We start from the raw sequence: 144,179 nt of genomic DNA on the forward strand, positions 1-144,179 counted from the left end.
CAAGAGGTGCTTTAGTTTCTCTTCACTCTCTGCCATTAGAGTGATATCTTCAGTGAAGTCTTATTCTTTAACCCCCTCATTCCAGTCCCACCAATTGCCTAGTCAAGCATTCCTGTTATTATGGTAGAGTGTAGTGGTTAAGAGCATGAAATTGCAAATCAAATTTGGATTTAGCTCTGCCACAACTTGTATGGCTTTCAGCAAGTTATTTTACCTCCTTGTGCCTCAGTTTCTTCATCTGGAAAACAACAGAATCTTCCATTGGGTTTAAATGGGATAATACATGCAGGAAGTTTAGAATGATGCCTGGCACATGGTAAGCACTCTACAAATGATAGCTACTTTTATTATCACGTGTTTTTCACACATGGTTACTGTCTGTCATCATATGGAGCCCTTTCATAGTGTATAGATTAGGTGGCCAAGATCTGTGGAGGTCTAGCTGCAAGCTAAGTACAGCGACAACAGCAAGCTGGGTCACAGAGTTTCAGGACTAGCTTTGTAATACACATTAGCACAGTGGTTCACCATTTAGGGTCATGAAGTCTTGGGCTCCAAATCTGGTTCCAAAAAATGTTAGCATGGTGACTGAGTAGTTATGCTATCTTTCAAAGTGTCAGATTTACATAGTTGCTGTGAGGATTAAATAAAGTAATATATGTAAGGTAAACTGTCAAGATATACTTTCCAAAAGTTAAAAACATGACTCTCATACAAATATAAAGTGAGCATGTGTAGATGATTCACTTCACATATGACTGAGAGAGAATAGACAAAATGGTTTAAAGAACATTGGAGAGAGCAAAGTATTTATGGTGGCTAAAAGAAAAAGGCTGAATAAGATGGCTAATTTAGATACAAAACTGGTTAATGTACATAGCAATAAAACTACAATATGTGGGGTTGTCTTCTTTATCAGATAAATAATTTGCATCACTAGTGAACAAATTTAATTTTCATCACAATCAGCAGTTGTTCTCAATTGGGGGTAATTTCTCCTTCTAGGGGATGTTTCGGAGAAGGCAATGGCAAGCCACTCCAGTACTATTGCCTAGAAAATCCCATGGATGGAGGAGCCTGGTAGGCTGCAGTCCGTGGGGTCGCTAAGGGTCGGACACGACTGAGCGACTTCACTTTCACTTTTCACTTTCACACATTGGAGAAGGAAATGGCAACCCACTCCAGTGTTCTTGCCTGGAGAATCCCAGGGTTGGGGGAGCCTAGTGGGTTTCCGTCTATGGGGTCACACAGAGTCAGACACGACTGAAGTGACTTAGCAGCAGCAGGGGATGTTTGGCAATGTCTGAAAGAAGCTTGGTGGGCTATGGTCCATGGGGTTGCAAAGAGTTGGACACGACCAAGCAACTGAGCATGCACGCATGCAAAGACACTTTTGGTTGCTATAGCTGGGGGGAGTGTGTGTGTGTGCGCACGCGCTACTGGTATCCAGTGGGGAGCGAGCAGGGATGGTCTTAAACATCCTTCAATGCACAGGACAGCCCCCGACAAAAAAGAAATATCCAGTCCCCAGTGTCAAAGGTGCTGAGGTTGAGAAACATTGTCTATCAATTTCTACAAGTTAACATCTACTCTTCTGAAGTTTATCAATAAAATATCCTAATCAAGAGAAACTAGCAAGTCAAACAAAGATACACACTCCTGGAAACTAGCTAACCCTTGGTGGCTGGGTGGGTTGGCTAGAAAATGCTGAGATAACTCTGAAAGGATACGCAGGAGCACTTTGGCCTATTTCTCAGTTTTGGAAAATTTTCTTAACAATAATTGACATCATACCTAAAACATGGTAGGTACTTAGTGAAGGTTAGTTATTTCTATAAATTTACAGGCCACTAGATAGAAGTCCAAACACCCATACAGTAAAATAAATGCCATACTTTTACATAGCATCCTCACTGTTGATTATTTTTTTCCTGTTAAATTGTTTCATTGTGGTCCCTTTGAAGTTTTAAGAAAGTCCTCCAATACAACCTTTGGACTTACAGATGACAGATCTGTTAAAAAAGACAAGTTATATTTAACAATTTTTCCTGAAAGCCTGATTCAAAAAACTGAGCCTCTTCTCCTGCATGAAAGACTTTACTGTCACATTGAGAATATCCAAGATATCCTTAGGGAATCCATTTAAAGTCTGTTACAGAATGAATGGTAAGGTGCAGATCATAGGATTGCAGGCTGTGGCCCTTTTTACCAGTCAAAGTGTGGGGTTTTTTGACATTTAAAAATTGAAGTATAATTGACACACAATACTGTATTAGATTTAGATGTATGACATAGTGATTCAATATTTACATACATTGCAAAAATGATAACCATAATAAACCTAGTTACTGTCACCATATGAATTTATTATAATATTACCGACTATATTCCTTTACATTACAAAGGCAAAAAAAGGGAAAAAAGCAGCCGCACAGTTGTCCAAATTCGTCTTGTATAAATAGCTGTGAAAAGAAGAGAAGCAAAAAGCAAAGGAGAAAAGGAAAGATATAAGCATCTGAATACAGAGTTCCAAAGAATAGCAAGAAGGGATAAGAAAGCCTTCCAGCAATCAATTCAAAGAAATAGAGGAAAATAACATAATAGGACAGACTAGAGATCTCTTCAAGAAAATTAGAGATACCAAGGGAACATTTCATGCAAAGATGGGCTCGATGAAGAACAGAAATGGTACGGACCTAACAGAAGCAGAAGGCAATGGCAAGCCACTCCAGTACTCTTTCCTAGAAAATCCCATGGACAGCGGAACCTGGTAGGCTGCAGTCCATGGGGTCGCTATGAGTCAGACATGACTGAGCGACTTCACTTTCACTTTTCACTTTCACACATTGGAGAAGGAAATGGCAACCCACTTCAGTGTTCTTGCCTGGAGAATCCCAGGGAAGGGGGAGCCTGGTGGGCTTCCGTCTATGGGGTCACACAGAGTCGGACACGACTGAAGTGACTTAGCAGCAGTAGCAGTAACAGAAGCAGAAGATATTAAGAAGAGGTGGCAAGAATACACAGAAAAACTGTACAAAAGAGATATTCATAGCCAAGATAATCACGATGGTGTGATCTCCCACCTAGAGCCAGACATCCTGTAATGTGAAGTCAAGTGGGCCTTAGAAAGCATCACTACAAACAAAGCTAGTGGAGGTGATGGAATTCCAGTTGAGCTATTTCAAATCCTGAGAGATGATGCTGTGAAAGTGCTGCACTCAATATGCCAGCAAATTTGGAAAACTCAGCAGTGGCCACAGGACTGGAAAAGGTCAGTTTTCATTCCAATCCCAAAGAAAGGCAATGCCAAAGAATGCTCAAACTACCGAACAATTGCACTCATCTCACACACTAGTAAAGTCATGCTCAAAATTCTCCAAGCCAGGCTTCAGCAATATGTGAACCGTGAAATTCCAGATGTTCAAGCTGGTTTTAGAAAAGGCAGAGGAACCAGAGATCAAATTGCCAAATCCACTGGATCATGGAAAAAGAAGAGAGTTCCAGAAAAACATCTATTTATGCTTTATTACTATGCCAAAGCCTTTGACTGTGTGGATCACAATAAACTGTGGGAAATTCTGAAAGAGATGGGAATACCAGACCACCTGACCTGCCTCTTGAGAAACCTATATGCAGGTCAGGAAGCAACAGTTAGAACTGGACATGGAACAACAGACTGGTTCCAAATAGAAAAAGGAGTGCGTCAAGGCTGTATATTGTCACCCTGCTTATTTAACTTATGTGCAGAGTACATCATGAGGAACGCTGGGCTGGAAGAAGCACAAGCTGGAATCAAGATTGCCGGGAGAAATATCAATAACCTCAGATATGCAGATGACACCACCCTTATGGCAGAAAGTGAAGAGGAACTCAAAAGCCTCTTGATGAAAGTGAAAGAGGAGAGTGAAAAGATTGACTTGAAGCTCAACATTCAGAAAACGAAGATCATGGCATCTGGTCCCATCACTTCATGGGAAATAGATGGGGAAACAGTGGAAACAGTGTCAGACTTTATTTTTCTGAGCTCCAAAATCACTGCAGATGGTGACTGCAGCCATGAAATTAAAAGACGCTTGCTCCTTGGAAGGAAAGTTATGACCAACCTAGATAGCATATTAAAAAGCAGAGACATTACTTTGCCAACAAAGGTCCGTCTAGTCAAGGTTATGGTTTTTCCAGTGGTCATGTATGGATGTGAGAATTGGACTGTGAAGAAAGCTGAGTGCCGAAGAATTGATGCTTTTGAACTGTGGTGTTGGAGAAGACTTTTGAGAGTCCCTTGTACTGCAAGGAGATCCAACCAGTCCATTCTAGAGGAGATCAATCCTGGGTGTTCATTGGAAGGACTGATGCTAAAGCTGAAACTCCAATACTTTGGCCACCTCATGCGACGAGTTGACTCACTGGAAAAGACTCTGATGCTGGGAGGGATTGGGGGCAGGAGGAGAAGGGGACGACAGAGAATGAGATGGCTGGATGGCATCATCGACTTGATGGACATGAGGTTGAGTGAACTCGGGGAGTTGGTGATGGACAGGGAGGTCTGACATGCTGTGATTCATGGGGTCTCAAAGAGTCGGACACGACTGAGTGTCTGAACTGAACTGAACTGATCCACTGGTTTTATCTATCCACTGGGTCCAATAAGGAAAGAAAAACCAGACTAATATGAAGAAGAAAATTTTGATATAAAGAATTATAAATTCTTTACATAAAAATCATTATATTTATAGAAATTTAATAAAGAATAGAAAATATACCAAAATGGCTGTAAATTAGTATATAACATATATTTAAATATATATTTGTATAAATATATTTAAAGTATGTATTTAAAATATGTAAAATAAAAATGTATTTAAAGTATGTAAAATAAAAATATATAATATATAATACATATAAACAAATAATAATTAATTAATTAATGATAACATTTTATAAATAAAACACAAGGAAGGCTGTAACTTTAAAGAAGACAGAGTAAGGAACAGCCACAACCTCTAGGGCTGAGAAGGAACACCAAAGGAAGAGGCTTTATATTACGCAACCCCACCCCCACCCCACCTCTAATTCTAATGAGAGCCAGACCTTACTGGAGAAGGTATTTCCAAGGCCCAGAGTGTCAGGGAAGTAGCTGTGGTGCAATGTTGGCTAAATATGCTGGCAATCCAGTCAATGGAATTTTGGGGAAATCCGCCTCTAAGATGCTGTGGAAAAACTGTTCCCCAGGAGATGTCTCAGCAGAGGCACTCTGCTACAATTACCAACACACGAAAGTCACTGCTTAGTGGCTCAGTCGGGTCCGACTCCTTGCAACCCCATGGACTGTAACCCACCAGGCTCCTCTGTCCATGGGGATTCTCCAGGCAAGAATACTAGAGTGGGTTGCCATGCCCGCCTCAGGGGATCTTCCCAACCCAGGGATCGAACCAACATTGCCCGCATTGCGGGTGGATTCTTAACCGTCTGAGCCACCAGGGAAGCCCAACTCAGTGGACCCTAAAAGCAAAATCTTTCTCCTGCAACGGCTCTCTGGCGTCCCCTATTGATAAAGCTTAACATTGTTCAACTTGACAAGAGAAAATTATTTAGAGGGCCCAGATTCATTTTCACAGAAGAAGCAAAAAGGGATATTCTGGAGCTAAGAGTGAGTAAAATCAGTAACTGACACAAGAGTTATTCTGTAATACTTTTCAGTTCAGTTCAGTTCAGTCACTCAGTCGTGTCCGACTCTCTGCGACCCCATGAATCACAGCACACCAGGCCTCCCTGTCTATCACCAACTCCCAGAGTTCACTCAAACTCATGTCCATCGAGTCGGTGATGCCATCCAGCCATCTCATTCTCTGCCGTCCCCTTCTCCTCCCGCCCCTAACCTTTCCCAGCATCAGAGTCTTTTCCAGTGAGTCAACTCGTCGCATGAGGTGGCCAAAGTATTGGAGTTTCAGCTTCAGCATCAGTCCTTCCAATGAACACCCAGGATTGATCTCCCTTAGAATGGACTGGTTGGATCTCCTTGCAGTCCAAGGGACTCTCAAGTGTCTTCTCCAGCACCACAGTTCAAAAGCATCAATTCTTCGGCGATCAGCTTTATTCACAGTCCAACTGTCACATCCATACATGACCACGGGAAAAACCATAGTAATACTTTTAGGGGCTGATAGTAGTGATAATTTCAGGTTGACGGTGTCTGAATAACAGCCAGTGTGGGTCCTCCTGGTCTTGCATGCTGCTATTTGTCAGCTATAGAGCAGTAACTCCACATGATCCCTGGGTCGGCAATATCAACATCACCTGGGAACTCCTTAGAAATGCAGATTCTAGTACCTTACCCCCAACCAATGGAACCAGAGACCAACAATCTGTTTTCATAAGCCTTCCAAAGAATTCTGGTACACACTAAGGTTTAAGAACCATTGTTACAAGAGTAAGTTCTAGAAACTTGCTGTTCAGGCACGAAGGGTCAATAAGGATTTATTTGTATGAGTTTAAATTTCAATCTTTATTTACTTATCTGGCTATACTGCCCCTCATGTGAGATCTTAGTTCCCCCACCAGGGATCAAACTCAGCACCCCGTGCATGCAGTCTTAATCACTGGACCACCAAGGAAGCCCTAGTCTCATTTTTTAATTTTGAAGAAGACAACCTAACTTCTCTAGGATCTGGAAGCTACCAGGGAGCATATGATTTTAACCTCTGCTTTAACACTGATGATGTGTTTTTGGACATGTGGGCATGAATGTATCAACTATGCTCACTTTGGTAAGAAATTCTGTTTCTGATGTGCTCTTATGTATAGGTCATGCTGTACATGGGCCCCATGTACAGGGCCCCAAAGCTGCTATTACAATTTTCATCTGCTTCTATGGGTACACAGATGTGGAGTGTAATGCCTATTCTGCCTTTCCCATATCCGTGCTTTTCCCTAGGTCTCCACCATGGCTTCAGTTGTTGAAGGAACAGCTCGAGCCACAAACCTAAGGTCAGCACAGCAGACAGCACCATGGAGCTCACGTAAGCTCTCCACTGCACCTTGCCCGTCAGATAACCTCATGAGTTGGCTTGCCTCCTTGACAAGGCTCCAGCTGCTCAGAACAGAAAGTTTCCCTTTCCCCTGACACAGCCTTTGCGTTTCCAAGCTCCTTAATTTGCTCCTTTCAAAGGAAAGGTGGAGAGATGATGTACTCTAGCAAGAGATTTTTCTGCCATTTTTTGCTTTAAAATGGAAAATATGTGTGTGTGTGTGTGTATGTTTGTATGCTGTAGGAATTATGGAATGGCCCTGGTCCTGCTAGTAACTAGGTGCATGGGGTTGGGCAGGTCACCAGCTCTGGTTCTAATTTCTACACTCAAGTGCAGAGCATCAGACCAGCTGAGACTACTCCAATATTTTAAGATTCTATGTATTACCACAAGTGTAGCCTTAAAAGATAACTTGTTGGGCTTCAATGTCACCCTGTAGTATAACAGTCTATGCACGAGGCCCTCTTCTAAACTCCTTCCCCTGGGCTTAATTAACATTTAGCACAACAAAACCTCCCTACAGCAAATTCAACCTAAAGGGACTGAGGTTATTTATGCACAGAAAAGTGAAGTCTTCAGCAGATTTGCTCCTTTCAGCCTTAGAAAGGCTGAAAGGAGCAAATCTGCTACTCTTGCCTGGAAAATCCCATGGATGGAGGAGCCTGGTAGGCTGCAATCCATGGGGTCACTAAGAGTCAGACACGACTGAGCGACTTCACTTTCACTTTTCACTTTCATGCATTGGAGAAGGAAATGGCAACCCACTCCAGTGTTCTTTCCTGGAGAATCCCAGGGACGGGGGAGCCTGGTTGGCTGCCGTCTAGGGGGTCACACAGAGTCGGACACGACTGAAGTGACGCAGCAGCAGCAGCCTTTCTAAACAGATATTGGCTTGGCCAAAAAGTTTGTTCAGATTTTTTTCTCATAAGATCTGATGGAAAAACCTGGGGGAGCTTTTAGTCCAATCCAATCCAATACCTCATTAATGGCTTTGATGAGTAACTAAATTTGAAAGCACATAGTGGAAATGAAATGCTAGTATTCTTCATTTCAAATTCTCTGTTTCTCACTGAGAGAAGTAAACAAAAACATTTTGTTCTTCCCAAAATGATTTGAATGTTTCCGTTTTTAATGTCTGTTCGTGTTGCACCCCTGCACCCCGCACACACATCCCAAGATAAAGAGTCTCTCTCTGATCTATTTTCACATGCTGAAATGGGGAAAGTCAAGTGTGATGCTTCTCAATCAACAGTGACAATATTCTCTGTGGGGAAGAGTATTTCAGAAATCTGGGGAAGAAAGTTTGAAGAGTCATATCTAGACTTCGATACTAAAAAAAAAAAAAATCTTGGGACTTCCCTGGTGGCCCCGTGGCTAAGACTCTGCACTCATAACACAGGGGGCCCAGGTTTTGAGCCCTGGTCTGGGAACTAGATTCCCGCATGCTACAGCTAAAGACCCTGTGTGCTGCAATGACAATTGAAGATCCCACGTGCTGCGACTAAGACCTGGCACGGTCAAATAAATATTAAAAAAAATTTTTTTTAACTGTTTGGATAAAACAAATTATGTCCATCTAAGCTCAAGAAAATTATAGCCAGGGAGGATAAGCAGAAAAAAATGAGGTAATACTTGCAAGATACTTGCAGTTGCTTATCTGTTTCCTCCTCCTTCTTTAGTAAAAGTGTTCCACACCCCCACCTTTCCTCAGCTTGGCAACATCCCCAGGCAATGATTCATAACTGGTTCGAATCTATCCTAACAACTTCTTCCCAGCTTCTTTTGCAGTGAGAGTGGCCATGGGAGCCATGGTTGCTGGGGTCACCGTTGGGTCATTTGGGGAGCGCCATGGCTGTCTGCCTCCTGTATCTAGTTCCTTGGCACTGTGCTGGGAGCTTCTGTGGGGCCTTCCTGTGATCTTCTAGTGATAGCTCCACAGGCCAAGGACGAAAGACTGTGGCTTTTCTATGACACTTTCAAGTTGTTGAATTTCCTAAGAACAAGTCTTAAATATGTAATAGTTAGGACTTGAAAGTTGTTTAGAGTTCATCTGAAATTCAAATTTAACTGTGTTCCCTCTAATTCTGTCCCCCCCCCAATCTGACAACTCTATGTAAAAACCCTAGACTACATGTCTTGAACTTTTGTTATGTAAAAAGGATTACCTCAGTAAGTTACTATTAGTCAAGTTAACATACTGCTTGTGTGTGAACTCATTCCTGATACAGTAGTAATTTATAAAAAGTACCCAGCATTTATTATGTTCACTATGTGCTAGACACTGTGCTAGTTAACAGAGGGTATTTGTAATTGAGCCACAGAGGTAGGTCCTGCCTTCAAGGAGCTTGCAGTCTAGCTGGAGAGACAGCCTCTGAATGAGTGATTCTGTAAGTGGCAGAGTAATTATAACTGCGACCAGCGCTTTGAAGGAAAAGTAGAGGAACCTTGAGAGCACCTATCAGGGCGGGGTAAGGAGAAGGGAAATCCCTGAGAAGTGGCATCACGAGACTGAACTGAAGGAGGAGTAGGAGGTAGCCGGCTAGCTCGAGGGAGGGTTGCAGAAGTTTGCTCTAAGCCTCAGGAGCAGCACGTGAGGCCACTGTGACATGGGAAGAGTCGTGGTGAGTGTGAGGAGAGGAGGTTCCAGTGGCTGAGCAGCAGAGAGTTGAGTGATGGGAAATGCAGGCAGAGAGGCACTTAGAAGGCGGATCATGGATGCCTTGGGGGCCATATATTAAGGATTTCAAAACTTATCCTTGCTCTCCACTATACCCACACTCAGTACTGTTGGTATCCTCACCTTACAAAGAGGAAATAGACTTTAAAAGGTTTGATCAAATACATAAAAAGTTATTAAGTGAATGAACTGTAATTTTAGCCCAGATTTCTTTTTTTTTAATAGTGTATGTGAGCAAAAAAAAACCCCCTAATTATTACTGAGTGCAAGCTAGTTACAAACTTCTAAGTAATGAGAGCTGATCAGATGAGTCTGTAGAGATTGTTTAAAGTTAATTTAAGAATATATTTTATATTTATGTAAAAACTGTGAATGTGAGAAATCTATTATTAATAAATAACAAGTTGATCAGTAATTTAAATTCCAGCATTGAATGAGGTGTCAAGAAATTATACAAGTACACGGATCACTTGTTTGTGCTTTCCAATGAAAGGTCCTCTGTACTGCATACCACTTAAGTCACTGGCTTACTTATGCAATTTTAGACCATTGGTTTGACAAAAATAAGACATGCACGCAAAAATCCTTATTTGTAACAAAGTCTCAAAATAAGTGACACAAATGATTCAGCAGTTTTAGATACATATGAGAAACAATTACAGCAGTAACAAGGACAAAACACACACAAAAAGATACTGGTGCAAATTGTTGATTTATCCAATATGATTGCTGCTCCTGGTTATCCTATTATTTGCAGGAGGTGGGCATCGGTATGGGATGGTAACAAATATTTTTTAAAAATTAAAAATAGAAAAATATGAAGAGTATACTGTATGTGAGGTAAATGTTATATGATACTTGATATGATCCATGCAGCAAATATAGACACATATGCATACATACATAGACTCATCCACACAAACACACACATCAATAGATTACATATGTACTGGATTGTGATCTACATCTTATTTTTTAGTTTGGGTCCCATTCATAAAAGTTTGAAAATCATTGGTCTAGTGAAAATGACTCGGTCCTTGTGAGCTACGCTGTATCTGTGCACTTCTTGGTGTGAGACCAGCATTCGGGTAAATTTCTGTCCATTATCTTGGATAGCCACTTACTGTTCCATGTGTTAAGGAAATCATGTGCAACAGAACAAACAAACAAAACAACAGACTGTCAATGTACCAAAGTGCACAATGTATCTTGGTTATGGTACTTGAATAGATTCCTTTGAGTTTTCCAATTCACTCCAGGAAGGTTTCAGTCCATTCCAACTTTATGCTGTCACTCGCACACCTTGAGAATAATTACAAAAAGAAAAGAAATTAATGAAGAATTCCAATTGTCATCTTATTAAATCTCCACACTAACATCAAGCTGTGTTAAAATTACACAGATTCTGGGACCAGAAATGCTGGTTTTCTGTAAAGAACTAAATTGAGTCCAAATCTCATTCTTTTAATCCTTGTGCTAAATTTAAGCCTATTTTCAGATATCCAGTATTATTTACAATTGGTATAATGATCCTCGACTTCAAGAAATGAAATAGTTTGAGAACTAGAAGAATATCATAAAAGGTGGCTGATACAGTAATATTCTTGTTTTGGAATGACATCCTTGGTTTGAGGAAAGAAGTATTCTTACCTTTTTTAAAGGTAAGGACGCCGAGCTGAATATTTAGTGACTTTGGCTTAGAAAGTCAATGATCAGCCTGTCACATTCTTATCACACATCTCATGCTAGAAGAGCACATATTTTTTTGTAATCTTTGAAGCATGCAAAATATAAAAATGATTATACTCTTTGACCCAGCAAGTGCTACTTCTGAAAATTTTAAATATCATTCAAGAAGAAGAAAACCAGCAACACACACAGATATTTTACAGTACATTATTTCTAATGTAAAAATCTTTTTAACAACACTAAATATCTAACAGTAGGAAATAGTTCAATAATTTTATGGCAATCATACTACTGTTACTTTATAATTGGAAATTATATTTTAAATTCAACATAGAAAAATATCCCCCCAAATTCATTTTATTAAATTTTTATTTTGCAATTTTTATCCCTCTGATTTGACATCTTTCTTCTCCAGGAAGATGTCAATGTCAGGTCTTATAATTTACTTTTAATGAGCAAAACAGAACTCAACCTTGAATCCTTTAACTGGGAGAGCTATTTAGTTTTATTGTTTCATTATATAATGGACTCTACAAAGCTTATTCAACATTAAATACTAATTTAAAAACAAAAGTAAACATGGCAATTAACCATGTAAGCCATGTAACCATGTAAGAGAGAGATTTAAATTCAATCTTTGTTTCTGTTTCATTATTATTGCTTTATCACAATTATGATTCTATATGTTTAAAATAGAAAATTAGTTTATGAGATGGTATAAGAAGCCTGAGGTATATTCAACTGAAACATTTGAAGGCGTCCAGAATAGCCTGGTTTAACCCTCAGTGAGGTTAAACCAGGCTATGCTAAGGATCCCTCCAGGCTAGATTTGCCAGGGCACTGTGATTGGAAGAACTGGGAAAGGTGATGGGTTACTATAAATAACGCAGTAACTTATTTATAAATAAGTATACAACTGGAAAAAAAAAGAAAAAAAAACGAACATAAATCTTGGAGGTAGGAAAAGCTGATATTCCTTGGATTTTATGTCTCTTATAACATTTCTATTATTTTTTTTTTAACTTTATCCAATATCTCAAATGTAGGCAAGATAGTCTTACGAAGGAATACTTCCTTACAAACCTCTAGGATGTAGGTAAGGAAAGAAGAGGGTGTTATAGAAAAGGAAATGTACTTTCCTGTGGGTTTTCAGCCCCCATCAAAACACGCCAGCTTTTCTTGGGTCTTGGACCAGATGGCAAAAGCTGGCATTCAGTATGCAATCTGCCTGAGTTACATGATCGATGCTCGTTCATTTTTATCAGCAGATACAGCATAAGGCCAAACGTCAGCACGTGACTTGGTCATTAAAGGACAACTGGACCCAAGCCTAGCCATTATTGAGAATGGAAAGGTATAGGTGTTCAACCAGTGTAAGTATCAACACTCTGCAAGTATCCTATCAAGGTCAGCAAGGGAGCGAACAGCTCTCAGAGAAGTGGCTCTGGCTCAGGTGCTATCGTTTACAAAGGCTGAGCCCCTCCCTTCACTCTACATTCTCTGTATCCACTGATGCTGGGGCCTGAGCTTCATGATGGAGCGGGGGCGGGGGGGGGGCATGCCTTTCATCAGAGTAACAGATGGCAGGGGTGAGCAGGCATACCTGGCAAAGATTTTAAGTTCCACTTACAGGAAGAAATTTTAGTATGGTCCTGACATTTCTTTAAATAGGTTCATGCCTACATGAAGGGCTAATTCTGAAACTGGGAGTGTGTTAGGATCAATGAGCTGCCTGGCTGGGCTCAGACCTCTAGTCAGTTAGGAATTTACTGAGGACACAGGAAATCTAATTCTTTCTGAGATGATGACATTTGCACCAGGGGAGTTGCTTCTCACCAAAAGAGCATGTAATATTCTTCACTGCCAAAGTGACTCATGCTGTCTTCTCCTGAGCCAGCTGATGACTGCATTTTGTATGTTAGCCATGAAAAGTGTTAGCTCAAACAGTGCCAGTGAAAGATCTAGATCTATAGTTTTGTTTTCCCAGCACACTTTGTCATCCTTCTTCTGGTTTCTACCTCCTACTCTGCCTTCCCTTTGGGGGATTTCTCCCCTTAAATCAGGATGCCTTTCCTAAGGTACTCAATTACAAGATGAGTACATGATCCATTTCTAGCCAACCAAAGTAAGCCATCTCCCAGGCACAGTGATTGGTTCAGCAAAAGTCATGTGACCCAAGCAGGACCAATCAAAATATTTCCTGGGACTTTTCAGCTGGGATAATATGGAAAATTGATTTTAAAATGTTTATTAAAATAAAGAATTTTAAACATATGCAAAACTAGTGAGAATAACATATAGACCCTTCTGTATCCAATACTCAGCTTTGTTTATCAACTCATAGACAATATTCAGTTCAGTTCAGTAGACAATATTGAAAAAGGATAAAACTGTCTTTTTACTGGGGCTATTGGATTTAGGAGGATGGTGTTGCCAAAATAATTCATGTCTGTTAGCAGAGAGAGACTGACCTCAAAATACACCCAAACAGAAAATGTGAAAGTGAGGCAGAACCATGTGGACCCATTGGTGCTCCTTAACTCAGTTGAGACTGAAGTCATTGCCACTCCTGTACTTTCTTTCTGCTTAACCCAGATTTAGGAGCATTTCTGTCACTTGCAAAATGTATTGTCTGATATGAAAATCTTAAAGAAATACTCAGTAAGTTATTTTTAAAATCTTGTGTTTATTTGGGAAATAAGTATGAAAAATCTTTGAGGAATAAAGGAGAAAAGAGAACTCAATACCTATTAAAACAAGATCATCAGCATTTAATTTCACTCAATTCAAAGAATAATTTCAGTCCTATTGAAATAACAGCCATCTATTTAAAAATTTGAACTAAATAACAGAAACATCATTAAAAGAGATAACAAAGGGTGTTATCTTTGAGTTATCTTCTGTCAGCCTCAAAAGAACTCAGAAAGTAATCAAGTCCCTAGATCCATTAAGAGTCTCTGATTCTGAACTGTCTTTAAAGCAATTAGTGAATGGATATGATCACTCTTACATTAGCATCCTGGTATACCATTCTTGGGGCTTCCCTGGTGGCTCAGTGGTGAAGAACCCACCTGCCTATGCAGGAGACCTAGGTTCAATCCCTGGGTCAGGAAGATCCCCAGGAGAAGGAAATGGCAACCCACTCCAATATTCTTGCTTGGGAAATCCCAAGGACAGAGGGTGGGCTGCAGTCCATGGTCACAAAAGAGTCAGACATGCTTTGGTGACTAAAACCACAACAACACCATTCATGGGTATATAATGAAATATTTTTCCTGGTTGCTCCTTCACAATCCACTTTGACTGGACAATACTAACCCTTTTGTTTTGCTAGTTCTTGTGTTAGATCTTCATATACTTGTGAAAAGAGGTCTTCCTCAGATTTTGTTCCATCTAGATAAACTGAAAGGGGGAAAAAAGAGTAATTCAAATGCTAACAGGCTTATTAATATGGGATGCTTACTCTGGCATTTGGCATCTCTTGAGGACACCATAAGTTTAAAGATCCCAGGAACGTAATTTTAAAAGAAATTAATGGCCATTAAAAAGAAAAATATAAAGCTGGGTACAATAGGTAAGAGATTTGGGTTATTACAGAGAAATTCAAACTAGCTGATGGGAAAATTATAAAAACAAAAAAGACACAGAGTTAAGTGGCGTTGTGCACACATCACTTTAGGAGCACCAAATAGGTGCTTTCTCAAAGCAATCTCTTAAGGGAATAGTTCTCAAACTTCTTTATCAGGATAACCTGTGAAGCGTCTTAAACCATGCTGAGTGTGTGTTTGTGTGTGTCTGTCTGTCTGCTGTTTTGTGTGTGTGTGATTTCTGTCATGTGTGTGCTGAATCTGCATTCTCCAGGCCATGAGATATATATATATATATATATATATTTTTTAATTGCCATAGTCACTTTGGTATAAGAAGTAAGTTATAAGAAAATTCTGTAGGTTAAAGGAAGGAAAAAGCCTTCTAGTCAGAATACTGCAGAGGTAGGGCGAGGTAGGAGAGAACTTTGCCTGTTAAGAAAAAGATGCTCAGTTTGGAAAGGCTAGAATGTGGGGAGGCACAAACAGTATAGAAATGAGATTTTAGAGCAAGGCTCTGCCTTAGCCTTTGGAGACCTTGAGATCCTTCCTGGCTGTTTAGATTTTATCCCAAAGGGCTGGAGACTTTTTGGAAGCATTTAAGCAAGGTAGGAGCATGAGACGGCAGAGGCAGGGGGACAGGCAGTAGTAAGAAGAAGACATCCCTGCAAACAGTGGTCTAGGTTGGAAACAGTGTAACCAAAAATGTCATGAGAGGCCCTGGAGCTGTGGAAGAGAGGTTGGACAGGACTGAAGAAGGGATCATAAGAGCCTCCAGACCATGGGGAGGTCCCGTGTGCTTTCTGTGTTTACCAAAGAGTCCATGAAGTCTCTCAGAGTAGGGGCAACTCCTTTTATTCTGAAAAGATGTGTCCACTCTGGTTGCTCTGCCCCATCCAAAAGCCTTCTGTCTCCAGCCTCCTGCATCTTCTCCATGTTGTACTCTGTATCCCAAGGATCTGTTTTCAGTCCAGCCCCATAGATCCAGGTATTTATATCTAAATCACTGCTTTAAGTCCCTCAGGCATCTCAACTTCATTACTGGCATGCAAAACAGACTTGCATTCCTCCTTGCAAATCTGTGAGTCCTTCACTTTTTTCTGTTCTCTGAAATAACACCTGACAATTCCTGAGCTGTTGTCCTTGACACCTCAACTACCTGCACCCTCTGTATCTATTCTATCATTCAGTTCCTCTGAATACATATGTCCCATATCGCACCCTACACATCTACCCTTCACAAAGCCACAAGGATCCGACTGACACAAAAATTTTATATCTACCATATCCCTGTAATAAACCTCTCTGTAGAGGGCTTCCCACTTTCCTTAGGACAATGACCTTTGGCCTTGTAAGGTCTGTACCCTTCCTGTACCACCACCATCAACCGTTGCTTTGTCTTTCTCTACCACAACCTTCTTGCCAGTGCCCCCTGGTCTTTCCATGCACCATACCCACTGTCTGGGGTGACCTTCTATCCCACCCTCACCTTTGTCCAGTTAAATCTATCATAAAGTGGTTTAAATGTGGCTTCCTCAAGGAAGCCTTCCCTGGTTGCTGAGACTGGGACAGTCCCCCTTAAGCTCAGTGTCACAGTACTCAGCATAGTTAGAAAGGACAACTTGTGCAGCAAGTGGGTTTAACATCTGTTTCCCTGATAGAATGTTGGTTCGTAAGACTGGAGACTAAGTCTGTCTTATTTCCCTTGATAACACCAGGGCAGTGCCTGGTTCAGGGAATGCATTCAATCAGTATTTGTTGAAGTATTTGTTGAATGAATGACCATTTAGAAGTTGCTACACTTTGACAAGGGGCTTCCCTGATGGCTCAGAGGTTAAAGCGTCTGCCTCCAATGAGGGAGACCCAGGTTCGATCCCTGGGTCGGGAAGATCCCCTGGAGAAGGAAATGGTAACCCATTCCAGTATTCTTGCCTGGAGAATCCCATGGATGGAGAAGCCTGGTAGGCTACAGTCCATGGGGTCGCAAAGAGTCGGACACGACTGAGCAATGGAACGGAACACTTTGACAAGAGTTATAGAGAGAAAAACAGAAGCCAGGAGAGCCAATGTGGAAAAGGAGGGTTCTGGCTTAAAATGTCCTTTTATAATCTAATACATGAGAAAAATGCCTTCTAAAATCTTGTGTTCTCTTAGGCAATGACAGTTAAAGGTCTTACTTGAAGGGAAAAAGACACTCACCAATTTCCCATGAGACATTCTCCATTTCTTTTTTGTGCTTTAGGTACATGGGCCACACGTGGCCATCAAAGTACCCTGGGGCGTCTGGAGGCTTGTAGACCCTTGTACTGTCAAAATATGTAGGAAACTTTATGTTGACAGAAACACAAAACTGATTAAGTAAAATAATGGTCAGGGCAAGGGGGAAATCACTCAGAGATTGAGAAGGATTAAGACCATACTTTTTAGACTCAATGCCAGTTACAAAGACAACACACGATAGATTTAGTCCTCTGATCTAAAAATGAACTTTGTAACTCACTGACTACCATTCCTAATTATCTTTCCCCCCCTCAAGTGATTTATAAAAGAATTGACAATATTAATATAAATAATGATAGCAATTATTAGCAATGTTATGTTGTAGTAAGCTTTAAACTAATTAGTGTCCTCAATGGCTGTAGCAGAATACAGGCCAATTAATTTAAAATCATAATCAAAATGAAATTGCTCCATATGAAGATTTAGGAAAGATAAGACAAACAGCTTGTATTAATACAAGAGCCTTTTCTTAGAAAAATAATTTGCATTACTCCATGTGGGTGGCCATTTATGGAAAAAAGTCCTGTTCTTTGTGAAGAGTTGAGGCTTCCCTTGCTTGAAAAATAATATATACACATTGTTCAATAATGCTGTTTCTTTATTTTTCTTAAAGTTTGTCTTTTGAATAGGATTACAATCCACAAAGGCATTTTCAAAACTTACCTCCTCCTCCGCTTACATTCTTCATATGGAATTGTCAGAAAATAGCTTCTATTCCATATAGTGTCAAGAGGCCTAAAATAACAGCATATTTAGTGCATATTTAGTTTTTTCCCCATTCATTCAGAGTCATGAATAGAGTGGGGAATGCTTACTTATAATGGAAGAGAAGGAAACCTTCAATAATTAAGATGGGAATTTCCTCAATGCTTTCCTCATGTGTTGATACCAGAGAGTGTGTTGGGTTTTCCATCCAGCAGGAAATGGCAGACATCATTTCCTCCATGTTAAGTGCTTCGAGCACTTCAAACAAACAGACACAAATATGAAATAAATACATCAAAGGTTTTACGCTGTGGGTTTTTATGATCAGGATATCCAGTGACCTATAAACATATAAAATAACACTATTTTTCCTTCAAAACACCTAATTAACAAACATTTTAGACAAAAAATGTAAACTCTAACATTGATAAGGTGGTATGCTTGATATATTTTTATTCTGGAAAAATTTAAACACATACAAAAGTAGAGTGTAGAGTGCAATGAACTCCCATGTCCCCACTTACCAACTTTAACAATTATAAACTCATCACTTTATTTGTAACTTCTATTCCCCCTTGACTATATAAATGTGCAACATTTTTGGATGACAAAATATTTATAAAATAGTTAGAAAGACAGTGACTCACTGGGGAAATTACCTGCAATATACTTGGCAAAGAATGGGTATCTTTAATATATAAAGAGCTCTTACAGATAAATAAGAGGAGGTAAATCATTAAAATAACTTACAAAGTATACAAATATATAATATTCAAAACTTAAAAATGTGCATACTTTCAGAGCTTACAGTTGTTAATTCTAGAAAAGGACCCTATAACAAAGATTCTCAAAGTGTGGTACTTCCAGCAGCAGCAGCAGCAACTGAGAACTTATCAGAAATGCAAATTCTCACTCCTACTTCAGAACAACTAAACTGAGCCATCTGTGTGTAGAGATATTTTAGTGGAAGGTTTTAAAATTATGAATTAATCCCTTTAATAGATATAGAGCTATTAAGCTTTTCTCTTTGTTCTGATATTTTGTTTTGATTAAATTGCATTTGGTAAGATGGTTAATTTCATTTAAGTTTTCAATTTGCATAAAATTGTTCATAATATCCTCATCTTTTTGATATTTGTGGAATTTGTAGTGATATTGACTTTTTTTGTTTTTCTCTATTTTTTTCTTGATTAGTTTTGATTAACTTTGAGGATCACTCAGATTCATCAATCTGCAGGTTTACATCTTAGGCCAAATTTGAGATGTCTTAGACCATTACTAATATGAATACTTTTCAGCACGATACTGTTTCGCTTCTCCTTCTGAGGCTCTGATGATATAAATGTTAGATCTTTTGTTATTGCCCCACATTTCTGTTAATTTCTTTTCAATCTATTTTCTCTCTGCTGTTCAGATTGAGTATTAATAATTTCTATTGTTTTGTCTTCAAGTTCATTGATTCTTTCCTCTGTCATATTTATACTGCTATTATGCCCATCCAGTGAGTTCTAAAATTTTAGTTATTATATCAGTTTTCAGTTTTAAGATTTCTATTTGGTACTTTTTCACATGTCCTCTTTCTTTATTGAGGCTTCCTAATTTTTCACTTGATTCAAGAATGGTTGCAGTGGTTCACTGAAGCCTTTTTATGGATGCTCTATAAAATCCTTGTCAGAATCCCAGCATCTGTGTCATCGTGATATTGGTATCTGTCTTTCCTCGTTCAAATTGAAAGTTGCCTGGTTCTTAGTATGACAAGTGATTTTCAGTCTCATCCTGGAAATTCTTGGTATTATGTTATAAGGCTCTGGAGCCCATTTAATCTTGTTTTTGCAGGCGGAAAAACAGTGGAAACAGTGTCAGACTTTGTTTTTTTGGGCTCCAAAATCACTGCAGATGCTGATTGCAGCCATGAAATTAAAAGATGCTTGCTCCTTGGAAGGAAAGTTATGACCAACCTTGATAGTATATTAAAAAGCAGAGACATTACTTTGCCAACCAAGGTCTGTCTAGTCAAGGCAATGGTTTTTCCCGTGGTCATGTATGGATGTGAGAGCTGGACTGTGAAGAAAGCTGATCGCCGAAGAATCGATGCTTTTGAACTGTGGTGTTGGAGAAGACTCTTGAGAGTCCCTTGTACTGCAAGGAGATCCAACCAGTCCATTCTAAAGGAGATCAATCCTGGATGTTCATTGGAGGGACTGATGCTAAAGCTGAAACTGCAATACTTTGGCCACCTCATGCGACGAGCTGACTCACTGGAAAAGACTCTGATGCTGGGAAAGGTTGGGGGCGGGAGGAGAAGGGGACGACAGAGAATGAGATGGCTGGATGGCATCACCGACTCTGTGGACATGAGTTTGAGTGTACTCCGGGAGTTGGTGATGGACAGGGAGGCCTGGCGTGCTGTGATTCATGGGGTCGCGGAGAGTCGGACACGACTGAGCGACTGAACTGAACTGAACTGAACTGAACTCTGTTCAGGTGTAGTGTGCAGGTCCAGGTTGGGTGGATGTTCAGCTGTGTGCTGAGCATCACCATACTGAGGTGTGGGGATGGCTGTGCAAGGAGAAAGAGGCAAGCAGTAGCATCCAGGTATTGCTTCATTACAGTTCAGTGAGGACAGAAGTTTAGCTCTCCAGTGGGTCCTGCTGACAGCAGTTGACATAACTTGGTTAGGGAAAGTGCAGTGCCAACTCACACCACCTCACACTGCCTTATTTTTCTTTTCTTTTTTTTTTGCTGCCAGTTAGGTGTGGAAGTTCAGCTTTCTTTTTGACATTACTGATATGATTCCTATGCTAACATGGAAAGCCAATGGACCCTGCTGTGCTGGTGTAACGGTCCAAAAGTCTAGAAATCCACTGTGCCCTGTTAACACCATGAGGGGAGGTTGTTTTTCCTTTTGTTTGGCTACAGTAAAGTGGACATTACCAAAATAATTTTCTCTTCTGTTAGGGCACTGTTTATCTATTCCTTTGACTAAAGACAACAATTTTTGGGGCTCCAAAATCATTGCAGATGGTGACTGCAGTCATGAAATTAAAAGATGCTTGCTCCCTGAAAGAAAAGTTATGACCAAACTAGACAGCATATTAAAAAGCAGAGACATTACTTTGCCAACGAAGGTCTGTCTAGTCAAAGCTATGTTTTTTCCAGTAGTCATGTATGGATGTGAGATTTGGACCATAAAGAAAGCTGAGCACTGAAGAATTGATGTTTTTATACTGTGGAGTTGGAGAAAACTCGTGAGAGTCCCTTGGACTTCAAGGAGATTCAACCAGTCCATCCTAAAGGAGATCAGTCCTGGGTGTTCACTGGAAGGATTGATGCTGAAGCTGAAACTCCAATACCTGGCCACCTGATGCAAACAACTGACTCACTGGAAAAGACCCTGATGTTGAGAAAGATTTAAGGCGGGAGAAGGGGATGACAGAGGATGAGATGGTTGGATGGCATCACCAGCTCAATGGATATGAGTCTAAGTAAGCTCTGGGAGTTGGTGATGGACAGGGAAGTCTGGCATGCTGCAGACCATGGGGTCGCAAAGAGTCAGACATAACTGAGCGACCAAACTGAACTGAACTGAAAGGGAACAGAGTTTTTCGGGGTTTTTAGTTGTACCTATTGATGGTCTGTCTAGTCAAGAATATGGTTTATCCAGTGGTCATGTATAGATGTGAGAGTTGGACTGTGAAGAAAGCTGATCGCCGAAGAATTGATGCTTTAGAACTGTGGTGTTGGAGAAGACTCTTGAGAGTCCCTTGGACTGCAAGGAGATCCAACCAGTCCATTCTAAAGGAGATCAGTCCTGGGTGTTCATTGGAAGGACTGATGCTAAAGCTGAAACTCCAATACTTTGGCCACCTCATGCGACGAGTTGACTCACTGGAAAATACTCTGATGCTGGGAGGGATTGGGGGCAGAAGGAGAAGGGGATGACAAAGAATGAGATGGCTGGATGGCATCACCGACTCGATGGACATGAGTTTGAGTGAACTCCGGGAGTTGGTGATGGACAGGGAGGCCTGGCGTGCTGTGATTCATTGGGTCGCAAAAAGCAGACACGACTGAGCGACTGAACTGACTGACTGACTGATGGTTCCATGTAGTACATTTCTCTACCATCTTTTTCCAGATATATATGACAGGCAAAAAAAAAAAAGTGCCCAGGGAACTCACAGCAATGTCATTCCTCAAGATCCAAGGTCCCTAGTCAATATGCTCTCTTCATCTTTCAGAGTCTTTGTTGTATTCTATCCAGGATTTTTAGTTATAAGAGGGAGGAATAGCAAGTAAAGGGGCCAAGCCACCTTGGGTAGAACAAGAAGTACCAATAGTTTTAATATATTTTCTTTACATTCAGTTAAAAATATTTTCTAATTTACATTGTGATTTGTTCTTTGACCCATGGGATATAATGAAGAGTCTTGCTTCAGATAAAATATGATGATGTCTGGGATCTGCTTCGAAATAATATAGAAGGAGAAAGTGGGTAAGGGTATAGATGAAATAAGTTCATCATTTTAAAAGCAGAATGGTGAATTCATGACAGTTCATTATACTTTTTTTGCCTCCTTTTGTATCTGCTTAAAATTTTCCATAACAAAAAGTGTTTAAAAATCAGAAAAAAACCACTGATTAATTTTCAAACACTTTGGAATTTTCTACTTACTCTTTTGCTATTGATTTCTAATTCAGATCTCTGTAATTAGAATATATCTCTATATTACTTCAATACATTGAAATGAATTAAGACTTGAAAAAATCCAAAGTCTGACAACCTGTTAACATGTTTAGTTGATTTCACTTAATATAGCTACTGATATATTTGATCTAAAGCTATCATTTTACGCCATCTTCTATTTTTCCACCATCCTTTGATATTTTAGTTCTCTATGTTTTACTTCTATTATATTTATCAGCTATATTTTAATGATTCCATCTATTTATAAATGTGATAGCTATATACTTTAAAACTATTCTTTTGGTAGTCATAAAGATTTCAACATTACCTTGACTTACCTTGCTGCTGCTGCTAAGTCACTTCAGTCGTGTCCGACTCTGTGAGACCCCATAGATGGCAGCCCCCCAGGCTCCCCCATCCCTGGGATTCTCCAGGCAAGAACACTGGAGAGGGTTGCCATTTCCTTCTCCAATGCATGAAGGTGAAAAGTGAAAATGAAGTTGCTCAGTTGTGTCCGATTCCTAGCGACCCCATGGACTGCAGCCTACCAGGTTCCTCCGCCCATGGTATTTTCCAGGCAAGAATACTGGAGTGGGGTGCCATTGCCTTCTCCGTGACTTACCTTAAACTTGTACATTTACCTAAAGAGCTAAGAATTCTGCTTAAAATAGATTCCTGGAGGTGGGACATTTGAACACACGGCATGAATATTTTAAGGTCTTTGGGACATATGCTCAACCTCCTTTTCAAAAAAGATTGTGCCAATTAATATCCACCTATAAGTTATTTTAATGCACATATGCCATTATTAATTATTTGTGCTTTAAAAATCTATTCATGAGCTAAGTGGGAAAAAATAAGCTTAATTCTTTAACTACTTTTTTTTTTCTGGAGCTAATTAAACTTTATTAAACAATATTTGGGGGAAAAAAGCAAGTAATAAAAAAATGTTAAATGTCCAAATCACCCATATACAATAGAAACATGAAAATGGTAATACACTGTTCCACCCTAGCCCTCCATTACATGGAACACTGACTGTTGTCTTCAGATGAAGACTGAAGAAACCGCTTTGGACTTCACTCAGGGCAGAAGAGGTTGCTGGACATAACACTGGAATTTTCACTGGCCATGGAAGTAGTATCATCCCTGGGGACAGTTCTGGCCTGGGCTCTCTCATCTCTCAAAGCTTCCTCATACCAGAATAAGAAGGAAGTGGGGTCAGTCCCACTGATCTTGGCAAAAAATTCCAGGACTTTCATCTTGCTGGTTTCAGCATAGGCCCTTGGACCCCATAGGAGTTCATAGCGTGGAGGATCACTGTGAGGCACCTGCCGATACTGTAGATATTGTTCCTCCACCAAATCTTTGGTGATGAGTTTCCTGGGCTCCCCGTAGATGAAATCCTCCTGCCCAGCATACACCCCCATCATATGCAATGCTTTCCAGATTTTCTCCTCAGGGGCACAGTTGACCTCCATGAAGATCATACCCAGGAGTATCAGGAAGCCAGTCTTGGGCATTCCCCCATCATTACTCAGCATCCCATCGTAGGGGAGGTTGAGTGTTTTGACAAGCTCATAGGAGTGTCTCGTAGGGTCCACTTCTTTCACTTCAATGCCAAAGACAACCTCCATACACTCACAGACTTTGCTGAAGATCTCAGGGAAGTTGTCCTTGTGTTCTCTGATGACATTCCTCAGCATTTCTGCTTTTGTGGTGGGTTCCTTTGTTACATATTTGAACACAGGAACTGCACCAGTTCAGCCACCTTGTTTAGCTCATCACCAAGCAAGGACTCAGGATCTGGTGGAGTCTGTGCAGTGCTGGGCTCCTCCTCCCCTTGGCTTCTGGAACTCTCATCAGATTAACTCAGTGGAGTGGCTGAGGTGGCAGTGGGTGAGAAGCAGGCTCCCTGAGAACTCTGGACAGCACTCAGTGCCCCAGTGGCAGGCACATCCTCTGTGGTTCCAGGGATCAAGGGGGTGAGGAAAGAGGAGATGGTGGACTTGGGGCATGAAGTGGCCTCTTCCTTCTGAGCCGTGGGAGCCTGCACACATTCTAGGCCCTGTGCCTCTTTTGGTGCCTGAAGGTCTTCCTCAAGCTTGCAGCACGCACTCTTCTGATGCAGAGACATGATGGCTGGTATTGGAGGTGGCCAGCAGGACAATGGGACCAGGTCTCCTCTTTAAGGGAGCTCTCAGGTGTCATGGGGTCCTGTTCTGATTGGCCTGGGGCCTCATGAGGCACTTGGAAAAGGCAGGCATCTGCAGTTTCTTCAGGATCCTCCCTCTGATGACTGGCAGAGTCTGGGCCTCGTCCCTTTGCTGACCAGGGGTCTCCCAGGATTGACATCAGGGATGGAGCAGGGTACTTCAGGGCCCACATGGTTCTGGGGGCCAGGGGTTGGACTCCTCAGTCCTCACTCATGAGTGTGCTCTTTAACTACTTTTGAGGTTGACTTTTTATTGTACATTCATTAATCAAGTAACCTTATGCTTCTGTGAATAACTTATTCACATTATTGTCTATTTTTGAGATATTAGTGTTTTTCTTATCTGTTTGTAAGAACTCATTTAAATTAGAAATAAATCTTTGTCAATTATTGAAAATATTTTTTCCTTGCTTAACTCTTACTTTGTAATAATCTTTCTCTCTAACCAACAGAAGAGGGGAAGAGGAGAAAAAAATATACTGGCTCAAGACACAAGAGCAGATAGACAGTCAAGGATTTTGCCTCTCTTAAAGCTATCATATTTCTGTAAGAATTGACTACATAACGTTTTCCCTTCCAGGTTATCAAAGTTAAAAATAAGGCTCATAAATCTCATGGTTCTTTAAGAGAGCTAGTTTGCCAAAGTACTCAATGATCTTATTAAAAGTTGATAAGACCATTAAATATGGTTTACTAGCATGATATTCCTTTATAGGTATAAGTAGATGCTTTTCTGATGGACTTTACCCTATTGGCTTCAAAGCAGTGTTAGAGTGGGAAAGGGGGTGCCCTGCCCATCTGAAAAATAATTACTAATCTTTTTTGAGCAGTGACAAGACCCAGTACTTAGGTCACTGGGAAAGTAAGGTCAGGAGACACACAGTCCTAGAGTTTGACCTAGGCAAGATGGGACACAGATGATCGCCTAGGTAGCTGTGTGTCCTATGGAGGGATCAGAACAACACAGAGACCTACCTTGCCCCACCTTCAAAAGAAAAATCTATTGTTCCAATGTTTTCAGTTTTAACCATAAAACAGGGGAAAGGGTTTCATTTATTTAAACAGCTGAACATGTATCAGAAACCCTTACAAAAGCATGCTTAAAGTACAGCATATTTAAACATATTTAAACTTATTCTGAGACTCTCTTCAGAGACAGCAAAGTTATCTGGGTTTGAAAAAGGAATGAACATTAGCACATGATGTTCTGTAAGCTCATCTACTCACCGTCATACTGCAAAAATCCATTTTCATCTGTCTCTATCTCAGACTCTGGCTGGAAAAACAATAAAGGACCCATAAGAACTTCAGTGCAGAAATAATACAGTCATAGAAGGAAGAGGTGACAAGCTTTTGTTTTAGCAAATGCTTTGGTGATTAGGATAAATAAAATCAGATTAGTTCCCGTAAGTGTGCCATCTGGTGGATAAGTAACATTATTGCACTGAGCCTGTCTTCACTACAAAAGCTCAATCACTTAGCAAAGGCTTTTGGATGTAATTCAAGTAACATTGCTATTATAACTGTTTCGATTTAAATAAATTATTTGAGAAGTTTCATAGATACCTTAAAAAAATCATCCTGAGATAGGACACTGCAGTTTGGAAGGTGTTTCTGCAAATTCTTAGCCAGTGTTGTCTTCCCACCATTTGTCACACTGAACCAAAAAAAAAAGCAGAGAATACTGAGAAGGAAGATACATTAAAACAACATAAAACATTTTAAATTGACCTTACAAAAAGGATATTTCACACAATATGTAATAACAAAGAAGAATTATTTCCTTTATAGATACTACTTCGTTTGGCAAAACCATAGGCCCAAGTAGGTCTTATGAAACAGACAGGACGGAGCAGAAAGGTAACTAACTGCTGGGCAAGTGAACTGGGTAATATTAATACTAAGACTTAAGTTACAGCTATTGTATTGGGAGTAAAACAGTTTCCTGTCTATGCTGAAACATTTATGGGGCTCACATGGCCCTCAGAGAAGGTGAGCAGCGCATCTTAGTGCAAGCGTATGAAACTGCCCGCGCTCACTATGATTCTGTCTCAATGTACAGTGAAGAAAGTAGAGGAGTGGCTTATCACAAGCCCAGCTATCAAGACTTCTCATCTCCCGTGGGGTGCCTCCTTTCCCTCCAGTCTCTCTCCACCCGCTGGGCTGGTTGGGAGGTCCATTGTAGCTTACTGCATCCAGTCAGTTACTTGTCTCTTCTGGCTGGACTGTGACATCAAGGAGAATGGGGACCCTGACCACCTTCTCCGCATATGTATCTAGTTTTCTGGTACTCAGAAACGTGCATAGGGGGTGGAAAGCACTTCTCCACTCAGTAACTCAAACAGATATTTTTTAACCTGGGGCTGATGTAACTCTAAACAGTCTATGGACAGATGCGAGGTCTTTGTGAACTTGAAAGAAATTTATATCTTTATTTTCACTAAATTCTAACAGATTTTTGGCATTTCCTTTCATTATAAATATAAATCAGAAACAACACTATTGTTAATAGTACCTGTGACTTTTTCACCAATAGAAAGATAGTTTCATAACATGTTGCACTTGGGGCAGACATCTTGTATTAATACTACTGATACTCATTATTACTTCAAATTTATTGTAGTTTTTAGACTTACCATTGGACAGTGCTATTTAGTGAGTTAACAAAGCATGAATATCACAATGCTACAAATTTGCTTTTATAAATATTTTTATTACTCATTATCACAGTTGGTTTCCTTTGCATTCCTTTTATTTTGTGCACTTAAAACCACTACTGTAAATCAAGACTTCACCATACCATCAAATGTCTATAGTCCAAAAAACTCCTGACTGCACAGGTATTTGTAAGAACTTGTGCTTATTCCCCAGTAGGATGAACTGTAATGTGTTTATAATCTAGAAAGGGGAAAAGGATCTAATATTTTTTCATCAAAATTGTTTACTAGATATAATTCAATTATTACCCAAATACCTTATACCTACAAAGTAAAAGGATCATGATTCACAATTTGTTGTTGTTGTTGTTGTTTAACCTTAGTCCACGCAATTGGGTTGGATATAGGCAACCTCCTTAAAAATGGAAAAATGGGGACTTCCCTGTTAGTCTAGTGCTTAGGGCTCCACGTTTCCAAAGCAGGGGGCCTTGGTTTGATCCCTGGTTGGGGAACTAAAGATCCCACATGCCATGTGCCATGGCCAAAAACAAAGTAAGATGTGAAAAAAAGGAAAAGTGGGAGGGTGGGTTTACCCTATGTATTGAGTAAATGCCATTGTGAGAAATTTTTCCTCTTGTAATAAAAATGTCTGTAATCCATATTGAATGCCCATAGTTAAGTTACTGAACTTTGGTTTAAAATACATAGTAAACAGGGGTAACTTTATTACAGTATGAGCAATCTGGCTCGAAAATGTATTATTTTCTAGACCTACCTCTTTAGTTAAGATCATGTAGCTGAACTAACAGATTCCTTTTCACTGACTTAGCTGGAGCCAATGAGAAATAAGCAGCCCATTTTTTTTTAGACTCAGAAGAGATGGACCAGCTAGAAGGCAGTCCAGGTCAGAGAGATGAGAGGGGCGAAAAAAGAATTCAACCAGTCTGAGCCTAGAACCTATAATTAGTCTGCAACCATCCTGGTGAGCTGACGCCTTAAGACTCAACTCTTCTCCTTCAGCATGCTCATAACCACCATGCACCAGCAGGTCACAGCCTCCTGTGTGTGCTCTTCAACCCCAGGGCCAGACTGTCCAGATGGAGCCGATTCCATCCTGGGATATGGGGAAGGAAATGGGTGACTACTTGGGCCCACTTCCTCCCAAAATAAATAAATAAATAACCCAAATAAATGCACAACTTCTAGTCCATTTTTCTAGCGTGACAAAAACTTCTAGCCCGTTTTTCACGTGACAGGTAACAAGAGAGGTCATTGTATTTGGAACATGGTATCTGGCTAGGGAAATGGCAACCCTCTCCAGTGTTCTTGCCTCCAAAATCCCATGGAGAGAGGAGCCTGGTGGGCTACAGTCAGTGGGGTCACAAGAGTTGGAAATGACTTAGCGACCACCACCACCACCACCACCATCTGGCTAGGGAGGAGTTAAAAAAAGCTGTCTGTAATTACTCCAACAAGTGGAGAATCCCTCCTGCAACATGTAGATATTAAAATTCCCATTGTCCAGCTGAGGAACTAAAGGTTGAAAAGTTGAATGTTCATAAAAACTTGCCCAAGGTTAACAACTGGAGAAGAGATACAAAGTCCAACACTAATACCCAGGCAGTTTACAGTTTTTAACATCAAGGAACTTCAGGAGAATCTGATAAAGGTTATAAAACCTTTCCCTAGAAAAATGAATATCTTCACACAAGCATTAAGTTTCATTAAGGTTCATGGATACCCATTGAATCCTTCACAAACTTTATTATTCCTTGCAGTCTCAAGTGAATAATTAGTTCAGTTCATTTACTCAGTCATGTCCGACTCTTTGTGACCCCATGAACCGCAGCACACCAGGCCTCCCTGTCCATCACCAACTCCCAGAGTTTACCCAAACTCATGTCCATTGAGTCGGTGATGCCATCCAGCCATCTCATCCTCTATTGTCCCCTTCTCCTCCTGCCTTCCATCTTTCCCAAAATCAGGGTCTTTTCAAATGAGTCAGTTCTTCACATCAGGTGGCCAAAATATTGGAGGAAGGAAATCAGTCCTTCCAATGAACACCCAGGACTGATCTCCTTCAGGATGGACTGGTTGGATCTCCTTGCTGTCCAAGGGACTCTCAAGAGTCTTCTCCAACACCACAGTTCAAAAGCATCAATTCTTCAGCGCTCAGCTTTTTTTATAGTCCAACTCTCACATCCATACATGACTACTGGAAAAACCATAGCCTTGACTAGATAGACCTTTGTTGACAAAGTGATGTCTCTGCTTTTTAATATGCTATCTAGGTTGGTCATAACTTTCCTTCCAAGGAGTAAGCGTCTTTAAATTTCACGGCTGCAATCACCATCTACAGTGATTTTGGAGCCCCCTCCCAAATAAAAAATAAAGTCAGCCACGGTTTCCACTGTTTCCCCATCTATTTGCCATGAAGTGATGGGACCGGATGCCATGATTTGAATTTTCTGAATGTTGAGCTTTAAGCCAACTTTTTCGCTCTCTTCTTTCACTTTCATCAAGAGGTTCTTTATCACTTTCTTCATCACTTCTGCCATATGCGTGGTGTCATCTGCATATCTGAGGTTATTGATATTTCTCCCGGCAATCTTGATTCCAGCTTGTGCTTCATCCAGCCCAGCGTTCCTCATGATGTACTCTGCATACAAGTTAAATAAGCAGGGGGACAATATACAGCCTTGACGTACTCCTTTTCCTATTTGGACCCAGTCTGTTGTTTCACGTCCAGTTCTCACTGTTGCTTCCTGACCTGCATACAGGTTTCTCAAGAGGCAGGTCAGGTGGTCTGGTAATTAGTTCACAGGGCAGCAAATTTTAAGTACAAGAGAGATATAGCACAGTGCATTTTGAGGAAGGCAGGCAGGAACTGCAGCTAAGTCTGGCATGGGCTTTGCAGAAGCAGCAGTAAAACAAAATCCTGGTCCGTGCTGAGGAAGAGACAGTGAAGAGAGGCTTTCTTAGGGAGTAATGCACATGACAAGAAAGCAAGACCCAGATTTCCATATGGAGGGTTGGAATACTGAGACGAGGGGAATTTACTCCCACATATGCGGAATGAAGGTTGGATTGGATCCTGTAGTGGACCTGGTAGTGGCCTTCCCAGGTTCCCCCTCCTGCCACCCTATTTCCAAGGTCTAGTTTGGAGTGACTCACTCTCAACTTCAGAGCAGGGCCCCACTGGCCTAAACCAATCAAGGCAGTCCCCTTGCTTTTGCCTTTGACTGTGACTGTGGGTATGTGACACAGCTGTTCGAGTCTAGGAGACCCTTGACCTAGGGGAAGCAAAGAAGCAGCACAAGGTCCCAGGAACTGCTGGTGGTCTCTTGTGACCAAATAATGGAGCCAACTTCAGATGAATTCAAAAGGAGGAAGACACAGAGAGAAATGGAGTCTTTGATGACACCCCTAAGCTCCTTCATTAAATCTTTCCTGTACCCTGCCTGCCCCTGATGCTAATACATTTTATTATTGTGGATGATCCTCGTATATCCAGAAATTGAGACTGCATTTTAAATAACTGGGAAACACTGGATATTGTTCATCAGGTGAGAGAATAATTTAAAAATTTTGTATAAAGATTAAACTGGTAGAGGTATATAGGAAAGATTAAGAGGAGGAGACTGGAATCAGGGAATATAAGGGCTTGAATTGGGATGGTGGCAATGAGCATGGAAAGCAAGGGATGGACAAGAGAAGTCAATGCGGAGAAAAACTGAATTTTGTTCTAATGAGATGGGAGCAAGTCAAGGCAAAGTTCTGGCATTTAATTCACTCAATTTTACTTCTAACTGATGACTCACTATAGTAATGCTATACAATAATACAATGATCTCGCCCAAATTACAAACTTTTAATTTCAGTAGTCTTAACTATTTTATTAACTAGACTACACATAATGTGAAAGTACTCAGAAGAAGGATGAACATAATGCACTAGCAAAACAAATAACGTCCTCTTGTGTTGCTGTAGTCTTATTTGAATGCCCACTTCTGGTTACATGGGTAGGGTGACCATATACCTTAGGACACTTCTAAGAGGGAGAGGGGTAAATGATTAATAATCATGCCACGGCAATAAGGACTACTTCAAGATAAAAAAGTATGGGGAAAAAGCAGGTGAGGTGGTTCCTCATTCCACATGTCCAAAACTGAGCATAACTGGAAAGAAACAATAGATTTTCTAGGTCACACTGGAGGAGCAGCCATGTGGAGAATGATATATCACCCCAAACCAAAGTAGCATCTGATGAGGCCTTGCCGCTGGTGTCAGCTTCAGAAAATAAAGTCAAGCAGGTAAACGTTGTGTACTGACTCTCCTGTTTCTGTTTACAGGAAACTCTCCCAATTCTTGGCATCTACGTAGCCAATACTTAACTGTTTTAAATTCAACAGCGGTTTGCTCTCTTTTCTCTTTGCTTCTCACTGCTTCTCCTTCTCCCACCACATCCACATGGAAACACCCTTTGGACATCCTGAATATCTTGACCAGCTATTAGTAGCAGAATTACTCACCCACTGATTCCAATGACAAATGTTTTCATAATTAGCTTTGAAAATCACGTCTTCCTAAAATTAAAAAAAAAAAAAATCGAAGACATATCATTTAGGTGTTCAAAGAGATAAGAGAGAGAGTCCTAACTTAGGAGGGCCAGCTGAAGGAGATGCTACTGAACTCTGGGTTACCCTTCTTGGATTACCCACATTCCATGGGAGAGCTTCAAACAGTACTAGCTTCTCTCTGCCATACTCTAAGTGCCAACGGGCGGGTAGTACTCAGGGCCCGAGAGCCAAGTCAAGTGAACTACAAGAGCCCCCACGGCCAAGCACACATCCCTGAGGGTCTGTTTTCAAGGGCAGGGAAGAGCTGCAGAGCCATGGCACATATTACAGAGTTTCATGCTCCCCTCAGGCAGATGACTTGTCACCTACATGACTCAATCACCCAAGAATGACCCATTAACCCCAAGGCAAGGAGCTGGCTGAGATGGCCTCTTTCTCCTTCTGAAATGGGGAGAAAGTCACTGCTGGCCAGAGGCTGGAGGGTGCTCCAGGCACTTAAAGGGTGCTCCCTTTAAGGGTGCTATTTCCTCACTCTAGGGCCAGGTTAGAAGAACTTTCAGTAATGGGCTAGCGAGGAAATCTTTGAGGCTTTGTGGGCCAGGAGGCAAAGTCAGGGTTATTATGTAAGAATTTATAAGAGAGAAACCATTTCCACAAAGTTTTTGACAGAAGCCAAAACATAATAATTGAGTACTTTTAAAAATTTTTTTGTAATGCATGTCTACAAATGAGAAGAATGGGATTCCTTTTCTATTGGGATAACATTTCCCTTACTGGATTTCAGAATGAGTGTTTCCTATTACAAAATGTTACAAGTGTTCAGGCAGAGGGCTGGGTTTTAGCTGCAGGCCACTGCTGGCTGACCCCAGGTCTGGGGGTGAAGGGCAGCTTAATGCATGGCCCCCTAAGATTTACCAAAGTACTCCTGTCAACATTCCAAGGACCACTGTCATCTCTTTAAGTGAGAAGATGAAGCCCAGCAGCAGGGAACCTTAGCACAATGGTTCTAGAAGGTTGTCTCTGACTGACGCTGCTCTTTATTCCTGACTGTTCTAGCGGAATGATTAGGAACCTAAGCTGTGCCACCCCAGGTACATGGTGGCTAGTCTTGACTGCCCTCCCAGTTCCTACCCGACCTGTGTCCAGACTCCCTCTGTGGGGACAGCAGGGAGAGAAATATGGTAGAGAGGGCTGGTGTTCCTTGGCTTTTCTTCAGCTTTTCCAGAACACAGTTGGCCCTTGGTGTCTGAGGGCTCCACATTCGCAGATTCAACCAACACTGATTTGAAAGTATTTAGTGGAAAAAAAAATTTAGGAAGTCCCAAAGAGCAAAACTTGAATTTGCTGCACCAGCAACTATTTACGTAGCATTTGCACCTGAATTTACAATTATTTCCACAGCATGTCCATTGTATTAGGGATTACATGTCTAGAAATGATTCAAAGCACGTGAGAGGATGTGCATAAGTTAAATGCAAATACTTTGCCATTTTATATAATGGACTTGGGCATCTGCAGATTGTGGCATTCCTGGGTTGGTGGGTATTGTTTTGGAACCAATCCCTACCACCCTTGATACTGAAGAACAATAGGTATTCCAAATTGAGTGCAACTGGGTGAGGCTCAAATTTCATTTACTAGCCTATGTGAGACAAGAATGTGACTGTGACAGAAATAAAATAATACATCAGGCTGGACATCTGAGTTTTACTAGGAGTGGCATAATATTGAATATATTTATCCCCATCCAAATTGCCAAAGTGTATCAAGGGAACAATTACATATAATGAGTATTGCAAAATAAATTTTTACATTGTAATTTTTCTGCTTTTGAATTATATTTTACCCTATTCTTATTTTCAGTATGTCAGTGCAAGCCTGCCAATTATCCTTTTTTAGGATGGGAAAGGCTGCCCTTTATCCTGAGATGGTAGCTTTCTTACATCTTAACATCTTACATTTTTTAAACATGTCCTTTTTCCTACAAAATTATGTTGGCAGTAGGTAATAGTAGATTCATGTTCTTAATTAGCAAAATAAGAACTAAAAAATTCATAGACTTCATTGTTCCTTGCTTCCAGCTCACCTATTTTTGGATAATTTATCACAGCCTAAATTCTCAAGCCTGGAGAGATAAAATCTTAAGAGATCACATGGTCCACAGTCCTTCATTCTGCACAAGTTGAAACTGGCCCAGGCAATGGAGTGACTTGCTCAAGATCACACATACAGTACATGGAAAACTAGAGGGAATTCCCTGGTGCTCCATGGTTTAGAACTCAGCACTTTCACTGCTGGGGACTGGGGTTGGATCCTGGTTGGAGAACTAAGATCCTGCAAGCCACACAGTACAGCCAAAGAACAAAACAAAACTAAACCAAATGAGTTAACTTCTAATCATCTTTCAAAGCTGTTAAAAAGCACTTTACTACCAGGAGCAGAGAAAAGATGCTGTATGTGCGCTGCCTTAATTGTGAGGCTCTCCTGTATAACAGATGTTATTTTGATTGATTTATTATTGGTGGGGTATTTTCTGTGTCTCATCTGGAAAAATCATAGCTTTGACTAGACAGATCTTTGTTGGCAAAGTAATGTCTCTGCTTTTTAATATGCTGTCTATGTTTGTCATGGCTTTTCTTCCAAGGAGCAAGAGTCTTTTAATTTCATGGCTGCAGTCATTGTCTACACTGATTTTTAGAGCCCAAGAAAATAAAAAAATAAAGTCAGTCACTGTTTCTTTTCCCATGTATTTGCCATGAAGTGATAGGACAGGATGCCTTGATCTTAGTTTTTTAAATACTGAGTTTTAAGTTAGCTTTTTCAGTCTCCTCTTTCACCTCCATCAAGAAGCTCTTTGGCTCCTCTTCATTTTCTGTCATTAAAGGCTGCAGATATTTCCCCTGGTAATCTTCATTCCAGCTTGTGAGTCATCTAACCCAGCATTTCTTATGATGTACTCTGCATATAAGTTACATAAGCAGGGTGGCAATATACAGCCTTAATGGACTCCTTTCCCAATTTTGAACCAGTCTGTTGTTCCATGTCCCGTTCTAACTGTTGCTTCTTGACCTGCATACAGGTTTCTCAGAAGGCATGTAATGTGGTCTGGTATTTCCATCTCTATATTTAAATTATTTCACTACTAAACAGTGTACATTTTGGATACTAAACTGCAAAACAGTCACAGGTGGCGTGTGCAGAATCAGCAGATTATAAGAAAGCTAGTAACTCCCTAGTAGGAGTGGATGATGACAAAACTAAAAAGAGTTTTCAATCAGTTTCAACAGCAGCCTGGTTTTTCTAGAAGAGTGAAATGTTTCAGGACTTCGCACTCAATTTATTTTCTTCAACATTTTGATTATTTTCTATGTGACAGGGAAATCTTTTTCTACTATTTTTTTTTTTTAAACTTTGCTCCCTTTTGGTAAACACCAAGGCTTGCCTGTCCGAATACACAACCTTTGCCCCTTTGTCTTGGAATCACTGTTTCACTTAATTCCTAGTAGACTTCGAAGGTTCATTTTACATAGACTCTCATGCAAAGTTTTTTCTTCTCAATTTTTATTCTCCCCCCACCCCAAATACAAGTGAAATATCATACTGCCTACGCTATTCTAAATTTCCGCCCACTGCGTTTCTTGTCAGTTCCAGGCCCTGCCTCCCAGTGGACATTCAACCTGCTAGGTCTGGGGTGGGCAAACTTGCTCTGCTAAGTTCTAGACCGTAAAAGTTTTGGGTTTTGTGGGCAGCTTCTCAACTCTGCTGTTAGGAAGTGAAAGCGGCCGCAGGCAATACAGAAGCAAATGAGCGTGGCTGTGTTCTAAATAAACTTTATGGACACTGAAATTTGAACTTCATATCATTTCCACGTACCACAAACTCTATTTCTTTTGATTTCTTTTAAACCATCTTAAAAAAAAAATTGTGAAAACCATTCTTAGGCTGTACAGTAACAGGCAACAACGAGGGCCTCCGTTAGTCACTCTCAGCGCTAGAGGAGCAAGACTGCCTCCTCCGGTAGGGATCAAGCCCTCACCCCAACCCAGTGACTTCTACCCAAAACCTGTATGGTCTCCGGAAGACCCACTCCCATTTTAAGGATTATTAGGGGGCGTGGGAGTAGTTTCCCATCAGGACAACACTTTCTCCTGGGCAGGTCACTTATCAGTCCATTTAGGGTGGTAGACATCCTAACAGAGCTTGCAAGACACGGCCAGGCTCAGGCTCCAGCGCAGGAACACTCTGGACACACCTCCAGGCCCCAGCGAGTCTGCGTGGCGGGGAGCGGAGGAGTCTGGCAGGTACTCACCGGGCGCTAGTTCGACTGCTCCCAAGCAAGCGGCCAGGCGTTCGCTAAGCGCGCGCCTGTCACTAACCCCGCAACCCCCGAAGCTCGTTAACCACGAGGCGCACAGCCTCTCTCCCCGCGCCCCTTCCGGGTCAGAGGCTGCCTAGGGCAGAGACGGCCAACCTAGGCTCCGTACCACCTGGAGCGGACGCGGCAGCAGGCTGGGCCGGCGTTGGGCGGGGCGGGCCTGCGGCGTGCGTGGCCCCGCGCCTGCGCGCGCGCGCGCCCCTGAGCTGTCCGGCCCTTTCCCGTGCCGGGCGCGCGCGGCCAGGGCGGCCCCGGCGCGAGCCTGCGGCTTCCCCGTCCGGCTCCGCCTGGTTCTGCCTCCGGGCGCGCCGCCGTGCGCGCCGCCCGCGCTCCTGCCGCGGCGGAGCGGGCATCCGGGGAGCCAATTAGCGCTTGGCTAGGCGGCGGCCACTTCCTCGTCTGCGGGGCCGCGCGCTCCGGACAGCTCGGTCGGCCACGGGGCGGGGCACCTCGCTGAGCCGCCTTGCCTGCCTCGGCTTGTCCGGCTGCCGGGAGCAGACACAGGTCCCTGAAGGCGCTCCGCTGCAAAGCAGACAAAAAGAAACTGAGCCGCTCAGAGTGTCGGCTGGAGGCGCGTTTGGTTGACTTTTCGTGCGTGGTCTTCAGAATCAGCCGCTCCAGGAAGAGAGATGTCGAAGCCGCCACCCAAACCAGTCAAACCAGGTAAGGGAGGCGCTCGCGGGATCCCGGGCCGGCCGCGGTGCCCCGCGCTCCGTCTGCCCCTTGGCAGGGCAGGGTAGGCACGTACCCGGCCCCGAGCCTCGCTTTCGCGATCCACCCACCAGGGTGGGAGTTGTTGCGTTCGCTCCAGGATGCAGATCGCAAGAAGATTTTCGAGGAATTTAAAAATTTTCATTTTTAAAGAGGAGTCGCCCTCGGTTTTTCAGCGTTGTCATTCGCTGCAACTTTCCCATCGATGTGATGGCTACGTCCCATTTGACGCTTTCCTGGAAGACAGGGCCATTGATCTCCCTTAGGGGAAAAAAAAAGTCTTGAAATGGTTTTTTCTTCAGCCACTTCCTCTTTTTTTTCTTTTCCTTCACTGTGTGTCACTGTCAAGTTCTTGACCGGCCAAAGCGAACGGGAAGTGCGCTGCTTATAGGGTGGGGTGGGTGAGCGAGTCTCCTTTGGGACTTTAGAGGGGAGCCTCAAATTGACCTTAAGATCTTGGGAAAAGCGTTTAGGAAACTGTAGTTGAGCTCCTGACTAGAAGAATCTAGGCTGCGGCGGGATAATCTCAGTTATTACTATTCGGTATGTGTCACTTTATAGTGCTGTACAAGTCCTTTGCTTCACTCCCTCTGTGAGTTTGTCGAGTTAAACTGGAAAGGGTGAGATTTCCTCAAAGCAGCTTGGCGAATGTTCCTTGTTCATTTCTTCTTCGATTCCTAGAGTATTTTCTGGGACACGGAGAAAGAGGAATTTAAAAGGAACTGACGCATTTCAGTTCGATTCTGGAATAAACTCATGCCTTCATTGGGTAGGTGATTACAGAAAACGTAGGAAATGGAAGAGAAATGGCTCTGACATACTCTCAGCTTTTTTCTTCCTGATCTCAGGTAACTTCAGTATATTACAGGCTGAAATGTATCTATTTACATCCAGTTTCAAAATAACCTTGATTAGGAGAGAGTCGTTTCAGTGATTGGTTTTTTTCTTGATTTTTCTAAACTTTAGTCAAGCTATTCAACTTTCATCTCATCCAGTTTTCTTTCTTCACCATCATGCAGTGGTAGTTTCAAGTCATTTTATTTGAAAATTCTGTACACACTCGCAATATATGACATAGTCACCTGGAACTTGAATTTTGGTGGACCGGGTGTGACTTTGGCTCTGGTGTGAGCAAAGGTGGGGCATGGCTAGGATTGGGCTCAGTGTTTCTTTAGAAATAGAGTCTGATGAGGAATTTGCCTTCCAAGTGCATTTGTGGAAAATGGCAGCTTTCTAAACCCATGTATAAATCAGGACCTCAAGTAATCAACACAGCAGAGTTATTCTTTGATAACTGAACAGAGTATTTTATTTCAAAGAAGGTCCTGAGAAGCCATTCATGAGATTTTTCGTCTCTAGACATTCAGTGACGTCTGTGCTACAGCTGGAGGGGCACAGAGGTGATGGGTTTTTGTGTATTTACGTGGGTGTGGTTTAGGGATCACACTGTGACCAGTTAGAAATACACTCAGGAACCATTTTTGTTGTCTGACCCTATTGCTTTCTCCTTCTGTTTAGTAAATCAGAAAGCAAATGGTTAAAAATGACTACTATTCAGACTCCACATTGATTTGTAAATGAGATCCAAGCTAAAATAAGATGACCCTAGAAATAATCTGTCAGTGTACTAATTTGCAGTGAGAAATATTACTTTTAATCCAACTTGAAACTTTGTGTGGCCTGGCTTAGTTGAAAACAGAAGGGGCCTATTATAGTCCTGGCTCTCGTTTGCAGTGTGCCAGGCACTGATCTAAGCACTTTCCGTGTATTATCTCATTTACCTCTCACAATAACCCTATGAGGTCAGTACCTGTATTGTTCCCATTTCACAGATGCGGAAATGAAGCTACGTCAAGAAAGGTCAAGTTAACGTGCCCAAGATTAGCCGCTGAGTGGAGAGGAGTGGGCAGAATTAGAACCCAGGCAGTTTGGCCCCCGAGTCTGAGCTCTTAACCATGATGTTACTATGCTTTACATCAAAGCATACCATTAACTCCTGTCATCATGTGTACTTTAACTTTTTTTACCTTCCTAGTTGGCAGGAAGTGGAAAGGAAAGTGTCTCTGGTCCTCAGTCAGACTTTTCTCATCACAAACGCACCCCTTGGCTGTAGCAGCAAGAAGGGTGGTGCTGACATTTACTTTCTTGTCCTTTGGAATTGGAGGGCAGGGTGTATTTAATTCTTAGCTTCTTGGTTTGTTTACACCCCTGCCTCATCCTGAATGAGACTTGAAAAAAAAAAGATGCAGGAAGTGGGGTCCTATAGAGGGAGGGAAAAATAATAACAGGAAACTGGAGAGAAAGTTATCTTACAGACATGCATTTTGTAAGAGAAGGAAATGGCAACCCACTCCAGTGTTCTTGCCTGGAGAATCCCAGGGACGGGGGAGCCTGATGGGCTGCCGTCTATGGGGTCACACAGAGTCGGACACGACTGAAGTGACTTAGCAGCAGCAGCAGCAGCAAAGTTTCTAAAGAAGGCCTGTAGATTTGGCTCTCTGCTTCAGGCAGAGAGAGAGAACAGATCAATTACTAAGATTCGCAGTTTTCATAAAATTAAAATGTATTACTTGCTCTGAGAAGAGTAATTACAGTGGTAGTGAGATCTGAAATGAAGTTCTCATGGGTGGGTTCTCTTTAAGTATTGCAGTGGACTGGACATTTCTACAAGAAACACAAGTAGGACGTCATAATGCTGGTCTTTACAGCTTCCCGCAGTGCAAGATCCAGGCGAAGCAGCATGGTTCAATTTCAGAGGCAGTGTGGCAATGAGGAGAGCTAGGTGAAGGAGGACAGAGGACTTCGGGAAGGTTTTAGTAGCAGTGGACATTTAGCTATAATGTGGGCTGATGTATCTGTCAGGGTGATTGGCGTATATTCAGTAGGGGTACCATTTTCCAAAGGAATGTTCTTTCAGAGTCCTAGTCAGCTGCTGGCAGGAGAGCCCTGCCACTTCATTTCCTTTCTTACCTTCCTGAAGTTATACCAGAGTTTGGGTTAGTGGCCATATCTAAAATTCGTTTACTAATGCTTTTGAACTGTGGTGCTGGAGAAGACTCTTGCGAGTCCCTTGGACTTCAAGGAAATCCAACCAGTCCATCCTAAAGGAGACCAGTCCTGGGTGTTCATTGGAAGGACTGATGCTAAAGCTGAAACTCCAATACGTTGGCCACATCATGAGAAGAGTTGACTCATTGGAAAAGACCCTGATGCTGGGAGGGATTAGGGGCAGGAGGAGAAGGGGACGACAGAGGATGAGATGGCTGGATGGCATCACCAACTCGATGCTCATGAGGTTGAGTGAACTCCGGGAGTTGGTGATGGACAGGGAGGCCTGGCGTACTGCAATTCATGGGGTCGCAAAGAGTCAGACATGACTGAGTGACTGAACTGAACTGAGACACTTCTTAATACATGCAGCTTATATTTTAAGCCCTGTGCTAGACCCTGGGGCTCCAAGGAACAATAAAGTAAGAACTTGTCCCTGACACTCTTGAAACTAACCGGGGAGATTTAGGTATCTCCAGAAAATATCTTAGATTGTCACCTATCTACAATTGGATGGTTGACTTATCCATTTTGCTTAATAAAATCTTATAGCTAAAAAAGGAAGTAATATGTTTTTGTTATAGAAAATTTGGAAACTGTAGTACCGAGAACAATAAATAAATAAATGAAAGTATAAAAATCGTCCCTAGCTGTCATCTAGTGATAGCTTTAACTGATTCATTTATTCAGAGAGGAAAAAATTATACAAAACTTCAGATCATTTTAGATGAAAACCTTTTCCCTCTCAAAGGTGTTATATAAGCAGCATATGTGTGACATCTTTGAAGTTTTATGATGTTTTTACTGTAAATATGAAAGAACCCAAAACATTGACATTTGCTTCTTCAAAGCCCCTTGAATTTATTTTCCCAAGACACTGAAATATTTAGGCCGCTTTACTTCCATCACCAAAATCAATAAGCCATTTAAAAGAATTAGTCAAGGTCAGACAGGCATCAGGCTTCCGGCCACATGGGAAGGTTATCAGACTTGCTTAGAATGAGAGGATTCTAGTCCAAATCTCATTCAACATCCTTTGACCCATCTTTACGTCTTGGGGTGACATTTTCTGATCCCCTACATCTCATACCTCAAGTCCAGTGAAAATCATTGCCAAATTTGTCTTCACTTGCGTAATGGCCATGGGAAACAAAATACATGGGCTTGGGAAGAAGGAGAGAGAGGGGGACAGACACACCCTTTTAGTGGGCTGATTTGAACTATTAAGTCAAAGTCTGTATTCATTTGTTATTTCATTCATACTTCAGTAAAGCTGGGGAAAAAACATTAGCAAACAAATTAATGAGCTTGGGAAAATAGTTTCAGATACCAGTATAGAGAGAGATTTTTGACTCATTTGAACAGCTTTCTAGTACTCTATTGTATTTATTTAACCAAACCCATGAACCACGCTTCAGTCATTTCTTCTGTTATAGCAAATAGTGTTACAACAGCCTTGTTGCTTACACGTGTGAGTGTATACACAGGACAGAGTCCCGGCAGTGGGATTGTTGTGCCAGAGGGTATGTATTAATACATTGCCACATTCACAGACATTTCCAAAATGCTCTCCCAAAGAGGTAGTTCTAATTTACTTTCCTACCCAAAATGTTTGAGCACGCCTTACACAGAAAAATTGCCATGTGATAGAAGATATTATCAAAGTGTGGCTAGAGGGCTACAAGGAAAAGGCAAGGAGCTTGAAGACGCTGAGAGGTTGTTGCTGAAGAGGGAAAATTTAAGCAGGGTCTCCAATGCTGCGTAAGAATTTAGTAGGCAGAAAAGAGGGAAGTCGTTTGACATGTGGAGAAATGAAATAACTTGACACGATGGCCTGTCCACGTTTGCTTGACTGCACAGGGCCTGAGCTTCTCTTCCAGAAGCCAGGGGTATTTGATGCGGAACTGTGAACTGAAGAAATTTGTCCCAAATTAAAGAGAAAGCCTTTTGCCTAGTGTCGCAGTTTGTGAAAAACATTATTGCTCCACACAGAAAGTGAGCATTTGAATGTCCACATGTGAACCGTCTACTCCTGTGCTTATCAGTTTGTCAGTGTTAACAAGAGCTGTGGGTGGTTAGTTTCCAGGCGTGAGTTGAAAAGGGCCACAGCTTCAGCTCACTCACACAAGCCACTGTGGGGCTGCTGAGGCCTCCTCCTTTTTATTAATTTTTGCCAGTTGTTTCCCACTCAATGTTTGAGTATCTGTAGAATTTTTAGAAAGTTACGAGGCACATCCCTCAACTTACTCTCAGGGTAAGAGTTAGGGGAGAGTTCCGTATTTGTGCATTTTGATGAGCATTTTAAAACTTGTTAGCTTCCTTAGAATTTGATAAATTGCTTTGGTTTTATATTCTTGGACCCAAAGAATGTACTCATTCTCACCCCTGTCTCCACCTCCTGCTGCCCCCGTGTGAACTTGAATTTATTAGGGGCAACAGGTCAGAGGGGGTACAAGTTGCAGATTGGGAGGAAGGAGTAGTGGACCTGGGCAGCCCTGTCAGCCAGAGGCCAAGAAGCCAGGAGGCCTGAGGGGCCTGCATAGGACCCAGCAGAGCACTGCATCAGCAGGCAAGCAGACAGACTGTTCTTCACTGGGCAAGGGTCAGGGCCGAGGGCATGACAGTATCTTTGAGAGGAAGTGGAAGAGGTCGGTGCCTGGCTTCAGTTGCTGCTGGGTGGACAGAACAGTGAGGAAGCCCCCACTCAGGCACTTGTGTAAGACAAGCCAGGGGTGGAGGTGGTGGCAGCAGTGGCAAGCCACAGAGGGGACGGTGGAGTGGTGAGAGGTTGGGGTCCCTGGAGGGGAGGAATCTGGTGGTTCTTTCCTCGTCTGGTGCTCCTGTTTCCCAGGGAGCCTGAAAACAGTTTGAATTCAAATTAAGGGAGACTCTAGAAACTGACTCTTGGGTGTCTAGACCAGGTCTTTTCTCTTGCTGGAGGATCTGCCTCCAGCCTCTTACAGTGATCTGAAAACAGCCCTGAGAGCCTTTCTGACATCCCTGACTCAGGGTTTTTGCTGGGTTCTGGGAAATTCAGGGCGTCTCCGTCAGGATTCGCTCGTCTATGAGGACAGACTTGATTCAACCCACTGGTATGATACTTGTGTGACTTCCACCTGGAGAGTGTTCTGGGGTGGCTGTATCTTCTAGAAATGTCTTGACCCAATCCATGCTTATGGAGAGGATTCCCTCCAAATTCCAGTTCTGTGAGCACAGATGAGAAATGCTAGGCTGAGAGAAGACCCTCCAGGTTTTTTTGGCACAGTTGGCAGGTGTCTCCAGAGTCCAGATGTGGAAGATTCCACAGAGTCTCATATTTCTTTTCTTGGAAATCAGACTCTTAGGACTCTCTTTAAATTGTTGTCTGTGCAGGTTTACAGGGTTTGGGGGCTGATTTTGGGGCCTATTGTTTTGATGAGTCTGTGTAAGTTTGTTGACAGTAGCCCTGTTGTTGTTCATTCATTCAGCTGTGTCCGACTGTTTGTGACTCCATGGACTGCATCACACCAGGCTCTTCTGTCCTCCGCTATCTCCCAGAGTTTGTTCAGATTCATGTCCATGGAGTCGGTGATGCCATCCAACCATCCCATCTTCAGTGGCACCCTTCTCCTGCTGACCTCAATCTTTCCCAGCATCAGGGTCTTTTCCAAAGAGTTGGTTCTTCACATCAGGTGTCCAGAGTATTTGAGTTTCAGCTTCAGCATCAGTCCTTCTAATGAACATTCGGGGTTAATTTCCTTTAGGATTGACTGGTTGTATCTCCTTGCAGTCCCAGGGACTCTCAAGAGTCTTCTCCAGCTCCACAGTTCAAAAGCATCAGTTCTTCAGCATTCAGTCTTCTTTATGGTCCAGCTCTCACATCCATACATGACTACTGGAAAAACCATAGCTTTTACTTATATGGGCCTTTGTCAGCAAAGTGATGCCTCTGTTTTTTAATACGCTGTTTAGATTTATCATAGGTTTTCTTCCAAGGAATAAATGTCTTTTAATTTCATGTCTGCAGTAATTTTGGAGCCCAAGAAAATAAAATCTGTCCCTGTTTCCACTGTTTCCCCATCTGTTTGCCATGAGGTATTGGGACCGGATGCCATGATCTTAGTTTTTTGAATGTTGAGTTTTAAGCCAGCTTTTTCACTCCTTTCACCCTTATCAAGAGGCTGTTTAGTTTCTGTTCATTTTCTGCCATTAGAGTGGTATCATCTGCGTATCTGAGGTTGTTGATATTTCTTCTGGCAGTCTTGATTCTAGCTTGTGCTTCATCCAGCCCGACATTTTGCATGATGTGCTCTACATATAAGTTAAATAAGCAGGGTGACAATATACAGCCTTGACATCCTCCTACCCAGTTTTTAATCAATCCGTTGTTCCATATCCGGTTCTAATGGTTGCTTCCTGACCTGAATACAGGTCAAGTAGCCCTGGGAGGACCTAAACGGAAGGTATTCTTACTGGTGTTTCAGACAAGAAACCTGTCTGAGAAACAGCAACAAACACCATTCCCTCCAAAGTTAGTTTCTGAACAGTATATCACACCCGAGATTGTTTTCAGCCTAGTTTTTCTGTTGAGGAATAAATCATTCTCTTTTATTCCTCAGAACTCAGGTTCTATATCGCAGTCACCCAGGGAGCTAATCACATCCTGGGTGTACATTAAGAAGAGCTGTTGAGTGGAGTCAGTGCTTATGGTGACCGCCCACTTCCTCCTTCAGGGAGCCTGTCCCATCAATAGAGCTGCTTCTAGTTCTTGCCTAGGCTCTTCCTACTCAGGAGGGTCCAAGTTTATACCTAAATATTGAGTCTCTAAATAGTCCCTAGGACTTGACACTGACTTAGTTGGAGCTCTGTTCTCCACAATGGGTTCCTGCTCATTTCGTGATTCTTGGTTGGCACTGGATCTCTCTGATGTTTTGACATCTAACCAGGCACTCTCTTGTTGACTGGCACTGGGATGTATGCTGCTTGGTCTGCCCTGAACCCTTGTCTTTAGCTTGCTTGGACACACGTTCCCTATTATATGGCCCTTTGGCTAACACACTGAGCCTTTCCAAAATGCTGTGACCTTAAGATTGGCATGGGCCTATATCTGATCTTAGACGGATTTCCCACTGGGTGTCCATCCTTCTTTAGACCTAACCTTTGGTAGGCCTGAGTGCCATAGTCTGTTGTTGTTGGAGCTCTGATTTGGGGACCAAGGCCACATGACCAGAGAAGCTTACAACAATATCTTGCCCAGGAGCATCCCAGTTTTTGTCACTGACATCACCTGACACTTGGCTTCCTCTTTTCTCAGTTCCGTGGGCCTCTGATAATAAACTCACTGCTTCACATCCGATGAGCAGATTTACCTGCGGTGTTAAACAAATCATTGATTTATCAGAATCATCTTCCCCAAAGTGCTTGCATTAAAAAACAAGCTAAAAACAAGATTCCTGAGAGAGAAATTACTTTTTCAGATGAACTAGTTGTTACTGATAGGAATTTAGGCATAAACATGGGCTAATTAGGGTGTTCTAAGACCAAACTCTTGGAGGGGAGAGAGGCAGAATATAGTAATGGGAAATGAACGTTAGCTTTGGAGTGAAATTCTGATCTCAGGTTTTTTTTTAAATTAACTTATTAGGTCACTTTGATAAGTCAGTCCATAGACTACTCTCAGTTCAGTTCAGTTCAGTACAGTCACTAAGTCGTGTCCATCTCTCTGTGACCCCATGAACCGCAGCACGCCAGGCCTCCCTGTCCATCACCAACTCCCGGAGTCTGCTCAAACTCATGTCCATTGAGTCGGTGATGCCATGCAGCCATCTCATCCTCTGTTGTCCCCTTCTCCTCCTGTCCCTAATCATTCCCAGCATCAGGGTCTTTTCCAATGAGTCAACTCTTCAAATGAAGTGGCCAAAGTATTGGAGTTTCAGCTTTAGCATCAGTCCTTCCAATGAATACGCAGCACTGATCTCCTGTCGAATGGACTGGTTGGATCTCCTTGCAGTCCAAGGGACTCTCAAGTGTCTTCTCCAGCACCACAGTTCAAAAGCATCAATTCTTCGGCGATCAGCTTTCTTCACAGTCCAACTCTCACATCCATACATGACCACTGGAGAAACCATAGCTTTGACTAGACGGACCTTTGTTGGCAAAGTAATGTCTCTGCTTTTTAATATGCTATCTAGGTTGGTCATAACTTTCCTTCCAAGGCGTAAACGTCTTTTAATTTCATGGCTGCAATCACCATATGCAGTGATTTTGGAGCCCCCCAAAATAAAGTCTGACACTGTTTCCCCATCTATTTCACGTGAAGTAATGGGACCAGATGCCATGATCTTAGTTTTCTGAATGTTGAGCTTTAAGCCAACTTTTTCACTCTCCTCTTTCACTTTCCTCAAGAGACTCTTTAGTTGCTCTTCACTTTCTGCCATAAGGGTGGTGTCATCTGCATATCTGAGGTTACTGATATTTCTCCCGGCAATCTTGATTCCAGCTTGTGCTTCTTCCAGCCTAGCGTTACTCATGATGTACTCTGCATATAAGTTAAATAAGCAGGGTGACAATATGCAGCCTTGAAGTACTCCTTTTTCTATTTGGAACCAGTCTGTTGTTCCATGTCCAGTTCTAACTGTTGCTTCCTAACCTGCATATAGGTTTCTCAAGAGGCAGGTCAGGTGGTCTGATATTCCCATCTCTTTCAGAATTTCCCACAGTTTATTGTGGTCCATACGGTCAAAGGCTTTGGTATAGTCAATAAAGCAGAAACAGATGTTTTTTTGGAACACTTTTGGTTTTTCGATGGTCCAGTGGAGGTTGGCAATTGATCTCTGGTTCCTCTGCCTTTTCTAAAACCAGATTGAACATCTGGAAGTTCATGGTTCATATATTGCTGAAGCCTGGCTTGGAGAATTTTGAGCATGACTTTACTAGCGTGTGAGATGAGTGCAATTGTGCGGTAGTTTGAGCATTCTTTGGCATTGCTTTTCTTTGGGATTGGAATGAAAACTGACCTTTTGCAGTCCTGTGGCCACGGCTGAGTTTTCCAAATTTGCTGGCATATTGAGTGCAGCACTTTCACAGCATCATCTTTCAGGATTTGAAATAGCTCAACTGGAATTCCATCACTTCCACTAGCTTTGTTCATAGTGATGCTTTCTCAGGCCCACTTGACTTCACATTCCAGGATGTCTGGCTCTAGGTGAGTGATCAGACCATCATTATTATCTGGGTCGTGAAGCTCTGTTTTGTACAGTTCTTCTGTGTATTCTTACCACCTCTTCTTAATATCTTCTGCTTCTGTTAGATTCATACCATTTTTGTCCTTTATCGAGCCCATCTTTGCATGAAATGTTTTTGGTATCTCTAATTTTCTTGAAGAGATCTCTAGTCTTTCCCATTCTGTTGTTTCCCTCTATTTCTTTGCATTGATCGCTGAGGAAGGCTTTCTTCTCTCTCCTTGCTATACTTTGGAACTCTGTATTCAGATGCTTATATCTTTCCTTTTCTCCTTTGCTTTTCGCTTCTCTTCTTTTCACAGCTATTTGTAAAGCCTCCTCAGAGAGCCATTTTGCTTTTTTGCATTTCTTTTCTATGGGGATGGTCTTGAGCTCTGTCTCCTGTACAGTGTCACCAACCTCAGGCACTCTATCATATCTAGTCCCTTAAATCTATTTCTTACTTCCACTGTATAATCATAAGGGATTTGATTTAGGTCATACCTGAATGGTCCAGTGGTTTTCCCTACTTTTTTCAATTTCAGTCTGACTTTGGCAGTACGGAGTTCATGATCTGAGCCACAGTCAGCTCCTGGTCTTGTTCTTGCTAACTGTATAGAGCTTCTCCATCTTTGGCTGCGAAGAATATAATCAATCTGATTTCGGTGTTGACCATCTGGTGATGTCCATGTGTAGAGTCTTCTCTTGTGTTGTTGAAAGAGGGTGTTTGCTATGACCAGTGCGTTCTCTTGGCAAAACTCTATTAGCCTTTGCCCTGCTTCATTCCGTATTCTAAGCCCAAATTTGCCTGTTACTCCAGGTATTTCTTGACTTCCTACTTTTGTATTCCAGTCCCCTAAGACTGTGAAGAAAGCTGATCACCGAAGAATTGATGCTTTTGAACTGTGGTGCTGGAGAAGACTCTTGAGAGTCCCTTGGACTGCAAGGAGATCCAGCCAGTCCATTCTGGAGGAGATCAATCCTAGGTGTTCATTGGAAGGACTGATGCTGAAGCTGAAGCTGCAATACTTTGGCCACCTCATGCGACGAGTTGACTCACTGGAAAAGAGTCTGATGCTAGGAGGGATTGGGGGTGGGAGGAAACAGGGACGACAGAGAATGAGATGGCTGGATGGCATCACTGACTCGATGGACATGAGTTTGAGTGAACTCCGGGAGTTGATGATGGACAGGGAGGCCTGGCGTGCTGTGATTCATGGGGTCGCAAAGAGTCGGACACAACTGAGCGACTGAACTGAACTGAACTGATAATGAAAAGGACATCTTTTTTGGGTGTTAGTTCTAAAAGCTCTTGTAGGTCTTCATAGTACCATTCAACTTCATCTTCAGCGTTACTGGTTGGGGCACAGGCTTGGATTACTGTGATATTGAATGGTTTGCCTTGGAAATGAACAGAGATCATTCTGTCATTTTTGAGATTGCATCCAGGTACTGCATTTTGGACTCTTTTGTTGACCATGATGGCTACTCCATTTCTTCTAAGGGATTCCTGCCCACTATAGTAGATATAATGGTCATCTGAGTTAAATTCACTCATTCCAGTCCATTTAAGTTCACTGATCGTAGAATGTCGACATTCACCCTTGCCATTTCCTGTTTGAGCACTTCCAGTTTGCTTTGATTCATGGACCTAACATTCCAGGTTCCTATGCAATATTGCTCTTTACAGCATCGGACCTTGCTTCTATCACCAGTCACATCAACAACTGGGTATTGTTTTTGCTTTGGCCCCTTCCCTTCATTCTTTCTGGAGTTATTTCTCCACTGATCTCCAGTAGCATATTGGGCACCTACCGACCCAGGGAGTTCCTCTTTCAGTATCCTATCATTTTGCCTTTTCATACTGTTCATGAGGTTCTCAAGGCAAGAATACTGAAGTGGTTTGCCATTTCCTTCTCCAGTGGACCACATTCTGTCCGACCTCTCCACCATGACCCGCCCGTCTTGGGTGGCCCCACAGTGCATGGCTTAGTTTCATTGAGTTAGACAAGGCTGTGGTCCATGTGATCAGATTGGCTAGTTTTCTGTGATTAAGGTTTCAGTGTGTCTGCCCTCTGATGCCTCTCGCAACACCTACCGTCTTATTTGGGTTTCTCTTACCTTGGACGAGGGGTATCTCCTCATGGCTGCCCCTCCTGACCTTGATCGTGGAGTAGCTCCTCTTGACCCTCCTGTGCCTACGCAGCCATGGCTCCTTGGACGTGGGGTAGCTCCTCTCGGCCGCCGCCCCTGACCTTGGGCATGGGGTAGCTCCTCTGGACCTCAGGTTTTTCGTTGATTTTAAATCTGATTTTAAATCTCTATTGCCTTAGACTGACTTTTCAAATAATTCCTCAAATTTCTACATAATTTCATCCTGTGCTTTTTATAGAGCCCTGGGACATTTTTGATAGTCACTTACCCATCTCCCTGCTATTCCCAGTGATCAGTACCATGGTAATGAAAACATGGAGGAGTTAAATACTTTTTAAGAGCAGTTCATAAATTCAGATTTCTATGAGAGAGAGAGGATGGTGAGTGGGCTAGGATGGGGACATATATTCTTAATTAGGTCTGGTGTGATTTCACTTAGGTCTCTGGCTACACAGGATGGTGGAGTGTTTTTTGTTTTTTTTTTTCTTGCACCTGCCTAGAAAGCAACATTGGGGTGGCTCTGCAGGAATGTGTCTGGGGTCTGCATGCATGGATGCCAATAAGACGCTCGCAAAATGTGGCCATTATTGTTGCAGGAAGGGAGACCACTTCCAGGGCCCAAAAGTGGGCTCTTGTCTACCCTCAGAAATTAATTGTCCAAGGAAACGCATGTGCTGACAAAGCAAGAGACTTTATGGGGAAGGGATGCCCGGGCAGAGAGCAGCAGGTTAAGGGAACCCAGGAGAACTGCTCTGCCACGTGGTTTGCAGTCTCTGGTTTTATGGTAATGGGGTTAGTTTCCTGTTTGTTTCTGGCCAGTCATTCTAACTCAGGGTCCTTCCTAATGGCACGTGCATCTCTGAGCCAAGGTGGCTTCCAGCGAGAAGGATTCTAGGAGTTTGGTAGGATGTATGGACTGGTGTCTTCTCCTTTTAACCTTTCCTAAATTATTCTAGTTGGTGGTATCTTATTACTTATGTATTCCTTAACTAGGACCTCCTGTTGTAAGATAACTCATGCAAGTCGTTACTAGGTGTCTGGCTAGAGGGTGGTTTCAGTTAGTGGTTGCCCTAACAATTCCCCCCTGAGAGACTTTATACTCAATATACTTCCTGGGAGTTGAGGTAGAGATCTCTTCTACAAAGACTTCCTGTTGAGAGTGGGAGTAGTCCTGCCTAGTAGAGTAGAAGTTTCTCACCACCTGGCTTAAATTGAGGTAGTCTTCACCCAAAACCAGCATTCTCTCTCATAGTAACAGGAGTTTAGCCTGAAACTGTTGGACCCTGTCAGAGGTAAACCTTGTAAGCAGTTGACAAAAACAAGAGCCAAACAGGAGGCCCAACAGGATGGTCATTGCTGGGCCCTGAAAAGGAAGGCAAAATTTGGGGACTGCAGGATGTGTGGCTTTTTTAAGATTGGTTGGTAGTGAGGTAATAGGGCAGTGCTCCAGGAATCTAGCACTCAGCCTGAAGTTACCGTTCCCCACCTGCATGGGGGCTTAGTTCCTGCAGAAGAACTCAAAAGTATTGTTATGCATAGTCCTTGAGAAGGAACTAGAACCTTACTCCAAGGCCGCACCACTACTTAACTGCTCCTTCCCTGTTTCTGTGTCCCTTCCCTTCCCTGGCTAGCAACTGTTTAAATCTTCCCTAGAGGCTGAATGAAGCCTGTATCCTACAAACAAGAATCAGGGGACACAGAAAGGATTTGTATTCTGGAGCCCCACAGAGCCTGCTCAATTTCAATTCAAGGAACTGGATGACATTGGCTCTGGCCACTCCCTGCTAAAATTGGGCACAGTCCCTGAATTTGGAGAATAGGCACTGAATTGGTCATATTTCTGAGTTCCAGGTCTTGGATCTGAACCTTGTATGATTAAAATCTCAATCCCTTGGCACTCCATTTTGGTGTAAAAGACCCAGTTAGAAGTAGTTGGAGGAGTGACAACTAGATTTTTAATAGACAAAATAAATCTCATTCCCTGAGGAATTTGGGAGTGTAAGCCTGAAAGCCAGTCTATGTACCTTGGGGAGACTTATATGTAGCTAGGTAGCCGATTGTTTGCTTTTATCTAAGTAGATTTTAACTCCAGATGTGCTATTAACATCGATGTAACAGGAGCTATTGGTCACTACATGTCTCATTTTTCTGCTAATATCTGATCTAATGCAGTTTCATTTTCTAAAAATTTAATAGTTACAAGAGGATACCTTGAAACCATAATACTGCACGTACCAGCTATTAGCAGACATTGTTTTGAGAATGGCTGGTAGCGTCTCAAGTTTGACATGGCTCAGAAGACTCAAATTCTTAGCAATACAAGGACTTGTCTGAAGTCACATCCATAATGTCACCTAGTATTACCGTGAATATTTGAACCACTGCTATTCCATTTTGACTTTCAGTTACATTTCTCTCCTTAATGGCCAAAGCAGCTGTCACTGTTAATGATTTTAGTGCTTTTCTAGATATGAGAAGATGCAAGAATTGGGCACATAAAATCTCCTGAAAGTATCTATCTGCAGGCCTGTTCTGCTGGTTTTTCCCAGCGCACAGTGTGTCTCAATTCTGATCTCCACCCTGAACTCCTTTCAGGGTGTGTTGAAGGTCAGTGGCTGCAGTGACCATTGACCTAGTCCTTGCAGAGGCATATGACAAGTGCCAATTTGGCCCATTCAAGGTCATAAATTTGACTGTGGTTTGGGGGCATTTCATGACCATTTTGTCCCTTGGTGCTGGGAATGCTCATTTCTGGGTCTGGCAAAGATTTTACTGACAGGCCACTCTATCTGCTGTTACTAGTCTAGGCCTTACTCAACAGTAGCCAAAAGTGTCTGGACCACCTGTCTTAATAGTCTTTTATGGTTCTGGAAAATATTCCCTGTTGTTGCTTCTTCCCATATCTGCTGCTGCTGCTGCTAAGTCACTTCAGTCATGTCCGACTCTGTGTGTCCCCATAGACGGAAGCCCACCAGGCTGCCCCGTCCCTGGGATTCTCCAGGCAAGAACACTGGAGTGGGTTGCCATTTCCTTCTCCAATGTGTGAAAGTGAAAAGTGAAAGTGAAGTCGCTCAGTCGTGTCCGACCCTTAGCGACCCCACGGACTGCAGCCTACCAGGCCTCCATCCATGGGATTTTCTAGGCAAGAGTACTGGAGTGGCTTGCCATTGCCTTCTCCCTTCCCGTATCTAGAGTTACACTATTACCATTGTTGTTCTTGGTATGGTATGGAACTTAATTTTATCAGAGCCAGAGTCACACATTTGGTAATGCAGAGAACAGTTTAGCTAGCAGTATTAGTAAAGTCTCAAGTAAGAATTGAAGTCAAGAACTTCCATTAGGTGTGACCCATTATATCCCAGATCATCTTAATCTGTTCTGTATCAATCCTTATCTTTAAGGGAAATTATATATTGGTACTGTCCATAAGGCACCTAGCCCAGTTTCTTAGTGTTACTATGCTGGTTATCTCTGCTGCTGCTGCTGCTGCTGCTAAGTCACTTCAGTCGTGTCCGACTCTGTGTGACCCCATAGACGGAAGCCCACCAGGCTCCCCCTTCCTGGGATTCTCCAGGCAAGAACACTGGAGTGGGTTGCCATTTCCTTCTCCAATGTGTGAAAGTGAAAAGTGAAAGAGAAGTCAGTCGCTCAGTTGTGTCCGACCCTTGGTGACCCCACAGACTGCAGCCCACCAGGCTCCTCCATCCATGGGATTTTCTAGGCAAGAGTACTGGAGTGGCTTGCCATTGCCTTCTCCGCTGGTTATCTCTAGTATGGTTTAATTTTCCCCATCATGAGGGGAGCCTTTATGTTTAAATGACCATACCCTGGTGTTAACCTCCTGGTTGCAGGTCATGGAGCACCTGATCTTCATCCAAAGATAGGTTACTCAGTTAAGCTTCAGAAACAAACTTAGAGTGCCATTCTCATAATTCAGTTAAACTTTACAACAATATAACATAACAGCAAGGAACTAAGAAGTGAGTCTCAGGGAATACAGACCTCAGTAAACAGAGTTAGATTTAGATATCCACTGAAACATCTCTTTTTCTATAAAATTACCCTCATTTTTACAAATGTAGCCTACTGCTTAGTTGCTCAGTCATGTCTGACTCTGCAATCCCATGGACTGTAGCCCACCGAGGCTCTTCTGTCCATGGGATTTTTCAGGCAAGCATGCTGGAGTGGGCTGCCATTTTCTTCTCCAATATAGTCAAATCAAGGTTAATTTTTTCACAAATTAAGTGTGATCAGTTGATAAAAGGCATCTCTGAGCCAGGAAAGCCAAGCCAATGACTTGTCACAGATTTCTGCCTATGTAAATTCTTCCTTTTTGAGGTCTGCAAAGTACCTTCAGACCCCTGCACCTGTTGCTGCTGCTGAGTCACTTAGTCGTGTCCGACTCTGTGTGAACCAATAGACGGAAGCCCACCAGGCTCCCCCGTCCCTGGGATTCTCCAGGCAAGAACACTGGAGTGGGTTGTCATTTCCTTCTCCAATGTGTGAAAGTGAAAAGTGAAAGTGAAGTTGCTCAGTCGTGTCCGACCCTTAGCGACCCCATGGACTGCAGCCTACCAGGCTCCTCCATCCATGGGATTTTCTAGGCAAGAGTACTGGAGTGGCTTGCCGTTGCCTTCTCCGCCTGCACCTGTTGCTGCTGGTGCTGCTAAGTCACTTCAGTCATGTCCGACTCTATGCGACCCCATAGACGGCAGCCACTGGGCTCCCCCATCCCTGGGATTCTCCAGGCAAGAACACTGGAGTGGGTTGCCATTTCCTTCTCCAATGCATGCAAGTGAAAAGTGAAAGTGAAGTAGCTCAGTCGTGTCCGACTCTTCGCGACCCCATGGACTGCAGCCTACCAGGCTCCTCCATCCTGTTAGGAGGTGGCTTTTCTATTTTATCTGATAAAGCTGGCAACCTAAGAGTTTCCAGTCCATGGAGGGGTCAGGTAGAGATAAAAGAAAAATATTTCAGTCCTGCTTACAGAGGTGTAATTATTAAATTGCTGGTAAGTCATAATTAGTTTGAGGGGAAGGGTTTCTTTATATCTGGAAAACACAAATTAAAAGTTAATAATGTTTCGGATAGAAAAATAAGCATTCTAACTGTATTCACCAGTTCAGTCAGTAACTAATTCTCTTGTTAAACTTTTGATGAAGTCATCAAGTTTCCTTAATATTCTTTCTTACCCAGTTCCTCAGTATAAATTTGAGATTTAGCAGAGTACAACTGTCTATAAATGACAGAAAGACTTAAAGAGTCATGATTAAATATCTGATCATAATGTAGTTGAGAAGAAATTTGCTGTGACATGCAGCATTTTAAAATAACTAGAAGAGAACATACTAAATTTTTAGAAATTCCATGTAATTTCTAGAATAACCCCAGTTTTAGTCACTCAGTCATGTCCAACTCCTTGTGACCCCTTGGACTGTAGCCTGCCAGGCTTTTCTCTCCCTGGGATTTTCCAATCAAGAATACTGGAGTAGGTTGCCATTTCCTTCTCCAGGGGATCTTCCTGACCCAGAGGTTGAACCCTGGATTCGGTTGCAGGCATATTCTTTACCATCTGAGCCACCAGGAAAGCCTAGAATAGACTGTACTGTATTAATAATGTACTAATAATCTACATTATTAACAATTGCCTCAGATTTAATTGATCCTGTTGCTTTAGAAGCTCCGTTATCTAAAAAGCTTGTGGCACAGATTAGTGCACTTGCTCTTCAACTAGATTCAGAAGATCTCCATAATTATTCAAGAAGCCAGCTATTTGAAATGCATGAGAAACTTGGTAGCATGGCAAACTCTATAATTAAAAATCTGCAGTCACGTTGGAGGTCACCAGCCCATGAAAATTCTTTTTAGTGTTTTAAGAAAAAATTGAATTTTTTTTTAAATCACTGGATTTGTTGACTCATAAAGTAAATTCTGAAATTTAGCACAATTTCGGACTGAATGTTTGCAAAGTTGGTAACTTCAGATGCTAAAGAGCAATAGCTTATTTAGTAAGTTAAATTTTGTGAGAGCAATCTTTCCTGTATAACATATTTTCTTGGCTGCTATGCATAGTTTTTCCAGAACTTAAAGTAGTTTACTGAAATGTGAAAGCAGAAACTACAAGCAAAAGCGTAAATTTTGTTTTACGTACTGATGCATATTTTAATGAAACATTTTATGTAATATACCTGTTCTAAGTAAGAAAAACTGAAAATTTTTATTTGAAGTTTTTGCTTAACTGATAAGATGTTTATACTTTATTTCTGTTGTTGTTGTGCTTGAGGTTTAAGAAATTTGTTCTTGGTAAAACACCCCAAATGAGAGGCAAAAGAATTTTTTGGAATACTTTTCACAGACATCAGCTTCATCTGGACAGCTTTCAAGAAAAATAATCAAAAGTTTCAATTTGGGGGATTAAATATTAAAGCAGAATTTAGTGATTCTATTCATTTGCGTTAGCAAATACTTGTGCAGCAGCATTTGCCTGTGAAAATATACTCTCATGAGATATATACTATTTGATTTAAAATGCACGACTGTTTGTACATTATGTATAGATTAAGTCTTTAATTTATAAATTTCAGCCTTCGTTAGTTGCATGAGTTTTTCTGTAGCCTCTTGTGAATACCTTTGTTTAATAGAAACATAATTTTGTATATATTGAATACTGAGATATCAGTATGGATAATAGAAGTGCTTCGTGGGATTGCTGCAGATATTTGTAGGATTCTGTATCTACAAATAAAACAACAAATAGTTTTGTACTTAGTTAATAGTTAAACATGAGTTTATTTTCTGAAGTAAGCAGAACAAGTACTAGAAATGAGAAAGTGTTACATGACAACCTTGCTATTCATTCCCATAACCATTTTTTTTTTCTTTTGGTTGGAAGAGGGGATCAGCCACTAGAAATAGTGCCTCGTTATATTTCTCTTTAATGGGGAGTTAGCTTCAATATTTTCATTATAACTTGGATCGTAAGAAACCTAGAGCTTATCTGCTCTTTCCACCTCTACCTAAAGCAAACTTGGGAGAAATCTGAAAACTGTTCTTTAAAATATGTATGTTTTACTGAGTTTAAAAAAATAGGGTGTATGTAATTAAAACATTTCTGATCCCTGGTGGCTCAGAGGTTAACGCGTCTGCCTCCAATGCGGGAGACCCGGGTTCGATCCCTGGGTCGGGAAGATCCCCTGGAGAAGGAAATGGTAACCCACTCCAGTATTATTGCCTGGAGAATCCCATGGATGGAGAAGCCTGGTAGGCTACAGTCCACGGGGTCGCAAAGAGTTGGACACGACTGAGCGACTGAACAGAACAGAACAGAATCCATACTATATTGATAATGTCCATACATTATGAATATATATATTTTAAAAGGTTATCACTCATGTAATAATAATGCTTACCAAATAATTTAATGTACTAATTAAATATTTCTCTCAGAGATGCGTTATGGCCTTCTAAAACATCTCCAGGTTAGCTGGAGATCAAAAGAACTACAATTAAAAATTGATACTTTGGAAGTTTGTCAGAAAAATATCAGAAGAGTTTGAAGTTTGTCAGAAAAATATCAATCCTGTCTACTCAAATAGGATCAGCTGTGAAACAGTAGTTATTCACTTCGCCAAAGTAACAATACAGTCCACGGGATCACAAAGAGTCAGACATGACTGAGCAACTTCACACACACACCCAAACTCAAAAAGTAACAATAAAATATTTCAAAGGCAAATACAGAACAGATCACTTAAAAGGTAAAGAAACTTAAAATCTTTTATCAAAGGCAATCCAGTATTTTAAGAAAACTTGTCGTCTTATCAGAGAGAGAATCTTAAGTTTTAGACCAGCTTAGTTTAAAATAAACTTACTCAATTAAATTTATTCTAAACTTAGCCAGTCCTGACTATGTACAAAACTCTTTTCTCAGGGTCCACTTCCCACAAACCTCCCCTCACTTTCTGTAGCCATTGCTTTTTCTTTTTCATCCAGAAATCATTAGCCCTCAGGCAAACTTCTTTTTCCTAATAAAATGCAATTCTATTCCTCATATACCCTCTTTACTGAAAACATGTATCCAGCTTCCTACTGTATACTGAAATGCTTCCTTTATTATTTCTATTAACCCTAATTACATATTTGGATTAGACTTCTCAACTCTTGAAAACCTTAATTTCTAGTGAAAACTAAGAATGAAGCAATTATGAACTGTCTTACTTTAGCATTCTGTAGATTGGTGAACATAAATGCCTGTGATTATTTTAAAAACATTTGCTTTTTTATAGAGAACATCTCAGGGTAGCTCCAAGCATATTCATTAATAGTCCTAAATATCTTCAGTTTCTCTATTTAGTAATTGATGTCTCAGTATGTTATTTTATTTGGGAGTGACCAAGCTATTCAACAGATTTCCATCATTTAAAGCTTAATTTAACACAGCTGTAAAATTTCACATTACCAAATATCTGAAGAGATCATGCTCAAGTAGACATTCCTAAAACATAATTATTCTTTAAAAGTTCATCCAAATGCATTTAATACACTTATAAAAATTTCATCATACAAAATCATTTTTCTTGGTGACAGATTTGCAACAGATATAATAAGGCCTTATTTGATTTCTATTAAACTGAGGCACAATAAAGATATTATATTTAATGTTGGTGACTCTAAAGACATGTCTGTGTTAATTAGATCAACAAGCTTAAACATTAATACCAAATATTAATGTAATATTGAATATTTCCCAGTTCATATGAACTGAAGTTAATTCTGGCTAGTTACCTTTGTGTGTGTTTTTTTTTTTTTTGAGAATTTATATAAGCACTTAATTTCTTTTAATCTAATTAAGTAGTGCTCACTTACAAATTAGTTTTGATAATACCATCCAAAGGTAAAAACAAGGATAATGCACACATAAAAGTATAGACAGGCACAACAATCTCATAGCCTCATTTTCTAAACTTAGTTATGAATCAGGTATTACAATATAAAACTCATTAGCTTATAAATAACAGTTGGAATAGGTAAGGTTTAAAAGGCTTCTTACCCATTCCCCCCTCCCCCACCCCACCCCAGTCTCAGTAGTTAGGTAAGTGAGCCTGAGAGCTCTGATCAGGCACAGATTGAAAATCAAGTTCTCCTGTGCTTAGTCATGTTCAACTCTTTGTGACTCTGTGGACTGTAGCCCACCAGACTCCTCTGTCCGTGGCATTTTTCAGGCAGTAGGTTGAACCTACTGGATTAGGTTGCAGTTTCCTACTCTAGGGGATCTTCTTGCCCCAGGGGTCAAACCCTTGTCTCTTGTGTCTCCTGCATTGGCAGGCAGATTCTTTATCAGAAAGGAGGGTTTTCAATGCTTTTCTCTAAAAGTTGATTGATAGTCCTCCTCTAAGAGAGTGATTCTCAGCCCACCCTTTACTTTGTCATTTATGTAGGTCTGACACAAGAAACCAATTTTTTCAAGAAAATAACATTACATACTTACAGGGCTTCTGATGGGCTTCCCTGGTGGCTCAGAGGTTAAAGCGTCTGCCTCCAATGCGGGAGACCCGGGTTCGATCCCTGGGTCGGGAAGATCCCCTGGAGAAGGAAATGGTAACCCACTCCAGTATTCTTACCTGGAGAATCCCATGGACGGAGAAGCCTGGTAGGCTACAGTCCATGGGGTCGCAAAGAGTTGGACACGACTCAGCGACGAACGGATGAACAGAGGGCTTCTGATATAATGGCAATGTTAAGAACATAGACTTGTACTAATGGGAGTAAGTTATATTTAGACTTGTACTAATGGGAGTAAGTTTTATTGCTTTACTTTAGACTCAAATACAAAAAATTTGGTTCACAGTTGAAAATTATTATAGTGCTCTTGAGTGTTAATTTTCACTAAATGTCTTTATAGATAAGGGACTGCAATTTGTTAGGACAGATGACAAGAAGGCAGGGCACTTCTGCAACTGGATGGTGGATACTGAAGGAGGACACGTTCCTAGTAATTATTATGGAAGCCTGCAGTTTGGGTGACCGCTGAATATTGGTGGAAAGCCAAGCCTAGAGAGTGCAGAGTTTCCCCTTCTTCTGTCCTTGTGGGCAGAGCAGTTATTTTCACTGTCTACCCTTCCACATTATAAACAGCAGATAGTTCTGCAAGCTTAAGGGAGGGGGCCAGCGGTTTTCCTAGAAGTTTAAGAACAAATTCCAAATTCCGTATGACCCCATGTTTCTGAAAAAGAGAAATGATCTTCTGGGCATCCATTAATGAAAAAAAGTTAAGAAAAAAAAATCCATAAGCAACTTGCCTTGGGTCTTAGAGTGCTGAGGTTAGTCCCTGAAAGTAAGTATGTGACCCTCAGGAATTTTATCACAGCTCCACCCTGGGCCTCGAGTAGAAAGAAGATTTTCCTAAGAATGGTCTGTAATTATCCTGTTTTAATTATAACTCCAGAAAACTACAGCTCTTTGTGTTTGTCTCTGTCTAGCCTTTGGGGAAATCCTCAGGACTTAATTCTCACTCCCTTGTCCTCCCAACAGGGACTTCCCTGGTGGCTCAGATGGTAAAGCGTCTGCCTACAATGCGGGAGATCCAGGTTCGATCCCTGGGTCGGGAAGATCCCCTGGAGAAGGAAATGGCAACCCACTCCAGTATTCTTGCCTGGAGAATCCCATGAATGGAGGAGCCTGGTGGGCTACAGTCCATGGGGTCGCAAAGAGTCGGACACGACTGAGCGACTTCCCTTCACTTCACTTCCTTCACTTCTGTCCTCCCAACAGCTAATCTGGTTTGGAAAAATACCTGAACATTTGTTTGGGTTAAGATTCTCCCCTGACCTTTTCCAAGAGTCATCTGGACTCTTTGGTTCTTTCCAGACCTTCCAGTTGTAGCCCCTCCTTTCCATAAACAGTGTTGACTTTCAGAACCACGTTGAGTTGGGTGGAGGAACTCATAACTGAGCACAGCCCCTTTCTGGGGCTGAGTCTTTAGTCATGCCAGGTCTGGCCCTGGGATGGCCACTGGGTGTAGCTTCCAATGGAGGTGTTATGTCCAACTTTTCTGGGGCCACCAGGCAAGGTTCACCACTTTCACGCCAGGAATGTGACCCTTCGGAGCACTTCACAAACCTTTTGAAGGAGCACTAGTATCTGACTTGAGAAGGAATGCAATTAGGAAAACAGTTTCCAGTTTAAAGGCTGTTGTCTTAGTGAGTTGATGATCTTGGAATAGCTTAGACATCTTGTTGGTTTCCTATAGGTGACCTCTGTGAACTCACTTTCCTGTTTTTGGTTGTTATAATTTTGGATAGAAACTCATTTAGAGTCTCTCATATGTGCTGTAGAAGAAAATTTGAATTCTTTTTTTCTGAACTGAGAGGGACTCAGTTTCAAAGTTTTTGCTTACTCTTTGCTTCCACTTATTACGCTTTCTTGTTGTGTTTGATAATATTTTTCATTCATCCAGTGTGTTTTATACAAGAGTTCTAGGATTAGCCAGAAATAGTAAAATGCTCTCACTCCAGATTTGACCCCTGTATGTAGGAAGTGAGTCCTTTAACTCTGTTCTATGCCTCTAGAGATTCTGTAATCATTTTCTTAAATATAGTATATATCTTTGTCCCTGTATCAGGTTTTAAGGGGTTCTGCTTTAAGTAAAGGAAACATTTTTATCATCATGTTATCTTGCTAGCTTTTGTCTCTATAGAAGATGAAGACCGTTTGTTTTGCTATCGTTGCAGAGTTTTATTTTCTATGTACAATTGTAATTTCCTAAGGAATTAGTCATTCATGAGGTCTGTAAGCTTGTCCATATATTATTTGCTCAAATTTTTTAAAAATTTCTTGAAAAAATAGGATACTTTCCAAGGCCATTTTTAATATATTCTGAGAATATTTTATTTTGTAAAGAGTACCAGATATCGACTGAACTGAAGTGAACTGAACCAGATATCTAAATCTGAGAAATTCCCATTTGATCTCTGCTGCTGCTGCTAAGTCACTTCAGTCGTGTCCGACTCTGTGTGACCCCATAGACGGAAGCCCACCAGGCTCTCCCGACCCTGGGATTCTCCAGGCAAGAACACTGGAGTGGGTTGCCATTCCCTTCTCCAATTGATCTCTAAACACTGGTTATATACATTCATATATAAATGTAATGATAAGTATTTCTGAAAAATTTTTTTGTTTTTTGAGTGTGTGTTTCCCAGGTCCTGATATGCAGAATGTTTCTTGTATGGGTCTCAGAAAAATTTGAGAACTCTCTAGCCTGTCTGCACTCATTTCCCCAGCCTAATTTCTCACCATTTCTCCTGCCAGGCTCTGGCCTGTTGATCTTCAAGATATTCCTAGGCCACCTTTCACCCTATCTGGCCTCCAGCCCCTCTGTCTATGTTTTACTTTGTATTCTAGTCCACCCTACACTGCCACCAGCCCCTCTTTTCAACTCCTATTATTTTTCCAAAAACAAAGTAGGTGCCATCTCCCATACGACCAGCACTGACCTAAGAACCTACTCACTGTCTGTGTTACTTACATGATCCCTGTATTCTCACTTTTGTGAGCATACTTGGTGTTACAGTTGCTTGTCTTTCCACCCATAATTTTTTTTTTTTTGGAAAGTGAGATCAGAGAGTCTAAGAGGACAAAAGAGAACTCATATTAATAAATACTCTGCTGATAAATAAAGTGCACATAAATTTTTGGTTGTCCTTCAATAGGACATTAAACTAAACCGCCTTTTCCTGGTCATATATGGGATTTGTATTCTTTTAGACAAGAAAAGAGAGAAGAAAATAAACATATCTTATAGTTCCATCACCCAGAGATGAGTGTTAACATTGTAGTGTTGTTTCCTTCCAGTTTTTCTTCTATTCATATCTTTATTTTACATAGCTGATTGTATATATAATATTACCACCTGTGACTTATGTTTATGTATCTGTTAAATGTAAGCATATCTTCCAAAGCTTATTTATAAAGGTCATAATAAATCCCTTTTTAATTGATTACTGTGATAACCTGTATTCCAATGTATGTATACATTTATATGTTATGCATTTCTGTTTTTTTTTTCCTATAATTCTGTATTCATTGCCATTAGAGACTGTGTTTATGTTCCCCCAAAATTCATGTACTGAAGCCTTAAACCCAATGTGATAGGGATGGGGCCTTGGGGGAAGTAATTAGGGTTAGATTAGGTCATGAGGTTGGGACCCATCTGGTGGGATTTGTAGTTTTTTAAAAGGAGTGAGAGAGAGATCTATGTGTGTGCATATGAAGGAAGGGCCATGTGAGCACGTGGTGAGAAAGTAGCTATCTGCAAGCCAGGGAGAGCCCTCTCAGTAGGAACCAAGTTTGCCAGCACCTTGATCCTGGACTTGCCAGCCTGCATCTGGAACTGTGAGAAGTGAATGTCTGGTGCCCAGTTCATGGTATTTCTTTGAGGCAGCCTGAGCGGACTGAGGTTTCAAAATGACAGTGAGATTTAAAACTCTCACTGAATTCTTTAATAGCCACTAAAGAATATAATATTCTTCCCTGGTAGCTCAGATGGTAAAGAATCCACCTGCAATGCAGGAGACCTGGGTTCGATCCCTGGGTTGGGAAGATGGAGAAGGGCATGGCAACCCACTCTAGTATTCTTGCCTGGAGAATCCCATGGACAGAGGAGCCTGGCGGGCTACAGTCCATGGGGTTTCAAAGAGTCGGATACAACTGAGCAACTAAATATAGCACACGCAAGGTATATAATATTAGCTGTTATGCTTTGTTTGCTTAACAAAAGCATTTCAGCTTCTCTGTGGGGGCATTATAAATGATAAACTAATATGCAGGATATACAGGGTATATATATAATATAAAGGATGTATATATAATATATAGGATTTTGATAAGGCTGTCTTGCCAGTGAAGATAAAAACACAAGGGATAAAGTAAAAATTTATAGTAATAAAAGTAACATGGGTACATACAACATCTCAGGAACTGCACGTAGTACTTTACATATATAAATTTGTTTAAATCCATTTAATCCCAGTGTGCCAGCAATAAAAGCTCAGATCTTTCTGAGTCATGTCCATAGTGTTCAGGTCATGAACCCCGGGCCAGACAGCCTGGTTTAAACCTCATTTCTGGTACTTCCTAGCTGTGTGAACCTGGACTCCTTACCCACTCTAATCCTGTTTCCTCAGCTGTAAAATAGTGTGAATAAGGTATTTATGTTTCAGGATTGTTTTGATGATTAAAAGTTGCTACACGTCAGCCCTTTGCATGGTATCTGGTCTGTGTTAAGTGTCCCATAAATGTGAGCTTTGATAGGTCATTCCCTTTTGGATTGGAGACATCAGTGTTAGGAAATCTTGTGTCAGTCTTGGATGTGTGAAGTCATTTGTCCAGTCAGTCATTTCCCACAGGACAAGACTGAGCCCCAGGCTGCTTGCCGGGCAGTGAGAGGCAGACCTACACAGACCTCCTCAGGCTGTGACACGTGCTCCTCTGGTCTGACTTGTCAGTCACCAGATAAGGGGGCAGCAGATTTTTTGTGTAAAGGTACAGATTGTAAATTTTTTAGGCGTTGTGAGCTGCAGATGGTCTCTATTATAACCATTTGACCCTGCCATGGTAGTGGGAAAGCAGCCGTGGATGACATATAAATACTGACTCTGTTCCAGAAGAACTTTATTAATGAACACTATAGTTTGAATTTCAGGTAATTTTCATATTCCATGAAATGACATTCCCTCCCAGCCAATTTAAAATATAAAGCCATTCTTGGGACTTCTCCAGTGGCTCAGATTGTAAAATGTAAAGCCATTCTTAATTCTTAGCTCACAGGTTGTACAAAAACAGGCACTGCTATCACGAGTTGGTCCCCAGACTAACCTTGTCCCTTCACAGAAGGTGCTGTGGTCAGTGGAGCCTTTTTACTTTAAATTCCAAGAACTGAAATCAAGAATTTTCCTCCATTCTTCCCCAAGATCTCCTCAAGCTGACTTTGGAAGCAAGGTGTCTTGAGATGAAGAGTTTTACGGACCATTGCTTTCTTTCCTCTAATTTTTAACCCATCAAAACACATTGGCAGTGAACTTGTCATTTGAAAAGTCCTGCTCTTAGGGACTTTTATGTTATACTGAGGAGAAGAAATAATAACCGGCAGATGTGAAAATAATGAAATTTGCTGAAAGGCACTGAAAAGTATAGGCAAAGGAAAAAATGGGTAGAAAGGCACACTGTTAATAAACAGAATCCTCTTGTCAGAAAACACACTGGCTACTGTTTTTAATGAGTCTGCCATTTCTGAAGCTGAAATCAAGACACATTTCAAATTCTTTAGTTTTTTTTTTTTTGTTTGGATTACATAAGAGAGCAGCAGGAAAGAGATGGTGCTGGAGTAAAGAGAGATGAATGCATTACGTTCATAGTCTTTTCTGCTAGTTATAACCTTTAAAGGTACATGTAAATAGAGTTCGTTGGATTTGATTTAACTCATCCAAGAATATAAGTATGAAGGGAGAAGCTTATTGCTGTACTCACATAGTGATTTTCTTTGCAAGAAAAACATTTTATTTTCAAGAGCAGTGGACTTTTGTGGACTGACAAGAATAGAGATCTTCACCCAGAAGCCTGTTCTGAGCTGACCATCCTATTTATGGGCTTTGGAGCCCACAAAGCCCATGGGAGCCCCGTGTTGACCTAACAGAGCACAGCTGTTTCCTTTCACCCCAGGAATGGAAGTGATGGCCTTGACTCTTGGATACTATCACATAGGCTCCTTCTGTTTTGTTTTAGAACAGAAAACATCCTGTTTCATCATGCTTGTTGAATAGAATAATTTAAACATGCCTTCTGGAAATAATATTAATACTTTTACTTACCCTGAGATATTTTTTTTTTTCATACCCACATGATATAAAGTAAGAAGAGTAATACACCCTGCTTATGCTTAGTTACTCGATGGTGCCCGACTCTTTGCAGTCCTTTGGACTATAGCCCACCAGGCTCCTCTGTCCATAGGATTTTTCAGGGAAGAATGCTGGAGTCGGTTGCCATTTCCTTCTCCAGGAGATCTTCCTGATCCAGGGACAAACCCGGATCTCCTGTGTCTCCTCCATTGCAAGCAGATTCTTAACCTGCCAAGCCTTTGGGGACAGGTCAGGAAGCAACAGTCAGAACTGTACATAGAACAACAGACTGGTTCCAAATAGGAAAAGGAGTACGTCAAGACTGTATATTGTCACCTTGCTTATTTAACTTATATGCAGAGTACATCATGAGGAACGCTGGGCTGGAAGAAGCACAAACTGGAATCAAGATTGCCGGGAGAAATATCAATAACCTCAGATATGCAGATGACACTACCCTTATGGCAGAAAGTGAAGAGGAACTAAAAAGACTTTTGATGAAAGTGAAAGAGGAGAGTGAAAAGGTTGGCTTGAATCTCAACATTCAGAAAACAAAGATCATGGCACCTGGTCCCATCACTTCATGGGAAATAGATGGGGAAACAGTGGAAACAGTGTCAGACTTTATTTTTTTGGGCTCCAAAATCACTGCAGATGCTGATTGCAGCCATGAAATTAAAAGACGCTTACTCCTTGAAAGGAAAGTTATGACCAACCTTGATAGTATATTAAAAAGCAGAGACATTACTTTGCCAACCAAGGTCCGTCTAGTCAAGGCTATGGTTTTTCCCGTGGTCATGTATGGATGTGAGAGTTGGACTGTGAAGAAAGCTGATCGCCAAAGAATTGATACTTTTGAACTGTGGTGTTGGAGAAGACTCTTGAGAGTCCCTTGTACTGCAAGGAGATCCAACCAGTCCATTCTAAAGGAGATCAATCCTGGGTGTTCATTGGAAGGACTGATGCTAAAGCTGAAACTGTAATACTTTGGCCCCCTCATGCGACGAGTTGACTCACTGGAAAAGACTCTGATGCTGGGAAAGGTTGTGGGCGGGAGGAGAAGGGGACGACTGAGAATGAGATGGCTAGATGGCATCACCGACTCTGTGGACATGAGTTTGAGTGAACTCCAGGAGTTGGTGATGGACAGGGAGGCCTGGCGTACTGTGATTCATGGGGTCGCGGAGAGTCGGACACGACTGAGCGACTGAACTGAACTGAATATTCCCTGTATTTGCTTAGATAAATAAAGTGTGAGGCATATATGTGCAAAATAAGTTCTTATTTTTCTGTAATTTTCCCTTTTTAAAGTAATTTTCCCTTTTTAAAGTAAAGTATGGTACTGGCATAAAGACAGAAATATAGATCAATGGAACAAAATAGAAAGCCCAGAGATAAACCCATGCTCCTATGGACACCTTATCTTCGACAAAGGAGGCAAGAATATAAAATGGAGAAAAGACAGTCTCTTTAACAAGTGGTGCTGGGAAAACTGGTCAGCCACTTGTAAAAGAATGAAACTAGAACACTTCCTAACACCATACACCAAAATAAACTCAAAATGGATTAAAGATCTAAATGTAAGACCAGAAACTATTAAACTCCTAGAGGAGAACGTAGGCAAAACACTCTCCGACATAAATCACAGCAGGATCCTCCAAGACCCACCTCCCAGAATATTGGAAATAAAAGCAAAAATAAACAAATGGGACCTAATTAAAATCAAAAGCTTCTGCACAGCAAAGGAAACTCTAAGCAAGGTGAGAAGACAGCCTTCAGAATGGGAGAAAATAATAGCAAATGAAGCAACTGATAAAGGATTAATCTCCAAATTATACAAGCAGCTCCTGCAGCTTAATTCCAGAAAACTAAGTGACCCAATCAAAAAATGGGCCAAAGAACTAAACAGACATTTCTCCAAAGAAGACATAAAGATGGCTAACAAACACATGAAAAAATGCTCAACATCCCTCATCATCAGAGAAATGCAAATCAAAACCACAATGAGATACCATTTCACACCAGTCAGAATGGCTGCTATCCAAAAGTCTACATGCAATAAGTGCTGGAGAGGGTGTGGAGAGAAGGGAACCCTCTTACACTGTTGGTGGGAATGCAAACTAGTATAGCCACTATGGAGAACAGTGTGGAGATTCCTCAGAAAACTGGAAATAGAACTGCCATATGATCCAGCGATCGCACTCCTGGGCATACACACCGAGGAAACCAGAATTGAAAGAGACACATGTACTCCAATGTTCATTGCAGCACTGTTTATAATAGCCAGGACATGGAAGCAACCTAGATGTCCATCTGCAGATGAATGGATAAGAAAGCTTTGGTACATATACACAATGGAGTATTTCTCAGCCATCAAAAAGAATGCATTTGAATCAGTTTTAATGAGGTGGATGAAATTGGAGCCAATTATACAGAGTGAAGTAAGCCAGAAAGAAGAACATCAATACTGTATATTAACGCATATATATGGAATTTAGAAAAATGGTAACCTGAACCCTGTATAAGAGACTGCAAAAGAGACATAGGCATTTAGAACAGTCTTTGGGACTCTGTGGGAGAGGGTGAAGGTGGAATGATTGGGGAGAATGGAATTGTAGCATGTATATTATCATAAGTGACCAGTCCAGGTTCGACGCATAAATTTTCCTCTGTTCATTTCTTTGCATTTGTGCTTTTTTAATAAAATTCTTTTAAAAAAAATAATAAAAAAAATAAAGTAATTTTCTTCCTATTTTTTGGTTGGTTATAATTATTTAAAATGGTTGGAATATCTGCTTTGGGGGTGATGAGATAATATTATATTTTATATGTTAGCTGAATTGTGAGATTCATAAAATAAAAGAATATTACCCATTCCTTAGAGTCCTGTAGCAAATCTCTAACTTGATCAGATAGTCTGGAGTAGTGGCTTTCACACTTTTTTTTTGACCTTGACCTCCAGTAAGAGATATATCTTTTACTTAGTGACCTGGTACATTCAAAAATGCACGTGCATAGACACACACAGATACACATGAGCATAGGGGTACACAGAAATATACCTTCACCTCAAATTTCTTCCAAAACCTGCCATTCAGCTTTGGGTGACCAACCAAATGGTGAAATGCATACTTCAGTGTCATTTTTGGCACACCTTGTATTTTATCAAGGATTGCAGATTGCTTAGGTATCCCTCATGCCTTGCTAGTGATGCAAATAAGGCATGACATTTGGATTTATTGTTTTCTTAATGTTTACTTTGAAAGAGAGGTATATACTCTAACTTTAATTTAGTTCTGATATCCTCTTTGTACTTTATATTTGAAAATTCTCTCAATCAACTTAAAGTATAAGTGTACGTTTTTATTGGAGAATAAAATATGTGGTAATTAATGATGATTGTGAGGCTATGGATTTTAAATGTCCAAATGTTATTATATAAATAGTTAAGATCATGGATGTGAATTGACACTGTTGAGAGAATATGATCCCTAATAATTTTGGGGAAACCATTGTCTGTTTGTGGGATTGTTTTCAGTGAAATTGCATCACCAGCATTAAGCAAATCTTTAAGCCCAGGAGATGAAGATGAGGTAAGTCTTGACCCCAGTCAGTTTCTGTTAGGGAGGGAGGACCTTACAAACTTTGTGGCAGAATCATCACAGACAAAAGCTATGCTGGCAGAACTAGCACCATAATATCTTGATTTTACACAGACCTCACTTCATCGAGAATGTTTATTTAGTTTTGCAGAAGCTTCATTCAGGCTACTGTTAGCAATGCTGAGGAATTATAGTTGCTGCCCCTTTATATCAAGCTTTAAAAATGGGTCTACTAGAATTTTTAATAATAAAACTATAATCGTAATTAATTTTTGAATAAAATTTCAGATTTATATTTGTTTCCCAGCAGTTCATTCTGTAAAGGCAACATTTAGCTTTGGTAAATGTTGATTTTAATACTTGACCATTTGGCATTATGTCAAAATGTGTATTTGGTAAATTTCTAAAATAAACACTCATGTCTCTACTCATCTGTCCAGTCGCAGTGAAACAAAAGTTTCACAAAATCATAATTGGTTCCATTATGTGCACTATACTCTGGTCTTTTCTGTTTTATTTAGTATTTTTAAAGACCACTAAGTTAGTTTACCAACTACTAATATATCATGATCTACAGCTTAAAAATGTTGAGACTCAGTGTACTCTGGGTATAGTAATACCATCTGGGAGGGGTCATTTTTATATGCAGTATTAGGATGGTTTTCTTCCTCAGAATGCTTTTAGGATCTCAAAGACATGTTAAGACTTGTTTAAAAAAAAAAAAGAGTTAATGCTACTGCCAAGTAATTTTCTCTAGTGGTTGTACCAGTTTACACGCCCACTGGTAGTGTCTGAGAATTCCAGTTGTCCCATATCCTTCTTAACACTTGGCATTGTCAGTGTTTTTAGATTTAACTATCATAGTCAGTTGGTAGTTATCATAGCCATTTTATATGAAGTCCATGTAAAATGTCTCATGCCTCCCAATATTTTTCAGCAGAATATAAATGAAATAGTTGATCTGTTAGTTCTGACATTTTGAATAGTCATTCTCTTGCTGTTTATGGTATGTTAATGCATTGTAGTGAGCAGTCACCTTTTATTGCTGTCATAGTGGATCAGACTAGCAGCTTCTCCACTCTTTCACCAACAGAGAATAAAGTAGATTATAAATTTTTTGTTTGGGTTTATAAGCCCCAAGTCCTTCTAAGTGCTGCTTCAGAGCCTTAGTGGTGCAACAATACATATTCTTTTTGCAGACCTCAGAAACAGCATATTCTCTTATCTGTTGCCTGTTCAGTTCCCTGCCCCAGATCCCCTTCTACTCCATCAGCCTCAATGACTCTGCGTAAGGATTAGTTTAGTGAACTTGGAGAGTGTGGATGAGGGGAGCAGGGACAGTCAGCCTAACTCCAGGGGAAAACAGTGTTTGGCTGATGACTAGTAGATTCAGCTCTTCACTACGGGTCTGGGTGGGGTTTCAGAGAAAAGAGAAGGGAGTGCCTGGCAAGGTAAGGAGCCAGCCACTGTTGGTGTCATGGGAATTTGCTTATCTTGCTTATGTCAGGAGGCCAGCCCTACTGAAATCCTTAGTACCATTCACATGCTAGTTCAAGTTTATGAGAGTCACATAAAGCATCAGGCAAAGGATTGGGCCCATTCCCAGTCTTAATTCAGGGTGAATTCAGTTCATGCCATCTTCTTGGCTCCACTTTCTCCCTTTGTGGCATGTAACCAGACTTCCCTGAGAAAATGATCAAAGAGAGGGCACCTGAAGAAAGCATCTGATTTAGCCTCTTGACGATATTCAAGAACACAACTATTTCACATTGTGAATCTGCCTTCATTAAATATGTTTGGAGTTGATCAGCACTATGATTTATTGAGATTTTTTTTCTTCGACGTCTGCAAAGACCATACCGAGCTTCCCAGGTGGCACTAGTGGTAAAGAATCCACCTGCCAATCCAAGAGATGCAGGAGATGTGGTTTTGATCCCTGGGTCAGGAAGATCCCATGGAGGAGGAAATGGCAACCCACTCCAGTATTCTTGCCTGGAAAGTTCCATGGACAGAGGAGCGTGATGGACTACAGTCCGTGGGACTGCAAAGAATCGGACACGGCTAAGCAACTGAACACATACACACAAGGACAATACTATAGAAATACAGAGGACCCTGATTTTTCTCTCTTCATTGCTCTGCGTAAACCTGTACACCTATAGAACATTGCACACAGTTGAGTTAAACATGATGTAAGAATGTTAAGTCTTATTAATTGGTATTTTCTTGAAAGGCTCTACTCACGGTTGGTAAACTGTAATCATGAAAGTCATCTGCTTTTCTTCTTTGCGGTATTCTTTCATAACCTCTGCCTGTTCTTTGTATTCTATTGTTTCAACTTGACTTAGCCTTGAGGATGGAATAAATTAAGGCCTTGGACTTTTATGATATATGGGTTCAAAGGGATCCTTAAAGGGCTAATTCTCAACATTAATTGATTAAAAGATTTGTATGTGAAAATGTTTTCTGCAGCATTACATGAAGAGAACATTCCCTCATGTGATGGCATGAAGAGTTGCCTGATGCTCTCTGCTTAGTATAAATAGAGATGAATAGATCTCATTTTACAGTAAGACAGTCACAAAAGATATAGTTACACAGAATCAGCAGCTTAGTCACACTCCATTTTGTTTTTCTCCAGGTTTTAAAATTTAAGCTCGTTAAGCTGACATTGGATATTGTTCCCAAAGTCAGCCATCACTTGCCTCATCACTGCCTTGCCCTCAAAGGAGCAAGAAAGTTCTGTCATTATTGATTTTGGTCACCAGCGTATGCTTCTTTGTGTAACTTCTCTTTGGAAAGTTTGACGTAATCAAGACGGTTTATCTCCCCTTAGACAGTTAGGTCAGCAGAAAATATTTCTCCTTCCCTTTCATGTTTCCTTTCTTAGACCTAAGGATATGGGAGTGAAAAACAAACTCCAAATGAAAAAGAATTTTCACTTTTGCTTCTGGAAGTGGCACTAGAATTCAGTTTGCAAAAATAATTTTTTTTTTGCAGCCACACTAAGTAATAGAGGATTTGAGCAGCTCTTCTGTATTAAGGTGTTTAAAAGAAAGAGTGATTTCCATACCTCTGTGCCTCCAGTGAAAGCATCTTTTTTGTGTTCATTGATAATAAAAGTGGTACATGCTACTTTTATTAGTAGTAATGAATTTAAACCATGTGTGTAAAGTAGAATGTGAGGATTCCCATAATTGGTGTTTCCAATCAAGATGTGTGTGTGTTGTCAACATAAATGGATGGTACTTGGCATACTGTTCTATAACTTGTTTTTTCTCACTGAATATTTTATAGGCTTTTTGCCACATCAGTGTCTGTGAGTCTGTCTGCAGCATTCTTTTTAAATGACTCTATCGTGTGGATGAATTGGAGTTGATTTATGTAGCCCCCTCTTGATGGACATTACATCACTTCTCATTTTCTCTTGTTCTAAACTTGTGTTGTTCAAGATGCTAGCCACCAGCCACTTGCGGCAGTTTAACTTAATTCAAATTCAATGATGTGTAAAAATCAGTTCCTCAGTCACATTAGCCATATTTCATGTGCTCAGTAGCTCTGTGTGAGTAGCACAGATGGAGAGCTTTCCCATCATTATGTAGAAATGTATTAGACAGTGCTATTCTAATCTGCTGGTTTTCAGACTTCTTTCTGAGTGCATGTTCCTTTCTTTTATTCATCCATTCTTCATCCCTTCAATAAATAATTATTAAGTGCCTCCTATGTGCCAGGCATTGTGCTAGGTACTTCGACATGCCATGCATAAAACACTTGCCCTCATAATGCTTAATATTGTATCAGTGAAAGGTTTTAACTGCTTCCAATAATGTATTTTTGGTTTAGTCTCTAAGTCATGTCCAACTCTTGCGACCCCATGGACTGTAGCCTGCCAGGTTCCTCTGCCCATGGGATTCTCCAGGCAAGAATACTGGAGTGGGTTGCCATTCCTTTCTCCAGGGGATCTTTCTGACCCAGGCGTCTCCTGCATTGCAGGTAGATTCTTTACTGTCTGAGGCACCAGGGAAACCCTATATGTATTCTATATCATGCTGTTATATTTTAAAACATGTTCAAATAGGAATGAAAACAAGATAAAAATGTACAAAATTCCACTGTAAAATTTTTTTTATTGGGATATAGTTGATTTATGGGCTTCCCTGGTGGCTTAGTAGTAAAGAATCTGCCTATCAAGCAGGAGGCAAAGGTTTGATCCCTGGGTGGAGAAGATCCCCTGGAGAAGGAAATGGTAACCCACTCCAGTATTCTTGCCTGGGAAATCCCATGGACAGAGGAGCCTGGCAGGTTACAGTCCATGAGGTCACAAAGAATTGGACATGACTGAATGACTAAACAGCAGCAGCGGTTGATTTAAATGTTGTGTTGCTTTCAGGGGTACAGAAAGTGAATCTGTTATAAATATATATATATCCACTTGTTTTTGGATTCTTTTCCCATGTAGGCCTATACAGAGTACTGAGGAGAGTTCCCTCTGCCACACCGTGGTCCTTATTAGTTATCTCTTTTTAAAATGTACGTAATTTCTGAAGTCGTCTTTCTGTGCCCCACCATGGGAGCTGCTGTTCTAATGGTGCTCTTGGACTAGGCGGTTTTCTCTAAAGGCTCTTCCAGTACTGAAACTGAACTATTGCCACATTTTAAGTAGGTCTTTGATTTTGATATTTGTAGGCTTTTCCTTATACTATTTGCATTTGTTCTTATACATTTATTTAGCAAGAATTTATTAAGTTCATACTATATGCTAGGTAGGTACCAGGAGATTGAACAGGTCAGGGTTCCTGCCCTCACATGAGACAGGCTTGCACATCAGTTATATCTGATACCAGGTATTATGGAAATGCAGCCAAGGGACATATAAAAAGGGAGATGGCTTGGCAGAACAGAGGATATGTTCTGTTTTGTTACGTACTCAGTTGCTCAGTTGTGTCCTACTCTTTACAGCCCCCTGGACTGTAGCCCGCCAGGCTCCTCTGCCCGTGGAATACTGGCGTGGGTTGCCAGGCCCTACTCCAGGGGTTCTTTCCCATCCAGGTACCAAACATGTGTCTCTTGCATCTCCTGCATTGGCAGGTGGGTTCATGGCTTGGCAGAACAGAGGATAGTTCTCATGAACATGATTCATTTGTGGATTGCACTCTGTTATGGGACTTAATGGAATCATAGATCTTTCCAACAGGTAGTTTTTTTCTTCCTGGTATTTTCTTTTCTCTTGGAAAATATAAAATCATAAGCCATTGATTTAAGAATATGTCATTCATTAAATATCTTATGTTAAACCGTTACCTTTCAGTTTTTAAACTTAGATCTTTGGGTTGGAGAGGCTTTACATAGGACAGAAGCTAAGTACAAAAAATTAGGTAGCTCCTGTTGTTTGAGGGAGGGAAGCATAATCACCCCCCAGAGGTGTGTGTTTATTCATACTTTCATTTAACAAATATTTAAGAAAATACCTCCTATGTAGAAAAAACATTTAATTCCAAAATAATTTCTCAAGAGGCTTTTAGTTAGGGAATTCTGAAGAATATAAAGGATAATAAATACTATTCACCGAAAATTTAGAAATGAAAAAACTGATCATGTATTTTTTGTTTGCTTTCTTTTAGGGCAAGTTAAAGTGTTCAGAGCTCTTTATACGTTTGAACCCAGAACCGTAAGTATATCGGTCCCAATACTGACATAAAGGGACTTCCCTGGCAATCCAGTGGTTAAGACTGTTTTCACTGCAGGGGACACAAGTTTGATCCCTGGTCAGGGAATCCTGCATGCCACAGGGTATGACCAAAAAAAAAAAAGATACAAAAACCGAAGGTGATTTCATTTAGATACTTCCTTTTGTCCTAAATGGCCATGACCTGCTTCAACCCTTCAGTTGACTATGGACAGAGTCCCATGTGGTTCAGCCCCATTCCAAGTCCTCCTGTCCTCTGCTCCTTCCTCTTGATGAATCATTCCAGTCTAGATTTGGTGCGCAGTAGAACTCACCTCCATGCTAGTTAAGTCATGCTCAAAATTCTCCAAGCCAGGCTTCAGCAATATGTGAACCGTGAACTTCCAGATGTTCAAGCAGGTTTCAGAAAAGGCAGAGTTACCAGAGATCAAATTGCCAACATCCTCTGGATCATGGAGAAAGCAAGAGAGTTCCAGAAAAACATCTATTTCTGCTTCATTGACTATGCCAAAGCCTTTGACTGTGTGGATCACAATAAACTGTGGAAAATTCTGAAAGAGATGGGAATCCCAGACCACCTGACCTGCCTCTTGAGAAACCTGTATGCAGGTCAGGAAGCAACAGTTAGAACTGGACATGGAACAACAGACTGCTTCCAAATAGGAAAAGGAGTACGTCAAGGTTGTATATTGTCACCCTGCTTATTTAACTTATATGCAGAGTACATCGTGAGGAACGCTGGGCGTGAAGAAGCACAAGCTGGAATCAAGATTGCTGGGAGAAATATCAATAACCTCAGATATGCAGATGACACTACCCTTATGGCAGAAAGTGAAGAGGAACTAGGAAGCCTCTTGATGAAAGTGAAAGAGGAGAGTGAAAAGTTTGGCTTGAAGCTCAACATTCAGAAAACGAAGATCATGGCATCTGGTCCCATCACTTCATGGGAAATAGATGGGGAAACAATGGAAACAGTGTCAGACTTTATTTTTTTGGGCTCCAAAATCACTGCGGATGCTGATTGCAGCCATGAAATTAAAAGACGCTTGCTCCTTGGAAGGAAAGTTATGACCAACCTAGATAGCATATTAAAAAGCAGAGACATTACTTTGCCAACCAAGGTCCGTCTAGTCAAGGCTATGGTTTTTCCCGTGGTCATGTATGGATGTGAGAGTTGGACTGTGAAGAAAGCTGATCGCCGAAGAATCGATGCTTTTGAACTGTGGTGTTGGAGAAGACTCTTGAGAGTCCCTTGTACTGCAAGGATATCCAACCAGTCCATTCTAAAGGAGATCAATCCTGGGTGTTCATTGGAAGGACTGATGAAACTGCAATACTTTGGCCACTTCATGTGACGAGTTGACTCACTGGAAAAGACTCTGATGCTGGAAGGGATTGGGGGCAGGAGGAGAAGGGGACGACAGAGAATGAGATGGCTGGATGGCATCACCGACTCGATGGACATGAGTTTGAGTGAACTCCGGGAGTTGGTGATGGACAGGGAGGCCTGGCGTGCTGTGATTCATGGGGTTGCAAAGAGTCGGACACGACTGAGTGACCGAACTGAACTGAGAACTCACCTCTGACCTTGTTCTAGACTTATGGCTGTGCACCTCTTTAAACTCTGATTACACCCTTCCTCTTCCATTAAGACTTTCTGATCATGCCCCAGTGGAGTGGGATGTCTCTCCCTGCTCTGAATTTTACACTTGGCTTGAAATTCTGCTCACCAGCACAATGTCTAGGGTGGAGAACACAGGGATTTCAAGCTGCCAGTAGCTTTAGGACCCACTCTGCCTCTTTTAACAGCTGTGTGACCTGTTAAATTCAGAAATTACCTAACTTTTGTGCTTCAGTGTACTTTCCTGTAAAGTGAAAGTAATAATAATAATTTCATAGGATTTTAGTGAGAATTAAGTGATATTATTGTGTAAAACTGCTATTACTATTAAGGAGTCATTGTTACTATTAGAAAGAGTAGTGATTTCTATATTCATAGACTCTTGTTCAGTCACTAAAACATGTCCAACTCTTTGTGACCCCATGGACTGCAGCACGCCAGGCTTCTCTGTCTTTCAAAGCCTGGAGTTTGCTCAAACTCATATCCATTGAGTCGGTGATGCCATTCAGCCATCTCATTCTCTGTCTCCCCTTTCTTCTCTTGCCCTCAATCTTTACCAGCATCAGGGTCTTTTCCAGTGAGTCAGCTCTTAACATCAGATGGCCAGAGTATTGGAGCTTCAGCTTCAGCATCAGTCCTTCTAATGAATATTCAGGGTTGATTTCCTTTAGGATGGACTGGTTTGATTTCCTTTCTGTCCAGGAAACACTCAGGAGTCTTCTTCAGCACCACAGTTTGAAAAAAGCATCAGTTCTTTGGCACTTAGCCTTCTTTATGGTCCAGCTCTCCAGCTGTCTTAACACATATTTTTGATTGGTTGATACATTGATTACTTTAATTCAGCTCCAGTTCTACTCCAAGGTAGAATCTCTACTGCTTTTTAAAAGTCTTAGTTATTATCAAATGCACAGGAGAAAATAGACATTTAATTCATTGCATGCTAAGTTGTGTCCAACTCTATGCAACTCCATAGCCTGCCAGGTTCCTCTGTCCATGGGGATTCTCCAGGCAAGAATACTAGAATGGGTTGCCCTCCTCCAGGGAATCTTCCCAACCCAGGGATCGAACTTGCATCTTTTACATCTTCTACATTGGCAAGTGGGTTCTTTACCACTAGTGCCATATGGGAAGACCATTTAATTCATTAGGGTCTTTGTTTTTGGCCATACCACACAGCCTGCTGAACTTCCCCAACCAGGGATTGAACATGTGCCCCTACATTGGAAGTGTGGCGTCTTAGCCACTGGATCACCAAGGAAGTCCCTAACTCATTAAGTTCTTTAAATATTCCCCATTTAAAATGCTATTTTTAATATCCATGGTCCCAAGGATCCTGGACTATAGAGCAGTGCTGCTAATTCATTCTGTATGTACTAGATGGTGATTAATGACTACCCCATGCCCTGCTGGCCCCACACTCTGCTCCTCTCCATCTCCCCTCAATCCAGATGTTAATGGGGAGGCATCTGGCTGAGCAAGTAGCCCCTAGTTCTTAGGGGCTGGCTGATTAAGTGCCCATGCTTTACCAGTTGTTCAATATTTTGAACATCATCCCAGAATTAGGTTAGTCTTACATTCATTTTCTGAATGAGAGTTTCTGTTGGACAAACTCAGGTTGGTCTCTCTCCCCTGAGACCAAGTAGCTATCTTCTCTAGTGGGATCAGTGTATGCCCAGTACATCCTAAACTCACCTGAAAGTCACTGAGACAAAGCAAGTTGGAAGGGCTGAGCTGTGAGACCATTGCTGACATGTGCAGCACCCCAGGAAGACCTGGGTCCAGTTTTTTGCCATTGTGCTCCTCTCAGGAGTAGGCACAGCAATGCCCAACTTTCCTGGTGAACCAGGAACAAGTAGGACACTGGAAGCTTGTTGCTCCCTGTTCTTCTGGCCAATCTATTTCTTCTCTGTCTTGCTCGAAGGTAAGGTAGTCCTGTCACTATCCCAGCCTTGTTTGGTTCTCATTTCTTGCCCAACCCTCAGTCTAATAAACCACCATATAGAGGTCCTGCAAGACTGGATAGACCAGTGTAAAGTTGCACTGATGCAGAGAGAGCAGCATTTCCTGTGTGCTGGATTTATGTTGACTTCTGCAAGGAAACCAGTAGCACCCACCTCTATCATACAGTGCTTGCTGAGCTCCTCTAGGTTTACAGCACTATCTGTAGTGGAAGGAGCCCTAGAGTGGGATTCCAAAAGCTAAAGTAGGAGCCCAGCCCTACCACTCACAAACTGTGTGATTTGTGGCAAGTTCTTGAACCTCTCTGAGCCTGGTTGTGAGATGGAGATTATACCCATGACCCAGCCCTGCCTTAATGGATTGTTGTAAGGATCAAATGAGATTAAGTATGCTTTGCAAGTATAAGGTACTGCTGTTGGTTTTGCTGTATTGCATTATGTTGGGGTAGGGTAGGGAGAAACAGCAGATAATTTCCACAGCCATTGCCTTTTATCCTGGTCATGACACCATGGCAACCAGTAATGGCTATGCAAGACTCAGGTATGACAGAAAGCAGAGGTGGCAATGAAGGACAGGGACTCCAGAATCTGCCTGTCATGATTCAAGTTCAGTGTCTACTCTGTACCTGCTGTATGGCCGTGGACAAGCTTCTCAGTTCTAATGTGATGATAAGAATAGCACTGACTTCACAATGTTACTGGTTAGATTATAAGTGTCCAGATCAGTGCCTGGCACATGGTAGTACTATAAAGTGCTAAACTAAAGCATCTGTAGTGAATTTGATTTTTTTTCTTTTATTAATTCCCAGGATTCCGGATTGACAAAAGTGAAAAGTATCAAAAGGATGTCACAGTCTTTCCAAAAATTTTCATAAAATATATATTTACATAAACCAAGAAAATTAATGCCTTGAGAATTATATGTTACCAAGAATATATGGAACAGGAACAAGGATATACATTACCAAGTTTGTACTCCTCCCCATAACATCCCAGTGGCCGACAAGTAACTTGTTCTAATACCTTGTGGTTTTTCAAGGAGAGAGGAAAAAAAGAATATGGTTAAAAACCAAAGAACAAACTAGAAATAGAGAAGTGCTTACTTGATTGTGTCACTCTTTTTCCATCATATTCCGTGAATATGATGCCAGGAATTTAAAAGTAGATCCTTATTGAACAGTTTACATTAAGTGTCCCACAAGTGGTTTCTTAATAGAAAAATATGAATATTGGAGATAAAAATCTAACTTTTAAAACCATGAAATTGCCTTGTTGTCTATACTGCCAGCAGTCTGAAGAAGTTGGTGGAGCACCTCCTCAGCTCAGTTAGGAAAAACAACTCCTAGTTTCTTTGCAAGAAGATATTTTACTCTTACTAAAGAGTAGCATCGTGTGCTGGGAGCTATTGATTAAAAAGAAAGTAAACCATCCATTCTCTTTTCTCTGGATGAAAAATAGCAAGACTTTTTTTACCTGACTGAAATCGACTGCCTGTTGTTGCTGCCTTAGTTGAAAAACAAGTCTGATCTAATACATGGCTGAGGCAGACACAGCTACTGAACAGCATTCATTAATTTAAAATCTGAAATAGCGCTGAGAAGTTTTGAAATGACTGTACTTGGTGACATTTTTCAAATCATGCATTTTACCAAACCATGAATGATAATAATTGAGACCATATAATGTAAAATATTGAAGTAAAATTCACATAAAATTAACCACTTTAAAATAAACAATTCAGTGACATTAGTACAGTCACAGTGTTGGGGAGCTGTCACCTCTGTCTAGTTCCAAAATATTTTTGTTACCCCCAAGGAAAACCCTGTACCCATTAAATGCTTACCTCCCATTCTTCCAGGCTTTATCCCTTTTTATGATGAAGACTAATTAAGGGACTCGTGTGTGTGTGTGTGTGTGTGTGTGTGTGTGTGTGACTGTGTGTTCTTTGTTTCTTTCTAAGTCATTTGTTTGGTTCTTTCTTAAAATGTACCTTTTGTTTCAAGGGTGAATGATCTTATTAAGTGCGGAAATTTAGGAAACTTGACCTTTGTGATTTTAGAAAGTCAGAACTGTTGGTAGAGATGACTCTGTCACTCAAGCGTAAGCACTGATTGAGGAGGATTCATTATTAGACATAAGTGGGCAAGGTTAACTTCTATTCAAGACATTGAAGTCTTTCACAACTCTTAGAAACTCAGAGTTACTCCAAAAAAATGCGAAGTTTTCACATATACCCTGATTTCTTCACTTCCTTACATTCTGCTTTTTGCTCCCCTCCCATTCTTTACTGTCATCTAAAGGAGAGTCTATTCATACTGTCAGCGAAGGCCAACCTTACTGTTGTAGGGGTGGCCGCTGTGTCCTGCTGGGGATGCTGTGGTGGAAAGTGAATTCCCTTTCTGGCCTCTGACAAGTAAGCCAGTTTGCAGCAGGGAATTCATGAAGTAAATAGCTGGTTTCTCTAATTACTTATTATTACCGTCACACGTTGGTTGTAATATTGATCATAGATCGTCAGAGCATTTTAGAGAAAGATTAGAGAAAATCTTAGAAGGCTTTACTCTTTTTCTTCTAATGCCTATTTGCAGTAATTTTAAAATGTATGTCATTGATCTACATAGATTCAACTGATTTTGCATAGATATACTGTGTGTAAGTCTAGTCTCTGCAGATCGAAGTGTAAATCAACAAATGTTTCACGAAGTGCTTTCTAGAGGAACTCAGACATTTTTTGGTTTCCTTAATCGTTTACTGTGTTTTATATATGAATGCATATTGCATCTAAATATTTATGAATTGTGGTTGCTTAAAGCATGATATACTATTCATTTATATTCAGGGAAAATAAAATAATAATAGAGATTATCTCTGATACTAAATAAACTACTGGTGCAGAGTCACATTTACTACCCAAGTCTGCAGCTAAGAAAGGAGATAAAAGGAAAATGAAAGAGTGAAATAAAATTTGTTTCACTAGCATAATTGTTATTTGTATGGAATAGTAACCACAATCAGAAATATCAAAGCCTTTTAAAAATATTTTTCACACCAAAATGATGAAAGTAGTACATGCTCATGATAAAATTTTATGCATAATTTTGATCTTGTGTGAAATTTTGTGCCCTACATTTTTCACTCAATATGGTAATGTAAAAATTTCCCAATATATGAAACTTGCTTTCAATAGATATATATGTGTGTATAATTTTTTTTTTTTTTTTTTGGTTGTGTGTTTTGCAGTTCCCTGAGTAGGGATTGAAACCTGGGCCATGGCAGTGAAAGCACTGAGTCCTAACCACTGGACGACCAGGGAACTCCCTAGACATCATTTAATTTAATAAAGTTATGCTGATAAATGTTATCTACTGATGGGAAAAAGAAGATGTTTAATCAAAGTGCCTGGCTTTATTCAAAGAGTTTGGTTGGTCCAAAAGCACATATTGTCCATGTAATCAATTAACCCCTTAGAACTGGTCCAGACTGAGTTTCTGCTTCATATCTTTCAGCTCTTTAGCCTTATTAATGGTTGAATTATGTGTTAACTGTTTTCATATATGAGATGTTCATTCTTTCCGAGCATGAAGAGATAAGGTAATGGTTTTCTCAAAATAAGTAGATAGTGATGTTGATATGAAAATGTTTAGATTTGAAGCCTAATCCTTTAGGAGAGAGCCAAACTTCTAGCTATTTTTCATGATTTTAATTCTAGACATTGATCCTTTTATGAAAATATATATATCACCTTTTGAAGTTTTTACAATAAGGAACTTTTATTAAGAATCCTGTTTTGGCATAAAAGTGCCTTTCTTTTATTGTGGAGGAAAATAATATGTGTGTGTATGTGTGTGTGAAGTTGGGAATTCTTATTTGTTATATTAATTCTTTGAAGCTTCTCATGGGAAGATTCATCTTATACCTATGTTAGTTTGTCAATAATGTTTTGTTATATGGTTTATGTGCAGATTTAAGTATGTAAAATCTATGCTGTCTATAAGGATATTTTAGGATTTGGAATTCGTGTAATTATTTTCATGATTGTGTTCTAATTCATGAAAAAAATAGCATGGAGTAAAGCTTAAAATTTTTTTTTTCTTTAGCCAGATGAATTGTACTTTGAAGAAGGTGATATTATCTACATTACTGACATGGTAAGCCCAGTTAATATTTTTTCATACCATGCATGAACTAAAGATATATAAGACTATTTCTCAGTACATTATTTACATGTACAGCTTTATAGAAATACGTACACCCAAGTCAGTTCACTTAACACAATTTGTGATAGCATAAGACTGGAAGTAACCTTTATATCCATCAGTAGGAAAATAGTTGAATGAACTTTGCAGTATATACAAAGAAAGTATTATTCAGCCATAAAAAGGAGTGAGGAATATCTCTATATAATATTATGGGGTAATTTAAGTGAAAAACAGCAAGGTGAAAAAATTGTGGATAGTGTGCCTTTTCTTATCTAAGAAAGGATGAGAGGATATACGTATACTTATTTTCCTCAATTTAAAATAAAAAGTCAGAGGAAGAGTTATACATTTTTAAAAGATAGTTTCCTCTCTGAAAGGAAAGGGAAATAGAATAGAGGAAATATACAGACGGAATAGAGACTTTTAAAAAAATTACACCTTGTTTTGGAGAGCATACTTTGGAATCATGTGAAACTTTTGTGTAGTTATCAAATCAAATGATAAAAAGCAGTACCTGAAAATGAAAGCAGAATTAGTCAATGTATCCCAGAGAGGCGCAGCACACAGAAAGGGGCTGCTCCAAGTGACCATCTCTAGTCAAATAGTATAAGGAACAGAAAGAACTGCCATCCCCACCTTAGAGACTGTTTTTAATCATGGTGTTGTTGGAGAAATGTTGGTATTGTTATTCTGTGATTGCTGTATGAGTGTTGCAGTTTAGAGCAAATGGGTCATGAGGTCAATGATGTAGAAAACTGGGAGTTTCAGTCCGCAAGAAAGGATATACAGATAGATACAAGATCAATGAAGTTAAGTAGCTCTACATTTGAATTGAAAGTGTGTTGTTTTTTACCTAAAAGGAAACAAAAATATTTCTTAATCAGTCCTTTGAATAGGCCAAAAAAAAAAAAAAAAGACCATCCCGATAATAATATATTTCCCATTAAAAGGAAAAAAGTTCTTTTGAAAAATGTCTGGTACTAGGTTGAGAGCAGCAGAGGTACAGGATGAGCCCAGGACATCTTCCTATTAGAAAGCAAGGAAGCCACCAAAGACTATGATGGTCACACTGGAAAAACACTAGAACTAAATAGAAGAGGCTGCCACTAGTCAAAGATAGGACAATTTGAGCAATTAGGGCAACAATCCCAAGGATTGAAATACATCTACTCTATTTAAATTCATGAGCTCCTAATGGTACTTAAAAACAAAACTAAATATCATTGGTCAACCTGAGAGAATTCTAGGGAACCAACTTTTTATTCTGGCAGCTGTTAAGGAGAAGAATCAGTATTTGTTCTGCCTTTTCTTTATGAACTTTATCTCTGGGTCACGTGAGAGTTGATGAGGAAAAGTTTGTCTTTAAAGTAATATACTAGTTATTTAAGGGCTTCCCTGGTGGCTCAGAAGTAAAAAATCCACCTGCAGTGCAGGAGACACGGGTTCAATCCCTGGGTTGGGAAGATCCCCTGGAGGAGGAAATGGCAACCCATTTCAGTGCATGCCTGGAGAATCTCATGAACAGGAGAGCCTGCCGGGCTACAGTCCACGGGTTTGTGAAGAATCAGACACAACTTAGCCACTGAGCATGCAAGTGCATGCTCTTTAAATGATGTTATTATTCCGTTATTTAAATGAAGAAGGAATGATAGAATTAGAATGTCACCGTTTGCAACCCTTATGAAATAGTGGACACAGATGCTCCTCAGTGGTTACTAACGCTACAAATAGAGAGACCCCCAGGCATTGAGTGTCTCCTGATGGAAGAATCAATGCTACAGATGAAATAATATTGCTGAAGCTGAATCTGAATCTAATTAAGCCTTTAGAACTAATGACCAATTTATAAACAATACAGGGTGCAAAGGAACACATTTTTTTTTATGACAAGGGACGCAACATGCAAAATCCAGACTATTTGAAACTCTTTGGAACAGATTGTTTTCTTCAACAAGTATATTGTGAAGGAGTGAAAGAAAAATAAGTGAAGGGGGAAAATATAGACTAAAAGAGACTTAAGAGGCAAATCATCCAGTCATATTGTGTGGCCTTTATTATGAGACATATCAGAAATTTTGAATACTGTACATATTTGATGATATTAAGGAATTGTTGAAAAAATCTCTAAGCTGTGATAATGGTATTATCATTATGTCTTTAAGAAAGTCCTTATCTTTCAGAGACTGATATTGAAATATTTACAAATAAAGAATATGATGTCTAGAATTTATTTCAGAATAATCTGAAGGGGAGGGGAGTTGTAAGTGAGGTAATACACAAAACTGTTGGCTATGAGTAAATAATTCATTCAGTTAAGAAATGGGTATGTGTAGGTTCCTTATATGATTCCTTCTGCTTTGGTACAGGTTTGTGTTTTTTTAATGATTAAAAAGTTACCAAAAAAAAACCCAAAAGTAAAATAAGGAGATCTTAAAAAATCAAATATATGTATATCTTGAGACTAAGAAATTAGACTTTGGGCAAAAAAAACCTATAGATAGTCTAAACTAAACATAATTGTTTCACTTCTCTTTCATATTATCTCTGTGTGATTTGTTTGAACATTGGAACTCTTTGATGAAGTGTATTTGATTTGTTGCAGGCAGATGTGTGTATATTTGTAATTGAATGATAAAGGGAGTGGGGGTCGCGGAGAGTCGGACACGACTGAGTGACTGAACTGAACAGAACTGAACCATAAGTAGGGAAACCGGAAGCTTGATCAGTGTGACCAGGGCTGATGGAGTTACTGTTCAAAGCAGTAACTCCTTATTTGAATTGGAAACCTGTATTTTATCTAAAATAAGACAAAAATATCTCTTGCTCTAGCCTTTGAAAAGGCTAAAATGACTCTAGCATGAGCCACTTGGTTTTAATAATGATTGAATGTAAACTGGATTTGGTGCCACTTAATTTAACTCTTCTTTCACCAGAGTGATACCAATTGGTGGAAAGGTACCTCCAAAGGCAGGACTGGACTGATCCCAAGCAACTATGGTAAGATGGCTGCAGTGGCTTTACTTGGGCTGTATTTTGTGCATTCTCGATTATCTGGTTCCTGAGGCCTTTTCTGCTTTCTCCTATGGCTGAGAAATTGATGGGGTCGTTGCTAGTCTGGGACATTTTCTACTCTGAGCCTTCTCTTAATAGAGTGGTCACGGACCCTGGAGGTACTTGAACTTGACTCTTTGGCTTAAGAAAATGCCCATTGTAATACTCTTGAAAGAGCTTAAGGTTTCCAGGGAAATGCGTTTGGCTTTACTTTATTCGAGGTTAGAACATTTTTCTTATTCTTTGCTTTCTCTTTTGTTTTTTAGACTAGCCCTTTCTTTAGTAAGTTACTTTGCCTTGTTATGTTAATTAATGTCTGGGGCAGTGATGTTCATTAAATGAATAATAGCGCAGTGAGAGATGGGCCCTGCCATGAAGCCACTTCTAGTTGCTAGGGGGACAAAGTAGACTTTCACAGAAATCTGCAGTCCCAGAGGACTGCAGGGTCCCAGTTTTTAATTCTTCTTCTTCTACTCCTAACAATGAGGGACCTTACTTAAGGGACGTGGGACCATTTCTCCATCTGTTTCGTGAGAAGTTTGATTCAAATCACTTCTAAAGTTCCTTTGGACATTTTAATTAGATACATCCTCGGAGCAATGGTGCTTGCATCAGGCACTAGTTTCAAACACTGTAAGGTGACTTACAAAATTTCTAGGAAACACTTCACAGTTCCTAGGGGAGGGGAGGGGAGAGGAGGAGAGGGGGAGGTTGCAGAGGAGAGGAGGGCAGGGAGGGTTAGGGTTAGGGCAGGGAGGCGGCAGAGGAAAGGAGTGGCGGGGGGAGGAGAGGGAAGGGGGAAGGGAAATGAGTGAGGCTAAGACCCTTCACACAGGGGCCTCACTTACCTGGTCTAAGGGCCATACCATTCTGGATTTTAAAAGGCTTTAAACATTTCTACACTTCTCTTTGAAATCCCAAATAAACAACTTCGGTGCACTCCCTTCCCAGCTGCTCAGAGACACCGAGGGTGCAATATGTTCCTCAGTTGCTAGATACCTGGTAGCCAAGGGGGTGTCCAGTTACAGCCCTCTGTGGTGGGAGGGAAGGGTGCATCTGAAGTCTCATTTAAGCAGCACTCTTCATGTGGTCACTCCTGCTGATTCTGGGACAGCAGTGAACACACCTTTCTTAGAGGCAGGTAGGCGGTATGATTGCCCTTTCTGAATACAGAAAGCAAAATATTTCTCCTTTACCCCACCCCTCTTATGCATGCATACAAGGGAAACAATTATTTTCAGCCATCTTCAAAGCAGGGTGTTTTTAAAGAATGTAAAAATGAACCTTGAATGCTTTGTTTTGCAGTTTGCTGACTAAATTTCTTGTTGAAATATTTGAGCGAGCTAGTATGCAGGCCTTGGATCTGTGTATTTTTATTTATTGTTGTTCAGTTGTCCAGTAGTGTCCAACTCTTTGCGACCCCATGAACTGCAGCCCACCAGGCCTCCCTGTCCCTCACCATCTCCCGGAGTTTGCCCAAGTTCGTTTCGGTTGTTTCTATTTATACTTCCAATTAATTGCTGCACTTGTTTCTGTTTATACTCCCAGTTAATTGTCGTGTTATTGTCTTAACTTGGTTTTTTTTGATACATTCAGCTTCTTTCAAAGCACAAAACATCACTTTGATTTTCTGCCATTTAAAAAATCCACAGTAAGTCAGGGTAGCTGTATGGTGAAAGGTCCTGGCATTTCTGAAGCTTGGGTACTGAGCTGGTTTCATGGAATCCTTTGGGTAGCCTTCTCAGTATCGATTTGCACTTTTTCTTTTCAATCTAGTGGCCGAGCAGGCAGAATCTATTGACAACCCATTGCATGAAGCTGCAAAAAGAGGTAGGTATGATTCTTTTCGATTGAGATAAACAGTACAGTAAAACACACAGATAATAATTATATAGTTTGATGACTTTTGACAAATGTATATACCCGTGTAACTAACACCCAGGTCAAGATCTGAAACATTTGCATTATCCCAGAAAGTTCCTTTCCCAGTTAAATCCTTGCCTCCCACAAAGGCAGGCTCCATTCTGCCTTCTTTCACTCTATAGAAATGTGTGATTTTAATTTTTAAAATGTCAGCAAATACTTTTGAGCCCCTTACCTGCCCTGTGCTTAGTGGCAAGTGGAAAGGCATGGTCTGTGACTTTCAGAGCTTAGACTCTGGCAGGGGGAGATGTGTGTAGCACATCTTTACAAGACACTGTGATAAGGACAGTGGTTGAAGTGTGGGTCAGTTAAACAGGTTATAGAGGCCAGAGTGACTAACTGGCCTCATTCTGGGCAAAGGGTTGGGGCTTCTCAGGGGTCCCGGCTCTGGGAGAGTGTTGGTGTAGGGCTGGTATGTATGGGAGGATGGACTTGGGGAGGAAGGGAGCACCAGAGATGGGATTTGTATTGGGCTGGCCAAAAAGTGTTTGGATTTTTTCTGTAAGATGTTATAGAGTACATGGCACTTGATTCTGTTGATCAGTGGTTCTCCACTGAAGGGTAATTCGTCCTTCCAGACTTTGGGGCAGTTGGCAATATCTGGAGGGATGCTGGAACCTTTTGGGTACAGGCTGGGGGTGTCACTTAGCACCCTGCAGTGCACGGTACTGCTCCTTTAACAGAGAATCCTCCAGTGCCAAATGTCAGTTGGGCCACTGTTGAGAACCCTGCCCTAGATAATGGGGAGTTTTTGTCAGGCTACAGCAAGCTCCCATTTAATTTTAGATTTTCTTGAAATCTAGATATATAAAAAGAAATTATTGATTTAGGATTATGCATAAATAGAACTACTAGATTGACATTTAAAAATTTATAGATTTAAAAATTTTTTTTTAAGAAATTAGATATTTAGGGCATTTAGCCAGAGGATTTTAAATTAATAGCTATACTTTAACATAAAGAACAGCACTTTGAGTTATTTAGTTTTTATGTCCTTGTAGGAACTGAAAGTGTGTTTTAAATATGAATATGAGTAGTGTCTGCTTGTTCTTAGGTTTGTTTCTTTTTTCCCCCTCAGAGTTTTAGGAGTTTCACAAAGGAAAAACAGTTTTTTCCACAGTGTAAAAATACCTTAAGTAGACCCATTTTAGCAATTGTTCCCATTAACCTACCATTAAAAATTGATGTTAATGCTTTCCATTAATAAACTGGAAGTCAAGATGTACCATAGAGAATGCATTACAAGGGCAGGTTTTAATTTCAGAGTTGCTGACTAATCCTTTGCAAATACAAATTTATGCAGGATGAAATTGATTTAAAAACAGAACAAAAAAAATGAAAATATTTTTCAGGCAACTTGAGCTGGTTGAGAGAGTGTTTGGATAACCGAGTGGGTGTTAACGGTTTGGACAAAGCTGGAAGCACTGCCCTCTACTGGGCTTGTCACGGGGGTCACAAAGGTATTACATTTTGTTTATTCCCATAAATGTCTTTGCCACTGAAAATGTGCTTCATCTAGGGGAGCCAGAGTTACAGAAATGAAAAAGAAAAATTGGTTATTCTTTTTAAATTCTTCAGAGCATCAGCCTTTTAAAAGCCCAGTTCCTGAAAGTTCTGTAAAACTGTAGGTGGAACGTGACTGGTCAGCCTCACTGTGGGCACCTTTTCACTGAAAAGAGTGGAAGCTTCCTTTCCTCTCTCAGGCTTGGAAGAGCAACAGGAAAACAACAGTAATATAAAAACAAACCCCACTGTCTGACCTCACTGAAACAAGGGCCACAACTCTAGCTTAGAAGCTTTTATGATTTACATTCTAAGTTTAAGATTTAGGAGAAAGACAGCATTTGCTTGAGTCGGTGATTCAGTTGATAACTTTGTCTCTTAGAATCAATGACAGATGGAATTTCTAGATGTATTTCAGCTTGGCTGAGAATCTACCGCAACCTACTCTCTTGCTCCCTCTCTCTGCAACACACAAAAAATAATCCTAATAGTAATGGGAAACAAAGAATCCAAAAAGCTAAATAGTATGGCCAAAGGAAAATTTAAGCACACATTAGTGATATGAGTGTTAAGTACCCCAGCAAATGTAAAAATATTCCTATCACACATATCATGTGAAAATGCAAAAGCCAAAATATTTGAAAAAAATTTTCCCTAAATCTATTTTTTAGAGTCTTAAGTCTTCTATTTACATAAATGTTGAAAATTTTTTTATAAGGAGTTTTTTTGAAGATTCTTCTAAAAAGAATCCTTTTAAAATTATTATGCAGAGTCTTATCAGGCTTTTATTCCCATTCTTTAAAAAAAGATTGTTTCTATTTGAATTTCAGATATAGTGGAAATGCTGTTTACTCAACCAAACATTGAACTGAACCAACAGGTGAGTTTGCTTACACGGAAATCATTTAACCCGCCTGCCTTGCTCTCATAGTACAGCTTATAGGTGTGTAAAATCCTGTCTTGAGGTCTTGGAACTCAATTTTCCCCATTTATTATCTTTCATAAAACTTTTAATCTAGATACATCAAGCACATAGTTAAAAATTATTTTTGCATTAAAGTGCAAACTGTATAAAGCTCAAAATGCCTGCCACACTCCCCCTAGTATATCACTTTAGCCTTTTAGTGCTTTCCTCTTATCTTCACATTACTGAGAAATATGTTTGTGGAGCTATCTCATAAGTGTTACCATCTTCACCATCTTCACCATCTTCATAAGTGTTTTGGCATCCTATCTGGTAGGTGGAGCGATCCATGCTTGTCAACAGCCTGTCATCTTCCACCACCCAACTTCCACTCTTTCCTCCTTTGGTTCTCCTAATGTATCATAATTTTTGGTTATATTACTATATAATGCCCATGGTATTGTGGCTGTTTCAATATTGTTCGCTGTTTATATAATTTCTTTTGTTTCTGTATTTATAACCTTTTATTTATTACTTTTTTTTTTTTTGTATCTGACAAAGACCTCTAAACTGTTTTGTGCTCTTTTGATGTACTTTTCTAAAATGTTTATGATAGTTGCTTTCTTGTTTTTCTTCCTGGAATCATACTGAAGGCTTCCATCTTCATTCTCTGATTGGAGCCACTTGATCTCTACTACTTTTTGATGTCTTCCTGGGAAACCCTTCACTGCCCTCCTGTGTTGTGTCCTCACTTTTCTGAATCCTGTGTCTTTTGTTAGTTGAAGAACACCTTCAATAGATTCCTGAGAAAGGGGAGCTTGGGCTTGATTATTTGGTTGATAGAATTCTGGCTTGAATTACTCTGTATTTTTGAGTGTGTGTAGTAATAATTCAGCACTCTTTTTTGGCCACCGACTGCCCCACTGTTTTTCCTGCGCACACTTACCAGCTCCACCATGGTGATGACAGAATGTCACAGGTTGCTTCTGTAAAGCAACATTCTTCACATGCTTGGTGGCTTTTTGGATATGCATGCCCTTAGTGGCCTGGGCAGTTTCACGAGTGTTCTGAAAGTGAACATGAAGATTTGAACCTCTTGATTTGCATGATTTCTGGGTTTTTCTGGGTTTTCCAGGTCAGGTGAATAGTGAGGTCACTGCAGGCCGCTTACCAGTAAAGCAATTGTATACATATTTTAAAACATTTCCTGCTCTTCACTATACTGTATCTTTCCCTTTGAGATCTGTTAGTTTTGTTTTGATCTTTCTTCAAATACAGGATACAAATACATAGTGCCTCAAATACATACTGCCTTTGTCCATTCATGTTTGAATGTGATGAGAAGTTCTGTGTGTTTATGGGGCTTACTGACCGGTGGGTTTCTCTGTAGGGTGAAGTGGTGAGGTCCCCACTGTTTTTCTGGCTTATACCCAGATGCCAGTTAAAATAGTCACTTCTTCTCTCTGTTGGGGCTGTTCAGCTCTATCAGAGCAGCATTCTCCAGCCTCCTTCCTGGGGTAGATGCTAGACTATACACATTGGGGCTGTGTATGTGTGTGTGTGTGTGTACACACTGGGGCAGTGGGATGTGTGTATGTACAAACTAGGGCAGTGGGGTGAGGGTATATGGGGTAGGTAAAGGCAGCTGGGAGTGGGGTCTTAGCTAGCCCCCTGCTTTTAATTCTGGCCTCATTACCACTTTCTCTTATGCCTCCAAGTTCCACAAGCTTGGAAACTGTCTGGTTAATTTGAAACTACGGTAATTCTACCATCTGTACTGGGTCATCTGACAGCAAGAAGATAGAAAGGTGATCTGGGGTTTGGGGGTTCTAATTACTCTGTAGAAACACTTTCACCCAGTACTCCTGGTTTCACTCATGCCTCCTTCCTGCTCCCGAGTCTCCAGTGTCTCCAATTCCTCGTTCATGCTGGTTTCTACGGGAACAGATCTGCTCGCTTCCTCCTGGTACCTCCCTCTGTGAGCATCTGCATTTCCACATGTGCTCTGCCAAGTCAGTTGCTCCTCCGCCATCGCATTCCCTCTCCCCATATGACTCACCGCTCATCTCTTGAGTCTCTTTTCCCTCTTTGGAATTTGATATGGTTTTGTCACTTTGTTCTCATTTTAGATTTACTTAGGCTAGAGTAAACTTAAATTTGTGTTTTTTCAGTCCGCACTCTCTTTTTTAAAAATGCTGCTCTCTCTGTTATCACCGTAGAACAAGCTGGGAGACACAGCTTTGCATGCCGCTGCCTGGAAGGGTTATGCAGATATTGTCCAGTTGCTTCTGGCAAAAGGTAAAGTGCTTAGTTTTTCTGGTCTTGGATCACTCTGAAAATCAAGCTCCATCCAATTACACCGTTTAAAAATAGTAGGGAAAATAATGGGCTTCTTATTTTATAACTGGGATTTTGATCTCTGTCTGCGTCACGGAGTTTTTCTGATAAGATAAAATTATTGAGGTGGTTTCTGTTTTTCATTTTAAATCAAATGTTTGGTAAGCTTTAGCATTATATATGTTACTTTTAGTAAGAATTTATTTTTCTGCAGGATTTAATCCTACATTTCTGCAGGATTAAAGGGACCTAGAAGGAAGGTATGTGAATGTGTTTGCATACATGTGTGTGCACACAATCAGAGGAGATCTCTCTAAGAAAGCTGTGTGGGTAAAGTTGCTGAGGCCCGGGTTCTCACAAGCAAGTCTTGATTAGATAAGAAAGGGTGCTGTGGCACGGTGTTCTGCTTTGAGCTGAGCAGGTGCTCAATGTACAGCAAATAAGATGCCTTGATTCCATGTTTTTACACAAGTCAGAAGGAACAGTGAAATAATGGACTCAACCATCTATTCATCTGTTTGCCCCACAAGCTTTCGTTAACCCTTATAGGGGGCCAGGGATATCACCACACACTGCACCCTGATCTAGAAAGCTATAATATAGGATACATGAGTTCCCAGCCTGCATGTCATGTGGATGTACTATCATTAGGGATCCTCGGAGCAATGTTGTGAGATGTAAACTCTAGGAATAAAAGATCAGACACCTTGATGACCTCTGTAGTACCCCTCAAAAGTATGCCAAGAGATGTATTGTCTGCTATGGCAGTCACTAATCACACAAGCTACTGCGCTCCTGAGATGAGGCTAGTCTGAATTGAGATGTGTTAGAAGTGGGAAATGAACATCAGGTTTTGAAAACCTAGTGGGGGAAAAAAAAGTGATGTATCAATAATTTTTATTTCGGTTACATGATAAAGTGATAACATTTTGGATATACTGGGTTAAGTAAAATATATTGTTAAATGAGTTTTACGTGTTGTAAATGCAGCCACTAGAAAAATTTAAATTATATCTATGGCTCACATAATTTTCTTTTGGGCAGCACTGGTTGAAATGGTTTTCTTTTCTGACATCCTGTCTCTGAACATTTCCCATCCTGACAGAAATCATGTATGTGTGTTCTCAAGTGTAAAGTAAGATATGATTAATCACAGAACTCTGAACCTGCAGGATGTTTGACCTGTAGCACAGCGAGAGAATGAGGTTTTCCATATTACCCAGCTGTGGATAGGTCTCAGGCTCTTCACGAGAGATTTTTCACACACAATCACTATATTCCTAATTAAGTGTACTTTCTCTCTCTTTTTCTTTCGGCTTTTTTTCCTGTTTTTTTTTTTTTTCTTTTCTCGGTGATATTTTTGTGCCTTTGAGTTTTAGGACATTTATTTTTTGTTTACCAGAGAGGATGTGGTTGTCGAGAAAATGGCACTCTCAAACACTGTGGCAGAAAGTGTAAATTAGTAAGCCTTCTTGGAAGGCAATCTGACAATAGCTAACAGAATGAAAACATACATATCCTTATATTTCAACACCACTTCTAGAAAAACATCCTTCAGAAATACATAAAAGATGTGTTTTAAGGAGGTTCATGGCAGTATTGTTGTGATAATGAATATTAGAGTCTAAGTGCCCCTCAGAGAGGGGTGGTTAAATAAATCTTGGAACATCCACAAAATGGATTAATTATCAATGTTTGAAATAGATTGAGTTATAAGTATGTGTACTACTAAGGAACAAATAGCATGATATATTGTTAAATTAAAAAAACCAAAACTAGTATGGCAGAGGCCAACACAATATTGTGAAGCAATATTCTCAATTCAAAAAAATATCAAAACTATTGGTTATGAGTGAGGAGAGGGAAGGGGCAATAAAATAGAGCTAGGGGATTAAAAGGCACAAAGTACTGTGTATAATAACTATAAATGGAATATAACCTTTAAAATTTGTGAATCACTATTGTACAACTGAAACATATAGTATTATACATCAACCATACATCAGTTTTTTTAAAAAAGGAAAATACCACTGGCAAAAAAAAAAACCCCACATCAAATTACAGACCAATACCTGCAGTATGATTTTGTGTACGTGTCCACGAGTGTCTGTGAATGCAGTCTTGCGTGTAAGGGAGATGGGAACTGATGCCCACTTGTTGGGAATGGTCACCTATGAGGAAGGTAGAAGATGGGGAAGGAAGGGGTTGCTTGAGAGCTGAAATGAGACATAAACTTTTGTTTAGCATATGTATTTTCCAAATCTTTGACAATGAGAATATATTTATGAATTCTGATGTAATTTGCAATAAAGATAGGGAAAAGTGAGTGGAAGATGGGCTATGAAAACAATGGATTGCCTCTAGATTTCAGGGTTTACTAATTCTGCTAATAATTGAAATTATACTTAAGATAAATATTAATCTCCTCAAGCTCAACTCACATCATCTTTTCTAAAGACCTTCTTGAACAAAAGAGGCAAAGGGTATATTGCAAGGCGCGTTGAGTCTAACTGATCTACTGTTGGAGACAGTAAACTTCTTAGGGAAAATTTCGTGTGCAGTTCTACAGGGACTTGAAAGGCTGTATTTCAGTTGTATATAATTATTACAGGTGCAGCAGTAAGCTCCCTGATTAAAGATGCCAAATATGCTATTGCTGTTTTGTGAAAGTTTTACTGAAAGGGAAGGAAATGGCAACCCACTCCAGTGCTCTTGCCTGGAGAATCCCAGGGATGGGGGAGCCTGGTGCACTGCCGTTTATGGGGTTGCACAGTCGAACACGACTGAAGCAACTTAGCAGCAGCAGCAGCAGGTCCAGATGATTCTGTCGTTAGTTTTGCCAAAAACGATATTTTGATGGAAAGAGGATTGGCTGCTCTGTAACTGACATCATTACTGTTTGTTATATAAGAAAGTTAAGAGAGTAAATCCTAAGAGTTCTCATTACAAGGAAAACATGTTTAAATTGTTTTTTAAATTTTGTATCTGTATGGGATGATGGGTGTCCACTCAACTTGTGATAATCATTTCATGATATTTGTAAGTCAAATCATTATGCTATGTACTATAAGCTTATAGCGTTGTGTGTCAATTATATCTCAGTATAACCTGAAGAAAAGAAAAAGAGGAAAAAGAAACTTAAAAAAGAAAAAAAATGACTGGCTGCTACTATATAGAGTCTTCAAAACACCTAATTTCCTTTCTTGTATTGGGGAAGGTGCTAGAACAGACTTAAGAAACAATGAGAAGAAGCTGGCCCTGGACATGGCTACTAATGCTGCCTGTGCATCTCTCCTGAAAAAGAAACAAGGAACAGGTACTTGGTTTTAATCCTTTTCCCTCATAATGTCGTCACGACTTAAGATTTATTGATTCAATATTGGGGAAAGTTTTTTCTTGGTGAATTCTAGAGATGATTCTAGAGTTAGATTTTATATCCTTGGTGTGAATCAGAACCTCCAACATGGACAAATATATCTGTACAAACAAATTTGTAGAGACATTGATCTTTTGCTGTGATTAGTATGTTTCTTTTATTCCTTGTAATCAAGTTCTAATTCCTTGCTTTCTATTATATATTTAAAGAAATATTTCTATTTCTTTTTATCAAAGAACCATTGTTTTAATACTCGTTTTAGATTATTTTTTTTAGATATTTTTAATTGAAGGATAATTGCTTTACAGAATTTGTGGTTTTCTGTCATACATCAACAAGAATCAGCCATAGGTATACCCATGTCCCCTCCCTCCCAGACCTCCCTCTCCTCTCTCTCCCCACCCCACCCTTCATCCTGTCGCAGAGCACCTGTTTGAGTTCCCTGAGTCATACAGCAAATTCCCACTGGCTGTCTGTTTTACACACGATGCTGTGAATTTCTGTTACTGTCTCCGTACATCTCCCCTTCTCCCTCCTCTCCTCCCACCTTGTCCATAGGTCTGTTCTCTATGTCTTTTTCTCCATTGCTGCCCTGAAACTAAATCCATCAGGGCCATCTCTTCAGATTCCATATATATGTGTCAGTATATGATATTTATATTTCTCTTTCTGACTTATTTCACTCTGCATCATGGGCTCTAGTGTCGTCCACCTCATTAGAACAGATTCAAATGCGTTCCTTTTATGGCTGAGTAGTAAGTGTTCCATTGTATATATGTACCACACCTTCTTTATCCATTCATCTGTTCCGTGTTCTAGCTATTGTAAATAGTGCTGTAGTGAACATTGGGGTTCTTGTGTCTTTTTCAGTTTTGATTTCCCCAGGGTATATGTCTAGGAGTGGGATTATTGTGTCATATGTTGGTTTTATTCTTCACTTTTTAAGGAGTCTCCATACCGTCTTCCATAGTGGCTGTATCAGTTTACATTCCCACCAGAAATGCAAGAGTGTTCCCTTTTATCCACACCCTCTCCAGCATTTATTGTTTGTAGACTTTTTGATGATGGCCATTCTGACTGGTGTGAGGTGGTATCTCATTGTAGTTTTGATTTGCATTTTCCTAATAACGAGTGATGTTGAGCATCTTTTCATGTGCATAGCCATCTGTATGTCTTCTTTGGAGAAATGTCTCTTCAGTTTCCTTTCCCTCTTTTTGATTGGGTTGTTTGCTTTTTTGGTAGAGTTGTATCAGCTGCTTACATATTTTGGAAATTAATTCTTTATCAATTGTTTCCCTTGCTATTCTTTTCTCCCATTCTGAGGGTTGTCTTTTCACCTTGTTTGTAGTTTCCTTTGCTGTGCAAAAGCATTTAAGCTTAATTAGATCCCACGTGTTTATTTTTGTTTTTAATTTCCATTACTCTAGGAGGTGGGTCATAGAAGATCTTTCTTTGATTTATGTCATTGAGTGTTCTGCCTATGTTCTTCTCTAAGAGTTTAATAGTTTCTGGTCTTACATTTAGGTCTTTAATCCATTTTAGTTTATCTTTGTGTATAGCATTAGGTAGTGATCTAATTTCACTCTTTTGCACATAGCTGTCCAGTTTTCCCAGCACCACTTATTGAAGAGGCTGTCTTTGCCCCATTGTATATTCTTGCCTCCTTTGTCAAAAATAAGGTACCCGTAGATACGTGGGTTAATCTCTGGGTTCTCTATCTTGTTCCATTAGTGGCTAAAGTATTGGAGTTTCAGCTTCAACATCAGTCCTTCCAATGAACACCCAGGACTGATCTCCTTTAGGATAGACTGGTTGGATCTCCTTGCAGTCCAAGGGACTCTCAAGAGTCTTCTCCAACACCACAGTTAAAAAGCATCAATTCTTCTGCACTCAGCTTTCTTTATAGTCCAACTCTCACATCCATACATGACTACTGGAAAAACCATAGCCTTGACTAGACGGACCTTTGTTGGCAAAGTAATGTCTCTGCTTTTTAGTATGCTGTCTAGGTTGGTCATAACTTTCCTTCCAAGGAGTAAGGTTTTATGAGTGGTTATTGCTAAATATTTTTTTAAGTATTCAAGAATTTTATGATTATCATTTGTTTCTGTTTTAAATGATGGTATCAATAGGCTGTTATCAAAATTATTCTAGAAACCCAGAGGGGTATAAAAAAAGATGCTTGGTTGGAGAGAACATTTGAACTCAGTCCCCCTGCATTGGGAGCAGTGAGTCTTAGCCACTGGACTACCAGGGAAGTCCCATGGATACATTTTTACTACTGTTTTCTAGAAGGGAACTATGCTTAGTTGCTCAGTTGTGTCTGACTCTTTGTGACCCCATGGACTGCAGCCCATCAGGCTCCTCTGTCCATGGGGATTCTCCAGGCAAGAATACTACAGTGGGTTTCCATGCCCTTCTCCAGGGAATCTTCCCAACCCAGGAATCAAACTGGGGTCTCTTGCACTGCAGGCGGTTTCTTTACCAGCTGAGCTACCGGTGCGGGGTGGGGGGGGGCGGCAAAAATGGAAGACTCACCTTTTACATGTGTTCACATTGCTACTCATCATTCCGGACTTTTTTTAGTATTGCTTTAGAGTCCAAAGTTTAGTCTGATCCATGTTGGTGGATCAACATGGATCCAAAACAACTTTTTAAGAAATTTCCATTATAGAGGGTAAGTGCGTGTGTTTTCATTTTATCCTTAGGGTATTATCATTTTCAGAGTTCTCAAACTTGGGTCAATGAGATACTCATTTCTGTTTTAATCATTTGAATCAAATTCCCATTCATGTTTGAATTCTTGGGAAACTTATTTCTCCCTCAGGTATCCCTTGATTTATGAGAAGAGTCAATATTATGCTTTCCCATAGTCCATTTCTATGGAAGCAACAAAGTACAGTCAGTTGCCTGGTCTCCTGGCTTCATCAGTCAAAAAAAGCAAACAGCCTGCCTCACTTCTTGGGTTACCAAGGGCGCTTCCCAGAATCATCCTTCTTGCGTACATGTGTGCTAAGTTGCGTTAGTCATGTCTGAGTCTGTGCAACCCTTTGGACTATAGCCTGCCAGGCTCCTCTGTCCTTGGGATTCTCCAGGCAAGAATACTAGAGTGGGTTTCATGTTCTCCTTCAGGGGATCTTCCCAACCCAGGGATCGAACCCATATCTCCAATGTCTCCTGCTTCAGCAAGCAGTTCTTCACCACTTGTGCCACCTGGGAAGCCCCATCATCTTCCTTCAGTTCAGTTCAGTCGCTCAGTCATGTCTGACTCTTTGCGACCCCATGAATCACAGCACGCCAGGTCTCCCTGTCCATCACCAACTCCTGGAGTTCACTCAAACTCATGTCCATCGAGTCGGTGATGCCATCCAGCCATCTCATTCTCTGTCGTCCCCTTCTCCTCCCGCCCCCAATCCCTCCCAGCATCAGACTCTTTTCCAGTGAGTCAGCTCTTCACATGAGGTGGCCAAAGTATTGTAGTTTCAGCTTTAGCATCAGTCCTTCCAAAGAACACCCAGGATTGATCTCCTTTAGAATGAACTGGTTGGATCTCCTTGAGGTACAAGGGACTCTCAAGAGTCTTCCACAGTTCAAAAGCATCAATTCTTCGGCGCTCAGCTTTCTTCACAGTCCAACTCTCACATCCATACATGACCACTGGAAAAACCATAGCCTTGACTAGACGGACCTTTGTTGGCAAAGTAATGTCTCTGCTTTTTAATATACTATCTAGGTTGGTCATAACTTTCCTTCCAAGGAGTAAGCATCTTTTAATTTCCTGGCTGCAATCAGCATCTGCAGCAATTTTGGAGCCCCGAAAAATAAAGTCTGACACTGTTTCCCCATCTATTTCCCTACCTATTATCAAATTCTCGTCATAGTTCTCCTCACAAATCCATTGCTATTTCAGATAAGTGTTTGTTCCAGATTTTTATTTAACCTCAGTTCAGGTATAGTATAAACTATTAAGCAGTTAGGGATTTCTTAATTATTTAAGCCATGAGTGTTCACGGGCAGAGCAAGTCGTTCTTTAAAGAAATTGCTCATGCATAGATACATACAGGTTCTACTAACCAAGTAAGGAAGTTTTTACCTGCTGAGTGGTGCTCCCCAGCAACGTTTTGACCGAGAAGCCATATTTGAAGCCATGTGGGAGAGACCCTTTTATTTGAGGTAGACCTCCCAATCCCTGCTGCCTTGGCTGAGTCAGGAAGAAGGACTGTGACCTAATTTCCTTTCTCTGCCGCTGACTTCCTATTGCTGTATTAGTACCTCCAAAGCATCCTGACCGGGGAATACCAGTTTCTTACGAGTTAAAGGTTATTAGTCTCATGCACACTGAGTGTGATTGTGATACACAAGGAAAATATCACACCTGCTCAGACCCCAGAGAGCTACATCTTGAAGGCTCCACATGAGCAGCTGGAGCAGGAAGAAGCAGGTGACAAAACTTTTTTCTTTTTTCCCTTCAGTTTTTTTGTAATCTTTGTAGAAAAGGGCTGGGAGGTAGATGCCCTTTTTCTTTCTTTACTCCAAGTATCTTGAGTCTACCTCCCTGAATCTGTGTAATACTCAATTCAGTATTGAGGTGTAATCTTGGGACCTGGCACACAGAACCAAGAAATGAATTTTCATATTTCAGTTTTCATATTACCTTTTACTCTGTTTTTTTTTTTCTTGCTTCATTCCCCTAGTCATCCAGTTAAAATTTTTTAAATTTGTATTTTGATCCTAGTTGGAATAAGAGCTTGAATTCTGAGTCATATAGATAATTGCCAACATGAACTCTAAACTAGAAAAGGTATATTTTCATATGGTTGGCCACTTTTGAAAGAACCCCTTGAATTTCTTATAAGGACAAGATAGTTTACATGTTACACTAACATGAAGAGTAATTTTAGGATATAGGGGTAGGGTCAGGCCATGATTGAGGGCTGAACCTTGAACCTTTAAGTTGTTCTTCCAGTTTTTAAAAGCTGGGGTATAATTTATACTAACATGCGACGAGTTGACTCACTGGAAAAGACTCTGATGCTGGGAGGGATTGGGGGTGGAAGGAGACGGGAACGACAGAGAATGAGATGGCTGGATGGCATCACCGACTCGATGGACATGAGTTTGAGTGAACTCTGGGAGTTGGTGATGGACAGGGAGGCCTGGCGTGCTGTGATTCATGGGGTCGCAAAGAGTCGGACATGACTGAGCGACTGAACTGAACTGAAAATACGTAAATCCTAACTGAACATCTTGATGATTCTTTTTTTTTTACTGTGCTTTTTTTTTTTTTTTTGATTCATTAACCTGGTTTAATTCACACTGAAATTTTGTTGTTGTTGTTGTTTTTGGCTGCATCATGAGGCTTGTGGGGATCTTAGTTCCCCTGTCAGGAATTGAACCTGGGCCCCTGAAGTTGAAGTGCAGAGTCCTAACCACTGGACGGTCAGGGAATTCCCACTTATTAACCACAACCCCGATCAAGATGGAGGACACTTCCCACATCCCAGAAGCCTCCCTCAGCATGCCCTGCATTTCTCACCATAGATTAGTTTTGCCTGTTTTCGAACTTGATATAAATGGAATCAAACAGTATGTGCTTTTTGGTGTCTAACTTCTTTCATGTAACACATCTGTGCGATTTATCTGTGTTGTGTTTTCCCCTCCATCATTTATTTATTCATTTGTATGTCTGTCTTAAGTTCTGGTGCTTGACTTGGAACGTGTAATCCAGGGCAGTGAGATTGAGGAAAAAATGGAAGTGAGGTAGGGGAGGCTGAGAAACACTGTTGGGAGATACATTACCGTGATGGTGATGCCCCAGGATGGGCTGTGAAGATACAGCTCATCATCAGCACTTGGCCGTATTGGAAGTTTCCAGAGAAACTGTATTTCAGAGAGTCTATGGAAGTAAGGAAAGAAGGAAAAGGAGTTTATTAGCCTGCCTGTCTCTCACTTTCTGTTCAGTCAGCATTTGTACCATGGCAAGTTATCTTTCTCTTGCTTCAAGCAAAGTGCCAAAGTAACAATTGAAGGATAGAGAATATTTCTGATACAGCAAAACACAGGACTGTAGTAGCAAAATACAAAAGAAAGGGGAAGAGCTTTGCTATATTTGTCTTTTTGTATTTAACTTAAAACGCTACCAGTTCACAGCCAGTCATGAAGTTCATGGGTGTGTGTGGGATGGAAGAAGATACCTTCCTCCCAGGTCTCCAGAACTCCTTTGAAGGAGAATGGAGACAGGTACAACCTGGAGACTTCTAGTAGTTTGGAAGCTGGTGTGAAATCACTGAAGCACACTTCTGTTCTGCTTATACCCACTTGTTCTTTTCCCTTTTTGTTCCATCTATAAGATAAGTTGGTTTATATATCCCTAATATTGACTGTCCCCTGCCCCTCCCTTTTTAAAAATAATTATTTTCCTAAACATATTCTTTAAAAAACTATAGTATCATCAAATATCTTGTTATAGTCTAGATTTACCATTGTCTTTTATATGTTTGTTTATTCTTTGCTTACTTATCTATTTATTTACAGTTTAAGTAGAGTCCAAATTGATGGATATGTCTCTTATTTCTCTGTCTTTGTTTTTCAATTAATGTTTCCTTCCCCTCTCATTTTTCCTCTTTTGTTTGGCCTTGCTTTTTATTTGTTAAAGAAATTGGGACAATTTCCCTAAATTTCCCAGTCTAGACATGGCAAGCATGCATTTCCATGGTGTCGTTTGTCATGCTCCTCTGTCCTCATCTTTTTGTCAACTGATGTTATGTCCAGAAACTTGGTTAGACTTAGACTTTATCTGTCTTAGGGGTAGAGGGAAGAATACTTAATAAAGAAAATTATGTTCTTTTATCAGAGTCACATAATATTAATATCTATTTGTCACTCATCCTGTGATGTTGGCATCCATGCATGATTATTGTCTAGATCCATTGTTTCACTGATGGTTACAAAATGGTGATATTTAAATTTCATTCACTTCTTGGTTATTAGTTAGAACATCCTATAAAGAAAAATTTCCCCTTATCAACTGTTTGCTTACTTAGAGCAATAGTTTGTATAGCAGGGGCAGAATAAGAGTTCTGCCCCTGAAAGCCCTTTAAGAGTTTTCAAAGTAACCTGCTGGTTCTCTATTATTTTTTGAAGGGAACCAATGAATTCTCTTTGGTGTGTGTTGAAATATTTGCTGTGTTTTGATCCAGTATTGTTAATTACTGGTAGCCTACCTTTGGCTAGTGGAGACCCCTTCTGGTTGAATCCTGCTGCTGCTGCTGCAGTCACCTCAGTCGTGTCCGACGACTCTGTGCGACCCCACAGATGGCAGCCCACCAGGCTCCCCCGTCCCTGGGATTCTCCAGGCAAGAATACTGGAGTGGAGTTGCCATTTCTTTCTCCAGTGCACGAAAATGAAAAGTGAAAGTGAAGCCGCTCAGTCACGTCCGACTCCTAGCAACCCCATGGACTGCAGCCTACCAGGCTCCTCTGTTCATGGGATTTTCCAGGCAAAAGTACTGGAGTGGTTTGCCATTGCCTTCTCCGGTTGGATCCTGAGCCCTTTTAAAATGATACTATGTTTGCTAGGATCCTTGTTTAATAGCTTAAGAAGGGGTTTCAGGTCCATCTTTTATAGTTTGTCCCAGACTTGGAATCAGTCGTATCTCCAATGAGCAGGGGATTATAGTATTTAGAGACAATGTTCTGGGTGCTATAATACACATTTATTGAGCTCTAACAATGTGAAAGAGGAGAGTGAAAATGTTGGCTTGAAGCTCAACATTCAGAAAACTAAGATCATGGCATCTGGTCCCATCACTTCATGGAAAATAGATGGAAAAACAGTGGAAACAGTGTCAGACTTTCTTGTTTTGGGCTCCAAAATCACTGCGGATGCTGATTGCAGCCATGAAATTAAAAGACGCTTACCCCTTGGAAGGAAAGTTATGACCAACCTTGATAGTATATTAAAAAGCAGAGACATTACTTTGCCAACAAAGGTCCGTCTAGTCAAGGCTATGGTTTTCCCATGGTCATGTATGGATGTGAGAGTTGGACTGTGAAGAAAGCTGATCGCCGAAGAATTGATGCTTTTGAACTGTGGTGTTGGAGAAGACTCTTGAGAGTCCCTTGTACTGCAAGGAGATCCAACCAGTCCATTCTAGAGGAGCTCAGTCCTGGGTGTTCATTGGAAGGACTGATGCTACAGCTGAAACTCCAATACTTTGGCCACCTCATGCGATGAGTTGACTCACTGGAAAAGACTCTGATGCTAGGAAAGGTTGGGGGTGGGAGGAGAAGGGGACGACAGAGAATGAGATGGCTGGATGGCATCACCAACTCTGTGGACATGAGTTTGAGTGAACTCTGGGAGTTGGTGATGGACAGGGAGGCCTGGCGTGCTGTGATTCATGGGGTCGCGGAGAGTCGGACACAACTGAGCGACTGAACTGAACTGAACTGAACAATGTGTTTATACTTGCATTTCAGTTTTTCCCTTAAAACTATACCTTGTGTAACCTGTTGCTGTAGGAATTTAACTAGACTATTTGAATTTGAATGGACAGATGAATAGGTAAAGATCAGATACCTTCCTTTTGAACTCTGTTTAGGGTTGACAACATTTGATGGGGTTCAACTCTTTCTGTTTTAAAACATTATTTATTTTTCATTTCAGTTTCCTGTGCTTCTGCATATTCTTTATCAATGTTTGCTAAAATGAAAACTGAAGCTTCTGTGTTTTCATTCTCTTTCTTTTCCTTTCCCCCCTCATTAGTTATCTTTCTACCCAGTGACCTTGCCTTCAGGTAAGGCTACAGGTTGTGTGTGGACTGGCTGAAGCCACCTGTGCACTTGTCATTGGGAGAGGAGGTTTGGAAGCACAGTTGTCAGGGTGGACGGGCTTCTGGTGTGTTCCACGTTAGTCCTGGTGCATGTGGCTGGTTGTGTTCTGTGGTGGGAGACAGACTAACAGCACCTCAGCACCACGTTTGTTACTTTTTGGTGTGTCTAGGTAACATGCAGACAAGCGTAGCTGTCAGCTTCTGTGGCAGCGGAAGCTGATAATTAGACTGGAAAGCAAAAGTAGAGAAAGATCCTTGGGGGAAATACAACCCCTAGGAGCTTTGAAAGTGAAAAAAAACCCAAGCCATTTCTAATTTTTCTGTTTTCCTTTTTCCCCATTCCTTTTAGATGCAGTCCGATCATTAAGCAATGCCGAGGACTATCTTGATGATGAAGACTCAGATTAATTCCCTTCTGGAGCTTTGAGATCTAAAACTTCTGTTGCTTTTGCCATTTCAAAACCTTGTCTTTGTCAGAAGAGTGTTGATAACTGTAAGAGAAAAAGAAAAGTCAGTATGAACATGGCAGTATTGCACTGTGTTTGAGTAAAACTTAAGTGACTAGTTCTCACCTTCAGTTTGCCAATAAGTGACTGGATATTTTGCTGTATAAAGTACATGTTTGCTCACCAGAGTAGAACAAGAAGAGATTATTTCTATTTATCAAGCTTAAAGGAATTTTAAGAATTTTTTTCTTTAAAAAAGTCAGGTGTTTTTTTTTTAAAGTTCTTTACCTCAAGGATTGAAATATTTTGAATGGATTTTTCAAGGGAGGAATGCATATTATAATAATAAACCAAAAGATTTAACAGGAAATTGTCAGCTATTCTGACAAAAATAAACATTTGAAGAGACTTTATTTCTTTTGTCTGTTTTATGGTATTACTCTTTGCTGATAAATAAAGCTTTTTATATTTAGGTAAAGCCTGATTTGATTTTTTAAAATACATTTTGTATTATTACCTGAGAAGAATCATAGCAGCCAAATTTCTTTATTTTTTCTGGGTACAGTGTACTTTATTGTTGGTACAAGACAAGGTGGGGCTCCCTAAGCCCCTCCCCTTCTTCAGGGACTGTGGGATGGAAACTGTGTGGATGTGGGAAATTCTCAGTGTGTTAGGGGATCAAGTTGGCATAGTAGTGGAATTTCTGTTCAGCCTTCTATTGATATATCTGCTTTGATTAAAGTCAAGGCAGCAATCATTGAGAAGATACATTTCTAATAAAATACGTAAACTTAAAAAAAAACTTTTTATATTGTATTGGGATATAGCCAATTAACAATGTTGTGATAATTTAAGGTGAACAGGGAAGGGACTCAGCCATACATATACATGTATCCATTCTTCCCCAAACTCCCCTCCCATCCAGGCTGCCACATAACATTGAGTAGAGTTCCCTGTGCTATACGGTAGGACCTTGTTGGTTATCCATTTTAAATACAGAAGTGTGTACGTGTCCATCCCAAACTTAAACATTATGAGACTTTTCAATTTTCTCTCCAACGTTATACTTAATGTGAAAAAATCTAGCAACTCATTACAGTTTGCTTAAGGTTTGAAAGATGAACAAAAAAATGATTTCCTGATTATGAAAGATGCTGTAATTTTCCATAATGGAGGAGCCATGAGCCATGAAATTTTTTCCCCATTCAGTTTTTCACTTTGGTAAGTTATTTTCTCTAAACATAGCTCTAGTTCAAAATGATCTGGCTTCTTTTGATAAAACATCAATGTAACATTACAGGGAGCCTTCTGTACTACTAAAGTGACATTAGAATTTGAGATTCTAATTTTGATCACAATAGTGATGATACTAAAAAATGACATGGCCATTGGCATTTGCCTAGATTTTAGGCCCCAGATCCAGAAGTATGTTTTGCAAGAGGACTTTGATGCTAATTTCAGAAAACACATTGGTGAAGAGAAGGAAATGTTTGAAGAAGGAAGTGGGCTAGCTCAGGAAATGAATAACTGCCTGTAGAGGAGCTTCCTCTGTCTTTGACTTTGGTTTTTCTCTCCATGGGTGCTTTGAGAAAGGATACCCTGAGAAGCCTGTTCAAGGTCTGTCAAATATCCCAAATAAATTTTAGTAGAAAGAGATCTGTACAAGTATTAACAGTGAGAGATGAGCACGAAATCAGAAATTAGTTAAAAAAAAGTATTTTATTTTTAAAACAAACACCGAAATTTAAACATTTTTATTGCTTTATAAGCATAGTCTTGAATATATGAAATCCTCGCTGAAATTCTTTTCCCACAGAACCTTTTAAGTATTTGTTTTTTAAAATGGGCAATCTCTTAATTTTTTATTCTTGTGTACTTTGGGCCTGGGACAGTCAGGATAGATGCCAACTAAGCACTCAATTTTTTTTTTTTTTTAACATTGGTAAAGATAATAAAGTTTGTAGAAATATAGATAATTTTAATGAAAATACTATATACTTGATGTAGGTTTATAATGCATTTGAGGAAAAGAGGCCTTACTGTCATTGCTTTAACATTAAGAGAATTCTAGAAAGTTGGCCAACTATATATAGTTTTTTTGTCAGTGGAGGGCAGACTTAGGTATATACTCAGTTTTTTCTGTTGAAACAGCCACAATACACAATTTGGCTGTGGTTGAAACTCCATGAGAAAATTTACTTTGCTTCTTGTTTATTCAGTCTAGCTTATCTGAGCTTTCTCAGAGATTGTTTAATGCTGAACTCAGCAACAAAATTCAGTTCCAGGAAATTGCCACTACTCAGACTCAGTGCAGAGGAGAGCTTTGATTATATTCTAGAAATGACATTGGAGGTTTTACTGCAACCGAGCTTTCTGATAGTCACTGTGGCCGGAACTCCTTCCCAGCCATTGCATCCTTAACAAAGAAGATGATTTCCAGCCCCTCGGGCAGTGAGAGACTGGTCCAGTTATTGGCCCAGTATATGTGCTTAGTCGCTCAGTCATGTCCGACCCTTTTTGACCCCATGGACTGTAGCCCGCCAGGCTCTTCTGTTCATGGGGATTCTCCAGGCAAGACCACTGGAGTGGGTTGCCATGCCCTCCTCCAGGGGATCTTCCCAACCCAGGGATCGAACCCAGGTCTCCTGCATTGCAGGTAGATTTTTTACCATCTGAACCACTAGGGAAGCCCATCAGTTCAGTTCAGTTCAGTCTCTCAGTCGTGTCCGACTCTTTGCGACCCCGTGAATCACAGCACGCCAGGCCTCCCTGTCCATCACCAACTCCGGGAGCTCACTCAAATTCATGTCCATCGAGTTGGTGATGCCATCCAGCCATCTCATTCTCTGTCGTCCCCGTCTCCTCCCACCCCCAATCCTTCCTAGCATCAGACTCTTTTCCAGTGAGTCAACTCTTCTCATGAGGTGGCCAAAGTATTGGAGTTTCAAACCTCATGCAAAAAAACCCAGTTTTTATCGTAGGTTCCCATTTTAGTTTCTTTCCAGGACTGCTGTGTTGCAAATTATTTGTTGCTGAAGTGCCATGCATTGCAGTTGTCAGTTTCTGTGTTTCTTCAGTGATCCCCCCTCACCCTATTGGCCACTTTTAAAAATAGGATTGGCTTTATTGTTGCCCAAGGGAAATGTTGAGCAAAGCCATGGTGACCTTATTTTTTTTTCCATCTTAAAAACCAAACTAGAAATGCTGAAAATGAAACCTAAGATAATTTTAGGCAGAAGAAAACAATGTTTCCATATAAGCTTTCTTCATAAATATTTTTTACTATATAGAATTTTTGATTCACTGGTATTTCTTCTTTTCTTATAAATGATGCTTTCTGATAGGCTACAGGAGTCTAACATTGACACTGACCGTCCGCATTTCCCTGTTAACTTTGACTTTGTGTTTGTTCTCCTGAATTTTGTGTTGTAAATACATATGCAGCAGTAATACACAGACAACCATACATTGTGGAGTCAAACTTCAAAGTGTCTGATTAATAAAAGTTGAGGTTTTGGTGGGAGAAGTATTGCAAAAGACCCTGCTCTTGCTATTTTAACTGAAAATATAGCTTTGGTGAACAGTTTTCTTAGGTGAAGGAAAAATTGCAGACCACAAATTTATGGTTTCTTTCTCTTTATTTCTTAATAACAAGCCTGTGCATCTTCTCCTCCCTTAAAATGACATAAAATTAAAACAACCATTTATTAAGTGTCTATGATGCCAGTTCTATGCTAGGCACTTTCATAGACATGATGTCACTTGATCTTTACAGCACAACCCCAGGCAGCAAACATTAATGCTCTTACCTTTTTACAGAGAAGCCAAGATTTGAAGTTAAGTAACTGTCTCAAGGTTGCACTGCTTGAAGGTGGAAAAGCAGGTCTGGTTAACTCCTGAGCTCATGTACCTGCTGCCTACTGCAACTGGCAGGTGATGCCATCCAACCATTTCATCCTTTGTCATCCCCTTTGACTCCTGCCTTAAGAGAAGCGAAAAACAAAGGAGAAAAGGAAAGATATAAGCATCTGAATGCAGAGTTCCAAAGAATAGAAAGGAGAGATAAGAAAGCCTTCCTTAGTGATCAATACAAAGAAATAGAGGAAAACAACAGAATGGGAAAGACTAGAAATCTCTTCAAGAAAGTTAGAGATACCAAGCGAACATTTCATGCAAAGATGGGCTCGTTAAAGGACAGAAATGGTACGGACCTAACAGAAGCAGAAGATACTAAGAAGAGGTAGCAAGATTACACAGAAGAACTGTACAAAAAAGAGCTTCATGACCAAGATGATCATGATGGTGTGATCACTCACCTAGAGCCAGACATCCTGGAATGTGAAGTCAAGTGGGCCTTGGAAAGCATCACACGAACAAAGCTAGTGAAGGTGATGGAATTCCAGTTGAGCTATTTCAAGTCTTGAAAGATGATGCTGTGAAAGTGCTGCACTCAATATGCCAGCAGATTTGGAAAACTCAGCAGTGGCCACAGGACTGGAAGAGGTCAGTCTTCATTCCAATCCCAAAGAAAGGCAATGCCAAAGAATGCTCAAACTACCGCACAATTGCACTCATCTCACACGCTAGTAAAGTCATGCTCAAAATTCTCCAAGCCAGGCTTCAGCAATACATGAACCGTGAACTTCCAGATGTTCAAGCTGGCTTTAGAAAAGGTAGAGGAACCATAGATCAAATTGCCAACAATGTTGGATCAACAAAGAAGCAAGAGAGTTCCAGAAAAACATCTATTTCTGCTTTATTGACTTTGCCAAAGCCTTTGACTGTGTAGGTCACAATAAACTGTGGAAAATTCTGAAAGAAATGGGAATCCCAGACCACCTGACCTGCCTCTTGAGAAACCTATATGCAGGTCAGGAAGCAACAGTTAGAACTGGACATGGAACAACAGACTGGTTCCAAATAGGAAAAGGAGTACATCAAGGCTGTATATTGTCACCCTGCTTATTTAACTTATATGCACAGTACATCGTGAGGAATGCTGGGCGTGAAGAAGCACAAGCTGGAATCAAGATTGCCAGGAGAAATATCAATAACCTCAGATATGCAGCTGACACCACCCTTATGGCAGAAAGTGAAGAGGAACTAAGAGCCTCTTGATGAAAGTGAAAGAGGAGAGTGAAAAGGTTGGCTTAAAGCTCAACATTCAGAAAACTAAGATCATGGCATCTGGTCCCATCACTTCTTGGTAAATAGACCGGGAAACGGTGGAAATAGTGTCAGACCTTATTTTTTTGAGTTCCAAAATCACTGCAGATGGTGACTGCCGCCATGAAATGAAAAGATGCTTACTCCTTGGAAGGAAAGTTATGACCAACCTAGATGGCATATTAAAAAGCAGAGATATTACTTTGCCAACAAAGGTCTGTCTAGTCAAGGCTATGGTTTTTCCCGTGGTCATGTATGGATGTGAGAGTTGGACTGTGAAGAAAGCTGAGCACTGAAGAATTGATGCTTTTGAACTGTGGTGTTGGAGAAGACTCTTGAGAGTCCTTTGGACTGCAAGGAAGTCCAACCAGTCCATCCTAAAGGAGATCAGTCCTGGGTGTTCATTGGAAGGACTGATGTTGAAGCTGAAAATCCAATACTTTGGCCACCTCATGTGAAGAGTTGACTCATTGGAAAAGACCCTGATGCTGGGAGGGATTGGGGGCAGGAGGAGAAGGGGACGACAGAGGATGAGATGGCTAGATGGCATTATTTGAATGAACTCTGGGAATTGATGATGGACAGGGAGGCCTGGCATGCTGCAGTTCACGGGGTCGCAAAGAGTCGGACACGACTGAGTGACTAAACTGAACTGAACTGAACTCAGTCTTCCCCAGCATCAGGGTCTTTTCCAATGAGTGGGCTCTTCTCATCAGGTGGCCAAATTATTGGAGCTTCAGCTTCAGCATCACGCCTTCCAATGGATATTCAGGATTAATTTCTTTTAGGATTGACTGGTTTGATCTCCTTGCAGTCCAAGGGACTCTCAAGTATTTTCTCCAACACCACAGTTCAAAAGCATAGATTCTTCAGCTCTCAGCTTTCTTTATGGTCCAATTCTCACATCCATACATCACTACTGAAAAAACCATAGCTGACTATACATACCTTTGTTGGCAAAGTAATGTTTCTGCTTTTTAATATGTTGTCTAGGTTTGTCATAGATTTTCTTCCAAGGAGCAAGCGTCTTTTAATTTCATAGCCACAGTCACCATCTGCAGTGATTTTGGAATCTGAGAAAAGAAAGCCTGTCACTGTTTCCATTGTTTCCCCATCTATTTGCCCTGTAGTGATGGGACTGCATGATCTTAGTTTTCTGAATGTTCAGTTTTGAGCCAGCTTTTTCACTCTCCTCTTTCAGCTTCATCAAGAGGCTCTTTAGTTCCTCTTAGCTTTCAGCCATAAGTGTGGTATCATTTGTATATCAGAGGTTATTGATATTTCTTCCAGCAATCTTGATTCCAGCTTGCGCTTCTTCCAGCCTGGCATTTCTCATGATGTACTCTGCAGTTAAATAAGCAGGGTGACAGTATATAGCCTTGATGTACTACTTTCCCAATTTTGAACCAGTCTGTTTTTCCATGTCTAGTTCTGTTTTGCTCTTATATATGCCTTCAAAATAGAAACAACCTATTTAAATGGGTAAGTTTTGCAACATTGTATGTTTCCACCATAAGGTCAAAGCTTAAAGAATTTGGTCTCCTAGAAGGAAATGGCACCCCACTCCAGTACTCTTGCCTGGAAAATCCCATGGACGGAGGAGCCTGTTGGGCTGCAGTCCCTGGGGTCGCGAAGAGTCGGACACGACTGAGTGACTTCACTTTCAGTTTTCACTTTCATGCACTGGAGAAGGAAGTGGCAGCCCACTCCAGTGTTCTTGCCTGGAGAATCCCAGGGACGGGGGAGCCTGGTGGGCTGCCGTCTATGGGGTCGCACCGAGTCGGACACGACTGAAGCGACTTAGCAGCAGCAGCAGTATCAATGATATATGGTAAAGCAGTGGTCCTCAACTTTTTTTGCACCAGCAACTAATTTTGTGGGAGATAGCTTTTCCACAGATGGACAGTGTGGGGGGCAGATAGGATTCAAGCAGTAATGCCGGAGATGGGGAGTGATGAGGAGCCACAGGTGAAGCTTAGCTACCTTGCCCACCACCCACCTCCTGTTGTGCTCACTGGTTCCTAACCAGCAGAGGACCGGAGGACCAGTACTTAGTACTTATCTAACACCATTGTCATTACACCCACCGAGGAATCCTAAGAATGAAACTATGGTATGTTATGTTTCCTTTGAACCAAGAGCGCAGTAAACTTGTAATGACTGCAAGTGAGTAAGAATAAAAGGTCAGTTTCATTTCTTCATCTTTTTATTGATGTGCCTTGTTTTTTTATAGCTTGCATATATTTTTATTGTTGTGTTAGTAATGATTTCACATAAATTTGCGCTATTAGGAAAAATCTCATTGTGTTCAGATTAGTTTGTGGGTCTCTTCTGCTGCCTATAATTGGGGTTTAATACCAACAGTACACATCTAGTACTATCAAATTTTCCTTTTTCTGCAAATTGTGTAACAAGCTTTATTCTCTATGTGTCATTTTTATTTCTCTTTCAACATAATTTATTGTGAGAAAAGCCACCAACACTCGTTTTTGAAGATTGTTTCAATTTATACTGTTTTCTTGTTCTGTATTTTATAAAATCCCTGAAAATTCTTTCCTCATCTCAATACCAGTAAGGAGTTTTAAACTGTGATCTGTGTGTGCTCAGTTGCATCTGACTCTTTGTGACCCCATGGACTGTAGCCTGCCAGGCTCCTCTGTCCATGAGATTTTCCTGGAAATGATACTAGAGCAGGTTGCCCTTTCCTTCTCCAGGAGATCTTCCTAATCCAAGGATCAAACCTTGCATTCCCAGATGCCATCTGGGAAGGCCAATTGTGATCTGAGGGATTGTCTATTATTTTGATCTTTTGGGTAACCTCATGCCGTTGCTTAAAACACTTAAGTTTTTAATTTGAAGTTGTGATGGCCTGTTCCCAAACATTTTTTATTGCCCTACATGTATATTTTTAAGTAAAGAAAAATTGGTTTCACTTAAAAATATTGATTCAGTTCAGTTCAGTTCAGTTCAGTCGCTCAGTCGTGTCCGACTCTCTGCGACCCCATGAATCACAGCACGCCAGGCCTCCCTGTCCGTCACCAACTCCCGGAGTACACTCAAACTCATGTCCACAGAATCGGTGATGCCATCCAGCCATCTCATTCTCTGTCGTCCCCTTCTCCTCCCGCCCCCAACCTTTCCCAGCATCAGAGTCTTTTCCAGTGAGTCAACTCGTCACATGAGGTGGCCAAAGTATTGCAGTTTCAGCTTTAGCATCAGTCCCTCCAATGAACACCCAGGATTGATCTCCTTTAGAATGGACTGGTTGGATCTCCTTGCAGTATAAGGGACTCTCAAGAGTCTTCTCCAACACCACAGTTCAAAAGCATTGATTCTTCGGCGATCAGCTTTCTTCACAGTCCAATTCTCACATCCATACATGACCACGGGAAAAACCATTGCCTTGATTAGACGGACCTTGGTTGGCAAAGTAATGTCTCTGCTTTTTAATATACTATCAAGGTTGGTCATAACTTTCCTTCCAAGGAGCAAGCGTCTTTTAATTTCATGGCTGCAATCAGCATCTGCAGTGATTTTGGAGCCCAAAAATATTGATTAAAGCAAGCTAATATTTAAATGCAATTGTTGGATAAGAATAAAATCATCACTGTGTATTTCCTCCTTTTAGAACTTTGAAACCTGTATTTGTTCTTTCTTCCCTATTCCTTTATCCGTTACATCTAATTTACAACCCTTATGAATCCTAACTCTAAAATTATGTCTCTCAAATCTGTGCTTTCCTTTCCATTTCCACTACTACTGCCTGGATTTTCAAGAAGGAGTTTGAGTCTCTGTTTTGGGGGTAGCATCTAAGTAGAGGTTGATGGTAAAAAAAAAAAAAGCTGGAAAGGGATGTCCTTTGAGGACAAACTACAGGCAAAAGACACCATAATTATAATTAAGAAGAGCCTAAGTTGCAGCAGCCCACTCCAGTGTTCTTGCCTGGAGAACCCCCTAGTCAGAGGAGCCTGGCAGGTGATAGTCCACGGGGTCGCAAAGAGTCGGACACAACTGAGTGACTAAGCACCCAGGCAAGTTGCAGCAAGTAAGATGAAGCTTTGTGCCACATTTGTGGGAATAAAATGAAGATGTGGACCAGGTGAACCTTCTCCATGGTCTCCAAGGTATCTTGCGGGGTGGGTCCAGTTGCCTGGAAAGGCTTACTCTGCTAGATGGCCAGAATGCCAACTCAGGCTCTCCCCAAACTCCTTACCATCTAACCAGGCACACTTTCTGCCCTCAGGCACTTTCTGTTCTGTTCCTTCCTGCACACCAGTGATAAGATGATCTAACTGACTATTTTCTCAGGGAATGATCATCTGTCTTCTCTTGCTCTTGAAACTGAAATTCAAGGCAATCTCTTGCCCTGAAGCATTTTCCATTTAGTGAAGCAGGAAATAATCTCTTTCTCCTTTTATTTCTTGTAACATTTGCTGTTTTTACTTTTCAGTTATCGTGTGTCAAATATTTTTCTGCCATAGTTACTTTGTGTTTACCTTCACTCCTATCTCATTGACCGACCACATTGCTTTTGCCTCAGATAACATAGTGCCTGGCACAGAGTAAGTGCTTTAAAAAGTTATGCAGTCAAGTTGACTCTTCCCCCCTTTTCTATGTAGAGGTCTATGAATTTTAACAATGTGTATATTTGCATACCAATGCTGGGAGCGATTGGGGGTACGAGGAGACGCGGACGACAGAGAATGAGGTGGATGGATGGCATCACCAACTCGATGAACATGACTTTGACTGAACTCCGGGAGTTGGTGATGGACAGGGAGGCCTTTCGTGTTGTGGTTCATGGGGTTGCTAAGAGTCGGACACGACTGAGCGACTGAACTGAACCTGAACTGAACAATCAGGATATAGAATAGCTCCCTGCCCCAAATAACTTCACGGGCTATCCTTTTATAGTCATACCCCCCGGTTACTCCACCGGCTGTCAATTACTCCATTGACTGTCAGTTACTGATCTGTTCCCCATCCCTGCTGTCTTTTACAGAAAGGCATATAAATGGAATCATTCAGCATATAATCTTTTCAGACAAACTTCTTTCATTCAGCATAATATCTCTGAGGTTATTCAAATTTGTTGCATGTATCCTTTTTTAAACTTCCATTTTATGAATGTCACACAGTTTGTTGCTGAACGTTTGGATTGTTTCCAGTTTTTGGCAATTATGAAAAGCCATAAACATTTAGATACACGTTTAGTACTTTTTGTAAGAATGGAAAGCAAATCAGATTTCCCTGTATTTCCATCTTTACCAGCGGGTGAAGCTGCTGGAATGGAACAGGGGATTGAATTGTAACCTCCCACAGGTGCTTGGGCCTTGTCTTGCTCCCATAATTTCCTTCCCTGTCCTTCAAATGTTTCTCTGTTTACTTTGAAAATCTACATTTCTTTGGCCACATACTCAAGGCTAGGTGCTCGGATGTCTGCTACCGCCTGGTTGATAACCAGGCTATACTTGTAAATAAGATTTTCCCGATGCATTCAGCAGCCGGTCCAGGGGGGTCTCCCAGGGTTCTCCCCTCCAGACTAGTATGGGGTCCGCGCTGGCCACTGCTGACTACCTGTCGTTGAAGGGGACCGTGGGCGAAGCACAACTAAGGGGGCTGGATCAAGGCAGCGTCGGCGGGCCTCTGGAGGACCCTCCCCATTGCCCTCACCTTGCTGGTCTGTCCCCTCCCACCTGACCCAGCTAATCTCTTGAGATCTGGGCAAGGAGGTTTCTCCCCACTACCTGCAGCACCAGGTTGGCGTTTTGGGGAAGCTGTGGCTTTGGCACCTGGAACAGAAGGCCTCTCGCCACTGTGTCTTGTGCTCTGCTGTGCCTGGGGCAGCGAGAATCCTTGCTGTTGCCACATTTCCAAGGGCAAGTTCCACGAAGGAAGGCTGCTGGCTTCCTAGGCTTCATATCCCCTGCCCTGGGGCACCGGAGCCCAGGCCTCCACTTCTGCCTCGGGCAGAGTGCCAGCCACTTCGTAAGCACCTTTTCAGTGAGTAGATGACACACGGTCAACGTGGTTTCAACCGCTGGCTCTTATGGACTGCTTTGTGTTAGCAAAACTGGGGATGGGCCTCAGTGGAGGCCAAAAAAAGAGACTCTGTTTACTGTTCACACTCTGACACCAATGTGTGTATCTCCCCCACACCAGCAGTTCTCCAGCTTCCTGGAGGCCAACCCGTGTCCTGTAATTCAGTCAATTCTGACACCTGTTCAGTTCAGTTCAGCTCAGTCGCTCAGTCATGTCCGACTCTTTGCGACCCCATGAATCACAGCACGCCAGGCCTCCCTGTCCATCACCAACTCCAGGAGTTCACTCAAACTCATGTCCATCGAGTCGGTGATGCCATCCAGCCATCTCATTCTCTGTCGTCCCCGTCTCCTCCTGCCCCCAACCCCTCCCAGCATCAGAGTCTTTTCCAGTGAGTCAACTTGTCACATGAGGTGGCCAAAGTATTGGAGTTTCAGTTTTAGCATCAGTCCTTCCAATGAACACCCAGGATTGATCTCCTTTAGAATGGACTGGTTGGATCTCCTTGCAGTCCAAGGGACTCTCAAGAGTCTTCTCCAGCACCACAGTTCAAAAGCATCAATTCTTCTGGGGTTAGCACTAAATATCGCACAAAGGCTCAGTCCTATAAGACTGCTTGTGGCCAGTCTTCAGAGGCCAGGCACAAGCCCAGTGTGCTTCCGACCTGCTAGCTATGATTCAGATATACTCATGACCTCCTGCCCCATCTTGAGTGTGATAATTTGCTGAAGTGGCTCACAGAACTCGGGAAAATAGTTTACAGCCAAGTGGAAGAGTTGCATAAGGCCAAGTGTGGGGGAAAGAATGAGGTGGGGTGGGGTGGGGTGTCCCTGCCTCTCTGAGTGTGGTGCTCTCCACATGTTCACTAATCCCAAAGTTCTCCAAGTCCCTTCCCTTAGGGTTTCTTAATGGAGGCTTCATTACACAGATATGGCTGATTAAATCATTGGTCATAGGTGATTAACTCTACTTCCAGTCCATCCTTCCTCCCAGGTGGGACTGAAAGTTCCAACCTTCTAATCACAGCCTTGTTTCCCTGGATAAACAGCCTTCATCCTGAGGCTTTCCAAGATCCCCCAACTGTTAGTCATGTCGTTACCATACAAAAAAGACACTCACCACTTCAGAGGTTACAAGGGTTTTAAGGAACTGTGTGCCAGCTAAGGGGGAGGAAGATCAAATACACATTTCTTAATACATATTTTCTCTCTATATATATATAATTAATGTATATCTTATACATACATAAAAATTATACAGACAAATTGCATTGTATGTGCATATATAATGAGTAGTTCTGAAATAGTCATACAATGATCTTTCAGATTTCAGGCAAAGAGAATTCCTTCTGGCTAATTGTGGGTGTCACTGAGGTATGATCAATATTATTTGGATTCTGAAGTCAAATAATTGCTTCCCAAACATAGGCTTGACCATGCAAATCAAGGAAATACAAGCAGTTTTATAAATATTTATTTTGTGATTTATGTAGAACTGACCATTTCTGAAATGCTTGTTTATATCATTTATATCAAGCAGTCTGAAATGTCAGTTTATATATCATTGATAGAATCATTCCCTATGATTCAGATATACAGGATATTTTAAATATAGCTATTGTTTGTTAAAGAAATTGTCACTGTAGACATTCTTAGAAATTTCAAATAAAGCAAGACATTCCCAGAAAAAAGTCAAAAGAGTACGAAACATTCTGACTTCTTTTACTAACTGAGGGCCATATGTTTTACAAAATATGGAATAGAGAAAAACGCATTCATTTTCAGGGAGAGTTGTTTTAAGTCTTGGGTTAGCTGCAAATTCAGTGAATGACTCAGGCAAGTCACTTAACCTCTCTGAGCCTGTTTCCTCATCTCTAAAATGAGTACTGTTGGCTGCCAAGAAAAATGGGTTTGCAGATGTTAAGATAATATGCAGAAAATACTAGTTGTATTATTCATTTAATAAGTACTAAGTTCTTGTCTTCTTCTCTGAAATTTAACTTCCCTATCTTTAAAATTTCATTTTAAATTGTCTACCATGAGTCAAACCTAGAGAATAAAAGAGAATGTAAAACATAATGGGCTTCCCTGGTGGCTCAATGGTCAAGAAAACCCCCCACCCAACCCACCCCCTGCCAGTGCAGAAGACATGGGCTCCATCCCTGGAAGATCCCCTGGAGAAGGAAATGGCAGCCCACTCCAATATTCTTGCCTGGGAGATCCCTTGGACAGAGGAGCCTGGCAGGCTGCAGTCCAGGAGGTCACAAAAGAGTCAGACACAACTTAACTGATCACCACCAACAAAGGATGTAATAGTTGACTTGCTGATCTTGAAATATTGTGTCTGGAAGATACATCTGTTTGCAATTCAGGCAATCACAAAAAGTAAAAGTAAAAATAAAAAAATCCAGAGCTGGAAAATTTTTATAAATCATTTGGTCTTCAGTTCAGTTCAGTTCAGTCGCTCAGTCGTGTCCGACTCTTTGCGACCCCATGAATCACAGCATGCCAGGCCTTCCTGTCCACCACCAACTCCTGGAGTTCACTCAAACTCATGTCCATCGAGTCGGTGATGCCATCCAGCCATCTCATTCTCTGTCTTAGTCCTACACTTAAAGAAAAGGAGGGCTTCCCTGGTAGTTCAGCTGGTAAAGAATCCTTCTGCAATGCAGGTTCGATCCCTGGGAAGTTGTTTTCTATTTAAAATTTCTTCAGAGGGTATGATGCAGGAGGTTATGCATTGTGATTCTATCTTTCAAATTAAGGACTGTATAAATGAGGAATAATGACATTAAATGTCTAACCTTGAACTCAAAGATTCCCAAATGCTCTGTCAGTTCAGTTCAGTTGCTCAGTCGTGTCCAACTCTTTGCGACCTCATGGAGTGCAGCACGCCAGGCCTCCCTGTCCATCACCAACTCCCGGAGTCTACCCAAACTCATGTCCATTGAGTCGGTGATGTCATCTAACCATCTCATCCTCTGTCATCCCCTTCTCCTCCTCTGTCGTCCCCTTCTCCTCCTGCCCTCAATCTTTCCCAGCATCAGGGTCTTTTCAAATGAGTCAGTTCTTCACATCAGGTGGCTAAAGTATTGGAGTTTCAGCTTCAATATCAGTCCTTCCAATGAACACCCAGGACTGATCTCCTTTAGGATGGACTGGTTGGATCTCCTTGTAGTCCAAGGGACTCTCAAGAGTCTTTTCCAACACCACAGTTCAAAAGCATCAATTCTTTAGCGCTTAGCTTTCTTTATAGTCCAACTCTCACATCCATAAATGACCACTGGAAAAACCATAGCCTTGACTAGATGGACTTTTGTTGGCAAAGTAATGTCTCTGCTCTTTAATATGCTGTCTAGGTTGGTTATAACTTTCCTTCCAAGGAGTAAGCGTCTTTTAATTTCATGGCTACAGTCACCATCTGCAGTGATTTTGGAGCCCCCCAAAATAAAGTTTGCCACTGTTTATGCATCTATTTGCCATGAAGTGATGGGACCGGATGCCATGTGTTAAGATTCTAATTATTCTTCTTATAAAGATAAGGTAGTTTTCCTATAAGAATGCTCTTTATGGAGATGGGTACTTCAGTCTCATGATAGCCTTACACTTAAGTCACTTAAAATTCTTTCCCAGCCTATTGGTACAGCACTCCCATCAATGTACCAAGGTTGGCTCTTACCTAAGACTGCATGCCCAAGGCAGGGTTTTGTAGATATTACATGAGCTTGCATGCTCAGTTCTGTCTGACACGTTGTGACCCCATGGTCTATAACCCGCCAGGCTCCTCTGTCCTTGGCATATTCCAGGAAGAATACTGGAGTAGGTTGCCATTCCGTTCTCTAGGGCATCTTCCTGACCCAGGGATAGAACCTGCGTCTCCTGCATCAGTGGGCAGATGCTTTACCACTGAGCCATCTAGGAAGCAGATATTGCATAAGTGCCCCTAAGTTCAAGTTCCCTTCCAGACTCATCTACATTTCTTCTGCTTTAAGGTACTGTGGCTTGGGTCTTACCTGGTTCATTGGTTAAAAATCAATGCAGGGGGACATGGGTTCAACCCTGGTAAAGTAACTAAGATCCCACATGACTCAGGGCAATTAAACCTGCATGCCCAAACTAGAGAAGCCTGAGCTACAATGAAGACCCAGCAAGCCAAAACAAAACTAAAATGCTGTGTCTTGTACATCAATTTTCCTGTGCCCCTTAGCCAACAGATGTCATGTCTATTCATGATCAGTTTCTGTATATCTGTATTTGCATTTATTTGTATGGCACCTTTAGACTTTTCACCTTGACACAAACATGGAGGTTCTGTAGAATGGTTCTTCCAATAACTACTCAGTGCAGAATACTGCAGTCGCTGGCGAGAATTGCTTCTCTTCTAAATTCTGCTGAATGAGTCTGATGATCCTCTAACCTGCTTACCATCTGGGTATTTGCCTAAGATCCTAAAACAAGCCATGGAGATGGGAATTGAATCAAGATCTACCTGACTCCAGAGCCCTGTTTTCAACTTTTAAGCTAAATTGCTAATGCAGTCCCACTATTTGGGTCTCAGTTAACATGAAAAGAACTTCCCTTGTGGCCCAGCTAGTAAAGAATCTGCCTGCAATGTGGGAGACCTGGGTTCGATCCCTGGGTTGGGAAGATCCCCTGGAGAAGGGAAAGGCCACCCACTCCAGTATTCTGGCCTGGAGAATTCCATGGACTGTATAGTCCATGGGGTCGCAAGAGTTGGACACAACTGAGTAACTTTCACTTTAACATGAAAAAGTAAATTTGTGTTAATTGCATTGAACATTTTAGTTTTTGAGATTTTAGTTTCTTCTTTTTAGCCTCAGGATTATGATGGTTCATAAATAGATAAGGGATTCTGGAATCACCCAGAAAGTAGGCCTACTCATTCTTCACTGATAATGTCACTCTTCACTGCTCACTTATCCATATCAGCTCTCTGGATTGATCTGAGATCACTGGGGGAAGCACAAAGAGGTTCTGAGTAGTGAGAAATGACACAGAAACCACAGCTTGCAAAACTGTACCATAACTTGCAAAACAGAGAACTCGTACCAAACCAGGACTGCAATGCAGACTGTCTAAGCCCCAATCCCTTTAACACCAGTTCATTCAGACTCCTACATTCAAGAGAAGTCACAAGCTTGATTTAATGGTAACTGTATAAGGACTTGTATCTTTTAAAGATAAAAACCACTGATTGTACCAATAACACACCTAGTTGGCAAATTTTTACTGATCCCCACCAAAGACTTTGCTCGTTATCTTCTGTCCTAAAACCACTGAATGACAGATTCCAGGCTCCCAAATCCTGTAAATACCTTTCTCTAACCATTCTAGTTTGAGATGTGTGTGCTCCCTTTTGCTACCGGAAAGTAATAAACTTAACCTATTTTTTAAAAAAAAAACTTTTTATTTTACATCCCATGAACTGAGGAGCCTGGTGGGCTACAGTCCATGGGGTCACAAAGAGTCAGACACAACTGAGCAACTAACACTTTGATTTCATAGCCAATTAACAATGTGGTAGTTTCAGGTGCAGGGCAGAGCGACTCAGCTACACGTATACTTGTATCCATTGTCCCTCAGACCCCTTTCCCATCCAGGCTGCCACTTAACATTGAGTGCCGTTCCTAGTGTGTCTTTGTAAAACTAACCTTCTTTTGATCAAGACTGTGTTTTGGTGATTTTTGGTGAATGGACTTTAATAGCAGAAGAAAAAGACTAGTGAGACAGAAAAAGAAAAATCAGATATTACATCTCGAGAAATATATTACTGTGCAGGGCCACTCCAACAAAAGATCACAGACTGGGTGGCTTAAAGAATAAAAATTTATTTCCTCAGTTCTGGAGGCTGGTTGATTGAGATCAGGATATTGGCAGGTTTGGTTCCTCCTGAGGCCTCTTTCCTCTCTCCTGAAGATAGCTGTCTTCTTGCTATGTCTTTCTTTTGTGTGTGTATATCCCTGGTGTCTCTTTGTATGACCAGATTTCCTCTTACAATGTCATCAGTCAGATTGGATAAGGGCTCACCTCAGTGGCTGCATTTTACCTTAGTCATATCTTTAAAGAGACGTAACCATAAGCATAACACAGTGAGTAAAATCTTTTCCCCCCAGAATGGACACTTTTTAAAATATATATATATATTTTTAATTGAAGGATAATTGATTGACAGAATTTTGTTGTTTTCTGCCAAATATCAACATGAATCAGCCATAGGTACACATATGTCTCCTCCCTCTTGAACCACCCTCTCTTTTCCCTCCACATTTCACCATTCTAGGTTGATACAGAACCTCTGTTTGAGGTCCCTAAGTCATACAGCAAATTCCCATTGGCTATCTATTTTACATGTAAGTTTCCATGTTATTCTCTCCATACATCTCACCCTCTCCTTCCTCCCTGCGCACTCCCCCAACCCCACTGTGTCCTTAAGCCTGTTTCTCCATTGCTGCCCTGCACATAAATTCATCAGTACCATCTTTCTTTACTCCATATATATGCATCAGAATACAATATTTATCTTTCTCTTTCTGATTTACTTCACTCTGTATAACAGCTCTAGGTTCATGCACCTCATTAGAACTGATTCAAATGTATTCTTTTTTATAGCTAAGTAATATTCCATTGTATATGTACCACAGCTTCTTTATCCATTCATCAATGGACATCTAGGTTGCTTCCCTGTTCTAGCTATTGTAAACAGTGCTGCAGTGAACAATGGGATACATGTGTTGTTTTCAATTTTTGTCTCCTCCGGGTATATGCCTAGGAGTGGGATTGCTGGGTCATATGGAGGTTTTATTCCTCGATTTTTAGGAATCTCCATATCACCTTCCATAGTGGCTCTATCAATTTACATTCCCACCAACAGTGCAAGAGGATCCCTTTTCTCCACACTCTCTCCAGCATTTATTTTTTTTAGATTTTTTGATGATGGCCATTATGTCTGGTGTGAGGTGATATCTCATTGTAGTTTTGATTTCCTTTTCTCTGATAATGAGTGATGTTGAACATCTTTTCATGTATGCCACCCTTACGGCAGAAAGTGAAGAAGAACTAAAGAGCTTCTTGATGAAAGTGAAAGAGGAGAGTGAAAAAGTTGGCTTAAAGCTCAACATTCAGAAAACGAAGATCATGGCATCTTGTCCCATCGCTTCATGGCAAATAGATGGGGAAACAGTGACTGATTTTATTTTTCTGGGCTCCAAAATCACTGCAGATGGTGATTGCAGCAATGAAATTAAAAGATGCTTACTCCTTGGAAGGAAAGTTATGGCCAACCTAGACAGCATATTAAAAAGCAGAGACATTACTTTGTCGACAAAGATCCATCTAGTCAAGGCTGTGGTTTTTCCAGTGGTCATGTATGGATGTGATAGTTGGACTAAAAAGAAAGCTGATTGCTGAAGAATTGATGCTTTTGAACTGTGGTGCTGGAGAAGACTCTTGAGAGTCCCTTGGACTGCAAGGAGATCCAACCAGTCCATTCTAAAGGAGATCAGTCCTGGGTGTTCATTGGAAGGACTGATGCTGAAGCTGAAACTCCAATACTTTGGCCACCTCATGTGAAGAGGTGATTGCCTGGAAAAGACTCTGATGCTGGGAGGGATTGAGGGCAGGAGGAAAAGGGGACAACAGAGGATTAGATGGCTGGATGGCATCACTGACTCTATGGACATGGGTTTGGGTGGACTCTGGGAGTTGGTGATGGACAGGGAGGACTGGCATGCTGCGATTCATGGGATCGCGAAGAGTCAGACACGAATGAGCAACTGAACTGAACTGAAGTATGTTAAGTGCAAGTAAATAAGAATGATATTATACAGAGAACAAGACCATTCTACTTTATTATTTTTTTTTAGAAAAACACACAAATAATCTGCAAACTTTAGCTCTTTGATACTCATCAATTTGTTGTCTGGTTGTCTTCATATCCTTGGAGATTATGTGATCCTAAGAATTATTTCAACATTAGTCCCACATGCTGTTGGAAATCTGTGTTTTCCCCAGTATCTCCGGAGTTCTCCAGAAATTTATGTTTCTTCAGGTCACATCCGCTCTAATTTCTTGTTTCTTCTGAATCCTCCTAGTTTTTTCCCGCTATAATCTCATCTTCCCTATTTATTTCTTCTTCTTGTGAATACCAGCACAGCCCTTGGAAAGCCCTATAGTAACCACAAGATCACATGCCTTACATGGATCTTCTATATACTTACCATGTATACATTTTGTCAAAATTGCATTTTCTTTTGGTCTGATGTCACCTTTCTCATCTTTCAACTCTTTACAGAGTTATTCTCATGTTTATATTTTAAAAATTATTTATATTTGAGTGTGATTGGGAAGGAGAGAGAGGGAAACGTGTATGCTTGGTTAGTTATCTTGAAAACAGTTTTTAAAGGGAAAAAAGGTAGGTGATTATATCATAGATAAAAGAATGTCAAAGAGTTAAAAATTTCCATATCAACATTCATGATTCATTAAATCACACCCAGAATTTCTGGTTTGTGTTGTAATTACTTACTGAAATAAATTTCTACACCCAAGATGGAGCTACAACTGCCTGGGGTGCCAAATCAGCAAACTAAAATGTAGATTTTTTTGTGTCCCTGTACATGCTTTGCTTGATCAGAAGCACAGTATGTAGAGTCGGCTAACCCCAAATACCAAGACAACTTTGGGAAAAAAGCTGAATAACTGAAGGTCAGGATATGTAGTTTATTTGTCTAGGTATATCACATAGATGTCTACAGTATCTGATATACATTAGATGCTCAATATATGTTTAATCAGTGAGCAAGTAAAAGGCTTTAGTTTTTATTATCAGTTCTGATATTGGCCACGAGAGGGCACTAGTTGCAATGATTAAAAATTAGTATTCCTAAAAAGTTATATTCAGAATTTGGTAGCTGTAGTATTAATTCTGAAATAAACTTTGATCATACTTTATGTGCAATGTGATTTCTGATGTTTCTTCTGAAAAAGGCAGCTTTATCTGAGGGTTACACAACAGACTGGTTCCAAATAGGAAAAGGAATATACATCAAGGTTGTATATTGTCACCCTGCTTATTTAACTTATATGCAGAGTACATCATGAGGAGTGCTGGGCTGGAAGCAGCACAAGCTGGAATCAAGATTGCTGGGAAAAATATCAATAACCTCAGATATGCAGATGACACCACCCTATGGCAGAAAATGAAGAGGAACTCAAAAGTCTCTTGATGAAAGTGAAAGAGGAGAGTGAAAAAGTTGGCTTGAAGCTCGACAATCAGAAAACAAAGATCATGGCATCTGGTTCCATCACTTCATGGGAAATAGATGGGGAAACAGTGTCAGACTTTATTTTTTTGGGTTCCAAAATCACTGCGGATACTGATTGCAGCCATGGAATTAAAAGACACTCCTTGGAAGGAAAGTTATGACCAACCTAGATAGCATATTAAAAAGCAGAGACATTACTTTGCCAACCAAGGTCCGTCTAGTCAAGGCTATGGTTTTTCCCGTGGTCATGTATGGATGTGAGAGTTGGACTGTGAAGAAAGCTGATCGCTGAAGAATTGATGCTTTTGAACTGTGGTGCTGGAGAAGACTCTTGAGAGTCCCTTGGACTGCAAGGAGATCCAACCAGTCCATTCTAAAGGAGATCAGTCCTGGGTGTTCATTGGAAAGACTGATGGTAGAGCTGAAACTGCAATACTTTGGCCACCTCCTGCGACAAGGTGACTGACTGGAAAAGACTCTGATGCTGGGAGGGATTGAGGGCAGGAGGAGACGGGGACGACAGAGAATGAGATGGCTGGATGGCATCACTGACTCGATGGACATGAGTTTGAGTGAACTCCGGGAGTTGGTGATGGACAGGGAGGCCTGGCATGCTGTGATTCATGGGGTCGCAAAGAGTCAGACACGACTGAGTGACTGAAATGAACTGAACCCTGCATTTTCTGCTAAATTCTGTGAAGTTTGCAGTATAAGATTATAATGAAAAGAATTCAGAAATAATGGAAAGATCTTTTTTCTCAGGGAATGTGAGGAAATATAAATCAGTTAAATAGCGGAAAATGAATGGAAAAACTTAACAAATAGATGAATGAAGAGCTGGGACTGAACAATTCTGTACAGAGAAGAAAAGAAGAGTGAAGGGTTCATGTGAAATTAAAGGGAGTATCTTTTGTTGTTGCATTTCTTCATTCATTTTCCCTTTATCAGTGCTTCTCAAATTTGAGTGTTGAAGTGGGTTGAATGGTGATCCCTTTAAAGGATTTGTCTCCAGAACCGGTGAATGTGATAGGAATGGGTGTCTTTGCAGGTGTCGTTAAGTTAAAGATCTCTAGGTGAACCCTAAATCCAATGATGGGTGTCCTCATAAGAGATAGAGAAGAGAAGGCCATGTGGAGATGGCAGCAGGATTGGAGTGAGGCAGCCACAAGGAACGTCACCAGCCATCAGATACTGGAAGAGGCCAGGAAGAGAAGGCACCTTCGGAGGGAGGGCAACCCTTCTGACACCTCCAGAACTGTGGGAAAACAAATTTCTGTTGCTTTAAGCTACTGGTTTCTGGTAATTTGCCATAGCAGCCCTAGGAAATGAACACGGATGTGCACCAGGCTCACCTGGAGGGATCGTTGAAACAGACTGCTGGGAATGGCAGAACATACTCAAAGCGATGAAAGAGAAAAACCAATAACCCAGATTACTCTACCCAGCAAGGATCTCATTTAAATAATGAAGGGGAAATCAACAGCTTTACATACAAGCAAAACCTGAGAGAATTCAGCAACACCAAACCAGCTCTTCAACAAATGCTGAAGGATCTTCTCTAGACAGGAAACACAAAAAAAGGTTTATAAACGCGAACCCAAAACAACAAAGTAAATGACAATGGGATCATACTTATCAATAATTATCTTAAATGCAAATGAGTTGAATCCCCCAACCAAAAGACAAACACTGGCTGAATGGATACAAAAACACGACCCCTATATATGCTGTCTACAAGAAACCCACCTCAAATCAAAGGACACATCCAGACTGAAAGTGAAGGAATGGAAAAAGATATTTCATGCAAATAGAGACCAAAAGAAAGCAGGAGTAGCAATAATCATATCAGATAATATAGACTTTGAAATAAAGGCTGTGAAAAGAGACAAAGTAGAACATTACATAATGATCAAAGGATCAATCCAAGAAGAAGATATAACACTTATATATGCACCCACATAGGAGCAACACAATATGTAAGGCAAATGCTAACAAGTATGAAAGGGGAAATTAACTACAACACAATAATAGTGGGAGACTTTAATACCCCACTCACACCTATGGATAGATCAACCAAACAGAAAATTAGCAAGGAAATACAAACTTTAAATGATGCAATAGACCAATTGGACCTAATTGATATCTATAGGAGATTCACCCCCAAACAATGAATTTCACCTTTTTCTCAAGTGCACAGAGAACATTCTCCAGGATAGATCACATCCCGGGTCATAAATCTAGTCTTGGTAAATTCAAAAAAATTGAAATCATTTCAAGCATCTTTTCAATGCAGTAAGATTAGAAGTCAACTACAAGGAAAAAAAAAACTATTAAAAATACAAACATATAGAGGCTAAACAGCATGCTTCTTAATAACCAACAAATCACAGAAGAAATAAAAAAAAAAATCAAAATATGCATAGAAACAAATGAAAATGAAAACATGACAACCCAAAACCTATGGGATTCAGTAAAAGCAGTGCTAAGGGGAAGGTTCATAGCAATGCAAGCTTACCTCAAGAAACAAGAGAAAAATCAAATAAACTAATTTTACACCTAAAGCAACTAGAAAAAGAAGAAATGAAGAACCCCAGGGTTAGTAGAAGGAAAGAAATCATAAAAATTAGGGCAGAAATAAATGAAAAAGAAAGGAAACTATAGAAAAAAATCAACAAAACTAAAGGCTGGTTCTTTGAGAATATAAATAAAATAGACAAACCATTAGCCAGACTCATCAAGAAAAAAAAGGAGAAGAATCAAATCAACAAAATTAGAAATGAAAATGGAGAAACCACAACAGACAGCACAGAAATACAGAGGATCATAAGAGACTACTATCAGCACCTATATGACAATAAAATGGACAGTTTGGAAGAAATGGATGAACTTTTAGAAAAGTATAACCTCCCAAACTGAACCAGGAAGAAATAGAAAATCTTAACAGACCCATCACAAGCATGGAAATTGAAACTGTAATAAAAAATCTTCCAACAAACAAAAGCCCAGGACAGATGGCTTCACAGGTGAATTCGATCAAAAATTTAGAGAAGAACTAACACCTATCCTACTCAAACTCTTCTAGAAAATTGCAGAGGAAGGTAAACATCCAAACACATTCAATGAGGCCACCATCACCCTAATACCAAAACCAGATAAAGATATCACAAAAAAAAGAAAACTACAGGCCAATATCACTGATGAATGTAGATGCAAAAATCCTTAACAAAATTCTAGCAAACAGAATCCAACAACATAGTAAAAAGATCATACATCATGACCACGTGGGCTTTATCCCAGGGATGCAAGGATTCTTCAATATTCACAAATCAATCAATGTGATACACTACATTAACAAATTGAATGATAAAAGCCATATGATTATCTCAATAGATACAGAGAAAGCCTTTGACAAAATTCAACATCTATTTATGATAAAAACCCTACAGGAAACAGGCATAGAAGGAACATACCTCAACACAATAAAAGCCATATATGATAAACCCACAGCAAACATTATCCTCAATAGTAAAAAACTGAAAGCATTTCCCCTAAAGTCAAGAACAAGACAAGGGTGCCCACTCTCACCACTACTATTCAACATAGTTTCGGAAGTTTTAGCCACAGCAATCACAGAAGAAAAAGAAATAAAAGGAATCCATATTGGTAAAGAAGTAAAACTCTTCACTGTTTGCAGATGACATGATCCTCTACATAGAAAACCCTAAAGACACCACCAGAAAATTGCTAGTGCTAATCAATGAATATATAGTAAAGTTGCAGGATATAAAATTAATACACAGAAATCCCTTGCATTCTTATACACTGACAATGAGAAAACCGAAATTAAGGAAACAATTCCATTCACCATTGCGACAAAAAGAATAAAATACTTAGGAATAAATCTACCTAAAGAAACAAAAGACCTATATATAGAAAACTATAAAACACTGATGAAAGAAATCAAAGATGACGGAAATAGATGGAGAAATACACCATGTTCATGGATTGGAAGAATTAATATAGTGAAAATGAGTATACTACCCAAAGCAATCTATACATTCAGTGCAATCCTTATCAATCTACGAATGGTATTTTTCACAGAATTAGAACAAATAATTTCACAATTTGTATGGAAGTACAAAAAACCTTGAATAGCCAAAGCATTCTTGAGAAAAAAGAATGTTACTGGAGAAATCAACCTGCCTGACTTCGGACTGTACTACAAAGCTACAGTCATCAAAACAGTTTGGTACTGGCACAAAGACAGAAATATAGATCAGTGGAACAAAATAGGAAGCCCAGAGATAAATCCACACACCTATAGACACCTTATCTTTGACAAAGGAGGCAAGAATATACAATGGAGAAAAGACCATCTCTTTAACAAGTAGTGCTGGGAAAACTGGTCAACCACCTGTAAAAGAATGAAGCTAGAACAGTTTCTAACATCATACACAAAAATAAACTCAAAATAGATTAAAGATCTAAATGTAAGACTAGAAAATATAAAACTCCTAGAGGAAAACATAGGCAAAACATTCTCTGACATAAATCACAGCAGGATCCTCTATGACCCACTTCCCAGAGTAATGGAAATAAAAGCAAAAATAAACAAATGGGACCTAATTAATCTTAAAAGCTTTTTCACAGTGAGGAAAACAATAAGCAAGGTGAAAAGACAGCCTTCAGAATGGGAGAAAATAATAGCAAATGAAGCAACTGTCAAAGAATCTCAAAAATATACAAGCAGCTCATGCAGCTCAATACCAGAAAAATAAACGACTGAATCAAAAAGTGGGAAAAAAGACCTAAAGAGACATTTCTCCAAAGAAGATATACAGATGGCTAACAAACACATGAAAAAACACTCAACATCACTCATTATCAGAGAAATGAAAATCAAAACCTCAATGAGGTACCATTTCATGCCACTCAGAATGGCTGCTATAAAAAAATCTACAAATAATAAATGCTGGAGAAAGTGTGGAGAAGAGGGAACCCTCTTACACTGTTGGTGGGATGCAAACTAGTACAGCCACTATGGAGAACAGCGTGGAAATTCCTTAAAAAACTGGAAATAAAACTGCCATATGACCCAGCAATCCACTGCTGGGCATACACACTGAGGAAACCATGTACCCCAATGAATGGATAAGAAAGCTGTGGTACATATACACAATGAAATATTCAGTTCAGTTCAGTTCAGTCGCTCAGTCATGTCCAACTATTACTCAGCCATTAAAAAAAAATACATTTGAATCAGTTCTAGTGAGGTGGATGAAACTGGAGCCTGTTATACAGAGTGAAGTAAGTCATAAAGAAAAACACCAATACAGTATATTAACACATACATATGAAATTTATAAAGATGATAATGATAACCCTATATGTGAGACAGCAAAAAAGACACAGATAAAGAACAGACTTTTGAACTATGTGGGAGACGGTGAGGGTGGGATGACTTGACAGAATAGCATTGAAACACGTGTATCACCAATAGATCACCAGTCCAAATTTGATGCATGAAACAGGGCACTCAAAGCTGGTGCACTGGGGTGACCCTGAGGGATGAGATGGGGAAGGAGGTGGGAGGGGGGTTCAGGATGGGGAACACATGTACACCCATGGCTGATTCATGTCAATGTATGGCAAAAACCACTACAATATTGTAAAATAATTAGCTTCCAATTAAAATAAATATACTTGTAAACAAAGGTAAAAGATTTCCTAAAATTATAAGAAGGTCTTAATATTACAGTTAATTCTCAGAAAATGGGGTCCAAAGTAAGTATTAATTTTTGTTGTTAACATGTTATACTGACAAATTGTTTGGAACAGTACTTCTTTGCAATTAATTTTTGAATAATACAGAAGAACTGTACAAAAAAGACCTTCACGACCAAGATAGTCACGATAATGTGATCACTGACCTAGAGCCAGACATCTTGGAATGTGAAGTCAAGTGGGCCTTAGAAAGCATCACTACAAACAAAGCTAGTGGAGGTGATGGAATTCCAGTTGAGCTATTTCAAATCTTGAAAGATGATGCTGTGAAAGTGCTACACTCAATATGCCAGCAAATTTGGAAAACTCAGCAGTGGCCACAGGACTGAAAAAGGTCAGTCTTCATTCCAATCCGAAAGAAAGGGAATGCCAAAGAATGCTCCAACTACTGCACAATTGCACTCATCTCACATGCTAGTAAAGTCATGCTCAAAATTCTCCAAGCTAGGCTTCAGCAATATGTGAACCATGAACTCCCAGATGTTCAGGCAGGTTTTAGAAAAGGCAGAGGCACCAGAGATCAAATTGCCAACATCCGCTGGATCATGGAGAAAGCAAGAGAGTTCCAGAAGAGCATCTATTTCTGCTTCATTGACTATGCCAAAGCCTTTGACTGTGTGGATCACAATAAACTGTGGAGAATTCTGAAAGAGATGGGAATACCAGACCACCTGACCTGCCTCTTGAGAAACCTGTATGCAGGTCAGGAAGCAACAGTCAGAACTGTACATGGAACAACAGACTGGTTCCAAATAGGAAAAGGAGTAGTCAAGGCTGTATATTGTCACCTTGCTTATTTAACTTCTATGCAGAGTACATCATGAGGAACGCTGGGCTGGAAGAAGCACAAGCTGGAATCAAGATTGCTGGGAGAAATAGCAATAATCTCAGATATGCTGATGACACTACCCTTCTGGCAGAAAGTGAAGAGGAACTCAAAAGTCTCTTGATGAAAGTGAAAGAGGAGAGTGAAAAGGTTGACTTGAAGCTCAACATTCAGAAAACAAAGATCATGGCATCTGGTCCCATCACTTCATGGGAAATAGATGGAAAAATAGTGGAAACAGCGTCAGACTTTATTTTTTGGGGCTCCAAAGTCACTGCAGGTGCTGATTGCAGCTATGAAATTAAAAGACGCTTACTCCTTGGAAGGAAAGTTATGACCAACCTTGATAGTATATTAAAAAGCAGAAACATTACTTTGCCAACCAAGGTCTGTCTAGTCAAGGCTATGGTTTTTCCCGTGGTCATGTATGGATGTGAGAGTTGGACTGTGAAGAAAGCTGATCGCCGAAGAATCGATGCTTTTGAACTGTGGTGTTGGAGAAGACTCTTGAGAGTCCCTTGTACCACAAGGAGATCCAACCAGTCCATTCTAAAGGAGATCAATCCTGGGTGTTCATTGGAAAGACTGATGCTAAAGCTGAAACTGCAATACTTTGGCCACCTCATGCAATGAGTTGACTCGTTGGAAAAGACTCTGATGCTGGGAAAGGTTGGGGGCGGGAGGAGAAGGGGTCGACCAAGGATGAGATGGCTGGATGACATCACCGACTCTGTGGACATGAGTTTGAGTGTACTCCGGGAGTTGGTGATGGCCAGGGAGGCCTGGCGTGCTGTGATTCATGGGGTCGCAAAGAGTCGGACATGACTGAGCGACTGAACTGAACTGAACTGAATATGGTATTTGGGACTTTGCGGTGTTAGAGATGCACGTCTTGTAGAGTAGGGTTTAGATTCAAATACTAGAGATTTAAAAGATGACATTGCCCAAGAGGTAGAATCAGCGTATAGAGCCATTAAAAGCACAGATCTTGCATAACATACTTAGACTGGAATTCTACCACTGTTACTACTATGAGTACAACCTGTGACAAGTTACAACTTAAAATGATTCATTTTATTATTGTTAAAATGAATCTTCATGCTTAACTGATATTCTGTAGTTTTTCAGTTTTATATATATTCTGTTGATTTTCAACTAGAGAAGCTGAAATTTTTTCTCTCTTGTATACCCTCAACCCATGTTCCCATCAACCCCATCTAAGCTTTTGCTCCCATCTTCCTAATAGAGTCATATTATTCATTTTTGGTGAAATCATTATTTGCTGTTTATATTAGTTTGATCATGTTCAGTTCAGTTCAGTTCACTCAGTCTTGTCTAACTCTTTGTGACCCCATGGACTGCAGCACCCTAAGCCTCCCTGTCCATCACCAACTCCTGGAGTTTACCCAAACCCATGTCCATCGAGTCGGTGATGCCATCCAATCATCTCATCCTCTGTCATTCCCTTCTCCTCCTGCCCTCAATCTTTCCCAGCATCAGGGTCTTTTCAAATGAGTCAGTTGTTCGCATCAGGTAGCCAAAGTATTGGAGTTTCAGCTTCAATATCAGTCCTTCCAATGTACACCCAGGACTGATCTCCTTGAGGATGGACTGTTGGATCTCCTTGCAGTCCAAGGGACTCTCAGGGGTCTTCTCCAACACCACAGTTCAAAAGCATCAATTCTTCAGCACTCAGCTTTCTTTATAGTCCAACTCTCACATCCGTACATGACGACTGGAAAAACCATAGCCTTGACTAGACAGACTTAGTTGGCAAAGTAATGTCTCAGCTTTTTAATGTGCTGTCTAGGTTGGTCATAGCTTTTCCTTCCAAGGAGTAAGTGTCTTTTAAATTCATGGCTATAGTCACCATCTATGGTGTTTTTGGAGCCCAAAAAGTCATCCACTGTTTCCCCATGTATGCTGTGAAGTGATGGAACAAGATACCATGATCTTAGTTTTCTGAAAGTTGAGCTTTAAGCCAACTTTTTCACTCTCCTCCTTCACTTTCACCAAGAGGCTCTTTAGTTCATCTTCACTTTCTGCCATAAGGGTGATGTCATCTGCATATCTGAGGTTATTGGTATTTCTCCCAGCAACCTTGATTCTAGCTTGTGCTTCTTCCAGCCCAGTGTTTCTCATGTTGTACTCTGCATATAAGTTAAATAAGCACAGTGACAATATATATCCTTGATGTACTCCTTTCCCAAATTGGAACCAGTCTGTTGTTCCATGCCCAGTTCTAACTGTTGCTTCCTGAACTGCATACAGATTTCTCAAGAAGCAAGTCAGGTGGTCTGGTATTCCCATCTCTTTCAGAATTTTCCACAGTTTATTGTGATCCACACAGTCAAAGGCTTTGGCATAGTCAATGAGGCAGAAATAGATGTTTTTCTGGAACTCTCTTGCTTTTTCGATGATCCAGTGGATATTAGCAATTTGATCTCTGGTTCCTCTGCCTTTTCTAAAACCAGCTTGAACATCTGGATGTTCACGGTTCACATATTGTCGAAACCTGGCTTGGAGAATTTTGAGCATTACTTTACTAGCGTGTGAGATGATTGTTCATACCTAAATTGACTATGCCAAAGCCTTTGATGTGTGGATCACAATAAACTGTGGAACATTCTGAAAGAGATGGGAATACCAGACCACCTGACCTGCCTCTTGAGAAACCTGTATGCAGGTCAGGAAGCAACAGTCAGAACTGTACATGGAACAACAGACTGGTTCCAAATAGGAAAAGGAGTAGTCAAGGCTGTATATTGTCACCTTGCTTATTTAACTTCTATGCAGAGTACATCATGAGGAATGCTGGTCTGGAAGAAGCACAAGCTGGAATCAAGATTGCTGGGAGAAATATCAATAACCTCAGATATGCAGATGATACCACCCTTCTGGCAGAAAGTGAAGAGGAACTCAAAAGCCTCTTGATGAAAGTGAAAGAGGAGAGTGAAAAGGTTGGCTTGAAGCTCAACATTCAGAAAACAAAGATCATGGCATCTGGTCCCATCACTTCATGGGAAATAGATGGGGAAACAATGGAAACAGTGTCAGACTTTATTTTTTTGGGCTCCAAAATCACTGCAGATGCTGATTGCAGCCAGGAAATTAAAAGACTCTTACTCCTTGGAAGGAAAGTTATGACCAACCTTGGTAGTATATTAAAAAGCAGAGACATTACTTTGCCAACAAAGGTCCGTCAGGTCAAGGCTATGGTTTTTCCCGTGGTCATGGATGGATGTGAGAGTTGGACTGTGAAGAAAGCTGATCACCGAAGAATTGATGCTTTTGAACTGTGGTGTTGGAGAAGACTCTTGAGAGTCCCTTGGACTGCAAGGAGATCCAACCAGTCCATTCTAAAGGAGATCAATCCTGGGTGTTCATTGGAAGGACTGACACTAAAGCTGAAACTGCAATACTTTGGCCACCTCATGCGACGAGTTGACTCACTGGAAAAGACTCTGATGCTGGGAAAGGTTGAGGGCGGGAGGAGAAGGGGACGACGGAGAATGAGATGGCTGGATGGCATCACAGACTCTGTGGACATGAGTTTGAGTGTACTCCGGGAGTTGGTGATGGACAGGGAGGCCTGGCGTGCTGTGATTCATGGGGTCGCGGAGAGTCGGACACGACTGAGTGACTGAACTGAACTGAAACATTTTTTTCAGAACGTACATGTCTTTCTTGCAGAGCCACAGTCATCAGATAATCTATTAGCTTTACCCCCACCATGGAAGGGCTTCCCTGATTGCTCAGCTGATAAAGAATCCAGCTGCAATACAGGAGACCTTGGTTTGCTTCCTGGGTTGGGAAGATCCCCTGGAGAAGGGATAGGTTACCCACTCCAGTATTCATGGGTTTCCCTGGTGACTAAGAGGGTAAAGAATCTGCCTGTAATGTGGGAGACCTGGTTTCAATCCCTGGGTTGGGAAGATCCCTGGAGGAGGGCATGAAAACCCACTCCAGTCTTTTTGCCTAGAGAATCCCCATGAGCAAAAGAACCTGGTAGCCTACAGTCCATGAGATCGCAAAGAGTCGGACACCACTGAGCAACTAAGCACAGCGCAGCACCGCCATGCAAACAGCTCTTTTGGAGCCTTTCATCCCACTCCTCCAGTCTGGGCTGGTTGACTCTAAGCTGTTGAAGAATTGATCACCAAGAAACCACTCCTTTCAAATTCCCTCACCTCTCTCATTGTTTAGCTTCTTCTTTATTGTATCTTGTGACTTCTTTTGTTTAAATTTAATTTTCTTAGCTTTGGCTGTGCTGAGTCTTCATTGCTGCGAATGGGGGCTACTCTGTGGTTGTGGTGCTCCAGCTTCTCATTTTGGTGGCTTCTCTTGCTGCAGAGCACAGGCTCTAGGGTGCACTAGCTTCAGAAGTTGTGGCTCCCCGGCTGTAGAGCACAGGCTCAATAGTTCTGGTCCATAAGCTTTGTTGCTCCGCTGCATGTAGGATCTTCCTGGATCAGGGATTTGAACCCGGATCTCCTCAGTGGATTCTTTACTGCTGAGCCCCCAGAGAAGCCCTCTTGTGGCTTTGTGGTTTGTTCCTTTCTTTGGCTGGAATTTACACTTTAATAGCTTTCTGGGAAACAATTCTTGAGAGAGATGGTACCAGAGAAATACCTTGTATTCTAAAAAGTCTTTATGCTTTGTTTGATAATGTATATGGGAAAGAATTCTAAGTTGGAAAGTATTTCTTCCTCAGAATTTTGATGACATTTTTCTATGCCTCTCTTCCTTATTTTTGCTTTTTAGATGTCTGATGGCATTCTTATTCCTGAATCTTTGTTGTGTCCTCTTTTTAAAAATTTTCTATTTAATCTTTTATGATCTTTTTGTTTCAGGTATGCTAAATTTTATGATGAAGTGCTTGGTATTTTGGGATACTTCATGGACCTTTTCAAATTATAGGTTTATTTTCTTCAATTCTGAGAAAATTTCTTCTATTATATCTTTTATAGCTTCCCCTCCACTATTTTTTGTTGATATTCTCTTTTTTTGAAATTCCTGTTTCAGATGACAAACTCCTCAAAAATATACTCTGATTTTGCTGTCTTTCCTCTACTTCCTATCAGTACTTAAAAAGGCAGGGGGTGGGGGGTGGGGGTTTGACAATCTTCCCAATCTTCTTTCGAATTTTTAAAAACATTTTGGTTATCAGAATTTTAATTTTTCAAGAACTATACCATTTTCTTTTTGAAATTCCCCTTATTTTAAGAGTGTCTTGTTGTATTGTATGAAGCTTATGCCTTCTCTTATTTATTTAAAGTTGTTAATTATTACTTTAATAATTGCTGTTTGGTTCCTGTTCCCTGTTTCCTCTGAACTCCTTAATTCTGTTTTATCTTTTTTTTAAAAATAAATATGGTGCTTATTTATCTAAGCTGAATGCTTCCTCATTCACACTTGGTCCTCTACTGCTGCATCTGGAAGTCTACAACCTATATTTCTCAGGCCCTTTTGCCAGCTGGTCTCCTCTTAGGTTCTGTCATTAAGAGGCATTTGTGAGATTTCGGAAGTGAGAGGAAATGATACATTTTCTGCTTTTGGCTTTCATAGTAGCAGATATTATAGCTTCTGAAATTTACTAGTGATGTGTGGGTTGTGGTATGGCAACTATATACTCTGCTGCTGCTGCTGCTGCTAAGTCACTTCAGTCGTGTCCGACTCTGTGTGACCCCATAGACAGCAGCCCACCAGGCTCACCCTTCCCTGGGATTCTCCAGGCAAGAACACTGGAGTGGGTTGCCATTTCCTTCTCCAATGTGTGAAAGTGAAAAGTGAAAGTGAAGTCACTCAGTCTTGTCCGACTAGTAGCGACCCCATGGACTGTAGCCCATGGCTCCTCTGTCCATGGGATTTTCTAGGCAAGAGTACTGGAGTGGCTTGCCATTAGTGGTTCCTTAATCATCAGTAGCTCCTCTGGCATTACCACTTCTCCATTGCTGGGGAGCCTGTCCATGCTTCAGGCTGCCTCCTTATGAAGAGAATGAAAGAAAGTGAAATGGTCATTGATTTGCTGTTCATGAAGGTTAAATCCAAACACATCTCATTTTCAAGGAAATCAACTCCAGAGACAGTAAGTGGGAAATCAATTCACCTTACCAATTCTGTACTCTCTTGACAGAAATGATGTAAACTTTGCTCTATCCTTCTTGAACAAGATGGAGAAATTGCATTAATATGCTGTATATTTTATGTGAGCTGCTAGAGAGAGAATCTAAGGGAATGTGTTGGATTTGAAATAGATTGGTAGCATCTATAGAAAACTTGTTTATGACACAGCATTCTGCTTGGCAGCCTATGCTTCTCGGGAAAATGTTACATTTGAATTGGAAATAGGATTTGAGGCCATTTATTTCTCCTTATATGAAAACACATTCAGTATTTTCTATTCATAGTAGATTGTAGGCCTTTCAAAGGCCATGAAATCTTGCTTCAGTTACATTTGTCACCAGGTTCATTTGTACTTCTGTGTGCAGTTACCCAGGTAACATATGTGTATGTGTGTGCCTGTGTATGTAATATTGTTAGTGCTGAACACTGTTGCCATATGGTCCACCAGAGTTTTTCCATGTTAATTACCTTTATGAGTCAATAAAGAGACAAAGATACAGGCAGAAAAATTAGAGCTATGCATTTTTTTGGTGCGTGAGCATAACACAGTTCTCCCCGCCCCCCACGCATTAAGTTACGAAAGTTAGAAAACTCTTTTTTAAAAATATGATTTACATTTTGATTTTTTTTATTTGAAAAAATATTTATGTGGCTGCACCAAGTCTTAGTTGCGACACACAGGATCTTTGATCTTTCTTATGACATACAGGCTGTTTAGTTGCACGTGTGGAATCTAGTTCCCTGATCAAGGATCGAACCTGGGTCTCCTGCATTGGGAGCACAGAGTCTTAGCCACTGGCCCACCAGAGAAATTACCTGGAAAACTTTTAAAGAGACTCTGGCCCACAGATTTTGAGTCAGAAGAGATTCCTGATCCAAGTCATTAGGACCATGTAAGTTAGACAAGAACTACATTTTTTCTTGCTGTATGTCTCAAAAAGCATATTATTTAATAAACTGTCAGTCAGTAACTCTGGAGTGAGAATTGCACTTATTTGAACTGGGCAATCAGTGGCTATCAATATAAACTTCTATGTATGTGTTCGTAGGAATATTTGCATGTTCTTTTCTGTATTTGTGCAGAACTGCCAACAAAGGTCCGTCTAGTCAAGGCTATGGTTTTCCCGTGGTCATGTATGGATGTGAGAGTTGGACTGTGAAGAAAGCTGATCATTGAAGAATTGATGCTTTTGAACTGTGGTGCTGGAGAAGACTCTTGAGAGTCCCTTGGACTGCAAGGAGGTCCAACCAGTCCATTCTAAAGGAGATCAATCCTGGGTGTTCATTGGAAAGACTGATGCTAAAGCTGAAACTGCAATACTTTGGCCACCTCATGCGACGAGTTGACTCACTGGAAAAGACTCTGATGCTGGGAAAGGTTGGGGGCGGGAGGAGAAGGGGATGACAGAGAATGAGATGGCTGGATGGCATCACCGACTCTGTGGACGTGAGTTTGAGTGAACTCCGGGAGTTGGTGATGGACAGGGAGGCCTGGCGTGCTGAGATTCATGGGGTGGCGGAGAGTCGGACACGACTGAGCGACTGAACTGAACTGAACTGTGTATGGAAAATCTAATGTGCTCTATAAATCTCCCCACTTTGGCATAGAGAAAAAAATATTAGCTTGGGATTCAGAAGAATTGGGATCTAGCTCCAGGTCAAAGATAATTCTTGTACATGAAAAACCACCTAGGAGACTTAACCAGAAGAATGTTTATCCATTATATTATTTATAACAATGAAATTTGAAAAAAGATACACTGAGTTTCCAAGAGTTAGGAATTTTAAAATAGATTATGTTAAATTTACCTAATAGAATTTTTTCAGCCATTTAAAATACTGCTGTAGACTAATATTTACTGGCATAAAATTATATTTTCACATATAGATTTACTTTAAAAATGTTAATTCTTTTTGCCTATTTAACAACTTTTATATTTTTATTTAACAAATTTAACATATTTAGCATTTTTCAGATAACTCTTTTAAAAAAGTATTGTTTTTCACCCAAGTAATACTAAATAAATATGCTATATGTAAGAAGCCTTGTGGTTTTAGGCTTAATGTACACTTACCAGCTTTCTCAACATAATAGTTTCTAATCAAATAATACAGTATGAAACAGTGAATTGGACACCATATTTGGTGCTTCCAAAATGATTGCATTTTGTATGTTCACTAATCAAGTGCAATTAAGATAGAGCATCTCTGTGTGCTCTTTTCATGTGTTACCAAGGACTGGCAGATTTAGCCTTTATTTTGCCTGAAAAGTGATTTTCAGTGTTATATCTAGGCCCAATTTCAGTACAAAATAATAACCACGAGTACTCCAAAGTTTGAAAAGCTGGTAAAGAAAATGGTACATGGAGAATCCGTCTTCTGAAAGAGTGACTCCCTTAGAGCAGTCCCCAGTCAATACCTACTATCAAGACTCTTCTTCATTTTGTGAGAATAGTAAATCTTTATTATAGTTCAGTCAATGTACAAATGATATTTATGTCCTATTCAAGTATTATTGTTTGTTGCTTGTGTAACTTATTCAGTTAGCAGTGTGAAAATTGTCTGGGTGTTATAAGTTGGGATGAAATGTATCATAACTTTTCCTATTAAAATTAATGGAAATTTAAAAATTACTGTTTGCTCACTTACCAAGGAATTCCAGAATTAAACAATGTTGTTAGGTAAGAGAGAGAGGAATGATTAAATTAAATAAAGCAGGTTGCAAACTACAGGTAACAAAAGATAGGTAGGGTAGAAATATATACATACATATAAGATAATGAATTGACAAGATATATACAAAAATCTAGGTCATACATGTATGCTCTAGTGTTTTTCTTCACTTTCTTCAATTTCAGTCTGAATTTGGCAATAAGGAGTTCACAATCTGAGCCACAGTCAGCTCCCCGTCTTGTTTTTGCTGACTGTATAGAGCTTCTCCATCTTTGGCTGCAAAGAATATAATCAATCTGATTTCGGTGTTGACCATCTGGTGATGTCCATGTGTAGAGTCTTCTCTTGTGTTGTTGGAAGAGGGTGTTTGCTATGACCAGTGAATTCTCTTGGCAAAACTCCAGGTGCTTCTTGACTTCCTACTTTTGCATTCCAGTCCCCTATAATGAAAAGGACATCTTTTGGGGGTGTTAGTTCTAGAAGGTCTTGTAGGTCTTCATAGAACCGTTCAGCTTCAGCTTCTTCAGCGTTACTGGTTGGGGCACAGGCTTGGATTACCATGATATTGAATGGTTTGCCTTGGAAACAAACAGAGATCATTCTGTCATTTTTGAGATTGCATCCAAGTACTGCATTTCGGACTCTTTTGTTGACCATGATGGCTACTCCATTTCTTTTAAGGTATTCCAGTGGTCAGGTACAGATGTGAGAGTTGGACTGTAAAGAAAGCTGAGTGCCGAAGAATTGATGCTTTTGAATTGTGGTGTTGGAGAAGACTCTTGAGAGTCCCTTGGACTGCAAGGAGATCCAACCAGTCCATCCTAATGGAGATCAGCCCTGGGTGTTCATTGGAAGGACTGATGCTGAAGCTGAAACTCCAATACTTTGGCCACCTGATGTGAAGAGCTGACTCATTGGAAAAGACCCTGATGCTGGGAAAGATTGAGGGCAGGAAGGGGATGACAGATGATGAGATGGTTGGATGGCATCACTGACTCGATGGATATGGGTTTGGGTGGACTCTGGGAGTTGGTGATGGACTGGGAGGCCTGGTGTGCTGCGGTTCATGGGGTCTCAAAGAGTCAGACACGACTGAGTGACTGAACTGAACTGAACTGATACCAAAATTTTCCCCAGTGATTATGGTGTTGGTTGGTGGATGCTTTTATTTTTATTATATCCATCTGCTTCTCCCTGCCCATTCTTTCCTTCTTTCTTCATTTGCTTAAGTAAAGAGATAATATTTGGAAAGGTAAACTAATGTTCTTCCCTATCCTGCTCTTCCCCTGCCCCCATAGATTTTGTACCTCTATGTCAGCTTGATATATTATGAAATTCACCTTCATACCATGGGGATGGGTAGACACAGTGTTGATCTTAACTTTTATTTTTGAAATTAAGCCCCTACAAAGACATAAGTCTCATGCATAAAGACTGGGTAGCATTTAGCTCAGCCCACTCCAGTGTTCTTGCCTGGAGAATCCCAGGGACGGGGGAGCCTGGTGGGCTTCCGTCTGTGGGGTCGCACAGAATCGGACACGACTGAAGTGACTTAGCAGCAGCAGCATCTGGCTGGACTTGGACAGGGCAGAAGAGAATCAGAAGGAAAGCATGAAGGTCTGAGATGGACCATGTTCTAGAATTTGGAGAGAAGAGGAGAGTGATAGAATCTTCATTTCATCTGGGGATTTGCGAGAAGGAAAGGACTTCTTTCAGAGGAATTAAAATGTACAGGTAGACAGAATCACCTCAAAATGGCAGCAGCTGTGATGTTGCTAGCTGCTGATATTGGGCTCTTCACATTTGGATGAGGAACAAAAGGAGGGAGAAGATGAAAGGGAGGGATAGGGTTGGTTTCTTCTTAGACTCAGAGATTTCTGTCTTAACCACAGATTAGTCAGGTTCTGGGTCAATAAGATCCTTTGATTATCATCTCCAAATAACAATATTATCATCTCCAAATAACAATAGTGGTAACCAACATTACAATAACAGAGGTAGATTTTCTGGAATTTGCCTGGCTTCAGAATGCATTTATAGTTGCTCTCAAGCTACTTTACAAATAAATGGAAAGCAGTTTTGAAAGTTCAGAGATTCACAAGGCTTCGTTTCTATTAAAACCTAATCTGAACAAAATATACCAATCTAGTTCCACATGAGGTTGAAATGTGATTTCATTTCTAACCTGCCAAGTTACTTAATTTAAAAAATAGCATTGCACGAATAAAGTATCTCTTTATGCTTGTAGTAATGAACTCTGTCCTACTATTTACATCTATTAAAAAATTACAACTCAACGGTGAAAAAATCTGCAAATGTGTATTGACCTCATTTCTCGTGTTGTTTTACCTCCATTTTTCTTAGAGTTTATTCTGCATAAGTGAGTGAGTGAAAATCATTCAGTCATGTCAGACTCTTTGTGACCCCATGGACTATACAGTCCATGGAATTCTCCAGGCCAGAATACTGGAGTGGGTAACTGTTCCCTTCTCCAGGGGATCTTCCCAACCCAGGGATCGAACCCAGGTCTCCCACATTGCAGGCATATTCCCTACCAACTGAGTCACTAGGGAAGCCTTTATTCTGCATATTCAACCCCTAACTCTGCACCCCAGGTGCTGACCCTCTTTTCCAGGTCGTGAGCATCTACCTTGCTGCTTGATCCTTGGTTCCCTTCTTTGTCCTTGCCTAACTCTGCCTCTCGTTAACATCTGGCTCTGTTACTCATGTCCTTCTCTTTGACCTCCCTTGCCCTTTTACTTTCTCCACCATTCAGTTCAGTTCATTTGCTCAGTCGTGTCTGACTCTTTGCGACCCCATGGACTGCAGCACGCCAGGCTTCCCTGTCCATCACTAACTCCTGGAGCCTGCTCAAATTAATGTCCGTTGAGTTGGTGATGCCATCCAACCATCTCATCCTCTGTTGTCCCCTTCTCCTCTGGCCTTCAATCTTTCGCAGCATCAGGGTCTTTCCCAAGGAGTCACTACTTTGCATCAGTTGGCCAAAGTATTGGAGTTTCAGCTTCAGCATTAGTCCTTCCAATGAATACCCAGGACTGATCTCCTTTAGGATTGACTGGTTTGATCTCCTTGCAGTCCAAAGGACTTTCAAGAGTTTTCTCCAACACCTCAGTTCAAAAGCATCAGTTCTTCGGCACTCAGCTTTCTTTATACTCCAACTCTTATATCCACACATGATTACTGGAAAAATCACAGTTTTGACGAGATGGACCTTTTTCAGCAAAGTAATGTTTCTGCTTTTTTATATGCTGTCTAGGTTTGTCATAGCTTTTCTGCCAAGGAGCAAGCATATTTTAATTTCATGGCTGCATTTACCACCTGCAGTGATTTTGGAGTCCC

The 144,179-nt window shown here is 40.7% G+C and overlaps 2 protein-coding genes and 1 pseudogene across 5 annotated transcripts; 1 reads left to right on the forward strand and 2 right to left on the reverse strand.

Annotated features, from left to right (window-relative positions):
* Nucleotides 1-10,395: 10,395 nt before the first annotated feature.
* On the reverse strand, nt 10,396-36,656 carry NMRK1 (nicotinamide riboside kinase 1). Of its 2 annotated transcripts, XM_055426902.2 has the most exons (9): nt 36,412-36,654; nt 32,055-32,108; nt 26,432-26,522; nt 26,093-26,141; nt 18,074-18,221; nt 17,922-17,993; nt 17,178-17,284; nt 14,710-14,793; nt 10,396-11,004 (listed from the first exon to the last, which is right to left on the reverse strand). In XM_055426902.2, the coding sequence occupies exons 2-9, from the start codon at nt 32,081-32,083 to the stop codon at nt 10,985-10,987; spliced, it is 600 nt and encodes a 199-aa protein (XP_055282877.1). In that variant the 5' UTR covers nt 32,084-32,108; nt 36,412-36,654; the 3' UTR covers nt 10,396-10,984. The 2 variants fall into 2 exon arrangements, with proteins under 2 accessions (XP_055282877.1, XP_055282878.1); XM_055426903.2 differs by lacking the exon at nt 14,710-14,793 and having other exon boundaries at nt 36,412-36,656.
* LOC129556755 (putative MAGE domain-containing protein MAGEA13P) lies at nt 18,311-26,517 on the reverse strand (annotated as a pseudogene). Its single transcript, XR_016037843.1, has 3 exons — nt 26,432-26,517; nt 26,093-26,141; nt 18,311-25,042 (listed from the first exon to the last, which is right to left on the reverse strand). The product of XR_016037843.1 is annotated as a putative MAGE domain-containing protein MAGEA13P (transcript).
* A 218-nt stretch (nt 36,657-36,874) lies between the features above and the next one.
* On the forward strand, nt 36,875-105,397 carry OSTF1 (osteoclast stimulating factor 1). 2 transcript variants are annotated; one of them, XM_055426900.2, is made up of 10 exons: nt 36,887-37,140; nt 74,703-74,749; nt 82,444-82,494; nt 85,479-85,542; nt 87,373-87,426; nt 88,872-88,979; nt 89,853-89,902; nt 92,146-92,224; nt 95,481-95,579; nt 104,823-105,397. In XM_055426900.2, the coding sequence occupies exons 1-10, from the start codon at nt 37,107-37,109 to the stop codon at nt 104,879-104,881; spliced, it is 645 nt and encodes a 214-aa protein (XP_055282875.1). In that variant the 5' UTR covers nt 36,887-37,106; the 3' UTR covers nt 104,882-105,397. The 2 variants fall into 2 exon arrangements, with proteins under 2 accessions (XP_055282876.1, XP_055282875.1); XM_055426901.2 differs by lacking the exon at nt 88,872-88,979 and having other exon boundaries at nt 36,875-37,140.
* Nucleotides 105,398-144,179: the final 38,782 nt, after the last annotated feature.

Source organism: Moschus berezovskii, chromosome 7, assembly GCF_049115385.1.
Source record: "Moschus berezovskii isolate FMDL1 chromosome 7, NW_MosBer_1.0, whole genome shotgun sequence".
NCBI classification, from domain to species: domain Eukaryota; kingdom Metazoa; phylum Chordata; class Mammalia; order Artiodactyla; family Moschidae; genus Moschus; species Moschus berezovskii.

What these genes read in the sequence shown, in the direction of transcription:
- NMRK1 (XM_055426902.2), bottom strand. Translation starts at nt 32,083, where the DNA reads ATGAAAACATTTGTCATTGGAATCAGTGG. An exon ending in CTCAGGATGATTTTTTTAAG is followed by an intron (nt 26,142 to 26,431) that starts GTATCTATGAAA and finishes TTGTTTTTCCAG; the next exon opens with CCAGAGTCTGAGATAGAGAC. An exon ending in GAATGTAAGCGGAGGAGGAG is followed by an intron (nt 17,285 to 17,921) that starts GTAAGTTTTGAA and finishes ATATTTTGACAG; the next exon opens with TACAAGGGTCTACAAGCCTC.
- OSTF1 (XM_055426900.2), top strand. Translation starts at nt 37,107, where the DNA reads ATGTCGAAGCCGCCACCCAAACCAGTCAAACCAG. An exon ending in ACCCAAACCAGTCAAACCAG is followed by an intron (nt 37,141 to 74,702) that starts GTAAGGGAGGCG and finishes GCTTTCTTTTAG; the next exon opens with GGCAAGTTAAAGTGTTCAGA. An exon ending in ACTGATCCCAAGCAACTATG is followed by an intron (nt 85,543 to 87,372) that starts GTAAGATGGCTG and finishes TTTTCAATCTAG; the next exon opens with TGGCCGAGCAGGCAGAATCT.